The following is a 141,476-nucleotide window of genomic DNA, read 5'->3' as shown; positions in this document are numbered from 1 at the left end:
GGCTCTCTGTCCCCTGCATTAAGTGCATTTATGGAAAAAGAGGAGTATATGCAATAAGTCTTCCAGTTGCATAAGAGATTCTTGGATTCAAAGTGCTAAGGAAATAATCATTATCCAGCCTACCATAATCTGCAAGTTGCAACAGGATCATCTTCAATGAAGTGGTATCCACACGCTGGCAGAGAACAGCACTATTGGGCTGCACGGAGCCAGAGACAGGTAATACTACCACACTTAAAGCATTTGGGGACATATTTATATGTAGTTTTGATTTCAAGGCAGAATTGCTTGAGAAGAAGCACAGCACCTAGCTGGAAAGGCTGTTCCCTGCTCTGAAATGGCTGAGCAGGTTTGCCTAGGAATAACTGTCACCTGCATCTTCAAAGAGTTATTTTGCCGCTTCACTTACAGATCTATTCCAAACAAAGCATTTTATAAATATGTATGCATGAATTTCATATACATCTACATATTTGAATGTGGGATATAAGGGTGGAGAAGAGCGATAGAGAAACAACTCAAAAGGATTAGTAAGGAAGGGGTAATTACACTTTCACCCTGGAGATGACTAGGTGCAGATACCAGCCTTACAGTTTTTAACTGCAGCATAGGCCAATGTTACTGCATTACACACGAGTCAGTATTTATTCCCTTCACAGGAAGCTCAGACAAGCCTCCATAATAACATTAAAATAACTAATTACACTTGAGTTTTAAATCTGCATTGACTAATCAATCTCCCTCCCCACACACCTTAATAGTAGCACAAGAGATATCCCTAACTTAGATATTGCAGCGATTTTGGTCTTTGATGTAGGAATTATGACCCTAATAAAACAAACTTCCAGCTCCTTTGCAAATTCCAACAGCCTAATTCACTAGCTTGTTTCCTCCCCCTCCCTACCTGCACCCACTTAATTTTAAGAACATCCACGATTGCACTTAGCCACTTTCATCTTCTTGCTATCACGGGCAGCAGCAATTCCTTAGCTCCTGGTACCAAGCTGTATTAGAAACATCTCAATGTTTTTGCATCAATTACTCACATTGGAAAGTTGTTCCTAAACCTTTCCCCTCTAGTGGGTACAAGTCAACTACAAGCAAGAATTTTAATACCATTTATTCTTGCACTAACATGGGGTTTTAGTTTAAATAAACCCTTGTTACCATTTATAGATTGATACTTTTCTCTTCACCTTCACTGGTCTAAGCTAAACAAGCCAAAGGCTTCTAATCCTCTCTCATACCTAGCTGGAATGACGGGAATGGAAGACCATTTTTTGCACATTCCTTGGTTTAGGATGAGACTGGGATGAGCATTTCAGACAGCAGCGCCTGACTGCTACAAACCCATTTTATAACATAATTTTCTCTTATTAGTCCCCAAACACACAGCTCTGCACTTTGTACTGTTAATTGCCACCTCATTCCAGTCACTTTGACCACAAAGACCTTCCAGTTCTTGATGGGAGCAGAGAAGCTCCGTGCTCCCAAGCAGAGTTGCACCAGTTGGTGGGCAAACAGCCCCCAAAGGGCTCTAGGCCAAGCTCTGAAGCTAATAAAACCCGGCAGCCCTAAGTGACAGCTCCACTGCTGACTGCAGCAGCCCTGGGGGAGCCTTCCTGGTCCAGCCAGTTCTCCCAGGACTTTAATTAGCCACCACCACATTAGTGCCAGAGGGAAAATCACCGGCTAATGCACCCCATCACATGGCTGCAATTACAGGCCTGCTAGATCCAAGCTGCATTACTGTTTGCATGGGGCTGAAAGAATTAAAACTAAAGGGAGCCTCTTAAATCCTGGTACGCTGGGCAGCAAAATGGAGACTCCTTCTCAGAGCCATCTGGGGTCTAGAAACTCAGTGCTTCTTACCCAGGTCTGCTGTTTCTGCAGGCTGGTACATTCCAATCCTCCTCCACGCTTCCCAAATTTGTCTCATCCCAGATTTTATGCACTGGAACCTTTCATTAATTTAAGAAAGCAATCATCACTCCCTCCCAACAGCTCTTCTATTCCCTTTCTTACCTACCTTACACTTCTGTCCTCTTCCACTTTAACTAAAACCACTTGTTTTAGCACCACAACGGAAGATACAAATTCAGACTTGGAATTTATCCCTCTCTTACTTCTTTTGGGGTCCCACTCCTCATCCAGATCCTGTCCAGCAAATTCCCTATTTTAGAAGCTGGCTGAAAATTTGCGCTGATTTGTGCAGCCTTTGTCACCAGTGATCACTGAACTTCTTCCCAATGTTCCCCTTCCTCAGATCTTCCATCTGACATTTCCTATCAAATCAAGGTCTGTTGCCCACCTAATAACAAATTCATTTTGCAATTCTTCATCCATTTTTCTCCCTATTTGTTCACTTCCACTATTAGTTAAATAGAAATTCGATGCTTTGCTTCACAGCACAAAGAAGAAGCTCCACAGCTCCCCGATGAAGACGACATCTCTTCTCAGCTCACCCACACTAGTTACAGTCCTTGGTGCCCACATCTCCCAGCTTTTCACCAACCAAGCCCTGTGGCTGGTCATGCAGGGCCGTGCTCAAGGCAGCAATTTTCATTCACACCCTTCCTTATCTGGGAGACCTTTCCCTCAGGAAAAAACAAAATAACAACTCCAAATAGCTGCTACGAGCTACAAATAACATTCCAGCAAAGAAATTTGCCCAGCTAGATCTTCGGTGAGTAATACTCCGTTTTTTCTTAGCCAGCATAAATGAGTTGCAAGCTTCCATACCTTGTGCTCTGCTCAGCAGCTTCTTGGCTCCTGGGATTGCAGCGTTTGGCTCTGGAGCCACCAGCTCTGACCGAGAGCAGGGCTTGCACGTCAGAATGCAAATCACTGCTTCCTCTCCCAATTCCCCTTCTCTCCAGCTCCAGGGAAAATCAAGTCTCTCTCAGCCCCTTCACTGGCCGCCTTCTCCATTTCCCAGTCTCCACAGCAAAAAAAAACCCGGAGGAACTGAAATCTAAGCCACGGGGACACAGCTTCTTTGAGAAGACCCTCTGGGGTCTCCAGGCCAACCCCCTCCTCAAAAGAGGTCCAGTTAGGACAGGTTGCTCCATGCCCCGTACAGATATTTTCAAGGACAGCCTCTCCAGGTCCCTCATCCAGGCTTGGATACCATCAGGGTAAACCTTATTTTCCTTGCATATAGTCAAGATTTTCCACGTCTCAATTCGTGTCAGCTGCATCTCAGTCTATCACTGGGCACCTCTGAGGAAGAAGAGCAGCTCCATCTTCTCCTCACTCTCCCATTGCCCATCGAGACACTCAGGTCTTTTTCTACAAATCTCCTTTTTATCCGGTTTACACCCAAGCACTCCTGTTGCACGGGGTTATTCCATCCCAAGGGGCAGAATTTATCACTTGCTTTTGCTGAACCCCAGGAGGTTCCTGGCAGTCCCTTTCTCAGTGAAGTTCCTCTGAACAGCAGCTCTGTCCTGTCAGCTGGTGTCATCCATGAACTTGCTGAGAGCACCGTCGCCCCATCAACCAGACCACTAATGCAGACCCAAAACAGTCTTGGTCCCACTATCAATCCCTGCTGTTAGTAACTAGTTACCACTAATGGCTGGTACCACTGGTCCCAATCCTTTGGGCAAAGCAGTGCAGCCAATTTACCACTCCTCTTACAATCCCCAATCATAGAATCATTATGGTTGGAAAAGGCCTTCAAGATCATCAAGTCCATCCATAAACCCTTCCACCCCGTCCCTGCTAACCCATGGCCCTAAGTGCCTCATCCACCCGGTTCTCCAGCACTGCCAAATGATCCATTTCTCCAAATACCTGATTTCTAATCCATCAAATCAGCAACCACGATCTGTGCAACTGTTAGCAAGGCTACGACATCCAGCCTCAGCTGCTAATGTTAGGTCAAAATGAGGGAATCACTTATGGTAAGTAAGGAAGATGAATATACAGATGCATTTGTCTTCTACGCCACAGATACACTGAAGATAAAACATCAAAGTGGAGGTGGATCATCTTGAATGCCAGCACACAAAGGTGCTTATAAAGCATTCCAGACAACCCAAATTTGTCTTCCTACACACACATACGACACTACAACCCAGCACACGTAAGATGCAGGACATGCCTTTTCACATAGTCTTCCTTCTCCTTCCTTGTGCAACAGACAGGCTTTTAATTACCTTGCAGCAGCTCACTTTGATTTTAGTATCAACAGTCCCATCAGTTTCCCAGGTTTCTGTTCCCACAAACTCACCAGGCTGCTGCAAAGCTTGGAGAGAAAACTGAAATTTAATTACTTGAAAATTAGATTATTTAATGATACTTGTACCTCTAAAACCAGTCAGTGTTTTCATTATTTTACCTTCATTTCAAGAAAACAAAATGTAAAAGCTTATCTGGAAATTATATCTACCTTCCCAGTATTACAGGAGAAGTAAAACAAATTAAAAACACTGCCTGAACAAGGAATAGAAACTGATATAAAGAGTTCCCTTTCTCCAAAATTCAAATAATAGTGTTCCATTTTTTATAATTATCATTGCTTAATTAGTAATGCAATCTATCATAAGTGGATGCTTAAAAAAATATCTGATTTGAATGTGAACTGTTACTTAGAAGTACTCTATCTATGTAGCTTAGAAATCAAAAATCCTTCCAGCAGGGACTGTCCTTTGTTCTTTCTTTTTGGGAGGGGGATAGTTGCTAACATCAGGGGATCCTGAGCACAGCTGTGGACACAGGTGATTCAAACACAACTTCCTACTTACTTCAGTTCACCACAAGCTGTTTTAATTCCGAAGGCCAAATAACATCACCAACAGATCGCATCAAATTCAGGAACTCTGGCTTCGTGTTTTCACTTTAGCATTATCTTTAAACACAAAAATTCCTCTGATCTTTTCTTTGAAAACATTAAACACAACCTCTGACACAGCATCCCCCAGAAGAAAGTTCTTTCATATATCGTTGAAAAATACAGATGGAAAAAATACAATTGAGAAGCAGTTCCCAAAGAAGTTATAATAGTACCTCAATGGGTGAAAATAATTCTGCTTATTACAGAAAAAAAATAACCATAGCAGAGCCTATAATGGTTATGCTATTAATTGAGCATGTAATTATGGGCAAATCACGCTGAGGTGTGTTCCTCAGGGAACAGGACTACACCACAACCACCCCCAAAGAAAAACCACCCATCAGGGCATTATTGAAACTGGGAGATTAATAACATTTGATTTCTGTTTACCTGGGAAGAGCCCGTAATGAAAATCCCGTGGAATCGAAACCTTTGCTCCAGACACAGTGAAGGGTAACACGGGCACCGTATGCAAAGCCACGGCGTGATGAAAGGGAAGTCCAAGACGTGGAATGAGCAGCTGCAATGAACTGCAGCAACCCGGGGAAAAGAATCATGGAATCACAGAATGCTTAGGGTTGGAAGGGACCTCTAGAGATCATCTAGTCCAACCCCTGCACATGCAGGGTCACCTAGAGCACGTGGCACAGGGCTGCGTCCAAGCGGGTTTGAAGATCTCCAGAGAAGGAGACTCCACAACCTCTCTGGGCAGCCTGTTCCAGTGCTCTGGCACCCTCACTGGGAAGAAATTTTTCCTCAAGTTCCTGTGGAAAAGAGCCTGCAGCCGGAGTGTCTGCACGAAGGACCACGACAGCGTGAACCTCATTGCTCATTCGAGAGCAGGATGAGGGGAATAACTCCTTTTTTCCCCCTGGGATGTAACTGGTGAAGCTTTTTGCACTGCAAAGCTTAGTCCTTCATGGTGTCTTTACAACAGATACTAGTTTTGCTCGGGCGATTGCTCCTGGATTTGGACTCCCCTACATGCTAAAACCTTTATGAAGCCATGGTAGAACTACAGGACTCCTCCTTGTGCAGGTCCCCAGTTCTTGGTAGCGTTTCCTCTGGGCCTCTCTATCAGATACGCTCCAGATCTAGAGACTGCGTGAGCTGGAGCCTAACACAATCTCTAGGGTGCTGCATTACAATGAAAATATTGTCATAAATTCTAAACCTATGACATATTGCACTGCAGATGTGTCCATGATGTCCAGTTACTCTATTTATATTTACTAAAATCAGGACAATTCAGTTTACTGGTAGGGAATGATTACATGATTTTTGCTTTTTGAAAAGCAGCCTAGTTTTAAGTAAGGTTTGGTGATAGGTTAAGTCTCCTGGCTTCCCCTTGCTCTTCAGGTGAAAGTTTCCTCTTACAGGGAACAAATTTGGAATGGACCTTAGAGAAACAAGCAGGAGACAACACGCAGAGCACAGCAACCATCCTGGCAGTGGGAATGCCATTGCACTGTGGGTCTTATGCACAGGCTCCAACCTCACTACTAAAGCAAAGTTAGCCCCGAGCCATTTATACTAGTACTCTAGTGTGCACTAATTATGTAATATCGATGCTGGAATGCTTCCAAAGAAGCCAAACTAAAGGAAAAAAAAAAAAGTGATCTTTCAGATAGTCACGGAGAGTTATGGGCTCATTTTTAAGCATTTCAGAAAACAAACATACATTAGCTAGAGCTCACGGAACAGAAAAACAAGATGAACTATTTGTTTTGGCTTATGCCCTTTGAGCTTTTATAATCTTCATTCCTGTAGCTTTGCTTTCACCTCGACAAAGCCAAAGACTGAAGCAGAGATGAACACAGCAAGGGAGGAAACAGGCGCATTTCCTTTAAGATTATATCAATGGGTGGAGAGATCTCCTTACTATCCTTAAAACAAAACTGCTGTTCTTTCCAGAGCAAAAATACCCTCCTCCTGTCACGATAGTTAAAGCCAATATAAACCAACCCTGCTATGAAAGAATAAGCCCAGGCCTCCACCTGTTCCTGACCTGCCGAGAAAAAGACCTGGATTAGAAACAACCTTTTTTGTCAGTCTGGGTTGATTTTCCCTCACCAGTTCCATAATACGAATCACTACCTGGTTTCAAAAAGGTCTGAGCTGGCTCAAGGAAAAGCAGCTCAAACTCAGCAAACCGGGACGTCGCAGAGAGCATCTCTGTTGGACTCCACACGCCACGACTGCACCACAGTACCTGAAAATGTCCAGATCCATTTCAGGGAATCCCTCTTGACTTCTGCCAATGGAACCTGCAAAACGAAACAATTCAAGCCTAAATATTTTATATGCAAAAGTATATGCAAAGTATAAAACAAATTTGGATTGGATGTATTCAAGTAACTTGCAGGGATCCTCAGCACAACATCACATAAAAGCTCCTATACCTGCATTTTTCTCAGTTTTCTCTTAGAGGTGAGTAGCAAGCACGTCAATTTTTCCCTTACATTTACTAAGAGTTTGCAGATCCTTTGGCTTTTCCTGGATACTCCTATACTGTCAGTTTTCTTCTATCTAATCACATAATGCAAAACCACGGAGACATTAGGAGCTGTCAACTCTCAAAAACAGCTCGAGCTGTAACAGAGCTGGACATACCTCAAGGGACAGAAGGCAGCCAGATTTTCCTGATGCTTTTTTTGCTATAGGCTCAAGAATTTAATCAAAAATTGTGCATCCATTATCCTTTACAGATATTAGCAATAACAGCAGTGACTGATAAAGTGATTTTGGGTGAATGTGTGTTTACTGGAAACTGCTCATTCTTTAAAAACAGGCTACTGACACTATACTGATTCTTCAAACTCTTTCTTTCCTTCAGATATGATTTAAGTTCTCCATTCAAAAGGATGCCAGAAAACCACAAATAACCTTCCAAAAAACAATACAAATGCCTTCCATCAAACTGGTGACCACATGAACAGAGAGAGAAAAATGAAAAGAACTTCTTCAAATGGAGAATGGTGTTAAAAAGAAGCTATCTTGAGACCTTTTTCTGCTAGAAAAGTCAACATTAGAAACCTGAAATTTTAAAGGCAGCCCAAAGGCTTCAGACAGGTTAGTGTCCTCAGGTGGGTTTGCAAGAGGAGTCAGTTTAATCATCTCCAAGCACTTCCCTTTACCACTAGTTCTTGCTGCATCAGAGCCTCCTGAGCAACTAAGAACAAGGAAAATGGTCCCAATCTCAAAATGATGCTTTTGTTTGGATTAGAGCTGAAACACTGCATGAAACAGAGACCATGGAGCCTGCAGCTGGAATTGCACCATTCTTCCATGCAAAGAGATACGAGCGAAATCCTGAAGGATCTCAACTAATAGCTACCAAAGCAGAAATCTCAACAAGCACCATGATGATTGTCCCTTCTGACCTTCTCCACCACAAAGACAGTTCAATATAGCCGTTTATTTCCATATTGATTTCATAATATCTGGCTCTGCTCTACCTGAAGCACAGAAACTCCTTCTTTTATGAGAGAACCGCACCAATGCCGTCCTTCCTCCTCCAGATTAGCACAGTCAACAGAGGAGGCCACGTAGCACCTGCTCCATCCAGCGCAGACGTAACCAAGTGCACGAGAGACAGGTCCTCTGAGCTCTGCCCATAAATCTTATCTCTGCTGGGAAGAGCAGGAGGAGTTGGGCAACAAAAAATTTCTCTTTTTTTTTTTTTTACTGCAGCTTTTGCAGACTTTGCAAGAATCTGTCCCGCTGCAGCACTCGCCGTGTTAAGGAGTTTTCCCTAGTCGCACCGCCATGGAGTTACTCTTTGAAACTAAAGCCACATTTCTGACCTAATCTGAAGACTCTCGCAGCTGCAGTCCTAGACTTGGGCCTAAAATTCCCATATCCTCCAATGGCCTTTCCCATAGAAATAACCTATGGATGTTTATCTATGAAGAAATCCCATCCAGAGCTTTGAGGGTCTCAGTCCAAGCGTTCTGGGGCAGGATCCACCCTGCGTCCGAGCAGGTCACCAAAGGGAAATCCCATGTCGTTAGTAGGTGGAATGGGCACCCTGTGCTGCCAAGGCCCCAGGTCACCGACCGCCCCTCGGGGGTCGCAGAGGAAATTGGGGATGTGGAGAGATGAGCACCGACCCGGGTGCCAGCTGTCCCCAGCGTCCCCCGGCCTCGCAAGCGCAGGAAGCCACCCCAAGTCCCCGACATGGAGGAGGGCTGCGGCGCTGCTCCCCGCGTCCCCTGTGGAGCCAGCGCGGGCCGGGGTCCCCCGGGGGAGCCCGTGTAGGGACACGCGGGTCCTGCCCTGCGTGTCCGCGCAGACCCTCCGGCGGGCCCCGCCGCGTCCCCCCCGTGCAGGCCCCGGTCCCACCGCCGCTGCCCCCCGCTCCCCTCGCGCCGCTGCCCCCCGCGCGGGCAGCCGCGGCCGCCCCTCACCTGCGGCCTCCGCCGGGCCCCGCCGCGGCCCTGCTCGCCGGGGCGCCCGGCTGCCGCGGAGCCCCGCGGCTCGGCGCGGGCGCAGGGGGGCGGCCTCGGGGCGGGGCCGCCATGGCAGGACCCCGGGCGCCGCCCAGCCCGGCCCGGCCCGGCCCGGCCCGGAGGCCGCGCGGCCGTCGGGGGGCGCCGGGCCCGGGCCCGTGTGGGGAGCGCGGCGGGCGCCATCGCGCGGGCCCCGCGGGACGAGGCGGGGGACCCCCCCAGGGCCACCTCGGGCCTGCTGGGGACAGCAGCAGCCGCGCGGCCACCAGCGGGGGAGGACGCGGGCCCGTCCTGGTGGCGCCGCCGCCGCGGAGCGCCCGAGCCTCGCGGGGAGGGATGTCCCCAAGAGCAGGGACAGGACTGTCACAGCAAACGTGGGCCTGATGGGACAGAATTCTGCTTGTTCTCCTTCCCCTGGAGGGGCTGGATATCCCCTGGAGAAGAAGGGGTTGTTGACGGACAACCCCACTGCGAGGCTACATGTAGAAACCCGGCTGAGCAGGGACACCATGTGCCGCCCCATGTCACTGCCATGTGCCTGCTGCCACATGTAGCTGTCAATGTGAGGGCAAAATGCGAAGAAATTTCCCAAACCTTTAAGTTAAATGCACTTTTCATGAGCACAAATGGAAACATAAGGTTTGGGAGGGTCTTCACGGTGATGTCCCTGCACCCTGTGCTCGTTACACTTAGTGTAATCAGCCACCTTCTGCCATGCACCACCACCCTGCAGACACAGCTCCTGCTCTTACACACTTCCCCCCCTTTTATTTTATATATTATCCTCTTCTTTTACCACCAAATCTCTTCATATCAGATCTGCTGACTTCACCCCCAAACGCCTGCTCTAATGTTAATATAAAAACACATTTTTTAAATATACTTGGATGAATGCATGCGCACACCGTAATATTCTAAGATCGAAACATTAAACAGACACCAAACAGGAGCTGCAGGAGCCTACGGTCACTCGTATGGATGATGCAGGAACCTGTTCTTGCAGGTCCACATTTCTTCCTATGCCAACAACTAATGTGTTTAGTTTAACCCTGTGCTTTCTTCATCATGGAAGGAAGAAGGACAGGAAAAAGTCCTCCAGAAATTACAGGTACTTTTATACAGGGGTATTTAGAAGTATTTAGAGCACTCCATGCTTTTCCAGCATCTTTTTATGGGGCAAGTCAAAACAAGGAGAAAGAGCCAACGCTGTGCACTGCAGCCTTGGAATCACTGCAAGGCAGCTGTGTGGATTTTAATACCAGAAAATAATAATAATAATAATAAAATCATTAAGATAATCTATTCTGTCCTTCTGCATTACGTAGGCCTGAAAAAATTCCACCCCATCATTCTTGCTTTCAAGTCCCAGGAGCGCGGATCATGTGGACTGTTATTGTTTGCCAGGGCGCTCTAATGCGCTCTTGGAGCACTTAAGACTGTTCTCTTGTCTTCCTAAAACACATTCTGTCAGCTCTTTATTTCCAGCCTTTTCTAAAGCTGGAGCAGGCACAGTTAGGATGAACGCGGTTATAAATACCTGCGCAAATAGAAATAATAACGATTTTAAAACAGATACAGCCGCTTTTTACAGTTCTCTCTCTTAAAAACTGCAGGCCACAGGGAAGCTCCTAGCAGACCGATGGCTTGAAAACGTTTTTGGCTGCAGCGGTCAGGATGCCACGAATGGATCAGCGCTTGGGCAAATGCCCTGGTGAGTGTTTGCACAAGGTAGCAGGGCCCTGGGAAAACCTGGAATAACGATAATGGCAGGAATCTGGCCTAATGGCAGGAATCTGGCTGTCTCGTGTTCCCTTGGGAGCACCCCGGGCAGGTAGTGCTCTTGCAGCGAGTGCCCTGGCAACGCTGAGAGCCGTTTACAACCGTGCCTGACCTGCAGTGCCTGTATTTATAAATCCAGCTTTCCTGGGGCTCATCCAGAGCTCAGTGACGTCAATTAGAAGACTCCTGCTGACTTCTAAAGGTTTGGGATTGGGCAAAAATCTGCTCATTTGAATGTGTGCAGAGGGTGAAACAAAAACTTGCAGGACCCCTGGAGCAAAGGGAGGGGCTTTATTTAGGATGTTCATTTTCCTTTTGTTGTTGTTTTTTGGGGGGTTAGCTGTGACTTTCTCGGGTACAGAGGTGTGACATGAGTCCTGCTGCTCAGGAGGAGCTTTCTCTGCATAACCCCCAGTTGAACACAGCCAGTAGCATCATCAACAACACTGCAAAACCCAGGAAATCTGCACGCAGAGAAGCAAATTGGGCTGCAGGAGCCCAGCAAGGAAGCCCGACTGGGTGCGCAGGGACGTGACCCGCGCGTGCCTTGTCATTTTGGGTAAATCATGGCAGGTTTTGAACTGTGCCTATGAGTGTTGGACCATGGCACTGTAAGAATACTCCCCTGAGTATTAAAAGTTACCAGTATTTATTTATTTATTCATAAGTTACAGTCTGTGAAGGACTTTCTGCAGTCCTGTTCGACAAGTCCACAATAAGCTCAGACTGGACCTGACGGCCACTTTGCCTTTGATTTCTCTGCATTGCAGTGCCTGGGCACCATGTGCTCTGCTGGGAAGCCTGAAGGAAACTGTTAAAATGTCTTGGTATAACTGACCTTCAAATCTAAATGACTGTACTAATACGACTGTACTCATAAACCTACAGCTGGATGCGCTGCCTGTGTCGATGGTAGTAGTGCGACTGTTCCCATGGAATGTGACACGTGGTGTGGGACAGACCTGCTGGGGGCTACAACCAGCCTAGCCCTCCCTCCAACAAATCTGCACCTGGATTAAGGTAAGGAAAAATGTATATAAATGGAGGGAGTCTTGCAAAGCAGGTGCCAACAACCTGGCAGGCTGTAAAGTGGAGCGCTGAGCTGATAAAATTACTGTTATGTAAATAACTGCGTGGTGCAATTGGTTTGCAGTGGTTGCCGCTACTGGTGACTCATCAAACACACCTCACGTTGCCTGGCTTCCTTCTTCCCGTTGGGAAGGATCAGGTAACAGGGAAGTGTGGGGCAAGGAGAGGAAAAGTGCTCGGTTGCTTAGGAGGGAGGCAGGGAGAGAGACCAAACAGAAGGCAAAAGGCTGATGGGACTAATTTCTTTTGAAGCAAAGAGAAAACATTCCTTATTAAAAATACAATAGGAATTGCCTTTTAGTAGGCATTTATCTTCCCAAGAATGAAGCCGCACTTTTGTCAAAAATAAAATGCAACTTCTTTCTAGTTACTCTGCAAAAAACTAAGTGCCAGCCTTTTAATGCTGTCAAAATGGCTCTTCCCCTTGGATTTCAAGTGTTCAAAACACAATCAGATCTGAACTTCCCAACACCACAGCATGCTGAGCAAGCCACTCCAACAGGATCCAGTTCCACTTCTCGGTGTCTCCCCAAAATGCTGCTAAAGATGCCCTAATGTTCTTCCGTAATGATCCAGAACATTGCAGCTTCCTTCCAGTGGTCTCGTGCTTGTTTGAAACAAAAATGGAATCCTTCTCCATCAAGTTATTTTTCTTGTGTTTACCTCCTTTGCACTCCAGTGCCCTTTTCAGATCTCAACGGGTGATTTCATGAGCCCTTCACGTGTTGATAATGTTTATCACGTCCTGGTAATCAGCAGGGTTGCAGTGACTAAGTGACCCAAGGTGTGAAATACTGTTCATGGACTCACTGGAGAACTTCCTGGAAGGTTTCTATTGTTTCAATCAGTAGATAAGGAGGGAGCTTTCTTTTCTGATTAGTTTTAAGGAGTGCAAGGGTTTGGGGAGGATGCACAACACTGGCTCATGACATAGATGCCCCAGGTGCTTTAAGCACAGTGAGTCCTTTGCAGCTACAATCTGCACAAAGTGCTTTGCCCTAACGTTGCAGTTCACGTTTCATGGAGAAGGACATAAAGGCATTCAGATGATTTTGTATAACTTCCAACTTTGTGAACAGAGCATGGTCTTGGTGCACCTGGCAAGGATTTGGGTCTAAATCTCAGTTTTGAGTTACCCAGTGTGAGATACATTAGACCCGTTCCTTTATTTAAGGGGTTGAGTTGTATTACAAGGAAGTAACCTGGTAGTTAACTGCTACCAAAGGGACTCTCCTGCTCCTACCCACTCTCCTTCCCTCTGGCACAGCCCTGCCACTCTCCTTGCCTCTGACGGGTCAGTTTGGGGAGCTAAACCAGCAGCAAGTTGCAGGTTGTGTTTTACATAGCAGATAAAATTGATTTAGCCTGTAATAAACCTGCCTCCCCACCTTCTGCTTGGCTTTATGGTCCTCCTTTCCTTGCTTAGCCATCGTGCAGATGCTTTGGGAGCCTTCACACGGTCCTAATTTAACAGAGACGGTCCCAGCTTTGATGAAATCACCCAGTGAGTGCAAGATTGCAGCCGACTAGTGGCTGCAGCGACCACAGGGAGTGCAAGGAAACTGTTAAATGGAAATGATCAGCAGGAAAATCCGGGATGGGGACATGCAACCTGAGAAGCAGAATAAAGAAGAGGGTGTCTCATGCTGTAAACAGCACTGCGGCCAAGGCGGCCAAGCAGAGCTGCAGCTGCAAGACCTGCTTGTCTGTTCATCATTCCTTTAGCTGAATTTATCATCAGCCACTTTTTGTGGGTTTATTTTTGGACCAGTACCTAGGTCATGTCCACACAGTTGATATTTCACTAATAAACATGAGAGAAACAAGTGCTGCAGTTCTTCAGCACAAAAGCACTCGGTATAAATGTTTCATCACTCGCCTCTGGCGTATCAGCAACATTTAGCAAATAAATATTAGCAAATAGAGCAGTCCTATCTCAATATGATGTAGCGATCGCTGGTGGTGGATACAGCTCAACCCACAGGTCAGTGAAGATGAAGGAAACTTGTTTTAGCAATGAGTAGTTGTACTGGAAGTGTGCAGAGACCTCAGTTTACATCAGAGGGCGACACTTTGACTAAATAAGAAGCACTTCCACTTTAAACTTGAACTTCTCAAGTATCATGTGGCTGCCGGGAAAGGCTGCTCAGCAGCTGGGACTGGGAAGATTAAGCCAAGGCTTAAGGCCATGTGTTGCTTGAGGAAAGTCTCTGAAGATAAGTCTTAGTTATTTAAAGTAAATCAGCTCAAGAGCCAATGGGATGAGATACCCACAATGAAATATTAATACAGTGAAAAGATGGGAAGAGTGCACTCTTCTGCAGCATTGGCAAACAAGGAACATTGTCCTTGGGCATTTGGGGGTTTCAGCTGTGCTATGTGCAATCTGCGGTCCTGATATCCTAAATCCTAAAACATTATGAGACTGAGAGATGCTGATGACTTATGGTTCCACCAGATGAACAATTCCCAGAGGTCACGGACAATAAAGCGGAAGCTGTGACCCCCTGGCTAAGTAATTCTCCCTATCCTATGTCTCCTGCAGGAACACAGCAGGTAACGGTGTGATACCTTTAAGGAAAGCTGATAACCCGTTTACATGGATAACCCCGTTTTGCCACGAGCTCTTTCTCCGAGCAGGGCTGCTGCCTTGGGCATGACCTGCTCTGCCCGTTCCTTCTCACTCACAAGTGGAATCTGCATCCTCAGCGCGGAGCAGCAGCGTAACTTAGCTCTGGTCATGAAAGATGCTGGCAGAAGCAGGAGACGAGGTAGCTGCCATTAATATTGCTAAAACTCTTGCCACTATGAGACTGAAATCGCTATTATTAAGGATCAAGAGCAAAAAGCTCTGCTCCTGCTGGAGTGCTTGCTCAAGGGGAGTTCACCTGGCATCAGAGCCCCCATCTTCAGTTCAACTTGAGATGAAAAGGTGAGGACGAGACACTGAATTTTGTCCACTGCTCTTCCAGAAAGCCGAGAACGACGGAGCTGTTCAGAACTGAAGATGTTTCACACCACAGAGGGGCCGTTCAGCTCCCACTAGCATTGGGAAGCTGCTGCCCTTGGCTCCCGCGGGAGCCCTGCTCCGCTCCGGCGATGCCGGGCTCTCCCGTTTCCCCCCGCTTGGCAGCCAGAAGGGCCTCACAATGCCCAGAAAGCAGCTGTCTGAGCCCTCAGCGCGTTCCACTTACCTCCTTTTGCTGCCAGCGGCTGCTTCTCTGCTTCATTTGCACGTTTTCCTCATGGTTTATCAGCCCGGCTTTCCTGTCCTTGTACCTCACAACCTCACGCGGCGGGAGAAAGCAGCTTATTGCCTAGTGCCAAAGCTCAGGAGCGGGTGCCAAAGTGTCCGTAATAGAAAAAAAAAGTGACGTGGGCACCGTAAGCACTCGCGGATGCCATGAAACCTCCTCCCCGCTCCCGGCCGGGCTGTGCGGGGAGCCGTGTGGGAGCAGCTTTGTTTCTATTTTAAGGACACACTAAAGTAGCCAAGAGCAATTTTGCCTGCCCTGTGCAGCCTGGCGGGATTTGTGTTACAAAGCACAAGGGACGGCTGTGTGTGTGCAGCTCCAGGGGATTACAGACAGGAAAGCTATCCTGGGATCTCCGTCCTTGAGGATATAAGACTTGTGGCTAATATTAGACATTGCAGCTTCAGCAGGCAACGCAAGGCCCCTCCTTGCTGCTTGGCTTTTCCTGCTCCGCGCGGTGATCTCCGCTCGCGGCACCGTTTTGGGGGTGAATGTCACCTCTCAGAAGCCAAAGGTCCCCTGCAAAGCTTTGGATTTCTGGCAATGCAATGTTACCTCCCGCCAGTGTCCTTGCAGCGCAGAGGAGCTCAAGGAACTGCTTCTATTTCCTTTTCCTGACTTCAAAGGAGGAGTTTTCAGTGGGGTCAGCTCAGATTCTTGATTACAACATTGGGAATTCTGATAAAGGCTCAAGGATTGCTGGACACTGACTCCATCTGTTGGTTGCTGTTGGAGGAATCAGGAGATATAACAGCAAAAGTTGAAATAGAAGGTGACTGCTGTTCCCACACTAACCGCTAGGAATAAAGTTCACGAAGACCTAGGAATTTTCTGAATACGTGAAGTAAGTTCCAGAATGACGATGAGCTTCAGAATACTCCATACAGATGAATCAGGGCAGAGAAGTTTGGGAAGAGAGTGTTCTCTCTCCGGAGCTTTTGTCTGCCTCTGCATTTCTCACCGTGGCTAGCAGAGAATTGGGCTGTATCTGTTGTAAACAGATATGGGACTGATTTTGGACTTTGTGTCAGCATGTGCCGTCAAAGTAATTAAGGCCAAGCTAATGCCTTTTATTTTATACCCACCCTCATTCTGGCTTGTCTTCCAATCCCAGATTTACTGTTCCCTATAGACTGCTGCTGTGAGGAGATTCATTTCAGCTCCTTGAGAGTAAGGAAGAAATGGAAGAGTCAAAAAGTCAAAGATCTGAAGCATCTGATCCCTGTGCATGCTCCACACTTCAGGGTCTTGAACCTTGCCCCTTGACTTGCTCACAGCCACATCGGTCAACACTGGGCAGTTCCAGAAATACCCCTTTCCTCAGTCCATCCTGCTCCATGCCTATCAGGGGAGGAAATCCAGGTCCCAGAGCACTGCAAGAAGAGGGGTTTTAGAATCTCATGTTGGAGTTTGTTTTTCCACGTCGGCCATGAGAGGCTTCTTGCTCCAGCCGGGCGATGCTTGCACGGGACGTCTGGGTGGGCTGTGGGTAGCGCTGATGCCAGAGAGGGCCATAGTAAGGCAAGGCATATGGATTATGTGTGGTTTTCATGGAAAAAAAAATACCTCTAGGCAGATGTTGGCTGCCATGACCTAGAAGTGGATGAATAGTTCCAGCAAGTGTTTGTCAGGCCTTGCTGGCACGAAGGATGAGAACTCGCTCAGGGTGTGGGAGGGAAAATTGATTCCAACCCAAGCTTCCCAGGTTAAGCTGTAAGTTGAACGGGCAGTGGACAAGGCAGGAGCCCGCTAGGAAGAGAAGCACTTCTGTACCACTTGGCCAGTGCCATGGGCTCCTTTCCATGGCGTCAGCCGTGGCGCAGCTCCAGCCAGCGCAGCGGGTGTGTGTGGAGGAGCTGTCAGCCTGCACAGAGCGCGCGGTGTGCGCTCGGGACATTCCTCACCTTCTCCGTTCCCTTTTCATCCCCTTCCACGGCGTTGCAAGGCGGCCGTTCCAGCGGGCCGGCCTTGGCGCCCTGCCTGCCGCCGCCTCCGAGGCCCGGGGGGAACATGAGCGCCCCGAGCTCCACCCTCCGCCTCAGGGGCCGCTCCATGGCGCCCTGCGCGAGGCTGCTCGCGCACGGGGTGTGTGGGGAAGGCACGAGGGCTCCATTGAATCCCATCTCCAGAGCCCACTTGCTGTTCATTCACTCCCCTCACTCGTTTTCACTCATCTCGATACGGCAGAGCTCAAAGGATCCGATCCCGTTTCTCTCCTTCAAGACGACTGCGTTAACACAGCAGTTCCTGGGCATATGGAGAGGCTGTGCGTGGCTTGCGGTGTCCTTGGAATGTGTTTTCTTTCAACAGTTTTCCATTCTGTCGAATTCACAGCCCTTCAGAAAGTTTCCAGGGCCTCCAGAGGGTGATGGGAATGCAGAAAAGCACGTGCCCTTCCTGTTCCCTTTTTGAAGGCCACTTGCAAGTGCTTTGGGTACAGAGAGGTGCTAATGCAGAAGGTGCACCAGGGTCTAGAACTGAACACTGCCATTTAGCTAAACTGATGCAAATTCTTGCGTGAAATCTTTGATTCCAGTTTAAAAGAGAGGGGCTTATCCTCAGAACTGATAGTGCTGCCTAAAGCGAAGTTTTCCCAATGCTTCTATTGTACGACTGTGTTTTCTGTTGCTTGTGCTCTTGCCAAACTTTAACCACATAGGCTGAAATATTCCACACTCCCTGTCTGCCTCTGGCTGAATTGTTTGAAAAGTTTGGACTGAAACAGTTGAGACATTTCTGAAATAAATCCAAGAAGAAACTATTGTTTTGACACATGAAGCAAATAACCTGGCAGCCGTTTCTTTGAGAAGATCTAATGTCCCAAACTTTGAAACAGGGACTGGGAATTTGGCAGCAGTCACCTCTGCTGTGGGGGCACAGCACGTGTCTCTGTCAAAACTGCTTTTAAATGTGTTCTACCTATAGCTTTTTGGGAAGATATCCAAGGAGATGAAGATTGCCTGGATTGTTTGCCTGTGGAGGTGAAGGTGCGTGTATTTTGCCCGACTGTAGAACAAAGATGTAAACACTTATTTTTTCCTCAAGCAAGTGTGTGTGCGAACACAGATGAATCATCACTCTAACACTTTCAAATTGTGTAGGAAATCCCTTGAGGGAATCAATTCTGTGTTCAGAGCAGGACTTGGAAGATCTTGTGGAAAATGTGTTATTAACAATGTCTGAATCCTGGAGTGTGTCAGACATGGTGAAAAGGCTGGGGGGAAGCAGAGGGGAGGGTGGTCCCACATTCCTGTGGGGTGCCTGTAGAGGAGGGCTGCACAGAGGCTGCAGGATGCTGAAGCTGGGAGCAGAACAGCCCACAAAAGATGAGGGAAACAGGAATAGACAGAGGAACAGTTATCTACAATGCTGGGGATTCTCCATCCTTGGAGATCTGGAGGATCTGGCTGGAAAAAGCCACAGGTGGCCTAATCTAGATTTGGCAAATAGTCCTGTTCTCTTAAGTTATAGAGGGACATTTGATTAATAACCAAAGGTCAAACATAGGTGCTGGAGATGTAGCAGCAGGAGGTGATCCTGTTCAAAGCCAGCAGTGCCTTAGGATCATAGGCTTGGGGAGTGTCTGTATTTGTAATTTCTGGACCATTTTCTATCTTTTTTGTCTTTCCTCAATGCTATGGCATGGTTGGGTCTCCTCAGCACTGTAGCATGGGGGGAATCGTGGTGTCTTGGAGTTTTCCTTGGTCACTCACATCTGTAGGGATGTGAATACGTCAATACTCGTCTTCTGTGGCACCAGCACGCGGGGGTTTGCGCAGTGGTGGGAAGGCGGCGTGCAGTGTGACACGCACGTCCTGCCACTCGGTGGCACCAGTGACCTGCACATGGTGACAAAGCCTGAGCAGGGTTCCCGTGAAGCGGAGCACCCCCATGCCCATCACAGAGCCCCTTGGGACGGGTCAGCTCCATTTCACTTGCCTGCCCTGTCCACTCTTTGCCTCCCCATCCCAGAGGGTTGTTCTCATTCCTGGACTTTCTGCTCACTTGGCTGCTCCTTATCTAGACGCAGCCAGACCTCTTCTGTGACAAAGCGGCCGAACGGAAAGCCTGGATGGAAATGGGAGGCACGGGCATCTTCGGGAGTGCTTTTCATGATGCTTTGGTAGGTTGTGGTGGTGGGGTGTAAGGCAGAGCATGAGAGCTGCCAGACTGCAGCAGGCAGAGAGGCCAGCTGGGAGCTGAGAGGGGACATTATTTAATGCAGGTGGAACCTATCTGTAGCCATGGTGCAAACCATGGGCATTGGAGTAGCTGGTCGATGGCTTCAGGGAGCCTTCCCCTCAAGCAGTAGTGGGCTGGTGGGCAGTTTAGTATGAAATAGGCCTCCTTTGGGCCAGGACAACCCATCCTAGTCTTCCAAGGAAGGAGCTGATAAAGGGTGAGGAAGGCTCCCTGAGGCTTCACAAGGACCTAGCAAGAGAGGGTCGTTTCTATCAAGTCTCCAACACCGACTGCAGCTTGGCTCTCCCCCTCGCCTATGCTTGTTACGCTCCCTCTTCCTGCAATGTGACCTCCAAGCTGGTAAGTGTTTGTGGACCTGGGGGTGACCTTCAGGCCCTGCCTCCTCTCTGGGATCCCCCATCCTGGACTCCTTGGCTCCCAGGATCTTCTCAGCAGCCAGTGCTGCACATAAGGAACTTGCCCTGGAGCACCAGGGATGGCCTGTCCTGACTTCCTATCCCACGTGCTCCCTCCTTCCCAGCATCTTGCCCCTTGGTGGCAGAAGTGGACCCAGGGGCCTGTTACAAACCTTGCTTCCTCCATTTTTCCATATATACCATTATCCATTGATGATTACTCTCTCAGTATGGCTGGTGATCATCCCAACAGTGATGTTCTACCACATTCTTCTAACCCCCTAATGAGAATGTATATGATACAAAGTCTATAGCCATTTTCAAGCTAACAGAGACCAGCTGTTTCTCGTCTATCTACCAGACCCAGTGCAGATGGGAATTAGATTGGACTGTCAACATTTGTTCTGGAAAAAAAAAATGTTCACAGCTCCTTGTTAGCTTACATAATACTTAAGAAAGGACTGTCTGCAATTTTATTAAAGAATTGTTCTGGATCTTCAAGTTAAATGTAAAAACAATCAATCACTAGGTCACAATATATGGCCATCTAGCCCAATAAATTTTTACAGCAGTGTCTGACAACTGTTGCTTAAGGGAAGTATGTAGGAACAGAGAAAGTGTATATGATTCCTTCCCAAGCACTCACCCACCCCTTAGCAGTTTTCAATTTAGACGGTTCCTGAGCAAAACCTGTATTTGAAGTCCTCAGTGGAGTCGTTTGCTGTGACTTTGCCTTCCAAAGGATGGAAAATGTTGTTATCCGCGGTGTCCTGCGGCAGGGACTTCCACAGCTGTGCCGTGTGGCCTGTCACCTCTGCGTTAGGCCTGCACCTGCTTTCAGCTAAATTTACCTGATCTTCTGTGGCTTTTGTGTGGTAAGATACTGCGAACAGCCATTCCGTCTCCGCCCTCCTATGACACTCATGGCTTCACATATCCCTCAGTCATCCTTTTTTATTTAATTGTCTGTGATTACCCCTCTTGTGACACAAGTAATTCTGACTTTGCTGCTTTCTTTGGACCCTGAGAGTGTCATGTCCAAGGAAATGCCTTAGGATCATTGCTGCTATGTGATTCCCTTCTGACACTCGTCTCCCTTCTTAGAAGTCACCTTCTATGCTTGATCCTTCCCAAATCTTCACTATCTCCCCATATGCTAAGTGGCTGCGGTGGCACTGGGTGCCACTGGGTTAACCAGGATGGTGTTCCTTAACTCCAGTTAATTTAGGAGACGTAACCTCCCCGTGGAAGCATTTCCATGTCCCTGCTGCTAATGGTGCTTGCAGTTGCCCTTTTAAGCAGAAAGAGATGCAAAGAAAGCATAAAATATGTTGGCCTTCTCCACATCATCTGTCTACAACTTCCTCTCTCCACTGAGGAGCAAAGCAGATGTTCCTTAGTCTACTTCTCCCTAACAAAGTACTTACAGAGCATTTCTTGTTGGGATCTGTCCCTTGACAGTTTTCTTTCATTTTGTGCCTTTTTGGTTTTGTTAGCATAAGCTCATGCTGTTCGTTTAGTCTTGTCCTTATTACTCTGACCTAGTTTCCAGTCTCTGTGCAGCTTCAAACGCAATTGAGGAGCGATGAGGAGCTTACGATTCAGCCACACTTCCTCTAGCTGCTGAGCACGGGGATGTTCTGCACTTACAGCCTCAGAAATCTCTTTCAGGAACTGCCAGTTCTCCTTTTTGCTTTCACACTTCCAGCTTGGGAAGGGAGCTACCAAGTCTCTGACTTCACTGCAGTCTGTTCTGTTTTTCTGTCTCCCTCTTTCTGGATTTGGGATTAAAAAAATCGTTTAGTTAATGCTTGCTCACTCAAATTGCTTTCCATGTTCACGTTCCAAACATCTCATCCTTTTATGTTAGGGGAAAAAAAATCCAAATGTCTCTCTTCTATTGACTTCCTTCATTTTCTTTTTTGAAATTGGTCATTGAAGACCTCTGAGGAAGGGAGGGCAGCTCCTCGGCCGTAACTCTGAAGAATAGCTGACCTTTCTGGTTTACTTTGGCTATGGAGAAAAGACAGCTGACACTTTTCCTTGGGGGCTGATGGTGCTGCAGCCAACTCAGCTGTATATTGTGGCTGCTGTAGAGCTCGGGACTGGCCTGACCACAGGGCTGCTCAGCAAATGGTTCTTCTGCAGAAAATTTTTATTTTTCATTTCAAAATCATATTTCTTATAAACAAAGACAAAGCATTTTTGTTTTCATATTTCTCCATGAAATAGTGACAACCTGTGTGGTCTACATAGCAAATTGGAAAACAGAAAATTTCTCTTGAATTTTTTTTTTTTTGTGGAAAATTACCAGTGAGCCCCAAGTTCAGTAGGAACATAGTGAAGTAGAGCATCAAGAACAGGCACATTCTGTAATAAGACAAAAGCTCCCACCTTTTCCTCTCTGGGGGCTCCAGTAGGCTCTCTGTCCTATAATTCAATGTAAAATGGAGGTACTTAGCATAATTTATAACTAATTACTGCCAAAGGAAACTCCAGCAATGTAAGGTTTAATTTAAGCATTGTCAGAGTTACTGAAGAGAAGGAACTCAGCATGATAGTCAAAATCTTGTTTCCTAATGAAGCTGTTATGAAGACAAAACAAAAAGGTAATTTCAATTCCATGTGTTACAGAAAAGAAAGGGAGAAAACAGGCAGAATATCTCTCTGGTCCCATGTAAGCTGTTCCCAGACAGTGGTGGGAACTCTCCCAAGCACAGTGCAAGGCAAACACATGGATATTGTAAAATGTTTTCAGCTCAAAATAAAGAGATGGTCCTTGCCCTTTTTAAGGAGGCAAGTCTCTGGGGTAAGTGGAGGGTGAGTTAATTTTCCTCCATAATTTTCTTCTCTCATCCTGCTCCCCTTCTGGCTGCCTGGAGCATCAAGGCCCCTTGGAGGCACCTCTGGATGCTCGGAGATGCTGGGTGTAGGGGCAGGTCCGGCCAGTCTCCTTCCCACATGTTGGCTCTCCGAGTTCCCTGTCCCTGCGCTTGCTCCCCAGACGTGATGTCCCTTGGGCAGCAACTCTCACAGCTCATTTTTAGACAGCAGCTTTTTCCATGAGGACAGAGGAAGAAAAGGTAAGAAATTTCTCCCCCGCTTTCCCCGTCTGCCTCTTGCCTCTTTAGTGTCTGGCCTAGAGAGTGTCTAGCAGATATTGGCAGCCACTAGTCTCAAAGCCTGGCAAGGGCCCAGGCCGAGAGCTGTTCCCTGCTGCTTTGTCCTCCCTCCGGTCCCAGGGTAGACCTGATGCAAAGGAAAAGCAGGATTCACCTCCACTCAACCATGTTCTTGTGCCACTGGATCCCATCCCGCATCTCCAGAACGTTCGCATGGGTTCTCCATCAGCCAGGGCAGGGATAACCTTCCACGTGCTCTATCAGCTCTTGCCTAACGCGTTCATTCTCCCTCTGGGCCACGAGCGTGACCCACAGCCCACGTTCCCAATAACCTCGTGGTCACCGGGGCAAGAAATAGAGCGGGCGGAGGGGTTGACTCGCACCTACTTCTTGGGGCAGCTCTAAGATGTGCCTCCCAGGCAGGGAGATAAAAGGCACTGAGTGTGCACCAGGCATCCTGCCTGCTGCCTTTGATCTGCGCCTCGCACGGCAGTTGTTAAACAGACTGTGGTGTTTGGTCTGGCCAGGACGCAGCCCTGCTCTGGGGGCCTGGCTGGAATGTGCTTGAAACCATTTGGAGCCCTGAGCAATAGTTCATGCCAGTTCAGACAGCGCCGGGCCGCGCTCCATCACGGGGGGAGCTGGGGCTGTTAACCCTTGCTTGGGCTGAGCCCACCAGCTCACAAGTGGGTCCTGAGGAAGAAACTCAACCTAGATCCTGGGCTGCATTAAGAAGAGTGTCTCCAGCAGGTCGAGGGAGGGGATCCTGCCCGTCTACTCAGCCCTGGTGAGGCCACATCTGGAGTATTGTGTCCAGTTCTGGGCCCCACAGGACAAGAGGGATGTGGAGCTGCTGGAGAGAGTCCAGCGCAGGGCCACAAGGATGATCAGGGGCCTGGAACATCTGCCCTATGAGGAGAGGCTGAGGGAGCTGGGCCTGTTCAGCCTGGAGAAGAGAAGGCTGAGAGGGGATCTAATCAGTGTCTATAAGTACCTCAAGGGAGGGAGTGCAGAGGACGGTGATGGTCTCTTTTCAGTGGTGGCCACTGATAGGACTAGAGGAAATGGCCGGAAACTGAAGGACCAAAAGTTCCACAGGAACTTAAGGAAAAATTTCTTGACAGTGAGGGTGCCAGAGCACTGGAACAGGCTGCCCAGAGAGGTTGTGGAGTCTCCTTCTCTGGAGATCTTCAAACCCGCTTGGACGCAGCCCTGTGCCACGTGCTCTGGGTGACCCTGCGTGTGCAGGGGGTTGGACTAGATGATCTCTAGAGGTCCCTGCCAACCCTAAGCATTCTATGATTCTATGATCCAGCCATGGAAATGGAACCAAGCAGGTACTTGCTGCAGGGCTGATGTTTCCGCCAGGAAAGCCATGAATTGAAACCTCGAGTTGTTCTTTGGGCAGGCTGGAGTTCCCTGGAGTTTGGGGTGTCCGCTGGGAGAAGCCAGAGGGAAGGCGGTGAGGAAGAAGAGCACTTTGCCTGGTTTCAGCTGGGGGGATGTTTTAGGTTGGTGGAAGCAAAGCTCTGAGACGTTTGGAGGCTCCCTTAGAAGTTCTGCAGGCATCACAGCTGTCCTTGAAACAGCGAGAAGAAAAAAAGGGGAAAAAATGTAAAAACAGCCCAGTCTGCAGGAAAAAACACAGATCAGGGCTGGAAGAGGAACCCACCCTGCTGCTTGTTGTGCCACTGCCTCTCTTGTCTGAGTGTCCCCAGTCCCGCGTGTGGCTGAGCTCTGGGTCTGGGCTCCGCAGGGCAGCGCGTTGCGGGTCACCGGCGCCTCCCGGGCTGTTGTCACTGTGACAATAGGGGCAGCAGCTCCTGCGCTGGCAGGCCCGGTTTGTGGGGACTCTAGAATGTGTTCACAGCGCAAAACAAAGGGAATCTGAACTCCCAGATGGGTTGTTCTGTAGGTGGCATTTCCCCCCCTTGTTTTAGAGATTGATGTGTGACTTCAGAGATCTTTCCAAACCTTGAGAAGAGAAAGTCCATGGGGTTTGGTGCTCAAAACCTCAGAGAAAGCAAAACCAAGTGAAAACTGTGTCCTCTCCAAGCTCTGGAGTCAACAGTGAATAAATGGAGAGCTCATTCCCTGATTACCCTCCTGTCTCCTGCTCCTTCATGTCTTTCCACGCTCCTTTTGAGCCTCCTCCACGGCGTTAGCTATGTGATATTAAAAGAGTGCCCAGGTACCAATAAGAATGCAGTGTGTGATGATGTTCTCCTGCTAGACAAAATGTTCCTGCAGCAGACTTGGCTTCCACCCATAGGCTTGTGCAAAGACACCCAATCATATAATTGTATTTAATGGATTTGTTATAGGAGGGTAAAGATCTTAACGTCCTCTGAGTAATCAGCTATTGGGTCAGCAGCTCTTGGGCTGAGTTTCTCTTTTAGTGTTTGAAAAAAGTTTTACTCTTCATTTTATGCCATTAATAATTGGTATTTTTTGTCCTTCCATATTATAATTCTGCATTTAATTTGACAGAATTTATTGATTCTGTTGCTCAACCTTCCTGACTTTTTGAATCTTTTTATTTGCTCGGGCTTCGAGTGTGTCTCCAAACAATCTCAGAGCTATTTGCCTGCATTTTATACTCCTAGCTGCTCCTTTTCATTTCGTTTTATTTCATTTCATTCAACAGATGTCTCACTTTTAAATGGAAAAAGCTGCATGCTTTGAGGTGGCTGTTCTTTTCCTTGGAAGGATGTAGGGTTTGAATATGTTAAGAACACTTTTAGAGTAGCTTCTCCATAGTGGCATACGGGGAGGATCTCATTGCGCTGCTCCGTGTTTCTTCATGGCCATCTTCTCAAGGACACTCAGGCCACTTGCCTTAAGAACCAGCTCATCTCTTGCCCAAATGAATTCGCAGTTGTAGGAATTCGACTATTTTTCTGGGTGTTCCTAATACATTGATATAACCGTGGGGCAGACTCAGCAGGAGTCAGAAGCAGAATCACCCCGAGGAGACCTTGATGCCAACTTGATGTGGCTGCTGCTTCCAGAGAGCGCTGAATAAAAACCCTATGGATGAACTTTTAGGGATAGAACCAAGAAGCAAGTGTCAGGCTCCCCTGTGTCCTGGGGGGCTCCGGGTTGTGTGTGTGGCTAGAGCTATGGGAGGAGAGAAACGGGGTTCCCTGAGAGGTGACGAGGACAATTTTGGTCGCTAAGTCACGCTGCAGATCTGCGTGCTGGCAAATTGATTCCCGTCCCATCACGCTGAATGTAGGGGCCAGTCTGCTGGATAGGGCGGCGTGTCCAGCACAGAAACGGCGACGCGAAGGAGCAGGATCGTCTCGTGTTCGGTCCACACTCATCCTCGCTCTCCAGGCCTCAAAGGAGAGCGAAAGAGCTGCGGAGCACCTCACTTGTGTGTGTGATTGAGCAGCCACCGCGTGCTGGCCCCCGCTCTCGTGTGTCACCTCGTGTGTCCCGGTGCCACCAGCCGCAGCGGGATCACAGGGCGCCCTCACAGAGGGCTCAAGGGTTGTGGTTACCCTCCTGGTCTGGTTTTCCAGACCATCCTGGGGAGAATCTTTGCCTGGGGTCTCTGGGACACAGCCCCTACGTCCCGTTGACACCAGCGAGTGTATGGAAAGGACATTTCTTTGCTTGGGGAGCCGCACATTGTCGCTGGCTCCTGTTCCCCTCAGCGTCTGGCACAGAACTTCACTCGCCTCTGAATAGCAGTGCACGAGGTCAGAGACAAAATGAATTTATCATCCTCTATAAGAAGCCGAGCGAAGAAAGCGGGGGAAGGAAAAACTGCAGGGCTGTTTGGCAGAAGGCGGCTGAGTTTTTGCAGTTGGCTCGGGCGATGCTCCGAGAGGCGCTGGAGCAGCCGAGCCCTTGTGGGGAGCGGAGCAGTGGGTGGGCTCTGGGCGCGAGGATGGGAAAGGAGAGAAGAGAACACAAAGAACGGGGCTTGTTTCTGCCAAGGCCTGTACCTGAGAGTGATTGTTGGCACGGGAGGTTTGTCCTGGGCCGAAGTCTCCACCAGCAGCACGGGAGAGCTGGAGGAGAGCGTGGCGGGGCAGCCGAAACGCGGTTCCTGGCCCCTCGCCAAAGCGCCTTCAACAGCCGCTCAACGTGGAAGAGCGAAAGGATCCTGGCGGCCTCGCTGCAGCGGGTCCCCGCTCTGCCCGGCTTTGTCAGGGGATGGGGAGGCCCAAAGGCTCCAGCTCCATTGTTGTTTGGGAAAACTGGGTGGAATTTCATTAGTGGCTTGTTCCAAAAAAAGCTACTTGCAGTTTTCCTTCCCAAATGATCCTCGAACCCCAAATAAACAACAAAGTCTTTGAGTGCTCAGAGGCTCCCTGAGAAGGGCTGCACTGAGCCAAGCTTTTCCTTAGGAAGACCCCAGAGCCATGGGGATAGATCCTTCCTGGTGCTCCCAGCCTAACATCTCTCTTTTCAACCCTGTTACCTTTGGGTGTTTGTTGCATCCCTTTGATTTTCACCCAGAGGAGAAAGAACCTCTTCTGAGCATACTCTGGATTGCAGAACATCTGCTCAGACAGATGTTCTAGCAACAAAGTCCCTTCCCTTGGGACACCAGCTGGTAGCACCGGAGACGGCACCGGTACCACCTCGAAGGGCAGGTTTGGGCTGGGCAAGGAGGACCTGCCTCTACGTTGGGCAGATCCTCTCTGCCACCAAGTAACTTTGTGCTGGGGACTCTCCTTGCCTTGCTGCAGCCTGGCTCCTACGGGGGCGACATTCCAGCTCCAGCCGCTCCGGTTCCAGCTTCAGGCTTCGCTCCATCTCCCTGCTCCGGCCACCAGGCAGCCGGAGAGCAGCGGAGAGAGAAGTGAGTTGCCTGGCCCTGTTCTTGGCAGTCTGGGCACCGCTTCAGTCCCCACTGCAGAACAAACTTCTGCTTTTCAGGTGTTCCTAAGGAGAAAATATATATATATACTGGTTCTGAGGGTTTTTGGTCCTGTAAGAATGTGTGGGATTGGGTAAAGGGTTTTTACTAAAACCCTGTTTATCTTAAATAGTCGCTATTTCCAGAGAGCGGCTGGCTCCGTTTCCGGCATTAGCACAGAGCTGTTAATCAGCATCTCTGGAATGCTGTTGCCATGAGCTCCAAAGGGGAAGATCTCAAGCTTTTCAGGAAAAGCAGTTTCTTTGGAAAACACTACCAGGCCTCTCTTGCAGATAAAGCTGAATGTGCTTTAGAGGGAGAGCTTAAAGGAGTGCTTAAAAAAACACAGACAGAGCTGGAAGTCGTGTGAGTGATGTCATATGCCAAGGGAGGCGTGGGTGGATGGGGAGAGATGACATCACTTCTTGTCTGGTCTCTTAACACAGCTATAAATGAAGGCAGGGGCTGATCCGAAACCTGTCCCTCGCTGCTGGGAGCTATGGAAACACCATGTCCCCAAATCCCCTGGAGACGGGGCCTTGCAGTTCAGCTGGTGTCCAGGGACAGGAATTACGGTGTGGTACCATGGGGCAATGGACACTCACATTCCGGCCTTGCTTTCCTGCTCCTATTTCCTGGTGTGCTGGAGATGATGCAGGATGCAGCATCCTACAAGCCCCATGCTCATCTCCGCGTCTCTCTATTCCTTCCAGTCTTGGTACGTTGTTGTCATGAAGCCCCAACGCTGCCTTTATCTGGTGCCCAGAGGGATCGTGTAGTGCACGGGAAGGGATCTTGGAATTCTTACAGATGGGCCTGCATTAGGGGCAGGGAGAAACAGCAGGCACTTGCACAAACCATGACCTGGCATTTGCTTTTCCACTATTGGGAAGCTCAGAAAGAGCAAGTGAAAAATCAGCGCTCTGATTATTTGTGCACTAAATGGGCTGAGTCTTTCCAAACAGAATGGCTGCGGGTCTCTGTCACACCTCTGCTTTCTTCCATGTGGAATCGTAAGATAATTTGGGCTGGAAGAAACCTTGGAAAGTCACCTAGTCCTCCTCAACACTAATGTCAGAGCAGGTGACTCTGGACTTCATCCAGTCTGGTCTTGAAAACCTCCAAGGATGGAGTGTCCATGTCCTCCCTGGGCAACCTCTTCCTTTGCTTGGCTGTCCTCACGCTGGAAACGTTTTTCCCTAAGGCCATAAACCCCCTCTCATTTCAGCTCGGCTTCTCAGCAGGCCCTGCTGCGAAGAGCCTCATTGCAGCTTCTTGATAACCTCCTTGTAGGCACCGGGCAGCTGCCCTAAGGGGCCTCCTAAAACCTTCTCCAGGCTGAATAAAACCGTGTGGTCCGGCCTGCCCTTTTGCTCTCCCATCCTTTGAGCAGGACATTTGCTTGACCGCACTTCCAGCTCCCATGGATCCAGCATTTGCGTAGTGAAGGGCTGACGCGGATGAGGCCATCCCCGGAGCACCTTCCTGATGGAGACGAGCAGCCGTCCTCGTGTTCCAGCGCGTGGAGCACATCAAGCAGACGGGACCACGGCAAATCCCCTGCGACTCCGCTGCGACCTCCGGCTGCTCCGGGGATGGAGCAGCCCTGCGGGGATGAGAGTGTCTGGGGAACTTGATCACATCGCGGGGACACTTGGAAGGGAAAAGCAGCCCTTATCTCTGCTTTATTTTTATGACTGTCTGAGAGGAGATTTAACAGGAGAACCATCATGTTATGGGGAGGGATCGGAAATGAATGAGAAAAGGAGGAGCAGGAGGCGATGGAGAGGAAGGGAGAGCAGGAAGAGGGGAAGGGAGCGAGGATGGAGGAAGAGTTGGAGGAGGAAGACAAGGCCAGGATGCAGAAGGAAGTGTTAGGCGAGTGCAAGGGAAAGGGCCAAGGAAGCCTGGGGCTGCGGTGGGACGCAGCGGGGCGGGAGGGAGCGAAGCAGGGCAGGATTCTGCAATTTTTAATTTGCACTCTGGGAAATGCGCAGACCAGATGGTTTTAATCTGGACTTGCTAAATATGTAAGCTAAGGCTTTTCCCATTGCTGTGCATGGTGTTTGTTATCCTTCCTGCAGAGCGCTCCCCTCTTTAGCCGGTGGATCCATTACGGCCCCCTGATAAAAGGAGGAATGTCCTGCTTTGCCCTGCTGCCTCCTTCCTGGCCACCCAGCCGGGGCACGTCCTGCTCCCTGCCCAGGGGGGCACCGCGCTCTCCCACATCAGTTTTGGGGCTCAGGCGGTTAAAAACATGGAGTTTAGGGAGTGCTCTGAAGTCTTTGCCTAAAATCTCATTCCTAGGATCAATTCCCTGTGCTGCTTCTCTGCTTTGAGGGGCTCAGGAGCTGCTCGAAGAGAGGATGAAGGAGCCGTGGACCAGACAGGCTCCATTCCTGCTTGCAGCCTTGATGCCACCGTTAAGTTTAAGCTTGGTGACTCTTTTTCTCTAACTTCATTGAAATTGCTCACAAAAGGTAATACTGAGCGTGCACTTGGGTCTCTGCAGACTGAAGACTGTCACTATTTACAGATTCTTGCTCCTAGGTACTCTATAGTATTGGTAGGAATAAAAGTGGGAGTTATTAAACATTTTCAGAATATCCTGTAACGAAGGAAGCTGCAGAATTGTGATCAGATGAATGGTCTATATAGTTTTCCGTCCTATTCCTGATACTTGCCAGCTGTTTCGGTGGAAGAACAAGAAACTCCACAGGAATAATTCTGGGGTCGTTTGCGTTTCGGCAAAATGTCTGCCTAAGCCTGCAAGTTTGTGCTTGGCTCGTGTCCAGGATCAGATGGATTTACATCCTTCCTCTAAACAAAACACAGCATTCTGCATGCAGCATTGCTGGGAGTGCCTTGCCACTCTTCTGCCGAACCTTATCCGTAATATCTTGTAGGAGCCCATTGCAAGGGAATAGTGAGCTACGTAGAAATGCATTTTTTTCTATTGTAATTGTACTGTGAGGAAAAAAAATCATCTGCTTTCCAATCTCTGTCTCTCAGGTAAACCGTTTCACCTCTGTATTTGCTGTCGTGTTTGCATGTTTTTCTCACAGGGAAACGTCAATCCAAGAGGCTTCATCATGGATCTTGACTGCCTTCCTTCCCTCTTGCCTCCCTTTTTTGAATACATTTGCGGTTGCTCATGAACAAGGAACGCTTTATCTGACTTTTGGAGCACCATGATGTCTGGAATGGTAAAAAACAACCAAACAGGGTCTTTTCTTTAGGGGATGGTCTTAATTCAAAAGCTGTAGTTACACAGGAGCAGTTCAAGTTGTTGTTTCAGGTCATTTGTCAATGGTGAATTTGTCAATGGTGAATCCATCTGTTGCCTACACTGATCATTGTCAGTGAAGATCAGGGGCAACCTTGGCTGCGGTGACCATGAGATACAGGAAATTAGGATCTTCAGAGGGAAGAACAGGGTAGATGGAGGGTGACAGCTCTGGACTTAAAGAGAATGGACTTTGGCCCATTCAGGAATTTTCTTGGAAAAATCTCAGGGGTTACAGACATGTAGGAAGTCAATCAAAGGTGGCAGGATGCCTGCATAAATAACAAGGAGCCCTTGGCAAAATTCAAACATAAAAGGAAGTGTTCAGAAGTGGAAGCAGGCCAGGAGAAATACTGAAGCAGTGTCCGTAGAGCAGTGTTCGTATTTAATTTTCAGTGCTAAATGCAGTTGAAGCTGTTCCTCCAGGAGGGTTTCAAGAATTCAGTGAGCTAATGCTGTCTAAAAAAGGGTGAATAATTGGAGGAAGAGGAGGGAGTCTTTATCACTGACCCCAGCCCTCTGCTTGTCCCCCTGGCACGCAGATAAGCGGGTTATCTAGAACTCTCTTCGGGTTGATGGAGTGCAGGGCGTCACGAAGCAGGTGGCTCCGGTCCCCCGGCGTGATGTCATGGAGGAAAGTGGGGCTTTATCTACGAGCACGAGTGTCATAATGTCATGGCCCTCTGGGGACAGGCTGGCCTTGCTGTTGATCTGGCTCCTTCTAGAGATGTAGTGAGGACATAAATAAAACTAAAGGGAAAAAACAAACAAACAAAACTCAGGGATTGAAATACACACCTAACATTTGATAAAGCAGCCAGCTCTTAGAGAGCTATGTTGAAGTAAGGTACAACTTTGCATATATTTAAAAAATTTAGCCCCTTGACCTCTCCCTAGAGCCTGCTCTGCATTCCAGGCCAGGCCAGCTTTTTGAAATTATATGTTGCTTTGCACTATTTTTTCCATATGTTTATGACATCTTGCATCAGTTAGTGCTTATTTCCCTGGAAATCTGGCTCGTGTCCAGGATTGCAAGCAGATAACGGTCGAAGGGCTGATTTTGAAAGGCAAAACATTTTCATATGAGACAGTAAAGTGACAGTTCATGTAACCTTCAGCTTGCATTTGCTCATGCAGCATTAAGGGAAAGGAGGAGTAGAGTGTCAGGAAATGATAAGCTGAAATTTGAGGTGACAAATCAGAGCACAACCAGTCGTGGGAAGAATGAAAAGAACTAAGATGTTCAGGTCATCCCTGATCACAAAAGGATCATGAAACCTGGAGCTAGAACTTGAGTCTGAGTGGACAGAGGGAGCACGTGGTGTTTTGCAGAGCCGCTGCGGGTGGTAACGCGTGGTCTTCACGTCCCGCCTCAAGGTTGGCTTTTATTTACATTGCATCTGCCCTCTCTTCCTGGGAGATTAGACAGGGACGCCATGAAATGTTGTCTAAGCTTTTATTTGTGGACCCGTCACTTGTTTCATCATGTGCTCATGTTTCTAACCTTGCGTTTCCCCCCTGGGGCCCAGACTCAGATGGGGTCCAAAGAGAAAAGCATTTGGGGACCCCAGTTTTGAAGCGCGTAACGTGAAAGAGCTCCATGTCCTTGGCGGCCTCCATGGAGCAGGGGCCCGGGGCTGGTGGCCCCAAGGGCTGGGTGACCGGGGAGGCTGCATGTGCGGGCGCAGGGGACGTGTCAGGACAGGCCTGGCCTCAGAGTTGAGGCTGGCTGAGCGGCCCCGAGTCCGGGTGGGGAATCCAACACCTCAGTGCAAGGGCCCCCGTCGATCCCTCGTCCCGTTGCCCTCGGAAGGGCCATCTCAGGGGTGGAAAGGGAGAAATGCTCCGTGGGCCACTCGAAACACCAACAGCCCGTGAGGCCGGGCTGTCCTTTAGACCGTTTTAGCTAGGGCTCCCACACGCACAAAGTGCAGTGGCCCCGCACGTGAGACCACCTGCGTTTTGGGGCCTGTTTGTTGGACTGCAGTCGTCTTGGAGGGGCACCCGCTGTCTTCTGGAGCTGGACCATGGCAGGACCCCATGGGGGCTCTGAACCCACCCATGGGGACCATCACGGGGTGCAGAGGTGGTGACACCCGTGTTGCAGACAGACACAAATCTTAACTCTCAGATGTGTCTCCATCTTGAGCAGGTTTTTGATCCTGTCTTTTTAGTATCTCAGAACATGGGCCCGAGACCTGCTTGGTGCTCTTTGCTTGGGCAAAGCCAGAGAGGAAGGGCCCTCCAGAGCCTGCTGGGCCGCAGCAGCCCCACAGCGCCGGGGGCCTGGGCCTGCACACTAGGGGCTGTAGGGAGGTCCATAAGTCTTCTCCATGGTGACCAGTGACAGGACAAGGGCTAATGGGTGCAAGTTGAAACACAGGAAGTTCCACTTCCATGTGAGGAAGAACTTCTTTCCTATGAGGGTGACAGAGCCTTGGAACAGGCTGCCCAGAGAGGTTGTGGAGTCTCCTTCTCCGGAGATCTTCAAAATCCACCTGGATGTGACTGAGTGCCCCGTGCTCTGGGTGTCCCTGCTTGGGCAGGGGGTTGGACTAGAGGATCTCCAGAGATCCCTGCCGACCTCAACTGTTCTGTGATGGCTTCCTGCCCCAGCAGGAGCGTCTCCATGTACAGCTGTTCCTGCTTGGCTGTTTTGGCTTGCAGAACCTTCCACCCTTGCAGGAGATCTCGTCTCCCTCACGGTGAGTGTGAAGGGGCAGGTTGGACAGCACATTCCAGTACTGCTCTGCCCTTGCAGGGTACGTTGTCGTTATTTGATGCCTGCAGACCTGTTGTTATGTGCCCAGGTGGCTCTTACTCTCCTGGACAAGACTGAGTGCTGCTGTTTCAGTCCTGTTTTCCAGCCTGAGAAAACCAGAACCAGGAGACCAGAGGGTTGGGGAGCAGGGAGGGTTTGTTGGGGTTGGTAGCAAGCCCATAATAAAGCCATTCTGAATTATTTGCTTAACCACAACTGTCTCCGCTCTGTATTTACCCGGGACTGCTGAGCCCGGCTATTGTTTATCTAGGTCCCCAGCTGGGCTTGAGTCAAGCAAGAGGAAACCTCCCTCCTCTCCAGGGATTCCTGCAGTGTGTGAGCAAGAGTCTGGCCTCAAATCCTGCACCCTTCACATCTCTGCACTTTTTTCTTTTTTCCTTTTTCCTTTTTCTTTTCCTCTCCTCTCCTCTCTCCTCTCCTCTCCTCTCCTCTCCTCTCCTCTCCTCTCCTCTCCTCTCCTCTCCTCTCCTCTCCTCTCCTCTCCTCTCCTCTCCTCTCCTCTCCTCTCCTCTTCTTTTTCCTTTCCTTTTTCCTTTCCTTTTTCTTTTCCTTTTCCCTTCCCTTTCGCTATAACCAGAGCTTATGCTGTCTTGAGCATTCATTTCCCAGCACTGCCTGGATCATTCCTATGGCTCTTGCCAAAGGTGCTCTCATCTCATTTCAAGGACAAAAATAGTAAAATTTTCCGAGCCAAATCACAAGTGTAAATCTTTTTTTCAGAGGAATTGCTAGAATCCTTGTCTCTTCTAATTGTTTCTACACTGTCATTCCCATTCTCCCTAGAGCCTTCCACCTCTGTGATTGGGGAGGAAAGCTGCATCAGCTGGAGCAAAGGAAACTAATAAACAAATAAAGCTGCTGTAAATGGTGAACACCTCCCAGCTCTTTGAATCCTGCCAACAAAGTTTTTAAAGCCTCGTTGCCATTAGCAGAGTCTAGGCCTTAAGGCTTGGCGGCACTGGGCCTTTTGGCTTGTGTAACTTGCTTTCCCTTGGCCTGAGCCAAATGCTATTCTCAGAGTAAGTCTGCTGAGACCTGCAGAGCTGCCCTGGGCAGATGCTGGTGTAAATGGACACTGAACTTGCCCTCTGGTGACCAGAAAACCAGAGAAACCCTAGAACCTACGGGAATTGGAGAGCTTGTGAGAGCTGGACTTTGAGAGATAACTTGCTAATATTGCAGGAGGAAGGATGAACAGCTGGAATCCTCAGCTTTGCACATACGTGTTCACAGTTTTGCATTTTGGCTCTTTTTTTTGAGGGGGCTGTTTCCTGTGCCCTGAAGCCTGGTGATGTCGCTGGCGAGTGCAGCTTCCTGGAAGCACCAGCACGGGAAGTTCCAAAGCAAACGCAGGCCTGTTCCTGAAGTTCTTGGACATCCCACACCAGGTAGATTCCCAGACTCCCAAAACACTCATTGGATCTGCTGCTATCCTGGACATTTTGCTGTTCCTAGGCCATGGCTGCTTATTGCCTCCAAGCCAAAGTGCAGACTGCAGCTCCTATAACGTAATGTAGAACATCGTTATGTACCATTTTCCTGATATTCCTCTAATCTCTCCCTTCATCTACCCTCTTGCTCATGCATCATTGCCAGTCTAGCATTTCTCTTCTGTCCCAGCCTCTTCATTTAATATCTGTAAGCCGTTGTGGCGTGGTAATGGAGGATGATTTTTAAGTTTGACAATGGATATCCTTGGTGGGTTTACATTGCAGTTCGTAATGTCTCATCAGTTTATTTTGAAATTATGTTTATTATGTGAAAACCCAGAGCAGTTGGGAGGGAGCAGTTTAAAAGCTTAAGTAAATAAATACAAATGAAGCATGTCAGATATATATGCTTCTGGTCTTCTAGTCTGTCCCTCTCCAATAAAGTTGTTTTTCATCATCAGGGTGATAAAGAAGATCCTTAAAATGCGTCTGGGAGAAGAACTCATTCAGCTCATGCAGTGAAATCCCATCTTGCGTCAGCTGTTGGCATGCCTGGGAGCTGGTAGAGTCGAGATTTTCCCAGGAAGATAAATGGCAAATTGGACAAAGTCCCAGTTCTCCTGCTCGGGTGTTTGATATTGTATAGTGTGGTCTCAGCCTTGCTTCACTGCAGCGTTCCCACCAATAATGAGTTCAGAGGAGAGCCTGTTTCTTATAAAATGAGAAAATAAATACGAGCCAGGCCAAGTCACTAGGTCACAGATGAGACAAGAGTTATCTGCAGGACAAGCAACCATCAGTTTGAGGCTGTAAAGGACTCAGCTATTGGAATGGGCTCCCACCAGCAGGAGATAATGGTATGTCAGTCTACAGAAGAGCTTCCTTCCATAACATGTGGGTGTTTGAGGGAATAATCCCCGCAGGATCCCTCTGTGCTTGACTTACAGCTGTTTAACCTTCCAAACACACAGCAAAAGGAGGTTTTGCTGGGAAAATGTCAGCCTCCTTTGGCCTCACACTGACAAGCAACCATCTCTCCGTTCAGAGACCCAAAGTGCGCAAAAACAAAGACTCCAGACTGCCTGGTCTGAACACCTGGGCTTTTCTAGTGCAGTTATATAAGCCAAGCAGCCTTTGAGTTTCTCTCTAGTGTATGCAGTGAGTTCAGGGCTCTGGAATGGGAAGTCTGTACAGTTTGGAGCAAATAATAGCTCAGTATCATGTGGTGGGGTTTGCAATGCACATTTACAGGCTCTGGCAATCAAAAGAATTGATTACCAAAGTCCATCTCACGCTCTCCTTTGCATTTGAGGGCTGTTTGAGCAAGAAGAAATGCTCAACACTCCCTTGAAAGCAAGACTGATGTGGGGGAGGCAGTGTTGCTTAATATTTGAAAGTCAGGGCTAATTATTCTTCTCCCTCACTCCATCACTTGCATCAAAGTACATAAGACCTCAGGCAGGCCATCAGCTTTGCTGTGACATTTCCATATCTGAAGGATGACACTAATAAATGCTACCTCACAACATGTGAAATGGAACGAGTTAATAATCAGGAAGTGTCTTAAGCTTTTTGCTGATGTGTATCTTAATAAAGCCACCACTGGAAACTCCAAGTTTGCATTCTAAAATAAGTTCAAAACAGGGCATAAATTCCCCATTCCTTCTGAAACGTGATGGCAAAATTAGTGGGAGAAACCATCCACTTGCAGGATGACTCATGTCATCTGAACGTCCTATGTAGTTTGTGTTTGTTTTCTCTTCTTTATAAAAAATCTTCGAATTTGGACTCTGACTAAAAAATGTCCTTGGCAGGGAAGTTTTTTATTGTTGCCCATCAGTTCTCCAAACTTTCACAGATGTCTCGCCATCATTTACATTCAATTTATACTTCTGAAGCTTTCTCTCTATCAAAATAAACCACTCTATGTATTATGGAAGTTGAGATTTTTAGAAAACAAGGCAGAAGCCTGAGGCAACTGTTGGGTGCTCAGTTGTTGTATCTCCGTAGCAGGAAGGATTCTTGATCCTATGTGGTAACACCCCTTGCACTACAAGTTTTACTGGAAAAGAAAAAAGAAATGCCTGAAAAATTTGGAATTTCATTCCATGGGATGATTCAATACCTCGGTTTCAGGCAGACCCTTCTCAGAAGTGTTGTTCTGCTTTACTGAAATTGAAATCTTGGGTTCTGACTGTGGATATGCAGCAAATTGTCCAGGAGGAAAACCAGTTTTGTTCTGAGTGCTGGAGTATGCTAGAAATGAGTGTGGCTGTCGAAATACATGTGCTCCATGCCAAGTTCTCTTTATTCTTGCATGCAAAATAGCAAGCGGAAGCAGAATTGTAAGTGGGAATGTATTTTCAGGAAGAAGTCAAGAGTACTTGGCCATTTCTGTCTAGAATTTGAATCTTGTTGCCCCATCTCCCTTTTGCACTTGTAGCTGATGTGATGCTTTGGTGAAAGAGGAGGCTGCATACCCTGAATTTCCTGGATGGAGAGCTTGGGATTCCTCATTTGGTTCCTTTCCATCTTGGATCTTCTTTCATCTTGGCTTCAAGAAAAGGGGCCAACTAAGGAGCTGTCCTTGACAAACCTGGTCTCTATCTTCTTACATCTCCACCAAGCTCCTGTGTTTAGTTTTGGGCACGCTGTAATTTAGCAACATTAGGTCACTTATAAATACAGGAATCTTCAGGAATGTCTCGCTGAATCCCCCTGGGCCTGGTCTCCTTTGGGAGGGCAGGAGGGGAGCTCAAGGTCCTGTACCCAACTTCCTTTACAGCACTTCAAAGCCTAATAAAAGCTGCTGATTCCTGTTTAGTGGATAACACCAGTTACTAACAGGCGCACCCCTCTCTTAAAAAGCCAATGTCACTCTCAAGAGATCTAATTTAGGAAGCGCATGGGAGGCAGCACAAGGGTGTCCTGCAAAGGTTTCCAAGGCGGAATCCACAGCACGTAATTCTCCGGGCTAGTTGGCTGCCAGACCCAGCAGGATTTGGGGTTCACTTATCTTTTCCAGTCTGCTCCTCTACCGGATTTGCTCCTGTCCCCTTCTTCTGTGCATCCATCCTTTTGCCTTGGGCAGCTTTCTCCAGGCCATAGTGCTGAGCGGAGGGACCAGTGAATTTTGCAGTGGTCCCTATTTGTCCTAGCCCCTGTGCTGCGAGGCTGAACAACCCTCTTCTGATTCATCAAGGCTTTGATGAAACATAGGACTACATAGGACTCCAGAGCTCAGGTGCTTCGATGCTGTGTGGTCAATGTGCTGCAGCAAAGGCAAGGATGGTTCTCACTAGAGTAAAATCAAAGGTCTGTACTAAAACAGCGAGGGAAAAGGCCTCTTTATGATGTGGAGCAACATCTGGAGGTGGAAAAAGGTCTAATACAGAGAAAAATTGTTTTACTTGGGGTGACACTTGCTTTTAGTGATAAGTTTAGTCTCCCATAAGGCACTGTCTTCCTTCTGAAGGTGGTGAGTGACGTTGCTGAACACAGACCTTGCCATATCCAGTGCTATGGAGAGGATTAAGTGTTAATGTGGGCACAGGACAGGGATACTGAGTGTGGTGTGGAGGTTCAGAGTCCCTAAACACCACAGACATCTCCAACCTGCTGTTTTCAGTCCACAGGAACGCAGAGGAACCCGTCTATGGTCTCTTGCTTGCACATAAGTGACAAGTCTGTGTAAAGACCTCACCAAAGTGGGACATCCATGGCCACAAATGCCACTGTGGGGTGAGTGACACAAAGGTAGAGGGGATTTTGGGTGCCTGGAGAAAAGCAGGAGACATGAAAGCAGACAGCTTCACCCTGTTCAATATGGTCTTCTTTAAACTATGTTTTTACATCAGATTTCAGCTGCCAATAACTCATTCAAACAATGATCTAATGCCTATGTGAATGTTTGTAAAACCTCACTGCTCTGGCAGGTTGAGCGCTTGCCAAAAAGCAATCGCATGTAATTAGGGAGAAGGAATTTGAATTTACTGGCCTTTCAGTGCAGCATATTTTCCAGTTGTGTTTGTACCATTTTTAACCATCTCATTAACTGGAATTGTGCTCCGTGTTGGGACTTTCTCCCGTCTCCCAAGACACTTCTGTGAAAAGCCTCTCCTAAAAAATAGCCCTTTCAGGACAATAGTTATCAAAGTGCCTGAGGAAATGTATTTCGTGCCCTTTGCTCTCATGGGGACAGAGCTGCACAGGCTTCATGCTCTCGTGTTGCACCTGTGGCCTGAAAGGACATTTCCAAGCAACTAGGGGCCTCTGACCGGGAAACTTCCATTGGAAAATTCTCCTTGAAATTCCTCAGACATCCTGGATGGCCTCTTTGATCCCTCCTCTTGCAGTCCAACTGGCTCTCCAGCCCCAGGACAGTGGACAGAGCTTCTGAAGACGCTACCTTGGATCGCTGCCTGGGAGTAGCGCTCTGTCCTGGCTCCATGAGCACAGCGGGAATGTCTCGGAGAGGCCGGATCAAAAGCCAGTGGGGAAGCTGAGCAGCCAGCTGAAGCGCAGGGGGTCAAGAGAGCTTAGGGCACAGTGTCCCAGCAGCCTGATGTCATCTGCACTAGTGGGAGCAGCATCCATCTCTGGCAAGATGGAGCAGCACAGGCAGCTCAGCCTGGAGTTATCACCCCACTGAATATTCAGCAGGTTTCAGCTGCTCCGTAAAACTGCCTGAGGAGAAAAGAGATAGATGAGAAGGCTAAGAGGAGAGGAAAATCAAGATCCTGGACAATTTCCAATCCTAGGGTTGCCAGCAGGCAGTCTACTGTTGCTGGAGGTATCAAACGTGGGGCTCCACGTCTGCTTTCTGCCTCGGTTGTGCCTCTGATGAGCGGTCGTCCCAGGCTGTTTCCGTGTGTCCCTTTGCAGAGAAATGTGATGTTGTCCTCTGTGCGGGCTGAAGTGACCACTGGGGTTTGAAAGCCTCATTTGCAGCCAGCAGAGCTAGTCTGAATAATTAGTCCTAAGTGTCAGCTCTTTCGAAAAGACAAAACCCTTAACCACCAGCAGATGCTCAGCCCAGCCTTACTAATCAATCTGGGAAATGGTCATGGGGTGGGGTGTACCGTTATCCCAGAGGCAGCAAATTACAGGAATGGGCAGGAATTTTCCTTAGGGGCTTTTCCAATACATGGTCAGATGCTCATACTGGAGCCCTGGCTCAGTTCCATGGATGGGCCATCTTTCCAGAAAATCATATGCCCCAAATAGAGAGAAGACGGACAGAGAAGAATCAGAGAATAGCCCAAGATGGAACATCTTGGAAACCAGGAGCTGAAAGTCTGGGAATTGTACTGCTCCACGGGCTCCTGTTCCCAATCAGTCAATCCAGACTCTCCAATGATGCAGATACTTTGGGACTTCCTAAAGTTTTTGGAGACAACATCCGTGAACTCTGTGGCAACAGATCCTAGGAAATGTCTGCCAAGTGCTCTGCTGGGAAGGCCCTGGATATCAGTGGAAACCCTGGGAGACCTCTGGAGACCTGTGTTCTGGATGTGGAAACATTTGCCCTGAAAGACAGACACTTTCCAATCTGTTTTTGGAAGTTTTCCGTGGGGCTGGGAAGGTAAAATGCAAGACTAAGAAGCTGAGGACTATTCTCAGTCCTGTCTATGGCCCAACCCATGACATTGAGCCCAGCTTCCTCTTCCAGGTCTGTCTTAAGAGTAAACTGGAGACGCACAAATAGTAGGTAGGTGAAATTTAGGAAAAGCAGCCTCCAAGGTAATGTGATGGGGACTGACTCGGGAGAAGTGAAGGATTTAGTGGTGCGATGCTACCAAGCAGCACTAAAACAGAACAGATGGGTATGGAGCAAGCCAGAGCATTCGCAACACTTCAGGAACCAGGGATGGATGGAGAGGGCTCCCAGGGGGATTTGGTCTTTCTGTGGGATTAGATGGTGAGAAGCAGAGCAAAGCTGGAAAGCCCCTGGAGGGTGGCCAGAGCGAAGAGTCGTCCTCCCAGCCCTGGGCAGAGCTGTAAGAGATGCACTTTCTGTAGGAGTATTGTAATGTAGCGTTAAGGTTGCTCTTTTTGGCACGTTTGACACTAATACTCATCTCTTCCTGAATAGCTTTCTGCAGTGAGACTACACACCAGAGATCCTGCCCGTAAACCAACAACTCCCTTGGGAACCCGTCTGCTGCAAGGCTTATTCCAAAGCAGTAATGTGGAAACAGTGACACCGGCACAGTTCTCATGGAGCAGGGGGTCTCCCATCTGGGCATGGGCGTGGAGCCCTGCTGTCCAAAAGGGTGAGGAATGAATCACAACACCTTTGGGGAGAGGTCAGGCTTCCCATGATGTGTTTGCTCAGATGTTTTTGCAATGTTGTGGACGCTGAAGTAAGAAAAGCCCCAGAGCAGATGCACAGGATGTGGTGGTCAGAGCTCGTAAAAGGGAGGTAGCAGGGACAAAGGTGTCCCCCAATCACACCACGACAGCATAGAGACACTCCCCACGTTTGTACAAGGACATTCATAGGCAGAAATTGCAGATTTTTGAGCCTGCTGCTCTCCTAAATCCTTTTGTCCCTCTTGTCTACCCCAGGTCTCGCTGATGATGTGCAGAACCCTGGGAGATGATAAGAAGAGCCCAAAGCAGGTCTAACCATAAGTCTTTCCCAGTGTGATGTTTACCATCCTTGTCACTACTGCTGCCTTCCCAGACTCAGTGGTTCTCAGCTGGGGACTTCACTGTCTCCTGGTTGTCCTCACTGCTAGATCCCCTGTGCTGTGTCTTGCACTGCTTCCTCAGACTGCCTGTTCTGTCTCTCAGAATTTACCAGGGAGCAGCAAGGGCTGTCTGTGCCCTAAGGGAGCCAAGGAACCAAGGCAGAAACATCACCCGTTAGGGCCTGGTGAACACAGAACCAAGGGATGCGATGAGGGGCGGTATCACCAGACAACTTTGCAGTGAGGAGGCAGCTCCAAAGTCAAGCTGGGAACGCGAGTCAGTGGGCCAAAATTGCCATCAGGTCCCGTGATGGTAACCAGGGTCAGAGAGAGTCAGATGATGCCCGAGGAGATCCACAGGGAGAAGGCAAGTCCAAGGGAAAGCTGGGGAACCAGCCTGCAGCTCAGGGCCGACAGAGTGCTCATAGAAGCGATGAGGTTTGGATGCCCCGTGGTTGAACACGACCTTCAGCAGTGCATTTTTCCCTGCTGCTGGCTCCTGCCAGGTCTTCCCAGACTCGACTCGGGGCCTCCCAGTCTTCCAGATCTGCCTTTCACGTGTCGCTCCGTGAAGCCGAGCCAGCCTCCAGCTAAGTGTCCTGACCAGTCACCCAGGCCTGGCACGTTCCTTTTGCTGAACAAATTCCCGCTCTTGCCTCTCCGCAGCGCTTCCAGCCCAGACATCCTCCCTGCTTTGACCGCCAGCATTGTAATGAAAAATGGCCATTCTATCCCGTCTGCTTCCATTCGAATCCCTCTAGGAAAGAGCTCATGTTCCCCAGCTCTTTGCTGCTGAAATTAGCACTGGCACGAGGCAGCGTTGGACTCGAACATCAGCGGTGGGAAGAGCTAGGGAGGCTACAGAGACAAAATGCATTCGAGTGCCAAGTGTGCAAAGTCCATGCTTAATAATAACACAGGGAGAGTGCTGGGATCCTGCTCAGGACAAAAAAAAAGAAGAAAAAAAAGCTTTTTAGGGCTGGCAGTTCCGGAAAGGGTTAACCCGCAACACAGCATTGGAGACCACGGCGGAGTACGGGAGTGGGCACCAGGATTGGAACCAGAATGACAGTTCTAGGTCACTCACAAAGATTTCTAATTACGCTTTTTTGGGGGGGAAAAAATGGTGTGTTTTATTCTGTAAGTGCTGAACATTCCACGATTGCTGTGTTTAATAAATACAGCGGGGGCTCCTAGGAGACTGAATGGGGCTGAATGAATGAAGTATGTGAGACATCTGAAACCTATTAGTTGGAGCAAACTGTTAGCAAGGCAGGAATTCTTCTCTTTTTAAAAATATTTATACATTTTGCTTTAATGTCAGGCCAACATCTTATTTGGGGTTATGTTCCAATGGAAGGAAAGGTGTTTCAGGGGGAAATGCAGGGGGAGGGGGGCTACATTTTTGGTTCAGTCCCAAAAGGAGCAGAAAGGCTGTGCGGCTTTAGTAGCACAATTTCTTTTCCAAAGTGAACCCAATGCTTGGAGACATAAGGTGACATTGCCCTAGCCTTGCTGGAGGGAGAAGGTTTTGGGGTGCAATCCACTTTAATGTGCATTTTGGGTAGTAGATTGGACTCAGCAGCCCCGGAGTCCCTGCCTGGGGCACCAGGACTCTGTAGCCCTCACGAGATTAGGTTGATGGATGCCATGAGACTTTGTTTAATCTGGTTTTGATATTTAGAGAAGAATCCAGATTCTGTGCAGAGCCGGGCTCTTCTCCAGCACACGGGCAGCTTCCTGATGTCAGTCTGTCTGCAAAGAGGTTCAGCAGAGAAGGGGTTAACAGTGCCCTCCCCCTCATCCTATGCCTGGACATACTTTGAACGGAGCGGAGGGGCCAGCATCCCCCAGAGCACTTTCTTCAGTCTGCCTGGCTCAGGAGAGATAACCAGGGTGAGCTGCTGCTCTCAGGATGTCTACTTGTCAGGCAGGCTTCGAATCTCTTTTTTTCCTCCCTTTTTTATCCTCCAGTAGCTGCCTCAGTGACTTGGAGGCTGAAGAGGCTGAAGGACGGAGCTGATTTTCTACTCCTTCCTTCAGCCTCTTCAGCCACCAAGTCATTGAGGTCCTTGTGCTGCTTTCTGAGGATCTCTCTCCCACGTCTGCAGGCAGCAGGAGGGAGCTTAAGACCTCCTTGAGTTTGGGGACATGTCTGAAAGGCCAGCTCGGCTCCTCTAGGGTGGCCACATGTGCCAGCACAGCCTGAGAACGGGTGGCCCAAGCTTGGACCTGGGCCGTGTCTACCCTTGGATTCCTCTTCATGGTCCTTAACGCTTCCTTCACCACCTGCCTCTTCACTCTCCTCCACTTCTAGCTCCCTTCTAAGAGGGCAGCGAGACACCAGGAGTCCAAGGAGCTCCATGCAAGGTTGGGTTATTCCATCTGCACACCAGCACCGACCTTCCAAGGAGCAGGAAAACCAGCAAGGCTACAAAACGGGGCTGTCCCAGCTGCAGGAGCCCTGATTACAGAAGAAGGGAAGATAGGGAACGTCACGATGCGCTTACGGAAGAGTCAGACAAGGACCCAGTGCCCATAATCTGAGGGTACTGCACCTTCCTCTGCTCAAATAATGCCATTTTGGGGGGTGACTACATTGATGATATTTAAGGGACAAACAATTCATTTAGGTTTCAATAATTGTTAGGATTTCCAAGACCAGGGGTGACATTTAAGCCCACCTATCTTATCCATGGAGCCCTGTCTGTAAACTTTGGATAAAGGTAATGATTATTTCAGAAAGGCCCAGACTATGAGTTATTTTCCCTCTGATAAAGGATACATTCCTGCTTTTCTGCGATTCCTGGTGCGCTTTATTCTCCCCAGTTTTATTTCATGTGGCACGCACTCGTATTTGAGTTCAACTCCTTCCTTTCAGGCTTTGCAAAGCTAAATGTTAAAGTTTTAGGAAACTGAAAAATTGCAAATGCCTCCTATTATCCTTCTAATCTTCTCAAACTTATTAGATCATAGGATATCTCCCTCCTGCATAGGAAACAGATGTTCCTCTTGCATCACGGACATGTGGGAGGCATCATTATATTTGTTTAGTTTAGGGTATCTCTGAGATGCGATCGCTCTTTGTGGTTACAAGTTGCTGCTGCCTTCTATGCATGAACCACGGACTCGCTGGATTTGGGGCCAGTTAGGAGTTTTTGTGGCATTTCTTTTTGTTGGGGATGCCCAGATTGAGGCTGAGACTTTGGACAGTCATTTCTGAGCCGTTTTTTATAGCAGCTGCCAGTTGGTTTAGAGGTGGATGGTCTGAAAACATGAACGTAGGATGCGATGGGATGAAGCTGCTTTTCATTTTAGTAAGGAAATGGTTTAACCCGCAGATAGAGAGGGTCTGTCATGACTGGATTTAGCTCTTGCCGAAACTATAGCAGGAAAGGCATCGAGGAGACATTTTAACGTCATCCCCCTTCCTGCACTTTCCCTGTGACATCTGGCCACAATCAGCAGGAAGACTTGGGTGAAATTCAGTGACGATTTTTTGTGTTTCTGCAGCTCTTTTTCAGGCCCCATTTTTCATTTGTTTCTATCACATTCAAACCGAGCACTGCTTTCACTCAAGACACCAAGGGAAGTTCGTGTACTGCATCCCCATTTCCTTTATTTTCCTCCAGATTGGAATTTCAGATTGTGCGTTCCTGTGTCAGAGGATGGGGAGCGCTCAGGATCCTCAGGTGGAGTTTGGTTTAAAAAAAACATAGATAGGTGAAAACCAGGATGCTAGGGATCAAAATAAGGAAGACACTAAAAAGAGAAGATTAATGATCCCCTTAAAGATTCAGGGATTTAAAGAATGTGAGAAACACAAGGCTTTGGATATATATGGTAATGTGTGTTATGTTATGGGAATGACACGTAAGAGCTGAAGTTGACTGGTTAGGCAGATTTTTATTTCTAAGACAGTCTGGAAAATGAGCACCACTGATAATAGCAGAATGAAACTATTCTTGCGTTCTTTACTCTCAGTGAATAAACACAGGATTTACAGAGTAAACATCCAACTCTGAGAGAATTGAAGGTGAGTGTGATTACCGAGCAGAACTGTGTGGTTAGGAGTTAGGTGTAAAATTTAAACCAAAGCTGACAAAGAGCCTGAGTTTGAATGCAGAGCTTCCTTCTAAGGACTAACTGAATGTGTCAGCATGGGAGCTGGAGTGGATAATCTGCATCCAAAGCTCCAGAGCTGGCTAAGTTTTCACCAGGAAGGCAGCAGTTCTGCGTTGTGGAAACGTTCGGCTCGCTCTGCTCTGCACTAGCCGTTTTGGGCTCCCTTGCTGCTTCCTTTTGACCACATGCACAGGCTGAAATCCCATGAGGAAGTTTTGCTGTATTTCCAGCTTGCCAGAAACCAGAGTATCCTGGGAGCTTTCCAAGCCAGTCTCTAAACCCGAGTGGATTTTGGTTGCTCTATTGCACGCGAACCTGAAACCTTTGAGATCATCCGATTGCTCCAATGGGATAAGAATCCCGACTCTCTGCTGGCATCATGCAGACCCATTCACAATAGCTCTGTTCTAACACTCTGAATCCCTTTTTTGTCCCTCTTGCAGCAGTGAGATATTTCCCTGGTTTCCCTCCAAGGGTTGTTTGTGACCCATATCAAATGCTGTAATAAAGTAGAGAGATAGGACTCCTAGTGCCAGTCCTCTCTCAAGTGTTTGCTCTGTGAATGAAGGCAGTTCGGTTTCTTTGGTTTTTGTGTGCCCTAATTACCTAATTTTCCATGGAAGCCTCCTTTGCTTTTTTAAGGATAGCTGCAGTTGTCACATTCTTGCAATACCCTTGGCTCCAGCCTGGGGCTGTGCTTACCAAGTGATGCTGTTGCCTTTTAGGCAGGATTGGCAGAGATGCCTAGAGCTAAAGCTGGAAACCTAGTACCAACTCTCTAAAAAAGAAGAGATGGATGGATAAACACATGGATGGATAATTTTAGAAAGATAATAGAAAAATCCTATGGAAAGCTTGGGATTCCCTTCACAGGCACAAAATGCATTTCTCTATGCCATTTTCCGCCTTATCTACCCAGGGCATGTATCTAAAAGTGTCATGATAAAGCAGTTAAAACACAGAGAACATCTTGATGCACCAAGCCGTGCTTTAAAGACTATCACATTGCTCACTTTTGCAGTATATGCGACACGATGCTCACTCCTTACATATGTTATAGAGTGATTTAAATGGAAGATAAGATAAAGCAGGCACAGCAATCTATAATCAGAGCGTGCAATCCTGCAGGGTCTAAATGTGCAGCGGAATGACCCGGCCCCGGTACCTGCTGCTGGCTGAGCTGCAGCACGAGGTTATTTAGCTCCGCGGCGGCGGCACTTGCTCCGCCGGCCGCTTTTCCAAGCCGCAGGGGCACATTTGGAGCAGGGGGACTCTGGGCTCGTGGGGAGAAGCGCTTGGCCCAGCCCCGCTGGCTCCGAGCGAGCGCGGAGGGAAGCGGCCAGGATCCTGGAAGGAATCCCGAGCTCCGGCCCGGAGCAAGGCCCCGCGCTCAGCGCCGTGGCAGCCGGCCACGGGGAACGTGACGGCTTTGGAGAGCTGCGCCGCCGCGAGTCCTCAGTTCCAGGAATGTTCTAGGAAGTGGGCAGAATCCTCCTGATTTTGGTGAAGGCTGGAAAAGCCTCATTTCCCTTGAAACCGCTCGTGGTCCCTCCGAATGCCAATGCGGCCACAGCCAGCAATGCCCAGGTGATGTTTAGGACTAGGATATCCCCCGCCCCCTGTTTAACCTCCCTTCTTTCCTCTCTTTATCCGCTCCCCACTCATTCCACCAAGCCTCTTTTTCTACAGCCAGCGGAAAACAGGATTTTCTGGTTTTCACCAAAATAAACACAATTCTGTCCAGCACAGGGGGAAGAAAGAAAGGGAAGAGCAGTTGCAAAAGGAGCCCAGGAGGAGCAGGATTCAAGGTCTTGCAGAAGATGCAGACAGTGGGATGGCAGGATGCAGGAAACTGCACGAAGAGTATTCTGGGCTTTTGAATATTCTTTCCGTATAAAACCAGGTTTCACCTGCCTGTTGGGAAAGATGAAAAAGGTTGTCGTACATCTGCTTTGGGCCATTTTAATATGATTTGCTTCTCTGTGCATTATAGATACACCAAATGATGGGTTTAAAAAGCAGACTCAGCCTTTACCATCAAGAAATAACCTGTGATCCTCCAAGAAGGCCTGAGAGAGCTGATTCAGACAGTCCTCAAGCAGCAGTACTAAAACTGGTTTGAATTTTCCTTTTTTTTTTCCTTTTCCTATTGGATGCCCATGTTCGTTCACTTCACCAAACAGCTGGAATCTCAGCCACACCGTAGGAAGCTGGAAAGCACGAATCTACTTTGAAGGATTTCAAGAATCTGTAAGCAGATTCTTGTACAAGGTTCACTGCATCCTGCCTATGCCCTGCTCCCCAGGGCCGGTAACATCGGCCGAGCGCCCGCTTAATTTTGCAAGTTCCTCTGTCCTACGGCCCGACTCTGCTGCGCACAACGACCGTCTCTTCTTGGTGCTGTTCTGAAAACTCTTGTGTAAACTCGACCCGGAAGGATCTTTCACTCCGGCAGCGCTAGAAGCCACAAGGACTCGTAAAGCATTTCAGACAACGTGGCTTTTGAGGGGTTGCATCCAGCAATGCCCCTTTGAGCCCTGGAGCAGGATTCCTGAGCTCCAGGGGCCTACATGGATTGGCCTCTTGGCCCTCCCTGTTGACACTGCTGTGGGCCAGGCCCGGGCAGCCCTGTTTGGCCTTGGTTTGTGAAGTGGGAGCGATGCTGCTGGAAAGGAGGGGTTTGGCCAACAACGAAGGGCCAGAATTGTCCCTAGAGGAGCAGCCAAAGTCCCATAGCTTGGTACTCAAGTGGCTATCCTGAACTTCAGTAGGCCGAGTTCCTTCTCTCCCAGCATCCGTCCAGGCTTTTAGGGCATCTAGACTTCACATCCCAGCAAAACAAGTGTTTGGGGACCTGAAAATGGACAGGGGTCAAGCTTTGTGGAAGAAGAGACAGATCCCAAACCAACTCTCCCCCTCTCAGGGGCTCCTCACAGGGAAAACTGGACCCTCCGTGTTATCTTCTTGCACTTGCCTGCAGCCCTTGCAGGATCTCCATGGAGTTTTCGCTCTTTCTGGGAGCAGTGGAGCTCACCTGTTCCTCACTCTTCCGTGTTTGTGCCTCGGTGCTCGTTGCATCCCTTATCCCAATGATCATGGAAGGATACAGAGAACTTTCCCCACTATCGCTCATGCATTCCCCATCTTCACCTTCCTTGTGAACCAGATCAGCTTGTTGAGCCAATGGCAACTGAATGATGTGTAGTGAATTAGCTTCCCCTGTGAGATCATGGAGCTGTACTCTTTTGCAGAGCACTCTTGTGATTTGGTTCCCCAATAAATGTTTCTATTTCTATAGAGAATTGAACTGCAAGGGACTTTGATGCCACCCATGTCCTTCTTTCGGCTTGGCAGGATGGTCCTACCTCTTCTACACCAACCGAAGGCCCATAAGCACAAAGAAATTGTCGTGTACTCTGAAGAATTCAACTCCAGGGGCTGAAATTGTTGAAGAAGGAAGATCAGATAAAATATTTCAGAGCATGTGGGGTTTCTTGACCGCTCTGTCATTGTGCACCCCCTTCCTGCCAGGCCCTAAGCAATCCCAGAAGTTGTTAACAAGCCCTGGGCAGCCGCCAAGAGCTCTTGCAGGAAGCTTATCTTCCCCACCAGGATATCTGATGTCTGCAGTTATGGACATGGTATTGTCCTCATAAAACACAACAATAACAACAAAACAAGCCCTGCTATTCACAGCTCAGTAACAAGCCATTAAAAAAAAAGCACTGGAAATATAAGAATATTTATTAAAATGAAACCATCTGTTCCATATATTCCCGTCTTCATAACCCTGTGCACATCACATTGATGTTTATGTTCTCCTCCGGTGTGTGAGGTTTTTTTTCCATGCCTGTTAGTGATTAGCTGGAGGGAGCCTCAGTGAACTCGTGTCTCCAGTGAGCAGGACTAGGAAGCCCTGCACACACCGGGCGATCCGCAGCTGGAGACGAGGCACGAGCTTCCTGCAGAACAGCCTCCCTCCTGCTTGGATGGGAAAGAGAAGATAGATGATTTCAGGGTGAAAAGGAACCCCCATCCCTTTGCAAAATATGTCCCCCTCTCCCAGTTTTTCATGAAACTTGGGTAATAACCAATGCCATGGTTGTTGTTAGCTTTTGTATGAAGGAGAGGTGGACTGAGAAGTCATCACAGGTGCGGGGAGGAAGCATGATGATATTTTACAATGATACAGCTTCACAGAGCCAGGGGCCAGAAGGGTATTAGATCATTGAGGGTGACTTCATGTGTGTCAGAGACTACTGAGTTTTACCAGTTTATCATGGTACTGAGCCTGGTCCCTCCATTTGAGTAACGTGTTTCTTCCTGCAAAGCACCCCAACCTTCTCCAGGGTTGTCAAGCACTGGGGAATCCATCACTTTCTTGGCAGGTTGTTCAATGGTCAACCACCCTCACCAGTAAAAGTGTTTTCCTTATTTCTCATCTGAAATCATTTGGCTGGGTCATCCAGCTGATTTATTTTTTTTCCACAATATTAGGGAGTCCATTCATGCAGTATCTGCCCTACCATTAGCCTTGAAATTGCCATTGACTCCTGCAAGTTTCTATTAGAACCATAATATGAACAACAAGGGCATGGTTCAGCCTGTGCTTTTCAGGAAGACAAATCAGATGGTCATCCCATCCTTCTAGGTTTTTTATTTGGTGTTTGGGTGAGGGTCTTGAGCAGGTACCACAACCAGGGGAGCGGTGACAGCCCAGCAGAGCTCTGGCCCCCCTTGGCCAGCCGTGCCAGCCCCACTCCAGCATGGATCACCTCTTCGGAGCACGTAGATTTGGGGGGTGAAAAACTCACTTCAGTTCCTAGTTTACAGCGAGTACCAGGAGGAGAGAGATGGGAAGAAAATGCCTTGTGCCTCCCAGGAAAGCAAACGAGTAAGAGCTGAGCTATTTGCTCGGATCTATATATGTTAAAAGGAACCAGATTTCCTGCTGGCACTTGGTTTGGTCTCTCATTACACTGAACTAGAAAAGAGACCCTGCAGGCGACGAACTAAAGACATTCGGGTGACTACGGCCAAGTAATGACATCAGCTGATAGACTAATGTGCAGCGGAGCCGGGTGACGGCGACTCTCGCATGGCCCTGACAAGCGGCGTGTCCACGAGCCAGAAGAAGAAAAAGGGAAATCTACTTCCCTACATCACCAAATATCCGTAACATTCGCCAGAGGATGCAAAAACGATGCAACACCCAAGAGACAGACAATTACGTTCCACCAGACAGCCCGAGACACGGAGATGTTGCTGTGTGTGTTGCTGGTGAGGATCTGATACTCTGCAGTTCCATGGTTTAAAGACAGGAATTTTGCATCCTTCCGCTGTCTAGCCACTTGTAACTGGTGGATGTCATTGAGTAAACACTGAACAACACAAAGCTTTTCTCATCACTTTTGGTTTTTTTCTGTTTTGCAGTAAACTATTCCAACTGTATCCCAACAGATGATCGTAACTAGAGAGACCACTGGCCTTGTCCAGGTGGAAAAATCACTTGGACAGAGTTTTGGAGCAAGACGGTGAGCACTCTTAGAGCCCAATACCACGTTTTGTTCAGGGGCTAAGTTGGGTCATGATCCAGTTAAATGTCACTGCCATGTTCTGGGGCAGGAAGAGAGTTGGAGCATCTTGACGTGGTCCACACTTGTGTAATCATCTCCAGTGCAAGGACCTTCCATCTTCCCTGTTACTACCCGGCTCTGACTGTAGCTGCTGCTCCCCTCTCATGCTGTAACACCAAGTGTGGGCGGCAGGTTCAGGGAAACGCTCGAGCTCAAGCGTTGCCATTTACTGCAGCGAGAACACGGAGCTGAATTTCCTGCTGCTTTGTGGTCCGTGACACTCGTCTTCGGTTGTGTGAAGATCCATCGAGCGCCGTTCCGCTCCCTGTTCGCAGGATATCAACGACTTTCTTGTGCTGCAGAGACGGAAATCGGAGACAGTGTCCAGATGTGGCCTTACAAGTGCCGAGGAGAGGGGAGGAATCGCTGCCCTTCCCCAGCTGGCTGCTCTCTTGCTAATGCAGCCCAGGATGCAGTTGCCTTTTCAAAGTCCCCAGTGATATTGGCCAGCTCCAGCAGCACCCGTGGATGCAGCCCATCTGGCTTATGTTTCTTTTGAAACCAAAAAAAGAAAAGAAAAATCTAAGAAATATCAAAATTAAAGTTCTGAATTTCCAAAAAATACATGTTATGGCCTTCCCTGTTTTAATTGAAATAATTTGCAGATGGTTCCAGAACCTCAAACTTTTTTTTCAGAAAATTTTCTCTCCACAGAAAAATTCTACCCCTTGCAACTTCAGATCTGCTTGCAACCTTTATCAAGTTGTGCTCATTGCTGTGATTTTTAACTAATCTGCCTTGTGCTGCTTGTTGCAAAAAGACCAGTATTAAAATAGATAAAATGAGAGCTCCTGCCCTCGCTTCCCACCTGGACTTCTCCATTTCAGTGGGTTCGTTCATTTGCTGTGTGTGTCCTTGTGCCAACTGGCTGCTCCAGCTTGGATTGTGAACGGTGTTCACAGCCTCAACATGTTTTTGCTCCGCTTGTTTGCACAGAAAGGAATAATAAGGATGTTCTCTCTCCAGAGGAATGACTCCATCCCGTGTCTTGCTCATGGCTGGGCCCAGAAGCGTGTGGATGTTCTTCAAAGGCAGGCAGGGCTCTCCCTGTTTTTAATCTTAGTTTTTAATCTTAGGATAAACTAATTGGGTTTCACCACCCCAACACCTTCATCAAGTGAGTCACAGGAAAGGCTATCTTGACTTTCCCTAAAATTAACCTATTTTTTCATAGATCTGGTAGTTTTGGGGACATCTCACTCACATGGTGGCTTGTCCAGAGAGTTTCAACCATTGCTGATACCCTAAAGAAAGTTTCAGCTCCTCTATCTGAAAACTGGTTTTAGGTTTTTCCTTGGCAGCTCCCCAAGTCCATGTAAGTGGGAAGATGGCTGGAAACCCTCCATGCAGCACTGAGCAGAAGTTGCTGGGATGTGGGGAGCTGGTCCAGTGTTCTCCATCTGTTCCGGCACCGCTGCCAAGTTAAACTTCTGTGCGAGAGCTTTCACAAAGGGGAGGAAAGAGCCTCAAACGCAAAGGTTTGAAATGGAAGGGTCTTGAATCAACCAAGGGACAAGAGAATAATGTCCGGAGGGTCTCCCTGGGGCAGGAATATGCAGCTCTTCTCCCTTGCATCTGCCTGGACAGTGCAAGGAGATGATGACTCCAGGGCTGCAGATGAATCCGGCCCATCGGAGGGCAACAATAAAGGGGTTTGTGTCCCTGATTTGAATTTTGCAGGAAATGGAGGGATTGCTTTACTCCTGGCAGCAGAAAGAGGAAATTTTCATTCGAAATAAGGCAGCTTCCATGTCCAAAGTTCCACGGTGAAATCCCACTGCACTCGCTGCATGGTTATTTTATGAATAAAATCTTAATAAATGTCCAGTGCTTGATTTTTCACAGCGTACTTGCCTGGCTTTGATCTGGCCTTGCCTGGGCTCAGCATGGCTGCTGCTGCCTGCCAAGCTAAAGAGAAAAAAGAGTCACTTTCCTTAGGTTTAAATAAAAGTGTGCTTTTTCAAGCCTTGCCTGTTGAGCCGTGCATTATCCATCATGCCTGAGCCCCATCCCTCCTCTCCCCATCTAGCGCGCACACTGAAGCAATTTCCCTGTGGTTTCCCTCCTTGGTGGAGTCAAATTCCTAGAAAACAAAAGGAATGTTGCAACCGGGATCACAAGCTCCGGGGCTGGAAATGCTCCGCGCAGACGGGAGCTTTGGATGAGCGGAGCCAGATAGCAGCTTATCACGAGTGGGTACCTCGATCCTTGCTGCTGGCTCCAGCGCGTTCGTTCTGCTCTCCATGCCCATGGGAGCCCTGTGGTCCCGTTCCGTAGTGCCTCACACACATGTATGGAATTAGGGGATGTTTTTGCAGCCCCGGGAAAGGGGGAGAACAGTGGCGGTCTGGTTTGCTCTGCTCCTGATCCATCAGCGTTTGCTCTGACCTGGCCTCATCCAAGTGCTGCTGACTGAATCCCTGCCCCGAATCCCTGTCTAGGCACCCCTAAATGCCGTATAGACCTGCATCCAAATTAACCCCAATTTAACTTATGGACAGCTAATAGAGCCAAGAATGCAGCTTGCTGGAGCTCGTGCCATGGCCCGTGGCCCAGCTGGCCTCAGCTTTGCTCCGATAGCCCCTGAAGGCCGAGCTGGTCGGACAGGACCCCACACGGCTGGGAGGTGACGGGGAGGGGGGGTCACCTCGTTGCCACCTCAAAGGATGTTCCCCTGCGGGCTTGTGTGACCATGTGTCACCATGGCCAGCCCTGTGGCTCTGCCCCGCCAGGCACCGCAGGCTTTTGCCCCAGCAAGCCGCGTTGGTCCCAAGAATCATAGAATCACGGAATGCTGAAGGTTGGAAGGGACCTCTAGAGATCATCTAGTCCAACCGCCTGCACACGCAGGGTCACCTAGAGCACGTGGCACAGGGCTGCGTCCAAGCGGGTTTGAAGATCTGCAGAGAAGGAGACTCCACAACCTCTCTGGGCAGCCTGTTCCAGTGCTCTGGCACCCTCACTGTCAAGAAATTTTTCCTTAAGTTCCTGTGGAACTTTTGGTGCTTCAGTTTGTGGCCGTGACCTCTAGCTCTGTCGGTGGCCACCAGTGAAAAGAGACCAGCACCATCCTCCTCACGGCCTCCTTGAGGTACCTATGGACACTGCTCAGGTCCCCTCTCAGCCTTCTCTTCTCCAGCTGAACAGGCCCAGCTCCCTCAGCCTCTCCTCATAGGGAGAAGGAAGCACTTGGCAAACGTGGCATCTGTGGCAGCCTTCAGAGCACAGGGCCACCAGCCAGCACGGCCCCAGGTGGGATCTCCTGCTTGTCACAGCAGGGGCCTTGGGCTCTTCCCTTCCCTCTGCAGTTGCTGCAGGAGGATGTTTGAGGCAGCTCCTCTGCAAGAGGAAGGTCCCAGCAGACCCCGTCAGCCCACGAGCCATCTGGAACAGCGACGATTCCTCTGCCGGGCTGGAACCAAGAGCTGACAGCGCAAGCAGCAGGGACACAAGAGGATTCCTCCCAGCCTGCGTGTCTGGGAGAAAGCCATGCCTTTCTGCTTGGCCTAGGTCATTCCCGTCCGTCGCGAGCGGATCGAAAATCTGGACAATAGGACCCAATGGGCTCAAAGGCAAGGAAAATGTAGCCCATTCTCTAAAATTCAGACAAAACCCCATTTTCATGATAAAGGCAAGGTGAAGAACATCTCCTAATGCTTCCCATCACAAGCTATGCTGCTCTATGAGCTCTGGGCCACCTCAACTCACTCCTGCTCAAGCTGCAGTGACGTTGGGACTCACCGTGGTAGCTCAAGGCATCTAGAAGTAGCCCCTATAGCCCTTGGTAGCCACGAGGGATCATCTGACTATTTCGGACCTTAGCCCAGGAACGACCTGTTCTCTGTGCTCATCTATTCCCTTCCATTCACTCTGCACGAGTGCAGAAATCGGGTTGTGAAACCCCTTTCCTCAAGGTTTATACAGGTCTTTCAAGGGTCTTTTAAAGTGTGTGCTTAAGGCATGCACAAGTTACTGGACTCAGCAAAAAATGAGGGCGTGAAATGATCTCGCCTGTGATTTGATTTATTGATTTTTTTAATGGCATTATAATAACTGCTGCTGTTCTGACAGCAATTGTGTCATCCTGCAAGACGCAACATGTACTAAATTTAGCCAATGCATTTTTTAGATTACACGGCTAAAATAAAGTCAAAAATGGAAAAGTTAAAAATATTCAGCTTTATTATGCAGTTTTGACAGTCGCTGATGTCCACTGAGTAGCTAAAAGACATCTTTTCCTGCGCATTTATGCAAAAATACAGAAAAAGGGTATAATAATACGTAGCATCAGAACTGACACTGGTGAAGAGAAACAGAAAAAGTCAAGTTCCTCTCTCTCTTTCTGCTTTTATTCATGAGATCTGATAAAATTTATTGCTCAGAGAAATAGCCATAAGGTAGCCAAATCAGCCATTAAAACAGAAAATGCTGGAGTTAAAACTGGCTAAGAAACCTCAAACCTGCTTTCCTATGCATTTTCATGATGACACTGACTTTAGTTCATGACACTCTCGTGTTATTTTTCCATAGGATTGTGACCTGCAGTGTGAATGAATCACAGAGCTCCCCAAAACAAGGAGCCTGGATCTTCTCCTCTTGCCTTCCAGGTGAGCACGTTACTTATTGCCCAAAGGCCCGTAAGAGATGATGCAAAATTCGATTGCTTGCACAACCTCATTCTAGGGGCAGAGTTAATAATAATAATTAGTAAAAAACACTTTTCCCTTGTGCTTCACATAGTAAAACGCTTCATGGGTAGTTTATCTTCAGGACAGGGCTGCGAGATGAGGAGAGATATTCTCCCATTTTACAGTTGATGTGAAAAGTGTTTGCTGATTCTGAGTGGTATCAACTGACTGTTCAAAGATATCACACACTCTTCAGAGAGAACTTTGATTATTTACGTGTTCGTGATGATGAATATTGAAGTGCTCGGATTCACAGGCACCTGGAATAGGAAGGAAAAAGGAAACAGGGTAAACTAGCTTAGGTTATTACACGATGATTTGAATGAGAGTATCCACACTGATCAGGAATGCAGCAATTCGGATTTTGCATCTTATTTTGATTAGGTGGTGAAAAATGCCAGGGAAATATCTCTTCACTGAGTTTTACAGTCTGTATATACACATATATAGTTGTTAAGCTACATGGGCTCTATGCCGTCACAGCAGTCTTGGAGCCTTTCCTAAGTGTCTCAGGTGATGCTCGCTGTGAAATGCAGGCTAGAAAGCCTGTCCTTAATTGCACACAGTGGAGAGCGCAATATATGACACCAAAGAGCCTATAAGATCTTTAGGAATTGGTTTGGGTATAAGGAGGAACGCTAAGAACTGCCATCCAATTGCTCCTCGCTCTTCAGCTGTTTTTCCCAGCAGAATTCCATGCCCACTCGTTTGATGGTGGGGATATAAAGAAGTGGTCAGCAGCCTGCAGGAGACTTTAAGGAGATCTTGCTGGGCTGTCTGAAATCCTGGGGCTTGCTGAGCCCTAATCACATGCAGCTGTGCTCAAAATCCCAGCTCCAGAAAACTGGGGAGGGAGCTAAAAGCATCACATTCATGGAGATTTGCATATGTTGGATGGATTAAAATGCTTCTTAACCCTCCAAGGTGGAATGTAAAGGGAAAAAACAGGCATGTTTGCCTAGTATGCCAGTGATTCGGAGGGCTGGGTCTCCCTTCTTGCCACCCCCAGGCAGAGGCTGGAGAGAGAGAAGAGGGAACGTTCCAGGTAAATGTTAATTAAATGTAACCTGCGTCGCGAATTGTCCCCAAAGTGATGCTCTGTGGTTGATTTTGCACCTGGAAAAGAAGAAAAACTGCTCCGTGTAAGTCACATCAAATAGTTTGAACAGTTTCAAAGTGCATGGCACTAGAAGTTGCAGTTAGATTTCTAGATTTTCTGAGATTTCTTCTAGATTTTCTTAGAAAATACAACTAAGAAACTACATGCATTTTTAGGGGCCGGAATAGCATTGCATGTTGGGTGCTTGCACTGTGATGGCTGCAATGTAGGGGTTAACAAAGATTAGACTCAACTACCCCGAGGAAGGGAGTCTCTGGTATCAATAATGTTCTTGCTGACCCACATGTGCCGTTCTCACCTGGGTAAAGTCTTTAAATTGCCATTGCAGGACTAGGAGGAGGATCTTGCTGAGCACTAAAACTCCTCAAAAAAAAAAGCTTTTGCTAAAAAGAGAGATTTTTACATTGCCAGCCTTCTTCATGGAGCCACAGTCCTTGCAATGCTCTGTGCTGAGCGCTGCCTTTCCGCTGCTTAATTAGGCTGAGCATGACTTGGACCCCTATTAAGCTGGTGGGGGCTCATTAGGGAGAGCAGGGGAACAAAGAGGACAGGGAGGACGTTTCAAAGAAAAGAAAGGGGGAAAGACGAGTGGTGACGGTCCCGTGTGAGCCCCGGGGCTCCCCTTGGCACTGCGGCACTGCTGGGAGCTGATCTGGGCTGGAACCCCGTGCGCTGGGCTTAAAAAGGGACCCAGGGCCGTGGGGCAGAGCAAGAGTGGAGCGAGCCCAGGAGCTGATGGTCAGGCAAAAGTCTTGCTTAAAAAGGGGATTTTATATTGCCAACTTTGGGGGTTTTGTTTTGTTTTTCAATATTTATGTATTTTGAAAAAAGAAAATCCTTGTAACCTCAAAAATTTGCACTTGTGGAGCTGAGACCACTTCTGAGTGTGAAGGTCCCTGGCTGGGTCACCTTCCCATGATCACTTTGCATTAGTGGTGCGAAGTGCTGGAAAAATAATCAGGGAAAAGTGTCTTGTACCTGAAACCTTTTTCTTTTTGCTGTAGGATCCTTCTGCAAGAGAAAAAAAGAAAGGCATGAATACTCCGCTGTGGAAATGCACCGTTTTTCACCCAATCTTCGGTGCGAAACCCCCCCGGCCCGTGCTCACCCTGCCAGGGCGCGCACGGAAAATGCCGCGGGATGCAGCGGGCCACGACCGAGGTGACACCGGAGCGGCTTTGGAATTGCAAGGCTTCCCGGGAAAGAGAGCCAACCTCTCCCCCCGGAGCCCCTCCTGGAAGCTGGAAACTTTTGGCTCAAGAATGCGGCAGGGTTGTCCTCCCGCTACTCCCACTCCTCCGGCACCCCTGCTCCGCGCAAGGCCCTCCCCCTGGCCAGGCTGCATTAAGCTCTACCTTTTTTTCTCTCCTTCGAGGGTGAGGGTTTTATTCCCTTCTTTTCTGCCCAGATCTCCACTAAACAAAGGAGCTCTGGGCACATCACCAGTTCCAGGACCTCAAGGTATTTAAAAAAGTTTCAGACTAAATCCTGACCCGCGTAGCTAAGAGCGGGTTTCTTTCTCTTTATCTCTAATCGCCTTTGCAATTGTTTAACTGCCTTGTTGTATTTTGTTGTGTTTGGAACATTTTTTTTTCCTAATTAATTCAATTCGGACACTTAACGGCATGGTTCTGTCCTGTCTTTCCTGACCCTCCTCCAAACTCGTAGCTCAGTTTTGAATCGGCCCCAGCGACTGATTCGCTCCCTGCTTTGCCATCGTGCCGCTCACCGACGGTGTGCGGAGGAATTTCTCCAAGCTGAAAATACTTTCGGAGTCTTTTTTCCCCCCTCCTTTTTAAAAACTCTCTCCTGATGGTGCAAATGACTTTTCCAGGCTCTCCCAGCTGGACTCGTGTTCGCGCTCTCCGCGTACGTGCCCGCGTAGCGAGCGCTGCTCCCGCTTCTCCGCAGGGAAATGGATGCATTGGGGAGCCCTTTGGGGTTAACTTCTCCGTGTAGAGGCTGGGGGCATCCCGAGGTGGAAAACTCGATGCTTTTTGGCCACCCCGTTGCCTTTTGTCCCGGGGAGGGGACCGCGGCCGGTCGCTCGCAGCCCGGCGCGCGCAGCCGAGCCGGAGCCCGCGGGGCTCCTTTGTCTCTGCTCCCAGCCCGGCCGTCCCTGTCCCGCTCTGCCTTTCCCATTCCCATCTGGAGCCTGCAAAGTCTGCGGAGCGGAGAGCTTCCCAGCTGGGACGGTGCTTTGAAAGCGGGAGGATTTTTTTTTTTTTTTTTTTGGAGGGGGGGTTTGGACACGTTTTCTGCCTTGTCTGGGCTGCTTTTTTTTGCCTGCTTTGGGGCTGGGCTGGAAAGTGCTGCTGTGTGAAGCGAGGGGGACAGTCAGGGGAGGCTCCGGGACCTCCCGGCAGGAAGGCGCTGGGCGGATATTTCCCCCCTGGGGCGGAGGGGACGGTCCCCCCCAGGGCTTTGGAGGTGAGAGGAGCTTTGTGGTCCTGCCCGGCCCGGGGTCCCCCTGATCCAGCTGGATGGGGGGGCAGCGGATGCCTGGGCAGGAGCGGGAAGGAGGGGTTGGGAATGGGAGGGCAGAGGGGGCCGGCGCGGGAGCAGAAGGGGGTCCCGCTCGGGGAGCAAGATCTTCTGCAAGCGCCTTTAGAGTCGTCCATGCAGGGTTGCCCGTGGTCCCGTGGTCTCATCCCCAAGCCCTGGTCCTGTCACCCTTGGTCACAGCCCTGGGATTCACTCAGTCCTCGTTGATGGTCACCCAAGTGCCCCATGTCCCCTTCCTCCAGTGCTGCCATATCCAGGCTGAGCTCTTCCCTTCCCCTTACCTGGGGCTGTTCTCTTTGCCACGAAAGGCTGGAGCTCTCCTTGAAACCCAGGAGAACTGGAGTGACTCAAATAAAGCTGTTCCAAAGACCAATGTGTGTCCCTCCCAAGAAAAGGAGAAGGGAACATGCCTGTCTCCTCTCCAGGAAGTTTTATGTTCATCGGGAGCAATCTACACGGACTTGCTTAGGGCAAAACGTCTTTAGAGAATGAGGATCTGTGATTTTGGCCCAAACCCTAGGTCTGGTCCTTGCCCGTGTATGGTCCAGCTCACAGCTTCATTGATGGCAGCAGAGTCTCCCAGGGAAGTGGTGGCTTCCCAGTGCTCACCCTGAGCTCTACCCCAAGGCCGGGTTCCCTGTGGCTGCTTTTGGGCAGCTCTTAGCCCCATCTCTGCCTTGATAGAGACTTTGGACCCTGCATCCCTCCTCTGTTCCACAGCTTCTCATGCTCCTCTGCTCAAGTTCTCTTCCACCATGCTTCTTGTACCCATGTTCCCTTGGATGTGCTACCAGCAGGTCTTCAACCACAAAGGCAGGAAAAAAAGGAATGCCTGGGCAGAACTGTGGCTTGGAGCTCCTCTGTTGGCTTCCAGCTCTTGGGAAAGGAAGTCTTTGGCAATGATGTGGTGGGGAAGGAGAGCATGAGTACGTTGGCTGCATGCCCGAGGAGCCAACCTCGGTGTGATGTTTATGACCTCACTGTATTAATTCTGGGGAGGGACAGGCTGGGATGAGTGATCATTTTAAAAATGTGAAAACCCTTAAGAACCCTTGTGTGTCTCTCTCTTTTTTTTCCTCCATCTCTGCTTATAGACGGGGAACGGCAGGACGGCATCTTGGCACGTAGAGGCTGCTGCCAAAACCCATCCTCCACCCAGGCAGCAGGGACCCTCCAGCTGGAAGAAGCTTTCAGGGCACCAAGGGAATCACGGAATCCGTGCCACCATGGGGGTATTATGGCTGGCAAGGTTCATGCTGGGATGTACAGCGGTTTTGTATGTGGAACAAGCCCAGGCTCAATACGAAGGGGACTTGCAGACAGACAGATTTGCAGGCTATGAGGAAAGACAGCCAGCAAACAGAGTGAGAAGAAGAGGCCAAGACACTTTACGAGGGTACGTTTAATGTTCTTTTCTATTTTATGATGCAGAACTCGGGTTAGTACCGTAGCAATAGAGACCTGCTTGCAGAATTGGCTTTTATGGATTTTCCTTGAGCTCAAGGAGTCCTGCTTGCAGGAAGAAGGCTGGGTGTTTGCATGGCTGCTGTGGGGCTTTGCACCCTCACTCCAAGGGACATTGGTCACTCCGAGGTTGGGCTTTGGGTTGCCCTCAGCTCTCTGCTACCAGCTGAGGCTCAGGAGCTCATTGCCCCTCTTGGTTGCCCTTAGAGGATGGGCTAGGTCTGGAGAGGATGTGGCTCTCTGTAATGGGCAGCTGTCTGTGTTGAGTTTCCTGCTGTGACTTATGGTGGTGGCTCCATCCATAGGCAGATGGATGCTGATGGATGATGCTCACGGACAGAGCAGGACCTGTGAGCAGCTCCATGCGTGGATGGAGACAGGGCTCAGCTCAAGAAGCCTGTGGCTTGTGCTGCAGCTTAGCTGCCTTTTCCAGCTCTCAGGATGGTCCCTGGCCCCGGCCTCAGCTCTGGGTTATTTTAAGTCTTCCTGGCTGCCGTTCTTGGAAGGAGTTCCCGTGTCGGCGGGCAGAATCGGAGCAGAACGTGTTACACGCACAACGGCCGGGCTGCGCCAAAGTCCTGCCGAGCTTCCCGGGGAACGCGTCTCGAGAGGGCCGGAATGCGATGCCCTCATCCCGGGCAGCCCAATGGGAAGTGCTGGGACTGGATCCGGAGCAATGGAGCTGCCGGGGCAGGGCCGGGGTTCTGGCTGCATCTGCTCTTGCAGTTCGGCCACTCGCTAGGGTGGTTGTGGGTTCTGAGAAGGTGGACAGTGACTGCCCTGTCGGGTCTTATCTTCTAAAAACGGGCTAAGAAAGCAGCTCTTAACTCGCTCACGGGTACGGGAGCCCCGGTGTGTCCCAGCGTGTGTGTGACCGGTAACGCTCCTCTCTTAGCATGATCATCCCTGAGATAAAAGATCCCAAATCTTTACATCCGAAGGGGGTGTAAGCCACTTCTGGAGCTCAGTGACAAAAGTTACCAGATCGTGTTGTCAAAAATGACTTGACAGCTCAAATCCTTTTAACTTTTGATGTGTCTGAAGTGTCCAAATACCAAGTACCCTTAAAAAATGCAGAGCAAATTCCCAGGTCAGAAATGTTTCTGAAAACTTTTGTCTACTTTAAAGCCTCAGACATTACCCAAGACTCAAAGCAAAACCAAATTAGAGTTGTGCAAGATCCTAGAGGCCACACTGTGAGTTTATGGTTGCGTTGGGCCTGAAGTGTCTGGTTCCCAGTCCCCTGCTGAGCATTAAGGACCACACTGCCACCTCCTTCATTTTCCCTGCTTTCCTAACACCCTCTGAAGCAGATGCTGTGGGCAGAGAGAAGGTCCCACAGGGATAAGTGCAAGCGCCGTTCAAGGAAGTCTGTGCAACTGGAAAATAAGACAATGGAAAAATCATTGTTCCTTGGCTCTTGGGAGAGCGGTCTTGTTGCAAAGGACAGAATCCTGATGGGAGCACAGGGAGAGCTGGCAAGTCCCAGGGTGGTTGGAACCTCTGCCCATGGTGCTTCCGTGCTCTGTGTCGAGTGACCCAACACTTCTCCTAGGTTTTGTGCCCAAATCTTCCCTTTGGGATTTCTAGCCCTTCGGCTAGCGAGCTCTTTCAAATCTCATTTTCCAAGCAGTGATAAAACCACTTGAGATGAGAAATCTATTGAAGAATGATGTTTTAAGGGATGTTTTACTGGGCTCAGAAAGTGGTCACAGATGTCCCCAGCTGCAATGTTGTAACTGGGCCTGGCAGCCATCTCCTGCAGAGTCCCAGACCCAGTCATTTTCTCTGTAGACTTCCCAAATGGTTTTGGTTCCTCATCCTTTTTCTGTGTATGGAAGCAATTCCAGAGAGCGCCAGTTTTGGGTCAACTTTTTTCCTGACCTGAGTTTTGCTACCTTAGCTCATCCACGTTCCTTGCTGCTGTAAAAACCAACCGTATATGATCCCCTTCTTTGAGGAAACCATCTAAGTCATCATTTTAGGATTGTTTAATCACAGACTGTTATGGTTCTTTTGTTAGTGCAGTAAATCTAAGTGAAAGTATGGGTAGGTTTGTATTTTTTTTTTGATTTTGGTATTATTTTATAGTGTAGGCATGCAAGTGACTTATCCCAGTGACAGTGAGCCCTTGAATCCTCTCTTCGGTAATGACAACTTGTCAGACACTTGAACCTCTAAATGTATTTATCTATAGAGTTTATTCTAATAGTGTTTATGACACTGTTTCAGATACTGGCTTTGGAACTGGTTTCAAAGACTTGCAACTTCTCAGAAAGATGCTCCAGCTTGAATTTAACTTTTATATGGAATATCTTTGGTGCTAATTATTTCTTTCAAGTATCTCCTGCTTCTGGGCACGTAGCACAACCTCCTGCAGCAGCAGTATGAGGGTTTCCCAGGAAAGCCCGGAGAAATCTCAGGGCATCAGAGCTTGTGTGTTAGGAGAGCAGCACAAGATACCTGCTTTCTTTTGGTGATTAGTCAAATGGTACTAATAGAAATACAGAGAATATTTTAATGTCATAGAGCTCATGGGGAGAACCTGCTTTCTAACACTGTATTGGCCCACATGAGCTCTGCAAGATAAACAATGTCTACCCCTATTGCTGTAGACAACCTGGAGTAGTGAGTGCTGGTTGGTAAAAGAGGCTTCAGCAATGCAGGAAGAAAGATTATATATTTTTGTTGGAAAATATCACTTGGAGCTCTGTTACCACCCCGATCTCCTTTAATAACGGGTAAAACATTAAATAAATGCAAAACAAACATGCCTGTGATTCACCAATGCCATTACAAATAGCAACTATTAAAGTAATATGGAGTGATAAATCACAGCCAAAGCAATGATTTAATCTGTCCTTAAACCCATTAAAGTAGAGACAATTTAAAGCGACTGTCTCCTGAAAGGAACAACACTGACAAATCCATTTACGAGGCAAGATTTGAATGGGATTATTAGTTTAATGAACTATTGAATAGTTTCCAAGAGCACGAATGTGGTTAACAAAGGGCAAGAGAAGATGATTAGTCTGCAGCCAGCTGAGCTGCAGGATGATTTCCTGTAGGTTCAGGGCTGCCTGTTTTTTCAAGCCAGAATAAAGGCTCATCTATAGCCTGAGGTTAAACACAATGAATTATGTCAAGCCCATTACTTATGAAATGGCCCCTGCAATTGAGAAGATGGATGACGAGAGGCTGTTTGGGGAAGAAAGGTGTTTGTCAGATGTCTACGGTCTCTCTGGCTTGCTCAAGAGGTGGAAAGAGGCCTGTGGGAGTTGTGGGGAATACGGGGAGCTCATTGTAGCTCTACTCTAGGCTTCTGGCATCTTCCTTTCCAGCTCCAGGCTGGAGAAGTTAGAGGAGGGACCCAGGGAATCCCACAGGAATCTCCGAACGGCACCGGAGGATTTGCTGGGATGTAGGTAGAGGCTTCACTGGCACCTAAACTTGGAGGTTCAGATGGGCCAGAAGGGAGAAGGCCAAGGCTGTGGTCCTGGCCTTCAGCTGGAGCTGGTGCTGTGGTGGTGTCCGATGGTAGAGGATGGTTGGATGTGGCAAGGACCAGCCTCACCACGTTATTGGTCCACTCTGAGATGTGTGCGGAGACAAGATGAGCTCCAGCAGCCTTTAAAGCAGAGCTGAAAGCACTGCAGTATCCCAGGCAGTTCAGCACAAAAATTATTAGCTCTCTTCTGCTTTCCTGCCCCTGGGGAATGGATTCTTGCCCCAAAACTGCTCATTCCTTCATGCTATGGCGGGCGTCAGCCCCAATCGCATTCCTGACCCAGATTGCTGAATGCTTGTGGGAAGGACGGTGCGGCCCTGGAGCACGGCATGGGGACAGGACAGGGCTCTTCTTCCCAAGGGCTAAACCAACTTGTGTTGACCCCAAGTCCTGTAGAACTAGAACACGGTGAAACCACAGCCCTGTCCCTTGTGTCTCGTGGAGCTTGCTGCTCGCCTAAGTAGTATTAACCTTCCTAATTTGACATAAAAAAGCAAATCAATCTCTAGGATGTGTGTTTCCATACACAAACGCTCTGCTCTTACCACAACCAGGTTTATTTAGGGCCAGCAGTACCTATAATTTCCTCTGCACAGTGACTTTGGTTTTCTTTTAGGAGAAACATGTGCCTTGAAGCTGCACTGTTGGCCCAAGCACCACTGTCACTGTCAGACAATTCATGATCCAGGGCCTGAATCTGCTCCTGCTATGTTCAAGGACAATGTTTTAGCTGACTCCATTCAAAAGAATAAGGCTGAAACAGCAGGCAGCAAATTGTACTCAGTGTTTCCAGCTCTGTTGCTACTCTGGGTCCAGTGAGGGGTATTGATTTCCTCCAAGCACTTGAGTCAGAGGCCTTTAAAATGCAGGAGAAGCACAGCTTTCATGTCTTACATAGAAAGAAATCATTTGTTTGACCTTGGGGATGTAGAAAAACACCTTGAAAATACACATATCCACAGAAAAGTGAGCAAACTTGAGCAACTTTAGGAGGCACTTCTCCCCTTAGACACAACAAGGAAGACTCTGTCAAGGGAGAGCATGGACAAACTCTACTTTTCTTCCCTTCTCCCACCACCTTCCTACCCTAGCACTGGTCTCCAGGCTCCAAGGCTTGTTAGATGCTCAGTGGAGGTGCAATCCGAGCGTCTGGTAGTGTGATCCAGTTCCCTCTTTAGCACATCACGACTGCTTCCAGGCCCACGTACGCCACACATGAAAACCCTGATATTTGGTCAAAAAGCCAGAGATCAAATATTACAAACCTAACAAGAACAGGAACAAAATGAAGGCGACAGATGGAGACTTCTGCCTTTGAACTCTTGTTCCCACATTTCCCTGGTGTCTTGATTTATATTGTGAAATGGTTGATCTTGGACTTCTGGTCTGGTTTCTCTTGTTATTGCCAGGAAACATGAAGGCAGGTATTGGCCTACAAGATATAGGGATTTTGTTTGGAAGCTTTAAGAACTGGATTTTTGATTTATTTAAGAATTTAAGGAGGAAAAAGGATGGAAGACTTCATATTGCTGCTTTCCAAATGAAACTGTTGTGCAGTTCCTGGCAGTCAATTGAATTTTAAATCTAAGTCTTCTCTATAATTCCTTGCTGATGTATAGGATTTAAACTTAATATTACACAGATAAGAGAAGACTTTCTTTACCATTATCCGTACAAAATATATAAAGTTCCAAATAAGAGAAAGAAAAACAACTGTTGAAAAGGCTTTATAGATGCAAACATTATTGGGCTTCAACTCAGCACCAACCAAAGTAGATGCTTCCAAAAGCTACACGGATTCTTTTGTAAGGCTTTCCTTGCCTTTTTTTTCTTCATTCCTTTTATGAAACTGAAGAATAGCTATATATTCTTTTAAAAATAATTCTTTCTCTCTCTTTAATTGTATTTTGTAGCTATACTTGCCATAGAGACAGTCTTGTGTTTCTGAAGAGGGGGATTTCTTTTTGACTCATGTTCATCTTCTAGGTCTCCATAATGGAGATAATACTTGAAAAAAATTGAGATGAAAGGTGTTTTTGGTGGGGCAGGTGTAGAAATACTTTGTGCAATTCTTTCCAAGCAAAGGAAACCTGCTTTTTTCTACTAGCAAGGTAAAAAGCAATGTGACTTCTGCTCGTTTGCTCCATGACTTTACCTGTGGCCAAGGGATCTCAGATCAGCCTGGTCAGCTGAAAAAGGGGAATGGGGCTTGGGATACAGGGATCTGCAGTCTTTGCAGGCAGCATTCCTGGGTCTGAGCTGGCCCGTTCCCACAGTACCCAGAGCTGTCTTCTGCTCTGAATTATTTTTGGAAATCCAGCCCTAAGCACTCACACAGAAAGAGTTCCAGCAAACATCAAGAAGACCTACTCCATCTCTGTTGGAGAGAAGTGATACACCAGACTGCTCATTTATAGGATAAATATAGAAAGCAGAGAAATAATCTCATGAAAATAATCCTTTTTGTCTCTTTTCTTCTTTGTTTCTGTCTTTGACCCTGTAGGAGTCATTATATATAAAGGTATTAGCCATTACCAATGAAGCATGAGGCAAGGCCATCCTGAAGTGGTTTTAGGTTTTGTTGGGCAAAGAGTGCCCAACCTCAGGGATGTGAAGCCTGCTGCAGTTTGGGTATTATTGAGTGCTATAGATAAATGAACCATCACTCAGCCCAGCAACCCATTTCGGGCTGGGAATACTCATGTATTGCCAATCTCACCCAGCAAAGGAGCTGCTGCCAGTTTTAAGGCATGTGGCTTTCCTGGTGCTAACAGAAAGCTGGCACCTCTGCACCTTTAAAAACAAAATCCTAGAACCCAAAATAAATTGCAGCCCCTGGGACTTGAACTCGTTCCTACAACCTAAACATAAGTGGGGCTGCTCTGCAAAGTAAAAGTAGGATTTCTCAAGCAGGAGAAATGAAGCACTTCCTTTGCAGGAATGACTGAATGTCCTCCCGTTAAAAACTGGATATTTCTCCCTTTGTGTATTTATTTCTGATAGGAAGAGCTGTTTTCTCCGGTGGCATTGCTCTATTTTGCATTTGCAAACTACTGCTCAAGCTCTATTACTGCATGAACATGCAGAGCCCTGGGGAAGTAGATAGTGCATACAGCATGATCCTCAGCTTGTAAAACAAAATGCTCTAGGAAATACTGCTTTCTGCTGAGCATTTCAGGGGGTTGATGAGCCAAGATCTTAGTGGACACATATAGGCTAAGGATCCAAGATATATTCAAAAAAAATCTGTTCTTGTGCTATGAGGCAATACCAAAATCTTGTTGGTTGAAGATGGTCAGAGTAGGCACAGATTATGGACTCATGTGATCCGTTCTACGGGGAGCAGTGGGCAGTCAAGGCTTGCTAAGGGCCAGCACCACCTTCACTGGCTCCAACATTTCCCAGATGAATGTCTGGCAGTGTCCGATGAGGCTTCTCCACAGGGAAAGGTGCCAGGTGTGTGTCCTGCAAACAGGATCATTCCAGAAGGCCTAGGAGAACTCCTTTTCACAGCCTATCTTCTTTTAGTCACTCCTTTTAATGCTCTGGGGCTGCCCTTGTCTGCATTTTTATTTTTATTTCTATTTTTATTAAGGCAACACTTGCCATGGGCACGTCCCTCGGTGGGGACACGCAGCTGAGCTCCGTGTTTTTGGCAGGGCTCTTCTTGGGAAGGGACAGGGGACAAGGGTCTGCCCTCAGCTGGGGTACACAGAGCAGTCTGCTCTCCCAAATGAAGCCCAGGCTTTTGGTGGTTGCTACCCAAACTAGAGCCATGGGGAGATCAGGGTCAACTTGAGATGCCTAAAAGCCACTAGAGAGAAGTCTGTGTCTTGTTGCTTCCAGATATACTTTTCCTTTTAAGTATATCCAAAGGATAGACAGTTGACATCAGAGTTTCAGGGTGTTTTGGTGGGAGGTGAGGCTTCATTTTGGTAGAACAGTGACCTGAATACCACTGTCTGTAGATCTTTAATGGAGATGCTCCAACTTGAGTTTGCAAGCAGGAGCCCCAGGTGGATGGAGGGTGAGGACAGCTCACACCTGGGCCTCTGAAAAAGGCCCAAATGGGGATTGGTCTCAGCTGTGGTTTCCTCCCAGTTGCCATCTGCCAGCAGCAGAGCTCTTACAAACCTGCAGGGAAACCAAGAGGGAATGTTCCCTGGAAAATAGAATGAAGTGCTTGGTGTAATTGGAGGCTAGGGATGATATGCCAAGTTTGTTTGCAGGGTTGATTCTGCAAAACTATGTGGATTATTTCCTTTGCTTTTCCAAGAGAAAATTAGAATGATGTAACAGTCTGTGGAGGTGCAACTGGGGGAAGAGACTTTCCAATCTGGGGACTCTTCTACTGAGTAAGCAGAGCCTTGAAAAGATCTGATGGCTGGAGGTAGAAGTGGGATAAACTTGGGCCTGCTCCCCTCAAAAGCATATGCTTTTGATGCAAGGATAATTCCTCACTAGAAAGCTTTACCTACATGTACCCTGGTGATTTTAGGTCAAATGCTGCTGCTTTTTTAAAAGATGTGATTCCTCACGGCTTTTATGAAAGAGGTTTGTGATTTGGTGACCAGGGTCAATAAACAGTGTCGGATGTTGCTTGGGTTTGTGGTTTTCATGGTTTTGTTCAGCAGTTTTTCTTGGAAAGCTGCAGCTGGCTTGGGGATGTGCAGCATGATGCACTGGGGTGAAAATGCTGTGCTGAAGTGTATACCTGGGCAGGATCTCTTCCTTCTTTAATTATTTTGTTGGTTTAATCAATCAAATGAATTGAAGACCATGACTGGTCTGCCTGTATGACAGGTTGGAGTGTGCCACTTGCATTGATGATTTTTAAAGACTTCCCATATAACTCCTGATCCTCAACACTCTCACAAAGCTGCTGAAATAACTTATGGTGGCTTCTTTTGGTGAGAATTAGAAAACGTGGCCTGTTTAGACTTAGAGTGAAGGAGAAGAATTTGTCTAAGAAATGTCATGCAAGAGGCTGTGTTCTCATCCAGCAGTGATATGTGGTGGATTCATCCAATGTACGGCACAGAAACGGAGGAAAAAATTGTTTTTAATTTTCAGACCCAATGTTTGTGGCTCAAGGTTTCACTCCTACTGCTGCCCGGGCTGGAAAACGCTGCCTGGAGGGAACCAATGCATCGTCCGTGAGTATCGATTTTCTTGTTAAGGGACCAAGTGAACTAAGTGCCACGTGGGAAGGAATCAGCATCTCACACTGGAGGAGATGACAAAACATTTCATAACCCACTGAAACAGGAGCAGTTGTTGTCGGCAGGTCTCATCTCTTGATTAAAACATTGTGGTTACAATTGGGCCTGTTGAATGTGTGGCCTTTTATCTGCTGCCAAATTGCCACTGTGTTCCTTGGGGCTTGACAGCTTGTGCTCCTGTTTTAGAAGACCAGCCTACAAAAAAAAGCTATCGGTGACTTCTGAGAAAGTTATTTTGGAGCTTCTTTTGTAGGTAAAATGATTTACTTAGTTGACAGTTAGGTGCTGACATTGCAAATGTGTTGCCTTGAGAAGGTGCCTGCTTGAGGGACTCTGCATCTTCCCGTGAATGACCTGTTTTTAAAGCAGGATGATGATTTAGGTGGATCACACCTTTGTTTCCATAGGTAGCTCTTCTTATTTGGAGCAGAGCTTGCTTTTACTAAGAAGTACCGAGCGCCTGTAAAATCCATTAAGGTGGATAGGACCTGAAGCTGGTGATTCCCATTTCTCCAGGGCATAGACATGAGCTATGGGGAGATAGATGAGTCTCCCCTTTGGAGGATGCTTCCATGGGAAATAAAAGTCAACACAAGGGTCAACAAATATGATCCTCCTCACTGAAGACAATATAGATAATTGCCCCTGGATTTGAATATTTTACTCGCCTGAAAAATAGGTGCTCAGTGGCACGTGGGGTTAGTGACATCCTACTGATTTCCTCCTACCTGTGAAATGTGCCATCTGGACTCCCTATCCCCAGGGAACCAATACTGTAACTGCATTTAGGAAGCACACAGAGATGAGATGCTTTCACGGAGAGCTTTGTAGTAAGATCTGTGCTTACACAGGTGGAGGAGTTCTGCCAGCTCTGCTCTTGGCTCCCCTGGCACAGGAAGGGGAAGAGATTAGCAGGGGTCCCAGCCAAGAAGCAGGGGCTGATACGAAGGCATCATTCCAAGGCATCACTTAGTGCTTTGGGCTCAACCTGGCGTGTTGCATCTGAGCAGCTGTGAGATTTGTTCAGCCCTGTTTCGGGCTGAGGAACACTTCATGGCAGCACAAAAATTGCCAGGAAAAGAGCAACCTGATGCAGTGGAAAGGTCACTTGTCTCTGCTAAGACACGTTCAAAGCAGGCAGGAATAGGGACATGTGTCACCCCTTCCCCATCCTCTGCTGGGGGGAAAATGCAATGTGCTAAAAGGACTTGCTGTAATCTGTGATTAAAGGAAGATGTCTCCAGAAACTCGCTCCTTGTGTAAGAGCGGGTCCTTCTCATGATTGCTCTGCCCAAGCTGAGCTCTTCAAGGGGTTTCCCCACCTCTAGGGTTCTTCTTAGAAATAAGTGAATTAATTCCCTTTTGGCCATCAAAACCATGATGTGAGCAAGCTCACAATGTAGCATGTTGTGTTAATCATTGTCTCCTTCTCTTCCTTCAGCAATTTGCAGGAATTCTTGTGGTGATGGGTTTTGTTCAAGGCCAAACATGTGCACGTGCTCCAATGGACAACTTTCTCCCAACTGTGGTTCAGCTGGAGGTAAGAGAATATCATTGTTGACTTTTTTCCTTCTTCTTCAAAAGTTATTTGCCCTCTTAAAAAATCTGTAGTCACAATGAAAGGCAATGAAAATCTCTTTGCTTCCCCAAAATACTGTGGGTTTGGGGAACCAAGCTAGGATCTCAATTGGGCGGTACTTTTCATTTTGAATCGTGCTTTTACTGGAAGGTTCCTCATTGCCTGTGTGCCCAGAGAACTGGTAACGTGCCTGCAATTCCCTGGGAGAAGGTTGAATAAGAACCATGAACGCAGACCACATCCTGGGCTGGGTTAGGAGTGTTGTGCCCCAAAAAATCAAAGGAAGATGTTGCCCCCTCTGCTTCTCACTATGAAGATCTGGGCCAGAACATAGCTCTGGGGCTCCAGTTTAAGAAACCTGAGGAGAAACCAGAGAGAAATCAGCCTCAGGAAACAAAATGGTGAGGGCTTGATGCACATGTCCTCTAGAAGGACTTTAGGAAGTTTTTTAATGTCTTAGATGACCATAGCTTGAGACAAAGAACTCTTCCCCCTTGCTACCCATCTGCAAGCAAGTCACTGCTAACAAAGTGACTCCCAGGCATCCTAGTCCCCTCCAAACTCCAACCCACATCCAGGGTGTGACTCGAGGAAGGAAATTCCCTGAATTTGCTTCCAAAGTGCCACGTTGTGCTCCAGCCCCACAGATGTCCCCAGACAGCGCTCAGCTCGGGAGCCTCTGCGTGCCACCACTCTGCAAGGCCGCCCAGCGCTTGGCTGGAAGGAAGGTGCTGGAGTCACCGAAGTTTCTGGAGTGAGGGTCCATATGTTAGCAATCAGGCAGGAATGCAAGGAATGCTGAAGGCAGTATATACGTTTGGGCATGGGGCTGGCAGTCCCCTGAGCCTGGGGGGAATTTCAGCCCCTCTGCAGGGGCTTCATCAAATCTGGTGTTCATTCAGGGCATGTTTGGCTCAAGAATGCTTCAGGGAGGTAAAGCAGGCAAGTTGTGCATTCCAGAGGCAATAAAAGCCACTCTGCTCTCTCTGTCATAACAAAGAGTTGGGTCTCTTACTTGAAGGAGTAAAGAGATTTTAGGAGTAATTTGCAAGTGACTGTTTAGTTAGTAGTAGTCAGTGAGCAAGCAGGAAACCTGTCTGCAAAATCTGCTACTGAAGGGCTAGCAGAACAGCTGCAAATGCTGATCCTTTCAAATAAAATTAGAATTAGTCCAACACAATCATGGCAAAAGTTAACTAGGGGGAGGTACCATTCTTTTTTTTCTTAGAGCTTTGTTCTCTGCTGCCCTGGAAAAGCCTTACAAAGCATAAAGCCTCTAAATTCTTGGATGAAAGATGTTCTTCTGCCTTGTATATGTACAGGGGCTTCTAACAGGCTCTTCACTGCTGGTCTTGGAGATAAGTCAGATGGTGATGGGACCTCAGGGCCTATGGCAGAAGTAAGAAATGGGAGCAGCCCTAAGCAGATCTAGTAACAATCTTTGCAAATTAGCTGGGAAAGCTGCGAATGATCAGGGCTCCTATGTGAAAACCCTGGACTCCCAAGACTTCTCAGGTTCATTAAACCTGAGCTCTTGCTGGCTGTGTTGACCCCAAGGCATGGGGAAGACAAACAGATGGACAGCACTGATGGACAGACACTTCCAACTCCTCATTTTGTTGGGGCTAGGCAGCCCTCTCAGATTTGCTGAGATTTTCTGCATCGATTAATTGTAGCAAGCAGTGTAGGGTGAGAATGTGATGGAGATGGTACCGTTTCCTATGCTGGTCCTGTGCCTGACAATGTGGGCCATGCTTTAAAGTGTCCAACATTAGTGCCTTAATGATTCCTTCATCTAAACTTAGCCCAATCTCTGGCTGCAGAGCAGTGGGAATGGTAAATGTCATGATTCCATTCCTTTCCAGTATGGCTTGACTGAATCAATACACAAAATGTGCTGAATCCCTTGAATGCAAAGGGCTGAGATTTCTTGTTCCTCTCCTCTATCGTTCAGGCTTCCTATTAACAAGGCATGAACCATATAATTACCTCTGTTGGCCACTGCTGAGTCCTGTTATCCTTCGGGCAGAAATTTCACTTGTAATGGCCCCAAATCTCTCCTGTTTGAAGCTGGGCAGCCGTTCATGGATGCAGGCTCCAGCTCCACCTTTTTCGGGATGCCAAGTCACGGCCCTCCTGGCCCAGGCACATGCAGGAGCTGTGCTGGGCTGCTGGAGTCTCACAGTTTTCACATAACTTCTTATAGCCTCAAGTGCTTGCAATTGGAATTGTCGCATCTTACAAGGGGGGAATGCATCATTCCAGGCTTTGCAGTGAAGAATGAAAATGGTTTGACCTGTGTTTGCGACTCAGTGTTGAGTAGTGAACTATTTAATAGCACATTTCTTAAGCACAGAGTAGCGATGAATCGATTAAAAGCAGCCCTGGATTTTGTCTCCGTCACTGCAACTCTGGGGGAATTATATCCCAGGAACAGTACAAGCCTTTAAATGCCCCATGGTTGATACCCCATCGAGTCTCTCCATGTGCAAATACTTGATTCCCATCACGGACAACTTGTTGCATCTTCTTGTAACATTGCCCTGCTTTCCTCCCCAGTCCAAACCTGCAGTGTGAGATGCATGAACGGTGGGAGCTGCAACGAGGAGTCTTGTCTCTGCCAGAAGGGCTACACTGGAACCTACTGTGGGCAGCGTAAGTACTGCAGCATCTGCTCCGTGTCCTCCCAGCACTGCGTGGGGTGAGCAAGAGAACCACGTTTTGCAGCCTGATGGATGCAGAGCCCAGCTTTGCTTCAGGCATGTGGAATAAATGGCCAGCTAGTATCTTCTCCTCACGTTCCACTGTCTTCGTGTTCTCCTCTCCTTGGATTTGAACATGGTTTTGCCTTTGTGCAATTTTTTATTGGTGGTCTTTCATCTTGGTCTTGACAAGTACGTGTTACTTCTAACCTGAGAGGATTTCCTGTATTCTGGAAGCTCAAATGAAATAAGAGTCTAAAGCCCCTTTACAAGTGGACTCTCTGATTAAAAAAAAGAAAAAAAAAAAAGAAAAAGAAAAAATCATTTTTCTGGTTAAAAAATTCCATGTTTTTCTTTGTATGTTCATTACATGCAAAGCCCTACAAAGTAGCCAATATTCCAAGTCACAGATAGCAGAAATCCACTAACTTCTTCTCTTTTGGAACAGCTGTGTGTGAAAATGGATGTCAGAACGGAGGCCGATGCATTGGGCCCAACCGCTGTGCTTGTGTCTACGGGTTCACTGGCCCCCAGTGCGAGAGAGGTAAGGAATGGGTTTTCTTGATGTTATCACTGGCAAAGGAATGCGAGTTGTGTATGAATTTCTACTGAGTTCCTCTGCGTGATTATATGGCTTTTAACTGTATCATTATGCTAGAAATGTTCTTCGAGACCCCTGTCATTAAGGGTGCAGGTGTAAAAGGGGCTGGTGGCTCTGCCTTCAGTGTCTCCAGAACCTCCTTATTCCACATGTGGCTCCTTGTAGCTGTTGCACATGAATAAATTCCTGTGCTGAGTCCAAAAAGGGTGATTTTCTCTAGGTTGTTTCCATGTTTCTAGTCTTGATAACCTGGGAGTGGTTTAGAAATGCCAGTAAAGACTTTTCTGTGGGATCCTCCTAAGGGAATGCGATGCCATCAGGCCCTTCCTAAACACTAATAGAGTGAGGATAGGGAAAAGAAATATATGTTGAAATCATGCAGCTGCCAGCTAATTTTGGTGCCCATCATGAGCTTCACTGAACCCCAGCATTCACTGATGTAGCTCAGCACTGCAAGGACTTCTCTGTGTGTTAACTGCAGCTCCTGTGCAGAAAATAATGTCTCAGGAATTAGGGCCACAGACATCTAGAGAACACACACAAAATGCCAGTTTAATGACCTGGTCAGCTCTGTCAGACGGGAATACAGCTCCTCATACTCGGCTCCCACATCTGCAGGACTATCCAGTTATTTCACAGAATCACAGATCTATTAAGGTTGGCAGGGACCTCTGGCCCTCACCTGGTGCAATTCCTCCCTGTTCAAGCCAGGTTGTCTGGAAAAGGTTGCCCAGGACCCTGTCCTTTTACTGTGAAGTATCCAATTCTTGCAGCAACTCAATTAATTCCCTGAATTTGGCCTGTCCTGTGTACTACAGGAAACAACTCCTCTGGAGCAAAGGAAGCAAATAACATCAGATATCAAAAAGTAAGCTATTGATGCTACCAATGCTAGCAAATGATTTTCAAGTGAATGTGGATCTGAAATCCCAAATTCCTACTTTGCAAAATTATTTTTACAATTTATTTCTTGAAAAACAAAGAAAAATATAGCCAGAATTTAAAGTTTTCCATGAAACAGCTTTTATTTTAGTTAAAAAAAATCAGAAGGAAATATTAGCTAGCGCTATTTATTGTAAACCTCACACAGTTCAGGGCCAGCTACTCATCCAGGATGAATTGAAACAGCTCCATGAAAAACCACAGCTTTTCAGCAGCAGGAATACGGCTCAGGAGCATGTAGCTTTGCTGCATTTTACTCGGCCATCATGCACTGCGTGGCTGAATCAAATTTACCTTTTGGCAGCGTGGTTATGACTGAGGCTCTGATTCTGAGACATGGAATTTCGACCTTTCCTGTTGGCTTGGATGGACATCTCATGACACTATTCTGATATGATGCTTGGCAAGGCTCAGACTGGCACAGAAGTAAAACTGAAACACCAAGTAAATGTCTAAACTCCCCAAATTTGCATCAAATTGCACTGGAAATATTCTAGCTTTCTAGACTCCTACTTTTCTGGAATGGGACTAATTTCGTTTAACTCCCTGTTCAAGGATTGGACTGTGCTGCCTTTAATGGCTTTTTACACTCCAGGGGTTAATGGGAACATGATCCAGAGGGTGAGATGGGAATAGCAGTTGGTTTCCTCTAGCCCGGGCACCAGTCTGTCCTGCCGGAATAGCAGCCAGCAGGAAGATGCAGAACCCAAGAGTTGTCCAATGCTCCCTGGGTTGCAAAAGTATCTATTGAGTTTTATTGCCCTTTAAAAGGCTCCCTCTCTGTTTTGAGCCTCCCATTACTGGGTTCAGATATGCGAAATTTCATCTAAATCCTCCATATACATGTATAGAAGCAATATTACATTTTCTCATTCTCCTCCTTTTTATTGTGCTGCAAACATGGATCTTGGTGGAGCATTTATGTCTGTGTATATATATTTTAATCACCCTCCCTGCTTTTCATGTGTGCACACACAGAGGTCTATTGCTTTAGTTGCAGATGCATGACAAGAGTCCCCTTGCTCACAGATATTTGAAATATTGAGACTCATACATTGATACAGACAGTGACTATATTTGAAAAGATACCTGGAAATTTCTTAAGGAAATTTCTGGATACACTGAAGGTAGGAGGGACTGAAAATCCCAACTGAGATTCCCCTGCCTGAATGGTAGGAGCCAGAGGAGGCAGGAGCGGCAGGGAATGAAGGGGATTGAGCAGGGGCAGACTTTGGAGACATCCTGTATAAAATTCTTTAAATAAAGCGAGCATTTTTACAAAGCCTTTAGAGATTTGGGTTGGTCCAGACTTGTACTAAGAGACAAAACAAGCTCTCCAGCTGTGTATACACAGGTCTTCCCTGCCAAGACAAACAGAGCTTGCTTTCCTAAGAGATATTAAAAGTTACGCTTTTCAAAGAGGCTTCTGGCTGGGTTGTGTGCGAGTTTGCAGCCAGGTGAGGTGGTTGGGACTGACCTAGTGGCAGGCATTAATGTGGCAAGGAAGATCTTAACCCTTCCATGGAGAAACAGAGCTCCAGGCCCCTCAGCGGGTGTATTAAGAGGCAGTCCGTGAGCACCAGACTTGCTGGAGACGTGCTCGCCGTGGAGTTTTTGTGCGTTTTCTCCATTTTAAGCATTCTTCATATTTGTAAGTGTTCTTCAAGGTTGCCAGTAACGGGATACTCCAGTAGCAGGCTTGGAAGCAACATGGCTCCTCCATAGCTCTCAGTTTAACTCTTCGTTTCTTTCCTAAAAACTTTTCTGAAGGATTAATTGAAAGCAGAGCCTGAAACCTACCGGGTTTGTGTGTAGGAATTCCAGTCTTCACCCCAAGGCTCTGTAGCGATGTTCTTGTAGCAGGGCTGGATATATGGTGGAGCGCTCTGGAAAGTCTTCTGGTTCCTGCAAGAACCCCAGCTTGTCGTTCTTGTTGGAGTGCCAGACCAGGTTGTCTCATCTTTATGCCTTTACAATCTATAAATTCCCCAACTTTAGCAGTGTGAAGATGGTTGTCTGCAGTTTTTTTCTGCACTGCAAAGCACAGCACGGTGTCACGATCCCACATTGTTGTATGCACATAAGGTAATGCTATGAAAAGATACTAACTTGTTTCCAGGAACACAGAGCTGCATTAGTTCAGCTCGTGTTTGTGCCAAGGAGTCGGGATTCTCAGAAAGTCTCATTAGCTTTGTACTGATGCAGCTCTCTTGTTTCTAGTTCCAGCACTATTGTGGCCATTAGCTGCTATGTTGCCCAGTGTAGGAGTACTTTTGTGCAGAGGATGGTCTTGGTTTAGACAGGCCAACACGGAAAAATATACCCCCTGTCTTAACAAGGAGGTGGCACTCAACCTACAACTCAGGTTACAGCTGTATTTATAATTTGTACTTCATTTGGCTATAAATCATAAAAAGATATAATTTAAATTTTACCTATAATAATCTCCGTTTTTGGATACTAAGCAACAGCTTCTGCTGCCATCCACTCAACAAGTTGCACATTCAGCTGCTTAGGGCTCAGTCAAAGGCTGCTTTGTAATGGGAGCAATGTAACAACCTTCACACTTCATTCAGGAAACGCTCCACTTCAGAGCTACATACCTTAATAGCTAGGTGCTCAGTGAATCTTAGCATCATTTCCTCCTTCTAATTGACATCTTCTGGGATGAAGAACCAGTGAATATACTGTGTAACTCCAGCAATTTGGGTAATATGAACTCCCATTACGTCAGTGTCGGAGGAAAAGCTACGGTATAGAAAAAATAACTATGGGGCGAGAGACCAGTTCGTTTTTTAATAGTTTTCTGGTGCTTTGAGAAAAAACAAGCAACTCAATGATAATTTCCAGTATTTGGAAATTATCCAGAGGAAAAAAAATCCCCAAATCCGAAGACCCTTGCAATTCTGCAAACAATGGGAAGAAGCAGAGGCAGTCGGATATTAATTTAACTCAGTGTGTGGTTCCTCTGATTTGTCTGGTTCAGAAAGTTCTTGCTACATCTGTGTCCTCTCATTTTAATGATGTAAGAGTTCCAAAAGGTTAACCATCAAACTCTTCCTCGGTGCTCTTCCTCGGTGCAAGTATTTCTGGGCTGATCGGAAAGCCAGTTGTGCTCTTGGAGCTTTATATAGCTGTTCCCAAGTGTCACCTCCCAGTTAGAGTATAATTCAGGGGAAATTTGTTCGTATTTTGGGATGTGTTAGAGATGCCAGGCAAAAAGAAGCCGAAATTAAGCCCCTCGGTCCTCTAGTGACTAATGAGACTTTGGGTTTTCCATAGCTGCAGCTATTTAAGCCCAAGCTAGACAAACATCTCTTAGGTCTACTTCTAGTAGAGTCCATCCTATTTAAGGGCAGGATACAGCCTTTGTATTTCAGAAGAAGTTATGTCAAATTCATGAATTTCAGCTGCCCAGCAGAATTTTTGTTGTTGGGTTATGTATCTCATCTTGGCAAAAAATATCCCCTCTAGACTCTGTCTGGTCATGCCTGCGGTCCACATGTGGTGCAAAGCAACCCCAATCCAGCTGCTCTTCTAAAAGGCCAGATGGTCCCGGGAGACGCACAGTAGATTCAGGGGAGGAGAGGTGACCTATGTATTTTGCTTCTGAGAAGTCATTTTCTGCCAGCAGCAATGAAAATGTTAAGGTTCCCTTTTTGCTGTTTTTTTTTTTCTTTTTTTACGGAGAAAATGCTAAGCCTGCCATGTAGTGTCATGAGTAACTACTAAGGAAGATGCAATGTTTCCATATCCCTTAGTTGATTCTGAGTAGAATTAGCTATCCCATAGCAATATGCCCTAATCTAGGAACAGCCACTGTCCTCATATGCTCTTTCTCCTGATATCCAGGAGCCCCGGTGTCTGCCAAAGGAATCTGTGAGGCTCAAGGCTTCCACTTGGGACAACTTGGGGAATTGGCCGGAGCTATCAACACCTATGTCATCCTCGCCACCTCTGCGTGTGACACACGATAGCTCAGCTGCTAGGGGTGTCCTGAAGCCACGGGGCTTTCCAGAGCCCACAACACAGCTTGGCAATGTCCCCCCTGCCCCAATCCTCGTTTCTACCATGCACATCCCGGTCGCGTGCTGCAGCGTGTGCTCGGTGCCCGAGATGCTGCTGGAGCGAGGAGCCCTTGGAGGAGGGCTGTGTGTGGAGCGCTAGCTCAGGTTTCACCAGGCTAAGACTTTGACAGGAAACTGTAAAAATAGGACGGGAAAACTTTACAAAAAAAAAAATCTCTTTACTATTTCCTTTGAATGTGTTTTTGCAGTACTTGGAATGTCTGGCCTTATAAAGTGCCTCAGCCAGCTTTTTCCTTTCTGCAAACGTCCAAACAGTTAAACATAAGGAATGCGGCTGTGTTTGTATGAGGTAAGGAAATGACTAGGTGGAGAAAGTATTCCGTGAGAAGAGAGTGCATACAGAGACCTGCACGTTGTTCTCCCTTCACCTATCATCTCCCCTTCTGCAAAAGGAGCCACAAGTCCACATGGTTACAGAGACATCATGGATATCCAGAGCTGTGTTTTGTGCAGAGACCTATAATCTTAATAACAAAAATCCCTAAATAATAACAACAATTTCAGGCCTTTTGGTGGACTTTTGTTGGCACTTACCAGCTCGTTGTTTGGCTGGTGGCTTTGGCACGCTGTCCCCTCTGCGTGCTTTCCCATGCGTAGCCGTTAGTGGCCTTTCTGCAAGTGGCAAATAAATTGCTTCTGTGGGCACGACATCTGCAAACGATGGGCTCGAAGGGCATCGCCAGCCTTCCCTGGGATCTGTCCCGGGAATGCCCTCATGATGGGTGGCTGGTGTCGGCGCTGGGATCTGCTAGATCCATCTCGCCCTCATTGCATTAGTGTTGCTCCTCCGCAGAGCTGTGTTGAGTGGCTGGACATCTGCCTCGAGACCTACAGCCACCAAGAACTGCAAGGCTGTGCTCTCCTGGCGTGGGGAGCAAGCCTCCCACTGATGGAAAATCATGCACCGACAATAGGAAAAATAGCTATCGGGCTCGCTATCTGCTCTTCCTGTTCCTCGGAACTCATGCTGGAGCTTTCTGAACGCAGCGTGGAGCGCGGCCAAAGCCCGAGGCATGTGTTGGAGTGACCTCATTGCGGGGAGGTCTGAACCTCCCCAGGGACGACCCACAAGCGGCGTTTGTCAATGCTGCTCTAAGAAAAAGCCTTCAGCAAAGGCATTGTTTATTGTGAGAAGGGAATTGGATTTTTTTTTGTGAAGAAAAGCTCTTCCATGCTGCTCTGTTTATTTCTTTTCTATACAAGGAATGCACTTGGCCCATGGCCTGTCTCGCAAGGGGATTCCAGCCAAATGGTGCCAAAGGAAGGACAGTCTGAAAGCCAGAGCCAAAGTGTGTGGGAGAGCTGGTCAACCCATTGAAGTTCCTCTTAGCTTGGACTCAGCAGAACTGCTTGCATGGCCAAATTGGGCATATCCATGTTTCTAGGAGTGTTTTTTAGTATCAATGGGAGCGATGTGTTTGCTTGCTTCTGCATTGCTAGCCAGGGATGGAAATGCCTGTTATGAGCATTCATTTATTCGGCAACACCTTGCAGGTTAGATGGATGCTATGGCAGCGGTGAAAACGGTCCTTTTTCTTGTGAAAAATCTCAAAGAAAATGTTTACTTTCAAAAATTCTTTGTCAAAAACACCCTTTTCTCCACAGAGACATTAAGAAGCAATTCAAGGGGAGGGAATGTTAATACAAAATGCTTTAAAATACCTTTTTTTTTTTTTTTCTTCCATTTTCCAAGGCAAGGCTATAATTTAGATGAGTGGCACGGAGTCCAGGGGGAGGCCTGTAGATAGCAGTGTCCCCAGGGGTCAATATTAGCTCCAGTCCTGCACAACTTGACTGCAGGATTGGGACACGCTCCGTTAATAGACTTGGCTTACGTAGCTCGTGTGGAGCGTGGATCCCACCCGTCAACTCCCCAAGGGTCTGCGGCTTTCAGTTGCCAGGAATGGCCATTCATTCGCTGTCGGGCTTCCTAAGGAGCTCCATGACAACCAGCCAAACATGGAAATCAGGAATGAAGTCTATTCCTGTTGCACTTCCTTTCCGGAACACGTCTGGGGCCTACGTTGGCCTCATGGGCGGGTAGATAAGACGTGCCGTAGCCCCAGCCTGACTCCTTAGCATGTCCAAAAAGCTGCAGTTCTGGTGAGCTGGGGCTTTAAAACCACTCTGTGGGGTCAGGGAGAAGGGTCTGAAATCAAATAGTGTAGCAAGGAGTCAGATTTCTGGTGGGTAACACAAGCGCTCCGCGCGGCAACTCCAGTGCCTTTGTGCATTTTGCAGTTGAAGGATTCGTCGTCCTCCAGCTGCTCAAGGCAAGTAGATGTGAGTAGTAAAATAATCTTAACTACAGCGGGAGGAAGCCTGCAGTCCAAATGTGCTGAGCATGGCCTGCTTTGGAGGTGGACAGAGCAAGAACGCAAAACAGGCTTGGTGCATCATGAGACCGGTGATGGATGCTAGGAGGGAAGCTCATGCCTGTCCTATAAAAATTGCTTGCAGACAGTTTTGGGGAGCTTATTTTTGGGGGAGGTTATGCCAAGAAGTGCCTTTGCATGCTGGTTTTTGCAGCTACAAGTGATTGGTAAGGGATGGGACATGTGTGGTCCCACTTTTTAAAAGATGTCCTTGGTGTAGGGGTGTAAGGATCTTGACTGAAGCTTTTCTTTCCAAAATAAGGCCTGATCAGGAATTTCTTGCAGCCCCTTTGATAACAACTCTGCTGGCAGATGAAAAGGTGGAGTTTGCCTCTATTCCACCCCATAAGACCTACTGCAAGGTTGAGCTTTAAAGAGGAGATAGGAAAAAAAATCAGCTTTCAATGAGGAAGCATCTCTGCAAAGACCAGACTTCCCAGATAGCAGCCCTGGAAGGCAGGATCCTCTCCCCAAACTGTATCAGGACCTTAAGCATCAGCTCTTTCTTTAATAAAGTTTGATCAGTGCCTCACTAATGATTTAATAATTTGACCCATTAAAATTAACACCAGATGGGAGCTAGAACGCTGCCAGGTTTTCTGGATGCCAGACTGCGATTTTCTTGGCTTTGCTCCCTCAGAAGAAGTAATCTAAATATGAGAATCTATTTTATTCAATTATTTATTTGAAATGAGATGTTCTCATCACAATGGCTCTTTCATTATCGGTCTCAAGGAATTCTTGCTGCAGCACACCCAGTCATGGCACGGGAGATGGGAGCTTATCCTTTTTCTCTCAATGGTGCCGTCATGGCTCTGTTTTGGGTTACTCACTTCTGCGCTCCGACTGCAGTGAATCAGAGCCCCTTGTAGACATGGACCACCATGGCCATCAGGGCTATGTTCTTCTCCATCCTTATTTTCTCCATCCTTATTCTTCTCTGGAGATCTTCCAAACCCGCTTGGACGCAGCCCTGTGCCACGTGCTCTAGGTGACCCTGCATGTACAGGGGGTTGGACTACATGACCTCTAGAGGTCCCTTTCAACCTTCAGCATTCTATGATTCTTTCTACGGTTCTATGAACTTTCTTCATTTATTTTGAACGAGCACCACCACTTATTTTCGTGTGGTTCCTCCTGGTGCATGCAATGCACATGAACATGCTGTTTCTCTCAGGCCACCCACAATTTTGTGACCTGCTTTCAAGTCTTCCTCCAGTTTTCTCTTTTCCAGATAGAGCAGTGCTAGCCAGCATGGTTACTCCTCATGCAGAAGCTCTTCTGCACCTTTCATCATCCGTGTTGCCCTTTGGAATTGATTTGTCCATTGATATGCACAGAGATCACAGAGAAATTTCTGGCATGGTTCTTTGGTTTGATTGCTTATAAGATTTAAACTCTTTGGGGTTCAGAATTGCTCCTCTGGTGATAAATGCCTCTCCTTGGTCTTGTTCTCATAGTTGAAAAATATGAGTAAGAGCCTTTCAGTTTCATAAAAAGAGACAATGGGTGAAAAAAAATCCAAAGTTGTTGATCTTTTCTCTTGGAATAAATTAGAACAAACAAAACCATCAAACTTGTCATGTCAGGAGGCATTAATGATGACCATATGCTTTGGTAACTTGTTAAAATTTGGGTCAAAAACAACCTTTAGGATTATTTGAAAATTCACCATTGCAAACAGCACATATTTCTTGTCTGATTTCCAAACAAAGGCATTTTCATGAGATCATACTACCTTTATGCCAATGAAACTTCAAAATCTTTGTTCTTTTTTTCCCCCCAACTTCCTCCTGATGTTTATTTCTCAGTGATACCCACAGGCCAAACTCCTTTTGACATTTTTATCAGTGTTACTTTTTAAACATGACAGTTCTTCCAGCAGTTCCAGAAATACAAAGGCAATGATTTCACCCAGGTGTAGACCTGTCCGTGGGGCTGTCGTGCAAACACACCCAATGAGGAAGAGCTTCCTGTCTCCAACATTTTATATGACGTCTTTTTCCTTACTTTTTTGCTCTTTCCATATGTGTGTTAGGATATAAAAAGAAAGGAACTGCATGCAAAGGAACTGCATGCAAAGAACTGAATCGTGGAGATTGAACTTTGCTTTTTTTGAGCGTCTGTATTACACTAAGACATTTTAGGACATGTTAAATAGAACTGTGTTTAAGTAGATTTGAGTCGCAGACTGCCTGTGACTCACTACTTAGCTAGGACTACTTTCCACACGAGTTTTTTAATTGCCTCACATATCAAATGCAAGTGTCTCACTGCTAAGACAGCTGTGAGCTAATCCAGGTACTGTTGCAAGGATTATGGTTCACAGTCAATTAATGGGCACTCTAGTGTCAAAATCCCCTGGACAAGTTCAGAAATCTCGGTGAGACTATCTGAAATAACAGACTGATTGACCAACAGGTAACTTCTTTAGATGGTTGAAGTGGATTTATCTGGTTTGACAATAACACCATTAAAGGTCCTTTTTACAGCTACAGATCAAATGCTTTCATGCAATAATGTATTCCCGGTTGAGGGGAATTGTTTAAGAATTTTGTTTCTTGAGGAATACCTGCTGTGCTAATATCCCCAGTCAAGGGTCATGAGAGCCCAGGCAGTGGCAAAACCACATTCCTTAGTGCTAACAAGCCCCTCGGACACTTCCTTCCTGTCTCCTTCCTTTCTTTCTTCCTTTTTTCTCTTCCTTTCTGTCTTTCTGTTGTTTTTCTTTCTGTCTTTACCTCTCTCTCTCATGGGCTGAGCCTTGGAGAGACCAGGAGGATGTGGCTTGGAGAGCCTCTAGATGACCACATGAAACACATGGCAGAAAGAAGGTCCCATCTCCAGCACTTTAGCCTTAAAATTTTGTACTTCCCATGGTTGTAGATTTTTTTTTCCCCCCAGAAATCGTCAATTCTGCACTTGAATGACTGTCCTGTGGGTTTGATGTTGTGCTGGAAGAAGAAGAGCGACTAGGCACGTTGGGAAGCTAGAGAGGAGACTTTGTGTTTGTGTCTTGACCTAACCTGTGGATATTCTTGTTCTCCCTCAGACTATCGTACCGGTCCCTGCTTTAGCCAAGTAAATAACCAGATGTGCCAGGGCCAACTGAGTGGCATTGTCTGCACCAAGACCATGTGTTGTGCCACGATTGGACGGGCCTGGGGCCACCCGTGTGAGATGTGCCCTGCCCAACCTCACCCTTGCCGACGAGGTTTCATTCCCAACATCCGGACCGGAGCCTGTCAAGGTAAATACCATGAAATGATGTTCCCTTATCCATGCTAATATGGGTCAAAATTGATGGATGAGTGGGAGGATCCCCAACAGTCTCTATGGAGACCTTCCCAAGTCCATAGTCATATATCCTAGGGCATCACCACTGCTAAAGGATCAGAGGTCAGTTCTGTTTGTTCCGTAGACAACCTGCTGCGGTTTTACCACCCATGCCCTCGTTCCTGTCCTTCACCATCTGTTTATTTGTCTTGTAGCTGACAGCGTGTAGAAACGTTTTCAGCTGGATACCTTCCATGAGGTCAATCTATTTCAAGGGAATGTGCTGCTCTCAGTTAAGCTTCCAAAGGAAACATTTGGAAAATCTTTGAATTAATGGAGATGCTTCAAGTAAAATTTTAGCATTTTATTCCATTTCCTCTGACCTCATACTTAATATAATGGCTTTAGGAAGTATAAAGCCACCTACTTGTAGGATAATTGCATTAAGAAATGTAAATTCACCTACTTAGAGCAAAGCTGATTCTTTCTCAGAACTCCAGCTGAAACTTCTGTTTCGATAGCGGTACTTTCTGATGTTTTTCTTTTTTTTTTCCCTGTAGATGTGGATGAATGTCAAGCCATTCCTGGCCTGTGTCAAGGTGGCAATTGCATCAACACGGTGGGTTCTTACGAGTGCAAATGCCCTGCTGGACACAAGCAGAGTGAAACCAACCACAGATGTGAAGGTAAGACTGTGCAAGACCCCACCACAAAGCTCATCACTTGGGTTCTGGGTATAAACTGAGAGCACAGGGACGTTTAAATAACAGGGGAATCTCTCTGCATGCAGAGGATTTCCAAGGCAAACAAAGGGGAAATGCAAAGCAGCCCCACGCCAGCCTTGAACCTTGACTGAGTTTTGATGAGTTGAAGGATGAAAATTCCTGCGTTCTTGGGGTCCTTGTCCTAGGCTTGCGCTGCTTTCATGGTGAGCTGCTCCACTGCATTACTTAGTTAAGTTCAGGACTTACCTTAGCCAGTGACAGGCAGTATTTTAGACCCCTGTTCCATGCTATAAGGCACACACATGGGTCAAAAGCAGAGATTACGTACAGTGTGTTTCCAGGTGACAGTTATTTACAGTGACAGGATTGTAGGCAGCAAACTGTTGCACAGGGAGCACTCAAAGAGTCAACATGCCAAAGATGTAGCTTCATGGCACTGTAAGTTTCACAGCATACATTGAGCCATGGGGTTTCTTCAAACTGTTAGGGACATCACTGCTTCCAGGTAACTCTTCCAATATCCCCACCCTCCTGCAATTCAGACATTTTTCATTTCTAGCAGTCTCTAGGTCAGTGCCATGACAAGCCCTTAGGAAAACTTTTCCAGGGTGAGGCACCAGAGGTCAATACTTCTGAGATCGTGGATGTTCTTTTAAGTTAAGAGGACATCTGTGCTAGTGGATCTTCCTTGGTAGGATACTAGAAAGCTTTCTAAAACTCGATGGAAGGGTTTTGTGCAGTGTCCAGCATCCAGGGACATGGGACCATTGGCTTACCCAAAACAGCGCTTTGATATGGATCTCGGGTGAAGACCCCATTCCTCAGACTGCAGCTTGGATACCAATGGGCAAGGCTGGACCACACCAGAACCCTGGCCCAAACTCTAGGGGCAAAACACAACTCTTGCCTGGTACACCTCACCCATGCTGGCTGGAGACCAGGCAAAACACATCTGAAATCTGAATTAACTGGAAGCTCCTATACCCTGAGACTAAAAACAACGTCTGAATCTGTCATCCAGATGCGAGGGGCCTCCACATGGGTTCGCACTTCCCGGAATGCTGCAAAAGCAGCATGGTGTGGCCATAAACAGCCACTCTCCTTCCTGGATAGCCATAAAAATAGACATCTCCAGTGTCTACAGTGTCTGCTCCATCGCTTAGCATTCCTCACGTGCTAAGGAGACCATGAAAAGGGGATGTTTTCCTTTGGTATTGTTTACCAGCCTAGGGATCCTTTGGGGAGAATGACATAAACATGCTTTAAACTGACGGAGTTGAGATGGTTTTGAAAGGATTGTTTCCCGGATGGGAATTTCCAGCATGTTCCCATGAGGAGAAGAGGAGGACATTTCTGTCTGGGCCATAACTGCTGTCCCTTCAGGAAATGTGCCCCATGTGAGCCTGTAGAATTATGTGAATAGGGGAATGCAGAGTCAGCATCTTGATGGAGGTTTGACTTACACTAACACTTTATAAAAATAGGGAGATCTAGGCCCTCTCTCAAAGAATTTTCTCCATTCTTTGATGTGTTAAAGCAAACTATTTGGTATGGCAGATAGAGCACCTAATTCCTGATTTGCTGAAATGTCTGTACTGCCCAGGTGGCTTGTATCAAACCCCGCAATCTCTACCCTGGGCCAAGGGTTTTAATCAAAATAATGACAACAACCATGAAAGAGGATCTTTTCTTTATTGAGGCGTGCTTCAAAAATAAAATCTCAAAGCTGCAGGAGTCTCCTTGCTGAATCTATTTGCACTAACTTCGCAGCTGGTGAAGGATGTGGTTTCCCAGCTTGCACTGAGACCATCCAGCTTTAGGAAGAGGAGACGGGCTCCTCCTGTTTTGGAATTCCTCATCCAAGTCTGTCATTCAGGAAACATTAACATTAGCTTGAACGTCTTTGTTCAGTTCTTCCCAAGTTCCCAGGTTCTCGTCTTTTCTGCCTAGAAGGTTCTTCCTGGGGAGTGAAGTTAGCAGATGGGATTGCATTTGAGCCAAAGGTCAGAGCTTTTGTCACTGGGCCTGCTGATTGATGATGCCTCCTTCATTAACACGGCACCATGTACTACTAATCTTCTTCAGGCTGTTTGCTGGTGGGAAGAGGCAGGAGTGGAGATAATGCTGTTTGTTTCCCATAGTGATACTTATCTCCCAACACAAATGGCACTTGGAATCGAGGCTCCGTTCTCAGTTCCAGAATTCCTGTAGGATAAAGACACTTATGCAAGATCTGCTATGCTGATAGCATGGCCCAGCTCAGGCCCTGCTCTTCCAGGCATGTGAAGGGGCTGCAGATGGATACAGAGACTGAGTTTTGGTCAACCCCAGAAGGAAAAAGATGTCCTTTTTCTAGCCGCAAGGCAAAAAAAAATGCACACAATGTCAAGTTTGGATTTGAACTCAAATATCCTCCAAGTGCAGGGCTGCTCAGTTACAGAATTATTTGTGAGGCTCATTTACTGAATGCGACACTCTCAAATAGCCTCTTTTGTGCCTTTGTTCATTGTATTCGGAGGGAGCTCCAGGGATCAAGAGTTCCTGAGCCTGGGGCTGTGCAGCTCATGATGAGGAATTTCTGGCACAGAAAATTGCCTGCTCATACTCCGAAAGATATGAGCAGTGCGTGAAGCACAGCAGGGGAGTGGAATGAGAGGAGAGAGAGCAAAGCCGCTCGCTTAAACCAGCCCTTCTTCTTTACAAAGGCCAAATGGCCACTTTTATATTGTCTTTGAGGGAGAAGATAAGTGAAGATGGCAAATGTTGGCTAATGGGCAAATTGAGAGGATGGGCGGTGGTAGCTTGGCCAAACCCAGGGCAGGTCCTGTGGATGTTTTCAGGGAGCTACAAGTGTGTGAGCGGGGAGGGAAGGAGACATCCCAGCAGACTCCCAGTGCTGTGGGAAGGATTGGTGGGGAAGATGCAAGAAAGTGATGCTGGTGACAGGGGTGAAAATGGAGAGACCTCAAAGCTGAAATCAGATAGATCTGATACAAAGAGCTTTATCAGGAGATCACAGGAAAGTGTGGGAGGGTGTTACACTCAATAATGTTCTTCAATTATCCTGGAAACAACCTCAGAAATCAGATTAGGGGAGCAATTCCTTGGAATGCTCCTATGTGTGGAATCCCTGACTGAGGAAGGCTTTTCCTTCCACAATTTTGGTAATATCACTTCTTTTCTCCATAGCCCTCCTTCTAGCACTCAACACAGTGCTAAGCAGCTCCACTATCAGCAAAGTGTGTAGTCCCAGCACTCATCCAGGATGCTTTCCAATGCCCCTGAAGGAATAAATATCTTGTGTCCAGATTGTTCCAGGATAATAGCATGCCAGACAGAATAAAATATGAAAAACATGATGAAATCAGGCAAATGAGTGAAAGGCACTGCTGTGATCATCAAGCTCTGTTCGGATTAGTCTATGAGAGATCAACTTCTGATAGTCGCTGGCATCTTAAGGAGGCAGATTCTGCTGAGGGCGAACAAATCTTTAATTCCAAATCTCACCTCTTTCTACCCCTCTTATCCATTCAGCACTTGTAGAATCGTATGTTAGATACCACTCATCCTTACGGACTAGCCTGCAAGCCTAGCAGAACACATAATCCTAATTTCCTAAGGAAGGCAAGGTTTTGGGTTTTACTCCATTGAATCTCATTCATATTTCTAAATTGGAGGGAGTTTTTTTCTACATTTTCCATGAACAGAGCCTGTAGACTGGCCCGCTTTCTTCCTGAGTGGAACACGATAGCCGTTTTATTAGTGTGTTTTCAATTTTCTCACAAAATGTCTACAGAAGAGCTCACTGTTTGGATCTATTAAAAGCTCATTTTCGTGGATTTGGTGTGGTTTGGGGGGTTCCATTGCTCTCCTCTGTGGTTTCTCTGTGCTTCTAGAAGGGGAGATCTGAGACTCCCGTGCACTGCACGAGAAAGGCTTGATGAGACACTGCACAGAGGTGTTTTCTCCATCAAGTCCTGGTATTTTAGCAGATGGAAATGCTGGGATTTGAACATGTCTGTGGGCACCTGTGTTGGATGAGCTTTGCAGACCACAGCTCTGTTTCTGAGGCTCCATAGCCTTTGATTTCCAGCATGTTCAGCCTTAAATGATCAAGCCAAGGCCAATGCAGCAAAATAGAGACCAGATCCAAAATCAATGTTTGCATTGAATTCTGCCATTGTCTGAGGAGCAGAGTGCACAGGATTGCTTTGATTTGTAATAGGGAGTTGGAAAAATCATGAGTAGCCAGGCTACGGTTGGGGGAATTGGTCCCCATCCAGCAGCTGGGGGTTTAGCGAGAGGTTTAGATTTGTCTCACTGGGTCAAACCCTCCAAGGACTTCAGCTCTGAGTGAAACTAAACTTTAAGACCCATTAGAGAGAAAAAATATAGAAGGCAGAACTGAAACAGCAACCGAATCCAGAGCTCACTCCCAGCTCAGTTTCTCAAAGTTGCTTCCTTTTTCCCTGCTTATTGGGTTGCTCACACCAGCCTCATATGAGCGAGGATTTTCAAGAGAGGAAAAAAAAATGTTGCAGATTGATGTAACCGTTGGAATTGCCTCTGTTTTCCCTTAGGATTGGAATGCGGTTCCTGCCCCCACCACATGCATGTTTGCATGACTGATACAAGGTCCTAAGCATTGATCTAATGAGATGCCTACCTTTCAGCTGGCCTCCAGATCTCTCATATAGCAAACTTCAGGAGAGCTATGCAGAAGCTTTAGGCTGTTTCTTTTTTTTTTCCTCCCCCCTTTTTTTCCCTTTTTTTTTTTTTTTTTTTCCCTTTCTAATAGTACAACCAGTGTTCACTTCATAAAACTCCTTCCCTTGGCATGTTCTGCAAATTGTAACCCAACACAAGCCTGTAATTAAATGACAGGGGAGGCTATAATGATAAAATCTCTTTCCCCGCAGGGGCCCAGGTGGGGGAAGCGTTTTCGGGGGATTTGCATTGCTGCCTTTCTAGGTTTCAAGCCCTGCCTGGCTGCTGCAGGGACTCTGAGCATCAAAGAGCTAGAGAAACATTCCAGGCCAGAGGCAATGATTCTGCTGTTGAAATCTGCAGCGAGCAAAAAGCCCAATTCTGGCTTTCCTAAGAAGCCAGGAAAAACAGCAGTGCATCGTCCCCTCTTGATATGTCACTGTGTAATCTGCCCCGTGCACTTGATTGCATGCAGGGTAGAAGAGAGATTTCACTTGATCCCTCAGGGCCTGGAGTCGCAGCCAAAGTGGAACAGAAGATTCTTGTGTTTGTCCCGGGTTGTGAGATCAAGGAGAGGTTGAAGGTTATTTCTTTGGCTACATCCATGGCAGGAGCCATACAGGTCTCTGTTCATGCTTTATGCCTCCAATCAAAGGCAGTTCATCTTGCTTTATTTGGACATTTACCTCATTCCAGCCTGAGCTTATGAAGTTTGAGCTTCAACTTGCGTCTTGCCTCTCTGAGCCCGCAAAGCACTGTGCTCACAGCAGCATCTTGGCATGTCACATCTCCGTGACGCATTCCCGCATTCCCGTTTCCACAGGGCAGCATCCAGGGGTGATTTTGAGGAGGTAACCCCAGCTGCTGCCTGTTCTCCACGTTCAGGTCTGCACTAGCACATCTAGCCACTGCATGGCACTGTGACATTGCAGGCAGACCTGTCCTTGCTAAGTCCCAAAGCTTTCCCTTTCGGACATCCCTTCGGGACTGTCACCCTTTCCTCCCAGCGTACAAAATTTGAGATCTGCCCCTGTAGCTCCTGCCCACTCCTGCTTCACTTGACAGCCAGGTCTGCTGGCTCTGAGCACAGATTTCCACCAATTCCTCTCTTGCCCTTAAGGAGTGGGTTCTGGCAGCTCTTTCCATGTATGCATACACTGCCTTCATCCCTAAAGTGAGCTCAGATCTTCCAAATACATTCCCATATCCATTCACAAAAGTGCTACGGTTTTTAAATACAATAAATATTGCTGCTTAGAGAGATCATTTATTTCAATGATAGCCAAAACATGGGGTTTTTGTTTTGTCATTGTGAAAAGTCTCTCGTGAATGCTCCATCTGTCTTTTCCCAACCACCTGGACCATGACCAGCAACCAACTGCTTTGGGTGCATTAATGGGAGGCAGAATTCCAATTCCAGATCAGCTTCCGAAACAGCTTTTAGTTGTTAATAGAGACAAATCTATAACTCACATCCAAAACTAGTCCTTAGAGTCAACAGCCACCCTAGCGTGGCTGGCGCCTGTGCATTTAACAGCATTAAAGTTTGGTCTAAACTTTTGGAAAACAAATTTTCACTTGCAAAATTGCTAATTTGCAACTCCGTTCCCTTGGACTTACTGAGCCTTCAGATCCTGCCTAATTGCTGCAGGGAAAAGTCGAGCTGGTTCCCTGCACATCATCTGCATGGGAACGTGTGGAGTCTCCTTTCCCTTGCGGTCACTTCTGCTAAGCTGCAGTCCGTGGGCTCCCTCTGTGCTTCCTCATCTGCTGTTAACTGGGCTTCTACCTGAAAACAATTAACCCATTAGCTTCCTCAAAGATATAATGAAAATGGTTTGGATATTTTGGAAATATCTCCACATTAGAGCTGCTCTCAGAGCACATGCTACGTTCAGATGGCAGAAGTGATATCGCTAGGGTGGTTATCTCCTGGAAAAGCAGCGTGTGGCATCTTGTTGACACAGATGGTCCTTCGTAGGCTGCAACCTTGCTCGCAGCTCTGGTCCCACCTCCTTCCATGGATGGGAAGAAGATGTTTCACAGAGAAAAGTAATCCGTGTTGGTTTGCTCTTTCCTAGATGTGGATGAGTGCGGCGCGATCTCCGGCGTGTGCGACGGCGGCGAGTGCACCAACACAGCAGGCAGCTACGTGTGCACGTGTCCACGCGGCTTCATGACCAGCCCGGATGGATCGCGCTGCATCGGTAAGATGCTAAATAGTTCTCCTATTGCATAGAGTGGGACGCTGAAACCCAGAGCTCATGGCATGGTGGTAGTCGTGGCACAGGTTCATGCTGTATGTGTGATAGCCAAGAGGTGCTGGTTTTCCAGCAAAAAGAAGTCAATGGGGAGAAAAAGGAGCTTCCCAAGCAGTGCTCACCGCACTGTAGACATCCATCCCCACTGCATGTGAGGAACGCAAGGTTATACGACTGTTGTATGAGATTTAGCCCACAGTACTGGTTTCCCAACTGCAAAATGATTTCCAGGACCATATGGAAATGACACTTGCAGTCCCCACCCCACAGACAGAACGAAGGGCTCAGTGGGGCCAGTGTGGACACACCGCAGGCTCTGCTCTACCTGGCTACCCCGTCTCAGTTTGGCTCCAGGCACCTCTATTTTAAAGCTTATGAGAATTGGCTGGAGTCCAGGCCAGCTTTCCCTAGACTTAAGACCTCTCCTGCCTCCAGACTACAGCGCCTGGAGTGAATCCTGCATGTTGAATGCATCAAAATTCCTTTCCAAGCCTTGTAAATATTTGATAGTCCATTTCTCTCTAGAGCAGACAACAGTTTCTATGATAAATAGATCAGCTCCATGTTTACTTGCTCTCAGCAGGGACACTCGCTTGGGTCAAACTGAATCTCAGGTTGTCTCACTCTTCTGAAAGTTCATTCATCTTTAGAAGGTCAAGGACACAAGGATTTATAAGGAGGGACTGCTATAGAAAAGGCAGAGATAAGATCACTATTAGGGCAATGGAAATGTGAGGTACATTTCTCTGCTGAAAGCCCTGGAAATTAATTCAGAAATACTTCATTTCTGAGCTGCTTTATATCCACAAAAGTTGGAGTAAGAATCAGTCATTTTCTAGTTCCAGAAAGAAGCCCTTGTGAAATGTACCATAAGAGTCACCTTGTTTGGGAATGCAATAGATCCAAGAATGAAATTCTTTTCCTCCGGATTTCCCACACCCTGCCATAAGCCCAGAGGGGTGTGATGTCTGTCCGATGAGTCATACGGACATTTCCCCTCTTACCTTTAAACCAAGTGCTTCAAGAAATGAAAAGTAAACAAAACTAAGGCCCCAAAGTTTAAAAATATCCCAAAGCTTAGCTGTAATGACCTATGACTGCACCTGAACTTGATACATCATGCCCTAGCCATTTCCCTGAACTAATATATGCTGTTAGTGATCTGTCATGTTTTGGGACAAATGATATTTTTTCTGGCAAAACGCACTAATTTAACTCCGGGGTGCTGTTGCCCCGTGATCCATATTTTGCAAATTCTGTTTATATAGTTTGGAGGATTTTAGTGCTCATTTTGAGAGGTTTACAGTATTTTAAACCTGCAATTTATGTCTTATGAAGCAAGCCAAATAAATGGCGTATAAACCTGGAAATTAATAAATAATTAAATTAAAACCATTAAAGCACGACCAGCTTCAAGAGAGAGAGCAGAAGAGACCTTGTGCTAACGCCTCCCAGATGTTCTGAGCGGAAATGACCACGTTGTCTCATATATCAGAGCGCACCCGCGCTGGGGATGTGGTGACTTTATAGTGGAAGCCTTGATCCCTTTCCCCTCCCTTTTTCACGGAGCAAACACCTTTTTATTGCATTTGAATAATCTCCTGGAGTTTATGCAGCTGAAACAGCAAGACGCTGAGCTTGAGCTGATCCCAATTCTCATTAGCTGCTTTCACTGCATTCCTTGGTGAAATGCAAACAGTGGCGTAGCTGGAGAAACTCCGTCATAGATGGAAACCAGCATTTATTGAATGATCCAACCACCTGTGCTTGACACGAGGCATCTATTTCCACACGTGCTCATAGCTGCTTTATTCCTGGGTTCTTGGAAAAGATGCTTGGGGTTTTGCAGGCAGCAGGAGGATGCGCTTCAGCAGGCAGTGAACTGTTATTTTATTTTGCACATTGGGTTGCGTTGCAAGAAGGGCTGCAAAGAACGATTTTCAAGAGAGAGAAATGTCTCCAGAAATGTCTTCCTTCTTGTTGCAAATTCCTGGGCTTTGTTGAGGCTGTGGAAGTTTTATTGAGGGTCTCACCTGTTTAGAGAACTGCTGTTTAGTGCTGTGGTTGTCATCTGGGAAGGGAAAGAGCAAGAAGAAAAAGGAAAGCTGGATAGATAACATTTATGAAGGCAAAAGAGGACAAAAAGGAAGGGATGAGAGGACCTCAGGCTTGAAAATGGACTGAAAATGTGTACTTCAACCTCATGCACAGTTTGAGTGGGAAGCAAACTAGGAGTGAGCCAGGGAGGGAGGGAATTTATTAGAACGTTTCTCGCCGAAAAAGCTTCTAGTAATGCTCAGGTTTTGCCTATTTGCACTGTGGCTGGAAGTGGGAAGGAGCCCTGCGCAGCTCCAGGGATGCAGTGGTCCTCTCTTCCCTGAGACAGCGATCTAGCCCAATCTTAACCAAACAGGAATGCGGTGGGTCATGTTTCCAGAAACAGGGAAGAAGCGGTGACTTCATCGGTCCGGCCTGACCAGCCGCTTCTTCCCTGCAAGCCGAGCACCGCTGGGCATCCCGGGCGGGATTCCTCCAGCTCCGCAGCTCTCCGTGGAGCCCCCGGCTCCTTTGGAGTCAGAGCCAACGGCCTTTGGCAGCAGCCAGGCTGTGGAGTTTGTTTGCTTTTGATCCCTTGAGTTGCCTGGGAATGGCAAGACACAAAATCAGAGAGATACTCACCCTTAAAGGCTCTCCCCCCAGGATGACGATTAGAAAAAAATATGCATTTTTTATGAAAGGCAGATAACTTTTTTTCACTTGCCTTTGGTTTGTTTTTGCACCAGTGAAGGCCATGCAGGAACATTTTTCCCCACTCTGCATTTTTTCCCCACTCTTTCATTTCCCTTTGTCCTTTTCTAAGTTTCTCTTTTTTTTCTTTAATAGCTCCCCAGATCATGGAGAATTTACGGATAACAATATAGAACAGGGAAAAGGGCAAGCACAAATAGCCATTTCACTGTAGGAAGCAGCAAATGTAGAGAAAAACAAATATGCTTAAAAAATAATCAAGGGAACAGTTTGGTATTTTTTAAGAAAACCTTTGTGCCTTTAAATCAGAAAAAAAATAGAAATCATTTTTGAAAATTATTTTCATTCTTGAAATCTTTTAGCCTTCCTCAGTGATATGGATAAGCTGCTTGGTAAGCCAAGCAGACGTTTGTGTGCGTGTCTTGCAAAAACATTTCCAAAGCATCCATAACATCTCCGAACTGCGGACCACGGGCAGACCCGTGGCCCTCGCCCTCCCGTCTGTGTCTAATCGGGTCTAATCTAACGTGCAATTTTCCATCCTCTCTTGCCTGCAGCATTATCTGATTGACTATTCTGTAAACTGGTCCCCTTGGCAGCTGGGGGGAGCAGACCCGTATCCGTATCCCGATCCGCTTGCCCCTCCAGCGAGTGGGTGGTCCTGTCGGAGGTCCCGGAGGGACCTGCTGTTCTTTCCATCCACCCCATCTCTGCCCAAGGCGGATCCAGCTGGGGTTTCCATTAGTTCTGACGCTCTTTTTCTGAGCGAGATGGTTGCAAAGTGCAGCAAAGACAGATGAATTTAATAAACGTTTGTCCAGATGAGTAAGGGCCGGATCGTTCCCTCTAGTGCACAGACTGCTGTGACCTCCCTGCCTTGTCGAGCATGTTGGGCCATGGCTCTCCATGGGGACCACGAATTGCTTCTCACAGTTAACTTTGTGGCTGTCACAGTGTGTCACAGCCTTGGTGACAGAGAGTGTCCCACAGAAGGGCCAGCTCGAGGATTTATTCCAAATTCCTGCCCTCAGACCTAGCGATCCATCCCCTAAGCATTTCACACTCCTAAAGCAGCATCAGTAGCTTTCGGGAATGATCCCGCTGTCCTCTCTTGGTTTGGACAAGCCCCTTTCCGGAGGAAACGTGGCCGTTGAGTTGTGGTCCCAACTTGTCGTGCGGAGTTACTGAGACCTGGGCTTGCTCTTGGGCCCTTGCATCTGCAGACAACAAGGACGCGGCCGGCCGTGCGCTTCCACGTGAATCAACCTTCCCTTCGTTAGGATTAGGAGTTAATCCTGTGTTGCAAGCAGCCCCTGTGCTCAAATGTGCCTTTTCCTTCTGCAAGGCTCCATGGCGGATGAAAAGTTTTGCTTTCAGAGAAGTGGATCAGGCTGAGCTCAGTGTTGCAGAGTGGCCCAAGGAATGTCCTGGAGAACAGACATGCTGGTTTAGTCACCCTGGCTTTAAATGGGGTCACTGTCCACCGTAAGTCTCTGAGCTGCGATTAGAGAAGGAATAACCACAGCCCACAGATCAAACAGCTCCGTGCAATTAATTTCAATTATTTTTCAGCAACGTGTCAGCCTGCTGGTTAATGTCACTGTACAGGCACAGGAGACAAATCAGACCAGACTTTCCCCCTCATTAAATTACTTCAGAAACAAGGGTGAGAGCTGAATGAGTGGAATATTCCAGGTTTTCCTGGAGGATTTGGTGCCAGACAGGGCCCTGCTAGACATGTGAAAGGCTTTGAGTCTCCTGGCTCTGGTCCAGGCACCTCACGCCCCAGGCATCAGTGCCAGCCTTGGTGTCTGTGGCTTTGGCCAAGCTCATGGGCTTTGACCACCTTCCAGGTCTCCCTCTCCTCTTGGTTCAGTCCAGGCTGTGGGAAGCAGCCCATGCTCTGAAAGATGCAGCCAACTGGGACAGTGGAGAGAGGTCACACTGGGGAGTTGTTGGTGCTGGAGACGTCTCCATTGATGCGGGACAGACCAGGAATTTGAGCAGAATAAAGAGATGCCACGGGGAACAGGCGCTAGGTTCATGCCTCTCACTTTTGAGACCTACGTGGGTGTACGGTGCTGGAACCCCATGGATGCAGCTCCTCTCTCTGCAGACCAGCGGATCGGGACGTGTTTCTCCGCTCTGATCGGGGGCCGCTGCGCCGGGGAGCTCCCTGGCCAGTACACCAAGATGCAATGCTGCTGCGACTCGGGGCGCTGCTGGGCCATCGGGCAGACTCCAGAAATGTGCCCAGTCCGGGGCTCCGGTAAGCGCGGCACCGAGGAGCTCCCGCGGGGCCAGCTGGTGCCCCTGGTGGCTTTTACCAGCGTGGAGAATGAGCCACATAATGTCCTAGGGATGGGTCATGTGGGAATGGTGGCTCCCCTGCCTGGGGCTCGTCTGAAGGTGACCCAGATGGGTTCAGGTGACCCTCCTCCTCCTACCCTTCCAGCTTACTTTGTCTCCCCCTGCAATTGAGTCACGAGGCCAAATGAGGGGGAGTCCAGGCAGGAGCAGAGCTGGAGAAGTCCCAACGCTCCAGCTCTTTCCACCTCTCTCTTCCTACATCAACTGCCACCATGCAGGGGAGACATTACAAGTCTGATGGCCCTCTAAGTCTTGTCCCTTCCCCCTGGCAAGCTGTGTCCCATCAACTGCTTTGGAGCAGAGAGAGTTAGCACCCTCCTTGCCTGCCTGGCCATGTCCCATTAGCAGCCACCCTCTTTGTCACCTGTCCCATCTCTATGTCTCTGCCTGTGCTCTCTGCATCCTGGCAGAGGCAGGACAGGGATTCAGGCCCTCTTGGAAGGACATTAAGGCAGCTGGTTTCTTTCAGATGAGTACCGCAGGCTCTGCATCGAAGGACTCCCGGTGGTGCCAGGGTTCCCTGGGAGCTTTCCAGGAATTCCTGGATTTGGGCCCAATGGTGTTGGGCCAGGAATCAACGGGCCCGGAGGCATCGGACCAAATGGGGCAAATGGACAAGGAGGGATCCCAGGTCTGCCTGGAATGGGCCCAGGAAGTTCGAGCATCGGTAAATTAAAATTCCCTCTTTTTTTATTTTAATTTTTTTAATTTTTGCAGTGCTGACCTGACCTGGCCGCATGTCTCGGAACATGCACATCGTGCCGGTCTGTGTGCCTGCCCACTGCTCCGAGCGGTGCACACGAGCAGAGCCCCAGTGCTCCGAGCCAGCTGCGAGGTTTATTTTGACACCGGGGGAGTGATGGGATGTGACATTAATGCTGTGCAGAATGCTGAGCCCAGCAGCACATCAAACACAGTCTGCTGGCGGAGCACAGGCATTCGGCTTCAGTGCAGAATATCTTTCTAATTACCAAATGGGAATGAAGCTTTCATGTCCCTGTCTCGCTCCCCAAAGCAGAGGAGTGTTTGCTCCCCAACCTCTTGTGTGCATCCCACATAGCTCCTTGCAAGAGCTTGCACCTGTAAACATGCACTGGGCATTAATAAATTTGCATTCCCACCTTCCTTCTTAAAGGCTGTGTGATCTTGTGCATGTCGGGAGGGCAGGGAGGCTCCTGAGCTGGCTGAGTTTGTTGTCTCTGGCCCTTGCAGGAACTGCCACTTTAAACCAGACCATTGACATCTGCAAGCATTTCACCAACCTCTGCCTGAATGGCCGCTGCATCCCTACCCCGTCCAGCTACCGCTGCGAGTGCAACATGGGCTACAAGCAGGATGTGCGTGGAGAGTGCATCGGTAAGTGGATCCGCTTGAGCCCCGGGCACCTGCCCTGCAAAAACACCTCGATCGGGTGCTCCAGCAGCCCCCATGCCAGTCCCAGCCTCTCCAGTGTGTTCCCCGCACAGCGAGACCTCATGGGCTCTTCTTGCAGATGTGGACGAGTGCTCCAGCAGCCCCTGTGTGCACGGTGACTGTGTGAACACACCCGGCTCCTACCACTGCAAGTGCCACGAAGGCTTCCAGAGCACCCCTACCAAGCAGGCTTGCATCGGTAGGTCTCCTCTGGTTTGGGAGGGACACGGGTGCCGTGCCGGTAGAACTCGGTTGTGTTGCCAGCAATATCCTGCTATTTGTCAGGGAAAAGGTTTCCTCTGCCTCTATCTTATGAGTGGTTAAGAACAAGCCCAGGACTTGCAGAAAGGCCTTGTCAAGAGCCAAACACTATTTAAAGATGGCAAGCTTTTGTTTCGTCAAATCTTATGTTTCTGAGGATTTTTGTTATGGATGTAGGTGTTCCTGTGATTTCTAGCAAAGTTCCTCTGTCAGTTCTCCTGCAAGAGAGTCATCCAGGAGACCACTGGAAATGTAGGGTGTAGCACTGAGGACAGGCAGTGGGAACAAGTACAGTCTCAAGCTCCTCTCATAGACACTGTCTCTAAGCTTCTCAGCAGCCTTGTTTTCTCCTCTGCCTTTCTCCATTTTTCTCCACTTTTCCTAATATGCAGTGCCAAAATTTCTCCACCTCTCCTTCATCTCCTGTAATTTGTACAGAGGGGGAGAGTACAACCCTCCCGGAGCAGGGCGGATTTGAGAGCGCTTTTCACATGGAGCAGGTTCTGCTGGAACCTGTCCCCATCTGCCTGTTGCTATTTGCCCACCTCTTTTTTCTTGCCAGACATTGACGAATGCATCATGAACGGAGTGATGTGTAGGAATGGCCGTTGTGTGAACACCGACGGCAGCTTCCAGTGCATCTGCAACGCTGGCTTTGAAATCACTCCCGATGGCAAGAACTGCGTTGGTGAGCCAATTCCTCCCGTGTTGTTCTTTATGGCCTTGCGAAGGTTGGGGCTATACAGAGGCAATATCCTCCCTGGGGACTGGTGGCTTCTTTAGTCTGTGCCTGGAATCCCTGTCTTTCCATGCAAGTAGGTGCTGCTAAGGCAGACTGCATTTTACAAATGCTCCAAAGGAAAGGAGAAGAAGAGAAATACCGATGCACTGAAGTAGGGATGCTCCTTTATGATGGTGATACTGTTCCTGAAGTAGGGTTTTGGGTCCAGGAGCATGAGCAAGGGTGGGTCTGGAAGCAGGACATTGTCCATCCAGCCACCCATGTGCTGGTCCTGCTATGAGCGGGACCATCTGCCCCAGGGAACCAAGAGCACCACATCAGCAGCAGGACATTTGGCCATGTGTTCTCCATGCCACCATGGTGCCACCTTCTACCTCAAGGATCCAAGCCAGCCAGTTTAGAGCTGCTCACCAGGGCTGCTCACGTTTTCTGCTTGTCCTCCCCAGATCACGATGAATGTGCCACGACCAACATGTGCCTCAACGGGATGTGCATCAACGAGGACGGCAGCTTCAAATGTATCTGCAAGCCAGGCTTTGTGCTGGCTCCGAATGGGCGCTACTGTGTTGGTGCGTAGGTCCTCAAGCTTGTTCTCTGACCTCTTCCCACCCTGTCACCCGTGTTTTGGGGCACTTGTTATGTGCCTGAGGCCAAGGATAGCTGAGAAAACGCAAGGCCATCGCCAGGCACCGTCCACTTGGGTGCTGGAAGGTAGAAGAGGCACAAGGGGACAAGTGAAAGGGGAGCCTGTTCCTGAGCCATCAGAGACAGCAGGGGACATGATCCCGCTGCCCATGGGCAAGTGACAGCCTGTCTGTGCTTCCTCTTTCAGACATCGACGAGTGTGAGACCCCTGGGATCTGCATGAACGGCTGGTGCATCAACACAGAGGGCTCGTTTCGGTGCGAGTGCCTCGGGGGTCTCGCGATCGGGGTGGACGGGCGGGTTTGCGTGGACACCCACATGCGCAGCACCTGCTACGGAGGCATCAAGAAGGGCACGTGCGCTCGTCCCTTCCCCGGAGCCGTCACCAAGTCGGAGTGCTGCTGTGCTAACCCAGACCATGGCTTTGGAGAGCCCTGCCAACCCTGTCCAGCCAAAAACTCTGGTGAGCTCCCCTTCCATATGCAGGTTCAGAAAGCCAGGAATGTGCCTGGAGATCTTCTGCCCCAGGGACCTTTTTTGAGACAACCTAGAGAACTTGGCAGTGATGTGGAAAAGCCATAGGCGAGGGGAAGAAATGTCACCTGAACAGATTTAGGTTGGATCTGCAAACAAGTCAGAGTTGGTAAAAACCTCGTTTTTTGGACCAAAATGCAGATATCCAATTCTACATTCTTCACTTGTGCTGCAGAGACAGATCAGCTCCATCCAAATAGGTAGTGTTTGAACAGGTCCCACGTGCCATGTAATCTCACTCCCCCAATCTTTCCTATTCACATTTTACCTTCTAGCTAATAGTTTTATGGGCAGTGATGGGCCGTGGGCCTTCACTCCCAGATCATCCATCAAAGCGTGTTGAATCCTGGATCCTTTCCTGCAGAGCCCCACTAGAAACATCTTTTCTTGATGAATTTTCAGCAATAACTTTCATTTCAAAATGTCAACTGACAGATTATTAGTCACATGCTTAAAATGTTCCTTGATCTTTTGCATTTCATATGTGCATATATATAGTCCATATTATATAAATTGCATAGCACAGTCCATTAGTTATGTGCATTAAATAATGCCTAGAAGGCTGTCTTGAGATGCTGATCTCATTGCAGGGATTCTCACAGTGTTTTACTGCTAGCTGTGAGTATCAGCTCTAACAAATATATAGCAGAAGTACAAACTGATGCTGCTTGAGAGCTCATAGATGATATTCCAACAAATAATAAAGCCAATGATACTCTGAACTGCTCTCACCATATTAAAATGTCCTGAAAAGCTAATGACTCTGTTGTGCTTTCCATACAGCTGAATTCCAGGCTCTCTGCAGCAGCGGCATTGGAATAACAGCTGATGGCAGAGGTATGTGCATGAAAATGGTCTTGATGGACACATGTAATGTGTCCCTGAGTTTGTTTTTCCAGCTGCATTTAACTGGGACTGTGTGTCCCTGTGGATTGTGCATTGAATAAATGATCTTGCTGCCCTCTGCGAACTGCGTTTCTGGGGTGGCACCCAAAAGGTGGCTTTACCCCCTGCTTTCATAGGGAATGGGCCAGAGACAAAACCGTTGTGGCTTCTTGGGCATCTTTCCAAGCATCTTGTCTTGACAGAGCTCAATCTCAGGCTGGTGATAAGATGCTTTCTAGCAAGACACTAACATAAGACGTGCTCTGGACTGCACATGCAGAGGGGTGTCCCAGCAGCAAGGAACAAGAATTAGGGCATGGAAGATCTCTATAACCGAGTTTGCTCTTGATCCACCTGGTTTGGTTTCTTTCTCTGTGCAGACATCAACGAATGTGCCCTCAACCCAGACATCTGTCCCAACGGCATGTGCGAGAACCTGCGTGGGAGCTACCGCTGCATCTGCAACCTGGGCTATGAGTCAGATCCCACGGGCAAGAATTGCGTGGGTGAGTTCAGGGCAGCCCACGCACTGCGTGACGTGGGGAGCAGAAGTTCAGTGCCAGTAAGGAGAAAGCAGTGAGTGTGCACGGGCCTCTCATCCCTTTTCTTCCCTACCTTCTGGCTGTGTAGGGCTATGTGTGTTTGCTTACACGTGCCATGCCGTAAGTAGTATTGACCTGAGCAATAGGGAGGTCCTTTCTGTGCCTCTCAGACCACTGATGTTCTGTAGAGCTGCACAGATGGAAGCCTAGACACCAATATATGTCCTGTCCATCCTGCCCACAGATGTCGACGAATGCAGCGTCAACCGTTTGCTGTGTGACAACGGACTGTGCCGAAACACCCCTGGCAGCTACACCTGCACCTGCCCCAAGGGCTTCGTCTTCAGGACTGAGACAGACACCTGTGAAGGTAACGTGGCTCTGAAGTCAATGCAGAACCTCTTCAGAAGAGGTGAAGAATGAACTGCGCTTCTTGGCTGTGCCAGAAAGGAAGATGAAGCTCCAGGTTCTCGCTGTTGTTGTTTGCTAGTGGGAAATGTCATTCTTCATTTGGAATAGTAGACATCCAAACTCATAACAAAAAGGGTTTTCAGTAACTGAAAACCAGAACAATTTCCTCTAAGGCCCCAGATTTCTAGCTAAAAGCTGCCCAAAATTGCAAGGTTGGGGAATCTGTCTGAAAGCTTACAGTTTGGATTAGGGAAAGACTGAGTTTTATTTCCTGACCTCAAAGTCCCACAACATTTGAGGACTGGTTTGCTATAAAGATGGTGAAAGTCACAGAAACAATGTTCTCTTACACCCCTCTCCGCTGAGCAGCCCAGTTTGGAGGTTGTCAGGAGACACCTTGATCTTTATAGCCCCATGGTCGTGTCTGGAAGCAAATATTGGATGCAAGGGTGCTCACCACAGTCACAGTCCCTGTTTTCCTCCTGCAGATATCAATGAGTGCACCTCCAACCCGTGTGTGAACGGTGTCTGCAGAAACAACGCTGGCTCTTTTGCTTGTGAATGCTCCCCAGGCAGCAAGCTGGACCCCAGTGGCACCATCTGCGTGGGTAAGGAGATCACTACGTGGGTAAGGAGCCAGCCCTGGGCTCGTGTCTGATATCAACAGTGTCTTTTCTCCCCTTTTTGTTCACATGAAGCTAGATCCTGGCTTAGGGATGGGATCCTTGGGGACCTCTTGTTCTCTCTCTGTGTTTCTTTGGTTGTTGGCAACTACTACGACCTCTTTTGTTCATCCAGGAAGCCTGGAAAGTTGAAAGATCATAGAATCATAGAATCGTAGAATGCTTAAGGTTGGAAGGGACCTCTCGAGGTCATCTAGTCCAACCCCTGCACATGCAGGGTCACCTAGAGCACGTGGCACAGGGCTGCGTCCAAGCGGGTTTGAAGATCTCCAGAGAAGGAGACTCCACAACCTCTCTGGGCAGCCTGTTCCAGGGCTCTGGCACCCTCACTGTTAAGAAAATTTTCCTTAAGTTCCTGTGGAATTTTTGGCACTTCAGTTTGTGGCCATTACCTCTAGTTCTGTCAGTGGCCACCACTGAAAAGAGACCAGCACCATCCTCTTCACTCCCTCCCTTGAGGTACTTATAGACACTGATCAGGTCCCGTGAGCATTTTGCTGGGCAGAGAAGTCCCTAACTGGACTGCAGCAAGAAAAAGCACAGACGTGGGGTCCCAGGGGTCCCTCCCGGAGACCAGGGTGGCAGGTTCTTGCTCATCAGATGGGTTCATAGTGTGCTGAGATTAATGCACGTCAAGAGGAAGAGGATCCCTCCTTATCATGCGGATCCCTTCCCAGTAGGTCCAGCCACCCCCTGGTAGTCAGGGCCTTGCAAAGCACCAGAGCTCTGGGGAAAAGCACCATTTGGGTCCTTGCTGCAAAGTGCTTGGCCTAACAGTCTGAAAGATAAACTGGGGCCAGAGATCAATTAATCACATTGCAACTAGCTGCTTCTCATTCCCAAGCTGAGAACCTCTGCTGAGGAGCATCTCCTCACTCACCCCTTGGCTTTGCCCCTGCAGACAGCATGAAAGGCACCTGTTGGCTGAACATCCAGGACGGGCGCTGCGAGGTGAACATCAACGGAGCCACGCTGAAGTCGGAGTGCTGCGCCACGCTGGGGGCGGCCTGGGGCAGCCCCTGCGAGCGCTGCGAGATCGGTGAGGCCTTGCCCCGTGCTGCAGGCAGCGAGGCTGGCGGGAGGGCACCCCCTGCTCTTGACACTGCTCTGCTCTCTTGCAGATACTGCCTGTCCCCGCGGCTATGCCAGGATGAAGGGGGTCACATGTGAAGGTAAAGTGCTGCAGCACACAAAGCAAAGGGGTTTTTTTATTATTATTACTGGGAATATGATCATGGTTCATTTGCTGTTGTTTTGCATCTTCGAGTGTGAAGGAACTGGATGGGGTCCTGCATCTTCCGTGTTGTCTCTTGTTGTTGGCCTTTGCCCTGAGCACTACAGCTGGGTGTTTTGGGGCAGAAACCAGTCTCCCGTGTGTAGCACCAGGATCTGGAGATGAAATGTTTCTGTCTGTGTGTTCTGGTGCTGCTCTGTCAGCTTTGTGCCAACTCAGCCAGTGCAACAAACCCATCCTGCCTGCTAAACCTTCTCTGACAAGGCTCTGGGATGCAGCCTCCTTGCAGAAGTCTGCACTTGGCTCAGTGCTGACGTGCTCTGTGTAGGCCACTCTGGGCTCCTTTGGGGTCTCCAAGGACTGGTTACATTCCTGCCTCTTGCTCCCTGCCGACAGACGTGAACGAGTGCGATGTCTTCCCCGGCGTCTGCCCAAACGGCCGCTGTGTGAACACCGCCGGCTCCTTCCGCTGCGAGTGTCCCCAAGGGCTGACCCTCGATGGCACTGCCAGGACGTGTGTGGGTAAGGACAAATCACCCAGGGACCTTGCTAGCGGCGTCACAGGGCTGGTGATATCCTACCATTGGTGGTGTCACATTTTTTTAGTGTGGATGGACCTGCTTATATCCACATTAATTTAAATTCAGCTCCCATGGCAGTTTTTGAAGCCTGTCGTAATTTATCTCCTATTCACTAATAGGACAAATACCTATACCTAATAACATCACATCACAGGAGTGCCTTGTGCCTCGGCATCCCAAAGGCTTCTGGCTTGATGAGATCTCCTGGTGCTGGTGTCACCTGTGGATGCCATCTCCATCCACACAACATGGAGCACTCACCTCATTGCTCCCAGGGTGGCAGCTGTTGCCCATTTCTCTTCTGCTTTGAAGATGCAGCAGCAGAGCATGGCACTGATGGGTGGTGGCAGAGATGACACTTGTCCCCAGTGGGGAGATTCCCTGCAGGAAATGGTTCCCGACAGAGAGAAATCCCTGCGAACCCTCGTGGTTGTCGGGTGTCGCAGGCAGGGGCTCTGCTCTCTCCACAGACGTGCGCGTGGAGCAGTGCTACATGAAGTGGGATGAGGATGAGTGTGCAGAGCCGCTTCCCGGCAAGTACCGGATTGACATGTGTTGCTGTTCCGTGGGCGCAGCCTGGGGCATTGACTGTGAAGAATGTCCCAAGATGGGCTCCAGCGAGTACAAGGCCATCTGCCCAAGGGGACCCGGCTTTGCCAATAGGGGAGACGTGCTTTCAGGCAGGCCATTCTATAAAGGTGAGAGGAGCTGGCAGAGTTGCTGAATCTTTGCTTCAGCCCAAGGGTCCCACTCCTTGCCCTGGAACACCAGGTTCGTTGCAGACATCCTCTCTCTGAAACACTTCTGTTTTTCCTTTCTCCACAGATGTGAATGAATGCAAGGTCTTCTCTGGCCTGTGCACTCATGGGACCTGTCGAAACACCATTGGCAGCTTCAGGTGTCTCTGTGGCAATGGCTTTGCTTTGGATGCTGAAGAAAGGAACTGCACAGGTAAGGGAAGAGGCAGTCCCCTCCAGACCATTCCTGCTCAGTTTGCTGCCTTGCCTGCCCCATGAGAGGCTTAACACTGAGTTTGATATGCAAGACAGACGGCCCCAGGCCTAGGCTCCTCTGGCTCCGTTAGCTGATCTGCTCCATCCCTGCAGATATCGACGAGTGCCGCATCTCACCAGACCTGTGTGGCCACGGCACCTGCATCAACACACCGGGCAGCTTTGAGTGCGAGTGCTTCGAAGGCTACGAGAGCGGCTTCATGATGATGAAGAACTGCATGGGTGAGTTGTCTGCGCTGTTTTGAGTGCAAAGGCAGAGCTGGGGTGAGTGGCAGCAGTTGCAGAGGGAGGAAGGGTTGGAGTGGAGCTGTAACTCTGGAAGGAGAGCAAAGCATCTGTGAAGTCAGGGGCTTAAGAGAGACTGCACAGACTAAGGACTGGGGGATGCATGGGGAGAGACCCCTAACAAGATGTGGGAGACCCCTCGGTTCAGTCAAACCCTGAATTCACTGTCTTGTTAGTTGGGGTTGTCCCTCTATTTTGGATTATATCTCTGATGATGGGGCTGTGGTCCTTGGCATCAGCACAAAACCATTATCAGGAAGATCCAGCTGATGGGAACAACCCGCCACATTTCCTGTCACTTCTTGCAGATATCAACGAGTGTGAGCGCGACCCGCTGCTGTGCCGAGGTGGGATCTGCATGAACACAGACGGCAGCTTTGAATGCATCTGTCCCCCTGGACATGAGCTGACCTCGGAAGGAAACGCTTGCGTAGGTGAGATGGTGGAAAGCAGTGTTATGACCAGAGCCTGCTCAGGGGTGACGATGCAGGGAGACTTGGATCTCATGCTGGGTGCATGGTGCTATCCTTCCAGCCTCATGTGCAGGTGTAACAAACCCATCTAAAGACCAGGAAACATTGTGGTCATTCCCAGAGTTTCACTGTGTTTATGATGTCTATTGTATTACCTTTCTTTTCCACGGAAGACGGAGCAGTGGGATAATGGTGAGGACATGGCCAGTACTGGGTTGTCTCCTGGCTTCTCTGGCTATGTGCACACTAGTAAATGAAGACTCTAGACTTGATCTCTAGACTGAGGACTAGACATCCATTCTCTAGACTTGATCTGTGCGCACACGTAGCCCTACAGCCAGGATGCCCAGTGTGGCATCAGCATGTCTGACTGCTCAAAATGATCTCCCCATTACAGATATCAACGAGTGCTCCCTCAGTGACAACCTGTGTCGCAATGGACGCTGTGTCAACGTCATCGGGACCTATCAGTGCGCGTGTGACTCCGGCTTCCAGGCCACACCGGACAGGCAGGGCTGTGTCGGTGAGTGGTTTCTTTGGCCAGATAGTCATGCCAAGATTCAAGTGTGATCCCTCCTCAGTGACCCCACTGCAAAGGCATGTCTGCCTCTTTGTCACTGGTGTCCCCTGCGTGCGAGTGGCTCTGCTGCAAGGTGCATATCCCAGCTCAAACAGCCTCCTGACCTCTGCCTTCTCCTGCAGACATCGACGAGTGCACCATCAGCAACGGGGGCTGCGACACGCACTGCTCCAACTCGGAGGGCAGCTACGAGTGCAGCTGCGGAGAAGGCTACGCGCTGATGCCCGACCAGAGATCATGTGCAGGTGAGCGCTCGGCCTGGCCTGGCCCTCATCCCACGGATCTCTGAGTCCTTGGCCCTCAGCCACAGTGTTGGTTTTGGGGTGGGGGAGGTCTCATTTTTGGGACACTTTCAGGGAAATTATTTCTCCGGAGAGACGCTCCCTGCTTGCACTGCTGTGCAAATCCAGAGCTTTACAGGCTTCAGAATCTTGTGGCTACATGATTGGGAGTGCAGACCCTCCTGTGCCACCCTCGTTCCTCCTCCCTCAACACCCAATCCTCTGTCTTTAACTTCTTTAACCCAGACAATGTTCATCTCTTTCCAGATATTGATGAATGTGAGGATAATCCAGATATCTGTGATGGTGGGCAGTGCACGAACATCCCTGGGGAATATCGCTGCCTCTGCTTTGATGGCTTCATGGCATCCCTGGACATGAAAACCTGTATTGGTGAGAGCAATACTTCACCCTGGACTTCTGCCATCCTGCAGCTCCAGGCTGCCACTAGATGGAAAGAGGGAGGGATGGAAAAGGCTGCCCCTTGGGCAGGACAAGGTTGCAATGATGCTCAAGGTGGGTCCTTCTTCTCCCACAGATGTAAACGAATGTGATCTCAACCCTAACATCTGCCTGCATGGCGAATGTGAAAATACTAAGGGATCCTTCATCTGTCACTGTCAGCTGGGCTACTTTGTCAAGAAGGGAACCACAGGCTGCACAGGTGGGAATACCCCAGGCCTGGAGCCATGGGTGCTGTTGGGAGCCCTCACAAACACCTACGGCATCTGCCCTGGGCATAATGTTATCCATCTGCGGGGGGTTCTGTGGACATGTGGATCTGCAGGAAGCCCCTGGAGCTCCCAGGAGCCACTGGTGTCACAGGATCACAGAATGGTTGAGGTTGGCAGGGACCTCTGGAGATCATCTAGTCCAAGCCCCTGCTCCAGCAGGGACACCCAGCGCAGGGGCACAGGGTGGCATCCAGGCGGGTTTGAAGATCTCCAGAGAAGGAGCCTCCACAACCTGTCCCCATCAGAGAGCAGGCTGGTGCCAAGCCGTCCTCTCCTCTCTTGGTGCTGGGTCTGATGTCCTTCTTTCCTGCAGACATTGATGAGTGTGAGATCGGGGCTCACAACTGCGACATGCACGCCTCCTGCATCAACGTGCCTGGGAGCTTCAAGTGCAAGTGCCGCACGGGCTGGCTTGGAGATGGCCTCAAATGCAATGGTGAGTTGTCACCACAAGAGAGGAGGATGTTGGATATTGCCCTGGGGGCACCTGTAATACCTGGGTGGCATCTGCGCTGCAAATGCTCTGAGGCCCTAGAACCCTGCAGGAGGATTTATTGAGGTGAAGGGGGATGCAGGTATGTGATGGAGTGGGACTGTAGGTGAGGGTGTGTGTATGGTGATGTAGGACATACACAGGGATGTATAGGATGTGTAGGGTGGGCTGCATATGGTGTCAGGACAGTGACTTACTAGTATGAAGGAAAGTAAGAGGGGGTAGAAATGTGTGTGTAAGGCAAGAGCAGCGGCCCAGCACTGACGGGGGGTCTCCCTGCCCAGACCTGGACGAGTGTGCAACTGAAGAGCACAAGTGCAACCTGAACGCCAACTGCGTGAACACGCCGGGCTCCTACCGCTGCGCCTGCCGAGAGGGCTTCAATGGGGACGGCTTCTCCTGCTCAGGTGAGGCCTGCGCGCTCCCCGAGCAGCAGGAACGTGGCCTGGGTGGCGGGAAGGGTCACCCCATCTCAACCACCAGCCTGGCTCAACACAGGGATTCGCTGGAGCAGACGTATCCCCCCAGAGCAGTGCAGCCTGCCACAGCCGACTCAGATACTCTCCCTCCATCCAGGCTGCTGAGATGCCCTCAGAACGGATCCCTCTTTTTCTCAGCAGATGTTTGGTCAGGGCCAAGGCAAGGAGAAGCACTGCAGCCTTCCCTTGGAGCTTCCTTCTCTTAGGAAGAAGCTGTCAGCAAAGCCTGTGGGATTTTCCTGGCTAAGGTGTGGGAAGCCTTTGTGTTTGCAGGGGCACCACATTAGTCTCACCCATGATTCTCCTCAGATGTGGACGAGTGTGCGGATAACGTGAACCTGTGTGAGAACGGGCAGTGTCTCAATGCGCCTGGGGGTTACCGCTGCGAGTGCGAGATGGGCTTCAACCCTACGGAGGACAGCAGGGCCTGCCAGGGTAAGTGCCTACAGGTCTGAACACTGCCACAGGGGACCTAGAACCTCCTTTCTGGGCATGATCTCTCCTTTACCATCATCCCAATCCAGTGGCAAACAAGGCATCTTCTAGTGATGCAGGGTCCCCAGGTTATTCTGGGAAGCAGCTGGATTCCTGATCCATGAGCGCGGGGTGACACATTACCATAGCAAGCACCTCCTCATGTGTCCCCTGTCCTGGCCCCTACCCTACCATTAGCCCATACCCAGTTGTCTCTCTCTTGCAGACATTGATGAATGCACCTTCCAGAATATTTGTGTCTTTGGGACCTGCCAGAACCTGCCCGGGATGTTCCGCTGTGCCTGTGATGACGGCTATGAGCTGGACAGGAGTGGAGGCAACTGCACAGGTATGGGACTTCCAAGGAGCCCTTAGATGAGGATCCCTGTCCCACGATGTGCTGCTGTGAGCTAGTGAGGCAGAATGAGACAAGACAGGGTTCGTTTCTATGAGAATTTTGCTTACTGTCTTCTGAAGAGTCTTGGAAATAACATAGTTGTGGGCAGTGCGTGGACAGAGCAATGCTGTGTGCACAGCCCTGGACCATGTGTTTTGTGGCAACCGTCCACAGGCCCTGAATCTTCACCTTCTCTTTTCAGACATCAACGAGTGTGCAGACCCCGTGAACTGCATCAATGGCCTGTGCGTCAACACCCCTGGCAGCTACCTCTGCAACTGTCCACAGGACTTCGAGCTGAATCCCACTGGCGTGGGCTGCGTGGGTGAGTGGCTGCAAGGACAGTCTGGGTGTTGTTTACTGCAATAGAGGTTTCCTGCAGATGATGGTGTGGACATATGGGGCGGGAATGGGACCTTATCTCTCTGTCTCTGCCTGGGGACAATAGTGTTGCTGGTTCCTTCTGTGCCCACCAGCATCTTCTGGAGAAACTTTGCTAATCTACTGCTGTTTTCGTGCAGACACTCGTGTTGGGAACTGCTTCTTGGACACCCAGGATCGAGGAGATGGAGGGATCTCCTGCAGTGCAGAAATTGGCGTTGGGGTCACTCGGGCATCCTGCTGCTGCTCCCTGGGTCGTGCATGGGGAAATCCCTGTGAGCTGTGTCCTCCAGCCAACACAAGTGAGTCGGGAAAGCTTCTGGGGCCAACTTGATGGACTGGGGTAGGGAAAGGATAGGCTTGTTCAGCACTGGGCAAGTGGAGGTAGAGGGGCTAGGCTGGCTTGGAGTATGATGGCAGTCAGGATGCTGCATCTGAACCAGTGTCACTGTATCCATGGAGCTTTTCTGCTGGGTTTCTCCCTCCTTGCCCTGTTCCATGGAAGCCCAGCATGGCTCAGGATTCTCCTGGCTCTTTCCACAGCTGAGTACAAGACCCTGTGCCCCGGAGGAGAAGGGTTCCGGCCCAACCCCATCACTGTCATCCTGGAAGGTAAGGAAAGCTGGCACTCCCACACCTTATCTCCAGGTCCTCCAGTGCCAACAGAGCCTGGGCCTGCTGCAGGCACCATGTGTCCCAGCATGGGCTGGTTGGCCATGTGCAGAGCCGCTACCCATGTCCATCAGTGTGTGCCCTCCTCTGACATGTTCTGGCCACTTGGCCGAGCAACTTGGATGCCAACAGAGGCTGGAGGGGGTGGATTTGACATATCGGGTGTCCCCTGGTCTGGCTGGCCAGGTCCCTGTGCAGGGAGCACTTCCCGGCCGTTCTCCTTCCTCAGATATCGACGAGTGCCAGGAGCTGCCCGGCCTCTGCCAGGGGGGCAACTGCGTGAACACTTTCGGCAGCTTCCAGTGCGAGTGCCCGCTTGGCTACTACCTCAACGAGGACACCCGCATCTGCGAAGGTAGCTGCCCCGCGGTGCCGGTGTGCTGGATGCCCGCGTGCGTGCGTGCTCATAGCTGTGCTTGTCTTGGTGCTGGGTAGGGTCTTCTCTTTGCCCCCTAGGAAGCATTTGGCAGAACCCCTTCCCCTGTCTCTTCCAGACTTTCCATCCTTTCCATGCTGTGCCTCCGAGCCTTCCCAATACAAGGTCCCTATGAAGTACAGCGTGTGCCCTGTGCCAGACCCATCTGCCCCCTTACATCATGCCAGGCCTATCTGCCCCCTTACATCGTGCCAGACCCACTGTTTTGAAACACGGTTTCCTCTTTTTGGCAGATATTGATGAGTGCTCTGCCCACATCGGAATCTGCGGCCCCGGCACCTGCTACAACACCCTGGGCAACTACACCTGCGTGTGCCCTCCGGAATACATGCAAGTCAACGGTGGAAATAACTGCATGGGTATGCTGCTGTCTGAGCACGGGGCAGGGGGGCTGGCCGTGCCCTGGGGGTGCAGAGCCACCAGGTCACACCATGGGCAGCATGTGAAGAGCAACGTGGCCAAGGGGAGGAAGTGGGAAAGTGATCGGCCCTGCAGGAGCTGGGAATCAGGACTCCTGGATTCACCAGCTTCCTTGCTGCCTCCGTGCTCCTGTGCTGTACACACTGCCTATGCCTTGAGGCTGGTGTTTGCCATGTCGTGGGGAGGATGGTTGGCATGGGGTGGGCACATCCAGCAGAGCTTTTGTATTGTCACTGCCTGATATGGATCCAAAGTTGTCGCTGGAGCAAGGTGGCTGGGCTTCAGGCCACCCATATCTACGGCTGCTATTCTGGGCATCCCTCAAGGGCCTATATGGTCCTTGGGCACCAGAACAGGGAAGTCCGGCATCTCCCAGGCAGGGAAGGTGGTGGAGCTGGCAGCTCCCATTCCCAGGGCTGCCACAATCCGATGTCTGGGCTGCCTTTGCAGACATGAGGAAGAGCGTGTGCTATCGCAACTACAACGACACGTGTGAGAACGAGCTCTCCTTCAACATGACCAAGAAGATGTGCTGCTGCTCCTACAACATCGGCAAGGCCTGGAACAAGCCGTGTGAGCCCTGCCCCACTCCAGCCAGCCGTAAGTCAGCCCAGTCAGGTCCAGCGTAGCCGGCCGCGTTCCCTCTCCTCCTCCCTTGCTGCATCCCACCCTGCCCGCCTGCTAGGCATGACCTTGGCCTTCCCCTTCCAGCGGAGTACCAGATCCTGTGTGGGAACCAGGCCCCCGGATTTATCATCGACATTCACACCGGGAAGCCAATCGGTGAGTACAGCCCCGCTTTGGGGGCTGCTTCCCCTTAGACTTCTTGCTAGAGCTGACCGGAGAGCAGCTCTCCGGCTATGGGGGATTCTTCCCTCCCTTCTCCCCTACTGGGATGCTGACAGAGGCTACTGTTTTTTGGGTTTTTCTTGTGGGCAGATATCGATGAGTGCAGTGAGATCCCTGCCATCTGCACCAACGGTGTCTGCATCAACCAGATCGGCAGCTTCCGCTGCGAGTGCCCCATCGGCTTCAGCTACAACAACATCCTTCTCATCTGTGAAGGTAACCGGGAAGGCAGGACAGCCCTGCCGAGCCAGGAGGGTCTCAGCATGGCACTGACACCTCCCCAGCTCATGGGGCAATAGGGTGAGGGCTGTCACAGAATTGACATTCTCGGACTTACTGAAAGTCTCTTCATTTTCACCACCAAGGGATGGAGAAATACTGCTGGTTTTCATGAACGTTCCTCTCTGGTTTCCTTCTCCCCTGCCTTATTTATTAAGAAAAAAAGAAACAGTTGATTTGAGTGTTTAAAAGATTTGAGTTGTGCTTAAAATGCATCACTTTGTTGTAAATAGAAAAAAAGAAAGATTAAAATTGACTCCAGGTGGAACAAAACAATGCTTAAAATTGTTTTGCTCCAGTGAGCCCCTCCAGCTCTGCCAACACGGCGCCTGGTGCTTGCTCATCACTCGGTACAGTCACAGCTTTGCTTCTCTCCGCCCGCAGACATCGATGAATGCAGCAGCGGGGAGAACCTCTGCCAGCGCAACGCTGACTGCATCAACATCCCGGGCAGTTACAGGTGCGAATGCTCAACTGGATACAAGCTGTCGCCTAGCGGAGCCTGCGTGGGTAAGATGGGAGCTGTTCACTACCTATTGCAGACACGTGCGGGAGGCGGCGGAAGAACCTGCCCAGGCTCTTCAGCTCGTTTTGCTTGTGCACTCGAGGAAGGACAGGATGGAGGACATGCCAGGCCCGTTTGTGGGTTCCTTCCTGGTCCTTGGTCAAGCCTGGGGACTATGGCATAGCTGGGCTGTGCTTGTGGGATACGTGTGCTCAATGGAGCAATTCCCTCTGCTTCTGGGCTCCTGAGAGATAGGAAAAGGTCACTGTGAAATGGAGCTGTAGTTAGACATCTAAGGGGCACGTTGGTTTAAATGTTGTGCCCAGGATGCTGGGCTGATGCCAGGCACTCTCAGTGCCCTCCCTTGGCCTACGTGTCCAAGCGAGCAAGGTTTGCCAGGACCCACCGTGCGTTGCTGTCGTTGGTTTTGTGGTTTAGGGTGTAGAACGAAGCCAGCGCAGGTGCTCGTACAAGCGTGCTCTCCTCATTCAAATCTGCAACAAAAAAAAGAGTGGCCCTTTATATTTTTACACACTATCTATGCAAACTGAGGGGCCATTTTATCCATTTCCCCATTTCCAGTGATGGAATTCCTTGGAGGAAGGAGCCTACCACCTACATAGTAGCAAATCTCAACCATCTTTTCTTCCCACCAGCTGGCTGAACCAGCTCAGGCAGAGTGCAGATGATAAACCTCAAAATCAGCCTTGAATCCATGATGAACAAAACCAGCTGTGGAAGAAGCCCCTCTTCTGGCCCTGGGATGAGTTTGTACAGCCAGCATTTCTCCATCAGTGGGGAACTCTCAGTACCTGAGAAAAACCATTAATTGTGGCCCTATTTTATCGGAAGAAGGATGGAAGCAAAATGAACTCTCCAGGGCTACATTCTCAGGCCATTTTCTGCAAGGAAATTTGCTGTTTTAAAAATAGGAGCTCATATGTCCTCTTGCTTGGTCTCTATGAAACCACCTCTCAGAAAACTGAGACCCTGTTCCTCTGTGCTGCTGCTCTCAGACACAGCTCTTACCAGCAGGCAGGGATCCAGGGCAGCCCAGAGTCCAACTTTTCCTGTTTGGCCCATCTTTTCTGCTCACTAGTGTCTACTTTGCTTGGTTTTAGGTCGCAATGAATGCCAGGAGATCCCCAACGTCTGCAGCCATGGCGACTGTGTGGACACTGAGGGCAGCTACATCTGCATCTGTCACAACGGGTTCAAGGCCACTGGGGAGCAGACCATGTGCATGGGTCAGTATGAGTGCCACAGCCCTGGGGTGCCCGTCAGGATGGATGTGAGATCCTCTTGGCCCAGGCTGCTCCTGCATGCCAAAGGGATGTTGGAGCCAAAGGGATGTTGTGCAGCTGCTTAGACCTTGTCTGCACCCCCAAACAGTGGCTCATTCAACCTCTCGAGTCGACTGTGGTGCTTTTCCCTGCAGATATTGATGAATGTGACCGGCAGCCCTGTGGAAATGGAACCTGCAAGAACACAGTTGGTTCCTACAACTGCCTCTGCTTCCCTGGCTTTGAGCTCACACACAATAACGATTGCATGGGTGAGTCACATCCAGCCCTCACCACACCGAAAACTGCCCGGTGTCTGGACACGACATCGGCTGTGGGACATTTGCTGGATGTCACACAGTGGCTTGCGGGATGGGAGCACTGGGTGGCGCGTGGCACCAGCTGGGTGTTACCTGCAGGATTGTAGGTGTCACCAGACAGGCTGAGGGGTGGTGAGGGCAGCGCGCTGTCCCTCACATGCTGTGCATGTCTCTTCTCGCTGTGCTTATCTTCTCCTTTCCACAGACATTGATGAGTGTTCGTCCCTGGTGGGGCAGGTGTGTCGAAATGGCCAGTGCATAAACAGCATCGGCTCCTTCCAGTGCCTGTGCCAAGAGGGGTATGACCGAACCCCTGACGGGAAGAACTGTGTTGGTGAGTGTCTGGGGAGCGAGATGGACCTTCTCAGTGGGTCAAGGTGCATGTTGGCTCTCTGCGGAGGTGGTGGTGTGCAAGGAAGAGTTCTTTTCCATATGCTGAGACCTGGAGGTGGTGAGGATAAAGGTTGTCCTCTCCGTGTCCCTGAAGCATGGATGGCACACGGGTTAGACAAGCACATGGTACTCAGGTTACTCGTGTCCATCACGCTGCCTCCTGCAGCATCAGCTCCTGCAGGGCTGAGCCCTTGTCCCCACCACACACCAAGTAGGACATCTTGGAAAATGTCTCCACTTCACCTTGGGTCTTTTGGGGAAAGCAGCGGATGGTTCCTAGATAGGGCCTAGTGGACCCTGGCACCGCAGTCAGCAAGATCAGCACATCAGATATCTTCACTGGTGGTTTCCTCTCCTCTGCAGACATCAATGAGTGTGTGAGCCTGCCTGGGACCTGCTCTCCAGGGACCTGCCAGAACCTGGAGGGCTCTTTCCGCTGTATCTGCCCGCCCGGCTACGAGGTGCAGAACGACAACTGCATTGGTAATCCTGGTTCTCTGTTTCTTCCATTTCTATCTCAGCATGTGCTTGGTTTATCCTCAGAACATCCACGTGTTGGTGGAGATATTTGGATGTGTTACCACCTCCAAAAGTCCTGCTGAAAGCAATTGCCCACAGAGCAAGGGAGAGCCTGCTCCCAGCACAGTAGAGGCTGAGTGGTTTTGCTGTCTCTTCGTCATCCCATTGCCATTTGGGATGGGTTAAGGCATAAGGCCAGGCCTCCTGTCACCCAGAGGGGTGACATCTTGCAAGCATCACCAGGGATCATAACCTCAACTGGCTCGATACAGTGGAAAAAGAGGAGTGTCCTTTGGGTGCTCTGCAAGCGACATGTCCATGTTGCTCCTAGATATCAACGAGTGTGAAGAGGAGCCCAATATCTGCCTATTTGGGACGTGCACCAACACCCCTGGCAGCTTTCAGTGTGTCTGCCCCCCGGGCTTCGTGCTGTCTGATAATGGCCGCCGCTGCTTTGGTGAGTATGGAGGTGCCTTCCTCAAGCTGAAGCATCGCTGTGGGCCAAGGGGGTGTCCACAGCCACCCTGGACGGTGGCCTCGTGCATTTCCCGCACCTCCCACAGATACTCGCCAGAGCTTCTGCTTCACTCGCTTCGACAACGGGAAGTGCTCTGTCCCCAAGGCCTTCAACACCACCAAGGCCCGGTGCTGCTGCAGCAAGATGCCAGGAGAAGGCTGGGGAGATCCCTGTGAGCTCTGCCCGCAGGAAGGAAATGGTAGGTGGCCCGGGTCCCAGCTCCAAGGAGGACGTGGCTTTGTGCTTGCCACACAGGCTGTGGAGCCATACAAGCTGCCCAGCCAAAGCACATTCCAGCTGCTGGGAATGGAAGCGCCTCCAAGCACACCTCACTTCTCTCCTTTTCTCCAGTTGCCTTCCAGGAGTTGTGCCCGTATGGCCATGGGGCCATCCCAGGCCCAGGTGATACCCGAGAAGGTAAGATTTGAGCTAGAGAGGGGGATAAATGCGGGAATGGGGTGGAGACATCCGCCTGGAAGCAACCAGGCTCAGGCTGTCTGGATCATAGGGTTGAATCCCAGTCATAGAACAGGAGGGATGTGGACCTGGGTGCTCCGTGGCTCTTCTGGCCTGGCTGCCTCAGCCTGGGTCGAAGCCACCTGTTTGAGATAGAGAAGCCCTGAGGTGACAAGGCCTGTCCGGGAAGGACAGGGATCTTGGTGGCCACGTTCTCACAAAAGGTTTTGTTGCCTTGGCTTCCTCTCTAGATGTGAACGAGTGCTCAGAGAACCTGGGTGTCTGCATAAACGGGGCCTGCATTAACACCGACGGCTCCTTCCGCTGCGAGTGCCCCTTCGGGTACAACCTGGACTACACGGGTGTCAACTGCGTGGGTAAGGGTCTGCACGGGCAGCGCCTGCCTCTTCTTGCTCCAGCTGAGTTAATTTTCTCTCCTTTGTGGCAAGGGCTATCATTCCATGTATATATGTATGTGAGAGGGATTTTTTTTTGCTGAAATCTTCCTCTCTCCTTCCCTCTCTTCCTCCCTTCCTTTCCCTTGCTCCTGGCTTTGCTAGGCCTGCTTGAATTCCCCAGTTGGAAGCAGAGACCAGGCTGCATCTTTCCTGTCTAGCCCAGCCACCTAACCTAGTATTTCTTCCCTCAGATACGGATGAGTGCTCCATTGGCAACCCCTGTGGGAATGGGACCTGCACCAACGTGGTGGGAGGCTTCGAGTGTGCCTGTGATGAGGGCTTTGAGCCAGGTCCCATGATGACGTGTGAAGGTAACGCAGCTGTAGGGCTACCCCTTCGCCCCTATTGCGTGCTGATAACCAGACAACACCTTGGTGAGTGGTGGGAGAGACTTAGCAACCCCCTACCTGCTTTCCCCTGTCTCCTTTGGCTTGGACAGCGCTCTCCCGGTTGGAATTCTGGATTCTTTCACTTACCAAGGCTATTTCTCATGATCTGCCTCCAAATGGCAGTGCAGAAGCTCTGGCTGGGGCTCCTCTGCATGTGAGGATCACGCTGGAGCCGTGTTCTTTAGCTTCCTCTGAGGCTGTCCAGCTGGAGCCCTGCTTGGGCACAGCAGCTGCCTCACCAAGAGGCCAAGAGCCATTCGAGTTGCTCAGGCACCACATGTCTGTCCCTCTGCAAGTGAAGACCACGTCAGGAGGCCTTGGTGGAACGCGCAAGGCTGTTCTGAGATGGAGTTTAGGGAAAAGTCTGCCCTGGGGAAGTTCACCACTGTTATTTTCCTGCTGGGGCTGCCTAGAGCATGGAGTCAAACTCTCCCTCTCTCCTGTCTCCCAGATATCAATGAGTGTGCACTGAATCCCCTGCTCTGCGCCTTCCGCTGCATCAACACCTTTGGCTCCTACGAGTGCACCTGCCCCTCTGGATATGCCCTCCGAGAAGACAGGAGGATGTGCAAAGGTAAAACCTCCCTTCTGCCTCCCTTCCCAGCAAGATGAGGGAGATATTGGCGAATCGGTGCAGGTCTGAGTGGCTCCTGCAGTGCTGCAGAGCTGGCGGGTGCTCTGTCTCATGAGGTTCTTGGTTGCAGATCTGGATGAGTGTGCAGAGGGACTGCACGACTGTGAGTCTCGAGGGATGCTGTGCAAGAATCTCATCGGCACCTTCATGTGCATCTGCCCTCCAGGGATGCAACGCAGGCCCGATGGAGAGGGCTGCACAGGTACAAAGGACCAGGCTGGAAGGGGTTCCCAGTAGAAGCTGAAGCCATCCTCTTCTAGGCATTACCCATGCAGCTGTTTTTGTATGTCTTTCTGTCAAACAACAACTTTATGGGGTTGTCCATGGTCAGAACTTCCACTAGATGTTAGTACGTCCAGATCTGCATGATATTAGGCACACAAGGAAGGCAGAGCTGGCCCCACTCGTACCCTCTACCCTGTCTAGAGGTTTTACCCACCCATTTTGAGTATTGTGGGCATTTTCTCTAGGACAGTGTGAGGGTGATTCTGACACAGTGGCATCATGGGGGCTTCTGGAAAAGCGAAATTCATCCCATGCCTCACTACAGCCCTGTGGCTCCTTCCTTCCTAGATGAGAACGAGTGTCGCACCAAGCCTGGCATCTGCCCGAATGGCCGCTGCGTCAACACAGTGGGAAGCTACCGCTGCGACTGCAATGAAGGGTTTGAAGTCAGCCCCTCTGGCACAGAGTGCATTGGTAAATACCAGCTCTTGGTAGGTCTCAAGCAGGCTCCCTTCAGCAGCAGGCGATGCTTGCCAGGGTGGTCCTGCCTTTCTGAGAGGCATTTGCCCAAGGGAAGATTTGGAAGTGCTGTCCCAGATCCTGAATTTCTCCCCTCCCTCTGTCTCTCTCTCCAGACACCCGCCAGGGATTCTGTTTCACGGAAGTGCTGCAGACCATGTGCCAGATGTCCTCCACCAACCGCAACCTGGTCACCAAGTCCGAGTGCTGCTGCAACAGCGGGCGCAGCTGGGGCCCCCAGTGTGAGCTCTGCCCGCTCCCTGGCACCACGCAGTACAAGAAGATGTGTCCTCATGGGCCCGGGTACTCCACTGACGGACGAGGTGAGCTGGGCCCCAAATCACCTGCCGTGTGAAGGGAAGGAAGCAGAGATGTGGGACAGGCCTATAGAGTGCCTGGAGCAGGCAAGAAGTCTCTGGGACTCCTGTAATTCCCTGAATCTAGTCCCTGGCACCCCGGGTGGATCTGTGCTGCACTGGTGCAGTGCTCGCATGGGACAGGGGCAGCGCTGGTGCTCACAGGTCCTTCCCTTCCTCCCCGCAGATATCGATGAGTGCAAGGTGCTGCCCAACCTCTGCAAGAACGGGCAGTGCATCAACAGCATCGGCTCCTTCCGCTGCCACTGCAGGCTGGGCTACACCGCGGACATCACAGGCACGGCCTGTGTTGGTGAGTCGGGAAGAATCCCATTTCCTTGTGCAGCCCTGGGCTCGATAGCAACCCACCTGCATCCGTCCTTCTGCACGCAGCGAGAAGGTGTCGTGACCCACACCTGGGGCTGGCCAGCCTCCTCTGTCTGTACTGTTGGTCCTGCTGTTGGTTGGGGTGTCATTTGGGGAATTCGGGTGCTGAGATAAAGGGCACCCCTGGCATCACAGCAGTAGAGGGGGAACCCTGGGTGACCGTGTGCAGGAGCCCTTTGCTAGACTGCATGGTCCCATGGGAGGAGGTGGCCCAGCCTGTGAATGCTGATGTGTTCTGTGTCTCGAGTCTAGATTTGGATGAGTGTAACCAGTCCCCCAAGCCATGTAACTTCATCTGCAAGAACACAGAGGGCAGCTACCAGTGCTCCTGCCCCCGAGGGTACATCCTGCAGGAAGATGGGAAGATCTGCAAAGGTATCCAGCTAGGAGAAAGACCAGTTCCTGGTCTCCCCAGGGTCCCAGTGCACCACATACACGCGGGTGCCACAGACTGAGAGCACAAAGCCAGTAGAGTAAGCTCAGGCACGTGTTCTTATTCTTGTTGCTTTAGACTTGGATGAATGTTCCACCAAGCAACACAACTGCCAGTTCCTGTGTGTGAACATTATTGGAGGTTTCAACTGCAAATGCCCGCCAGGTTTCACTCAGCACCACTCGTCCTGCATCGGTGAGTAGTGCTGGATGCCGTGAGGTGCCCATGGATTAATCTCAAACCCAGCAGTGGCTCTGGAGTCCAGCAAGCTCTGCCTGGAGCTGTGCATCTGCCCCATGTGTCTCCTCTTCAAGCTGTGCCCAGCACCAGGCTGCAAAGCTGCAGCCACATCCTTGGGGCTGGACCTACAGCTGGGGGTCTTTTGCAGACAATAACGAGTGCACGGCCCAGCCCTCGCTGTGCGGAGCCAAAGGCCAGTGTCTGAACACGCCAGGCAGCTACAACTGTGAATGCCAGAAGGGATTCTCCCTGGACAGCTCTGGTGTCAATTGTGAAGGTGAGTCTTTGCTTCTGGGGCTTTGGCAGAAACGTGCTCCATGTGGAGACGTTCCCTCCCAGTCTCTGTGGCAGCTCAGCCCAGCCAAGAAGGGACTGTTCCTCATTTTGGGACTCCATAAACACAAATGAGAAGCCTTATTGTGATGGAGAGGTCAGTGGTGATTGCCCTGACCAGCCTGGAGATGCCCTTGAGCCCTGGGGCTGAGGGTGCAATTCAAGTCCAAGCTGCAGAGCCATGTTTAGGTGGAAAAACTGCCCCCACAGGAGTGCTCTGGCTGGTGGATGATAGATCCACGTGCACATGGGCCCTGTGCCCCTGGCCTTGCCCGCAGGACACACAGAAGGTGCCTCCCTGTTGTCTGTGTCGTTACTGCAGATGTGGACGAATGCGATGGAAACCACCGCTGCCAGCACGGCTGCCAGAACGTGCTCGGGGGCTACCGCTGCGGCTGTCCCCAGGGCTACGTGCAGCACTACCAGTGGAACCAGTGCGTGGGTGAGTGCGGCTTGGGACACCGGGAGAACTGGTGTCCTACGTACGGGTGGCAGAGGGCAGGTGAGGCACCGAGCGCCTCTTCAGGCCTCATCATCAGAGGACACAGAGGACATCATAGGACACAAGGAGCTCCCTTCCTGCATCCTTTCTGACCAATTCTGCTCTTTTTGGGTACAGATGAAAATGAGTGTTCCAGTCCCACCGCGTGCGGCTCCGCTTCATGCTACAACACTCTGGGAAGCTTCAAGTGTGTCTGTCCATCTGGCTTTGACTTTGACCAAGCCTTTGGTGGGTGCCAGGACGTGGATGAATGCTCAGCGGGCGGCAGCCCCTGCAGTTACGGCTGCTCCAACACGGATGGAGGCTATTTGTGTGGCTGTCCTGGAGGCTACTTCCGAGCAGGACAAGGGTGAGAGAAGCAGCCCCATGTAACCCATCTCCTTTGTATTTCACTAATACAAAGTTAATGGAGTGGCCAACATTGTAGTAGATGTAGGATTAATCTAAATTCCAGGGTTCAAATGGATTAAACCTACCTATTATACAAGATGTGACCCGATCTCCTCCAGGCTGGTCACCAGCCATTCTGCACAAGCTGTACCCTGTATGTGAGCATGATTCTCCGTATGTTTCCTGGTGTTTCCATATGTCCATATGTTTCCTGGTGTCACATGGGGATCCTGTGAGGACAGTGCAAAGATTCCCCTCCTGAATCTGAACTAAGTCTCTCTGCTCTTCTTGTCACCAGGCACTGTATTTCTGGCCTGGGTTTTGGGAAAGGTTCCTACATTCCTGCCCCTCAAGAGGAGGATGAGGACAACCTGCTCTCGCCTGACACCTGCTATGAGTGTAAGATAAATGGCTACCCCAAACGGGGCCGGCAGAGACGCAGTGTCAACGGGACTGAGGAACACCAGGTAAGAAAACCATGGCATCCTGGATGGGGTGTCAGACAAGACAGGATCCAGTTCACCTGGGGGATGGCGGGCCAGGAGCAGCTCACTGTGCACCAGCACATGCTGGATACTTGGATGGTTGTGTAGGGCATTGAATCCAGAGGTCCTGTAGGTATGGAAGGTCTCTTTCAAGAACTTAGAGTAGCTCGGGCACAAAATATGGAAAGTCATGCAGACTAAAAGTAAGGTACATGTTTCCCTTCAAGGGCAGCTGACCAGGGGAGCAGCCTCCACAGGGCCACAGGGGACAGTCAGCCCTTACTGTTGGATTCCAGACAGGACCTGTCACTCTAAGTACAGGTTCTCCCTTGGAAGGAAGTTCCAAGGAAGGAGTACAGGGCTCCTTCAAGAAAGTCAGTGGCCAAGGCTGGGCAAGTTGACCTGGGAAGTCCTTGGGACCATGGGAGCAAAGAGCTCCTGAATATATTGGTGAGTCCTCTGAAGGTGAGGGCAGTGAAGGGGTTAGTTCAGTCAACTCCTACCAGGGCAGGACAAGGAGGGAATGAACTACCGTTCCAATCTCAGAGGTCCAAAGAAGGAACCAGGCAACGCTCAAAGGACAGCAGAAACTGAAGAACTCATGCCCCACTTCCAAGAGCTTCCTTGGGGTGGCTTTCTCCACCTGGCCATGGATTGCTCTTTATATCTACCTCTGACACACCATGTTCTTTCCTTAGGACCACACTGTGAACTTGGCCAGCATGGATGTGGATGCTCCTCTGTCCATGATGCTGAACCTCTCTGACCTTGCTCACAAGAAGCACATCCTGGAGCTCCTGCCAGCTGTGGAGCCCCTGGAGAACCGTGTGCGGTACCTCATCTCCCATGGGAATGAGGATGGCTACTTCCGCATCCACCAAAAAGAAGGGCTCAGCTACCTGCACCTTGGCCGCAAGAAAATAGTGCCTGGCACCTACCTGCTGGAAATTGTGAGTGTGCCTCTGTACCGCAAAAGGGAACTGCAGAAAATGGAGGCCAAGAACCACCTCAACTACTTAGCAGGGGAGCTGGGCCAGGCACTGAGGATGAAGCTCCAGCTCCAACTGTACTAACAGCCATGAGACCCACCCGCCCAACTGACAGTACAGTCCTTAGCCTTGCCATCCACACCTGGAAATAACTGCCTCTTCTCTTGTTGCACCCCCCTGCCACCACCTCCCCCAGCGCGCTCTACAACTGATGGGAAATGTCCCTCGGGGCTCAGCCCTTGCCTGGGCCGTGTGGGGATGCTCTGCTTCGTGGGGGTTTGGTTGAGAACCAAGCCATGCCACAGAACAGCTCGTGGAAGCTTTACCAAAGATTCAAACCCTGTTAGCAGGGACTCCCTTTCTGTGTCCAGCTCCTTCCCTTAAAATAGACCCTGTTAGTCCCAGCTGGGAAGGGCTGTCCCTCAGAGAAGTTCCCTGTTCTTCATAGCCCCAGGCCACACACCACCCAATATCCCAGAAGATGGGAAGGGGCCTGGGAATGGCTCTGGAAGGAGCTATGCCATGGTGTGGTATTAGTGCATGTCCACAGCTCTTCTTCTTGCTTTGCTTCTTCAATGTCATGGTGCTAGGGAAACCCTGCTACACTGACTGTTCTGTCCCCTCTTTGCCTTCTGGTCCTTTTGTAGAAGAAAAAGTCACCACTGAGTGAACGGGTAGGTCAGATTTCTAACCTTGCACTGCAAAGCACCCAGGCCCAAGGCTTCTGCAGGGCACCCAGTGCTTTCACACCACAGTATGCCGAGCACACGTCCACCCTCTCAAGGGTGGAGCTGGAAAAGCTTTTCCAGGACTCCAGGGAGTGAAAGAGTTAATGTGTCCTTATGTAAGTGAGTAGGAGCTCTGGGGATAGCAAACAATTTGTTGCAGAATGTGCTTGAACAAACTAAATTGGCAGGCAAAAAATGTCATGAGTCTGGTATGGAGCAGTTGGATCCTTGCCATGCTGAAAGGGACTTGGAGGGCTTGGCAGGACACATATGACACACTGCAGGGGTGAGGGAGGGGGACACTGCAGCCTGTCAGAGACACAAACAATCTATCTAGGCTTTCCAAAGAGTCTTTGATTCTGAACTACCCTTCTGCATGATTCCTGTGCCAATGGCCATCGTTAGGACCTTTTCTAGCACTGAGGCTGCAAGTCCCTGCTGTCCGGTTGTCACATTCATCTTGATCAGGCCAAGATAATGACTGAAATCAGTCTCTGATTAATATAGACAAATGAAATGCTCTAAAATACATGTCTGGAAAATAGGAAGTAAGTGAATTGAAGCCTCCCTGCTGCTTCCAGTAGCCTGTCCAGTCTCTTCTGTCCGGATGGGCTCTTCTTCTTCCCAAGAGGGTGTTCCTTACCCAGGTGATCTCTGTAATGGCCATTTCCTAGCTTTGCATGAATCCATTTTTGGTTCTGCATCAACACTGTGCATCACCAAAGGACAACCAAAGGTGCTACTTCACTCTGGTAACACACAAGACTACCTGATAGACAAATCAACAAATCTAAAGGTGCTTTTCAGCTTTCAGAAGCTGGTGCTGGTATTGAATGGTCAACGTTAGTGCACTGTATCCATCCACTCGTTCGTATTTATGTATAACCACCAAAGTTATGATTGCTCATGGTTGTGAGGAGTGCATATTCCTGTAGCTGTTTTGGTACTTAGGGGGAGAGTTGTTTTTTCCTGGTACACTGCCACCACATAGGGTGGAGGGGAGTGTATGTATACTGTATTTGCGCTAATATCAAACTTGAAAACTCTTTTGTATAATGCAGCTCCAGACTCTGGATTTTGCAAGAGTCCCAGAGCTCGTGACAGGATGGGTGGCCTGATGTTTGGGTATTTTTTTTATTATTTTTGTTTTGTTTTCCAACAGGTGCTTTTTTTAAAAAAATATTATTAATAATAAACTAGCAGAGGTGGGTTTGTGTGTGTGTGTTGAGCCAAAATTGTCAAAAGCTCAAGGTTTCCTTCATTCCTCTCTGGTGCGTTCTTTTTTTTTTTTTTTTTTTTTTTTTGTTATTGACTTTTTTTTTTGCTGGTTGTTTTTGGGAAACATTGACACCTGAAACCTGTGCCCCTGTTTGTCCCCGCAGAGAGAGCGTGAGCAAGAGCTCTTTGCAGGATTCCTTTTTGTATCAGAAGTAACAGCAACAATAAAATTATTTTGGGTTAAATGGTTCTGTGTCTTCGTCCTGGGCTGGGCAAAGTGGTGGCACTGCGTGGATGAAGGTGTAGTAGGGAGGCCAGATTCAGAGGTGACAGAGGTCTCCATAGGTTAGACAACATCCCAGCCCTCTTCTCTGGGTTGCTTCTGTGATAAATCACAGAGTCACTGAGGCTGGAAGGAACATTCTGCAGAACATCTAGTCCAACCACCCTACTGAGCCAAGGCCAAGTTGCTTAGGGCTGTGTCTGCTTGGGTGTTGAGTATCTCCAAAGGTGGACGCGATCCCTCTTTGCTCTGGCTCTTTACTTGAGCTTGGAAAACTCTGATGGACCAGGGAAAATGAACACGGCTCCCTAGCCCACAGCCTGGCCTAAATCTCAACCCCAGATAGCGTCTTCAAGAGAGGAAGGTTCCATGTCCAGCTCCTGCCCTCAGCATGTGTCCTACAACAGCTCCAGGGCAGCAGCAGAGGAATCACCAGTGTGAACCATTCCAAAAAGCCCCAGAATTGGATTCTGGAGGAGAAAATGGAATTTTGGAAGAGAAACCAGGCAGGACATGCTTGGGGGCAGCTGCAGCTCGTGTCGAGTGGGACAGGTAGACTCTTGGCCCCAGTGGAGTGAAGCTGGGGAATGACAACGAGCCTGAGGGGATACCAAAGAGCAGAGGAAGAAAGCAGTGGGGTTAGCACAGTGCAGCTTTATTTCCATGGTGGGGAAGAAGGGTCTCCCTGAGGGGCTCCATCCCTTAGCACAAACCTTCCTGCTGGCCATAAAACCCCTCTCGGTAGCCCCGTGTCAAGCTGCAGTGTCCCTGCAAGACGGGCACAGCTCTGTTCTCCCCTCAGCTCCTCACACAGTTCACCCGTGGCCCAGGGACATGGTGGCCCCAGCACCTCCAGACGCAGGATGGCCGCTTGGTGCCCACTGGAGCTGGGAATGGCTCCTGCCAGGCCTGGGTTGGCAGAGGGGGATCTCCCGAAGGTCACGCAGGGAGAGGTGGCTACGGCGCGAAGCAGAGAGCAGGCCGAGGCCGCGTTGCCATGAGGGGCTGGCGCATGGCGGGGGGCTCCATTGGCCCCCTCGCGCCTGGGTCGGGGCAGCAAAGCCAGCGCCCGGGTCTGGTGCCCGGGAGCCCCATCATGGACCCAGCGCGGCCCAAGGGACAGGGACAACACGAGGGGCAGGCGGAGAGGAAGGTCGAAGCTTCAACCTGGCGACAGGCAGAGCCACTCGGGCCTGCGTGGTGGCCCTGCCCCATGGCCGCCTGCCCCTCACCGCGGCACATGGCCCCGTCTGCAGGGGGAGCGGACAGAAGGGCCCCGGCAGCCGCTTTTTGTCCTTCCAACGTGTCTCCCCAAGGGTGCTGCAGACCAGGAAGAGAATCAAAAAGTGCTTAGAAAAGAGAGAAACCCTTAGAAAACCCGCCATGGCCGCCAGCCCCACGTGGCCTGGGGTGACATCGCAGAGACAAGGGGAGCCGGGGCCAGCTGGGCCGGGGGGCGCGCGGCACGGCCGGGCTCGCGCCATCCCTGCGCCTACACCAAGGCGTAGTCGAACTGGCCCCGCTCCAAGCCCTCCTTGTGGTCAGTCCAGGAGGAGGCGGGCATGCGGCTGTAGGGGTCCAGCAGGATGCGGAAGCAGCGCACCATCAGCATCACCAAGAAGACCAGGAGGAAGATGACGAAGGCGAAGACGGTTTTCTGCTCGGCATCCATGCCGGCGGCGCCGGCCGGGTGCTCGACCAAGGAAGGGGACAGCAGTTCATAATCCATCGTTGACGCATCATTCATGGCAGAAGGGGAGGCGCGCCGGGCGCGCGGGCCGGGCTCAGGGCGCTCACAGCACGGCCATCAGGCTCCCACGTCACTCCATGGGTGCCAGCGCCGCTGCATTCGCTTCTGCGCAGGCCAGGAGCTCCTGGAGAGGAAAGTGGAGATGGTGAGGGAGGAGAAACCGGCCTCTGCATGCTGCTCAGGAAGATGGGAGCTGGAAAGGATGAGGACAGGATCACTGTCGCCAAGGCTGCAGGGACCTGCCTGCCGGTAGAGTCAAGAGAGCATCCAGATGCCCACCAGAAAGGTCACAGAGAGCCTGTTTTAGACCTAGGAAGACCTTATTTATTTATTTTAATTAAGTAAACCATAATTTGAAACTTCATCTCGGTCGTTACCTTTTGGCAAGTGCCCACAATGCATGGGTCCTGCCACCTGGAATTGTGTGATAATTCAGACTCAAAGCGACCTCAGCTCCAAGCTCCCTTTAAGGGGACTGGGTTGCTCAGAGTTTTATTCAGACTGGTTCTGAAAACCTCCAAAGAGGGGCACGAGCCTTGACCTGGCCCCTTCACATTGAGGGACACATGCCCTGCTGCTGTATTTTGCCTGACCCACTGACTGCTTTGGGTTTTTCACAGAACCTAAAAGCAGCTCATTCCCAATGGCGAAGGAGGGCACCTACCTCACAGCAGTTACCCAGGGGCACTGGCATTGCTGCCACAGCAGATGGAAGAGAAAACCGTGACCGGACAGTGCAGCAGCAAGAGCTCCAGGGTCAACATCCAGCTTGGGCTAGGGATGCACACACAGAAGGACAGATAACAGAAGAAGGACCTTAATCACAATGCATCAAAGCCAAGAGCAGGAAGACACCTCTGAAGTTACTATCCCCAAGCCCAAGTGCTGTGGGGAAACAGTAGAAAGAGCCCAAGGCCACCACTGGGGGACAGGGACAACATGAGGGGCAGGAGGAGATGGCATCTTCATTGCCTCCCCAGCTCCCAGAGACAGCCACCTCCTGCCGCTCCTGCGGGAATATTGTGGCTGCCGTGGTGATCCGCCAGCGTGTGACATATTTATCATCATCTCCTTAATGAATAAGGATGGTAATTATTGGACTCGTCCAGCAGTTCCTGCCTTCCCTGACCTCTGCCCAGCCACTGTGTCACTGAAGGCTCCCTGCATCCAGCGCTGGCACCCGGCCAGCTCCATCACTCCCACTGTTTATGACCAGGATACAGGTCCCACTTCAGGAATGTAGGAGGGTGGAGATGAGACAGGACAAAAATGCAGAATTTTCTGCTAAATAACATCCCTGTGTTCATGCTAGAGGATTTCTGTCACGTCTGAGACACATTGCTTTTTTCATTAGCGTGTGAAGAATCAGATCTTAATTTCCAGGGAATTTTCAGCGGAGCAAAAAAACGCTGATAAGACAGTTAAATGAACGCAGCTGTTATTTAAGGACTATTTGATTGAGTTTTATTAAGATTCATGTTCCCTTAGTAACTGAAAAGAATACATCCATGAGCAAGGAAATTGCTTAATAAGGAGAGCTCTTCCTTACAAAGGAAGAGGATCCCTGTCAACAGCTTAGCAACACTCCGGGGAGATTTTGGCCAGTATGAAGCAGGAATTAAAAGGTAATTAAAGAATGGCAAATATCTAATGAGTCATTTAGTTAAAAAGAAGTAAAGCAGCGAGTTAACCAGCGCGGGCTGGTATCTGGGGTGACGGGCTCAGCCTTGGTGCTGCAGACACGTCCGGGCTCAGTGTCTGAGTCTCTAAGTGGGCAGAGATCAGGAGTTATGGGCTCTCCGCGGGGATGGGGCTGCACAGCACGGCATGACTCAGCCTGCTCTCTGGACTGCACCCAGCCACTCCTGCCAGCACCAGTTTGCTCCATCCTTCAGGTTCCTGCAGTTTTTTGCCCAGACGTCAAGACCCAGAGGTGGGGAGCAAAGCGCAAGGAGCGGCCAAAGCAGGGTCGGATTCTGGAGCTGCAAGGCAGCCAGAAAACACCCACCTTGGTCACCAAGCAACAATTTCTTGAGGCTAACACTTGGGATACTGTTTGCTCCCAGTTTATGGTGTCATAACCATAACCATTACTATTTTGGGGAACAAAATAGTAAGTGAAGCTGTAGGTTTGGGGCTAGTTGTGCTTAGCTCTGCTTTGGGGCACCGTCCATCCTCTGTGCAGCTGATGCACAGGGCTCAGGGAGAGCAGAGCCCAGCGCTCGATTCGGCATCCAAATTACCAGGCAGCTGACCCAGTCATTGGCAGTTTTGTCTCAGGGTGCAAGAAGGTTAAGACAACTAACAGTGTAATTACCGTTAAAGAAAACTCTGCCCTGCGCTCAAGGCTGTGCATTTCATTAGCAGCAGTTTCAAAAAGAGCAGCATTTGGCACGGAGCTGCACCAGAAAGAGTGACCCGTCCAAAGAAGGCAGCTAGGAGATGGGCTCTATCCGAGGATATAACCACAGGGAAGCAGGGATTAATTGTGCTGTGTGATGGATGCAGTCCAACAGCTACGGAGTTACCCAGTTTGCACAGTTTTAAATACACCCCATTTAGTACTGTCTTGTAACCAAAATAGGCACTTACCATTATATAACAATGATAAATGAGAGTGATGTTCAAAGGAGAGTGTGGAGGAGACTGGTTTTGATGGAGGAGAGCTGGCAGGGGCTAAAATCCCTAAATTCAAATGAAACTTGCACCAAGACCAGAACAAAATAGCTGTGCGCAGATTAAGAAGCGAAGCAAATTCATTATGACCGGACTAAAATAACCCTGCTTTGAAAGGCACGAACCCTGTGTTGTTCCCTGTGCATATCCTGGAGGAAAAAAACAAAAGCAAAATAAAAGATAGAGGCAGGTTAGCGGCAATGTCTAATAAATATGTTGCCAAAATGGAAGGGGCAGGAGAGCACGGTGGCAAACACGGTGCCACTGCTCAGGCCCCTGCCAAGAGCTGAGGGAACATCTGCTGCTCCGCAGGAGCCGGGGTCTCGCTGGCCCCGGCTCCATGCATTTCCCCCTTGTTCATATTCCTTGGATCACCACATACCGTGCACAGCCTCCTGTTGCAACCGGAGAGCAAATGCCATTGCCGGAGGAAAGCAAACAGCCCCCGCGAAGGCTGCAGGCAAACACGTTTGCGCCCAAGCAGGAGCATTTCCAAGGCTCGAGAAAGCTCCTGGCTTATAGGAAAAGGTCTTACTTGCAAGTGCAGCAGAGCAGAGCGGGGTCTCACAGGGTCTTTCCGCTCCTGCAAGCTCAGATCGAGGACCTGGTCTGCCCGAGGCTGGTCCCCCCAGCCCTGCGGGGAGGGAGGCAGCGGGATGTGTCCTTGGGACCTCCCGTGCCTGGCACGATGCTATGAGGTTGCAACAGGGCTCGTGAAGCAGCTGAAACCTTTGCAGGGTTTACATTGCCTTTTTCAGTAAATGTTATCGCAAACGAGCAGATCCCGCGGGGTTACTGCAGCTGCCAGCGCAAACACAGCCTCGGTCATGCCAGGGCCAGCGTCCCCGGAGATGACCAGAGAGACCCACAGCCCACGCAAGGGTGGTGGTTGCACGAGTTACCACCTCTCAGCTCCTTTCCAAATACTTTGTGGCCTCTGGCCAGCATTTTGCGTGGTCCACCCTGCAAAACTGGAGAGCCCAGTGCTGAGAAAAGAGGTGGATGGATGGATGGACGCGGTTCCAGCAGAGCTCATGGAGTCTTTCTGGGAAAGCCTGTTGAGCCTGAGCACAAGCCCATGGCAGAGAGGTCTGAAGATGGTCTGTTCTCTGGCCCCACGGCCACCACTGCTTCTCCACCACCACATGGGCTCTTCAGAGCAGCTTCCCCGTCAAGGTGGGCAGGACAGCAAAGCCTAGCGTGGAGGAGTCCTCTTTTCCAGGTCAGTGATGGCTTGTCCTGGTCTCTGGGACCAGTTGAGCCTTTGATACATGTAAAGAAGGTGACTCTCCCAAACAGGAGCGTCACCTCTTTGTCAACCAAGCAGAGATGCTTATTGCAGCCCCTGGTCTTTGTGATCCCTGGCCCTAGCATAGATGCAAGACGCTCAGTCAAGCACAAGGCTCTTCATCAAGCCCTACGCACCCATCCCCTGCCATCCTGGCACACATGGCAACGCCGCCCCCACCAAACCAGCCGCTCACCCACCAAACGCCGCCCCCACCAAAAAGCTGGTCCCTCCATCCTTCCCCGCAGCCCCGCTACCCTTCCCATGCGTGGGGACCTGGACGGGAGCACGGACAGTACCTGGTGCCCTGGGCCGGGGCGCTCAGCCGCTCGCCGCTCCGGCGCTTGCCATCCCACGGCCGGGAGCAGCCGCCGCTCCGGCAGCCGAGGCAGCTGCTCCTCACTTGCCGGAGCGGGTTCCTATGGCGATGCCGAAGCAATTAGAATAAAAGGTGGAGCGCAGCGATCGGAGCTGCGAGAGGCTTCGCCAGCCGCCCTGGAGAGCCCGGCCAGGATGAGGGCTCAGCCTGCGAGGTCCCCAAGCTCCCAGGTCCCTGTCCCCACACCGGCTGCTCCGGAGCTGGGCACGGACGTGTCCGCCAGCCCGTGCCGCTGCTCTCACCTGCTTTTCCCCTTCCCGCAGGTTCCCGAAGGTCTCAGGAGGAGGAGCAGGGGTGACCCCGCTGCCAATCTGCCCTGGGCAGCCCCAACCGTCCCCATCGGGCATCGAAGGAGCAAACCTAGACTTGGGGGAGCCACAGGACAGGCCCCCCCCCTGCCAGACCCTTCCCTCTGCATCACCCCTCCAGTCCCCAGGGCACCGTGGCCACATAGAGGGGACAAAGTAGTCCCTGTCCCTCCTCTGGGTATTGCCAACACCTACACGTGTGTACTAGAGGCCAAAGCTGCATGGAGCTGATGCATTCCCTCCCCATGTCGCGTCCTTTTTACAGCCTCAATTGTTTTCCCAGGAAATATTCATCCTGCGAACATTAAGCACCAAACCATAAAGCAAACTCCTGTCTGCTGAGCTGCATCGTGACTGTGATCCAAAGGCCCTTCAGCACCACGCAGCATTCCCTGTAAATTCGTTGTAAATATCTGGAAATAACCATGTTTTTTTTTTTTTCCTGCGCAATCCATCTTAGCTGCTAATTGAAATGGTTTTCCTGAAAGGTGCCCGTGGAGAGCGGTCTTGCACTTAATCAGTGCTGAGACACTGCTCACAGCCCAGGGCAAAGGGGAGCCGGGCCACATTAGTGGCTTCTCTGCAAAATTAATATTGCTTTGCTAATTGCTTGTCCTCTGGCAGGCCTGAGAGCATGTGAACATGCAGGAACTGGAGCAGCTCCTAAAGATCTTCACATCTGCTCATGAAAGACTCACAGGAGCCTCTGCTTGCAGCATCCCCAAAGCCCATGGGACCTCCTCGCATGGAGGATGCTACGAGCCCCTCTTCAACCAAATCCAGCTCAGCTGGGCCAGTAGCTGTGGTCTGGGGGTGGCCACCCGCCATGGTTAACCCCATGTGATGATTCCCTAAGGTTAATGACTCCGGGTAAGTTTAATGACCCCTTCATAGCCACCAAGCATCCCGTCATAGCCAAAGAAGAGCAGAGGGTGACCAGGAGGAAAACATCACTGCATCCAACATGGTTTTCTGCAATAGGCAATGAGTCCTTGACATGATTCCTTCTCCCTCGGGCCGAGGGACCCTGCAGTGACGCAGAGCGGGGTGGTTTATGCAGCACATGTCTCATGGCAGGGAGATGAATCGCACCCGCCAGGCTAGTGCTGGTTGATTTGTTTCAAGAGCGCCCGTCACCCTGGCAACCCGGCATTTAAATAACAGCGATTAGATAAAAGGCACAGCCCGCTCATCCCGTGCTTATTCCCAGACAGGGCTGGGCATGTTGGGGCAGTCTCCAGGCCTGGAGAAAGCATGGATGCTCCGGGAAGGAGCCTGGAGGCTGCAGGATCCTGAAGAAGGAAGGACCAGCAAGCGTGGGGTGTCACCGTTACCTTTAAAGGGGTGAGGACAGATGAGGACGATGGAACCTCTTCCAGCAGGACCTCTCCTCTAACAACAGCCAGGTCTTAGGTGTTGCTTTCTGCTTTGCCAGGTCCAGGCTGGCATGAATTAAAGCCTTAGAGAGGTGACACAGGCACTGGCACTTTCCATCCTTCCTCCCCTGGCTCCACTGCCAGAACCACTTGCATTAGCTGGAAGAATTAGTAGCCTTGTCCTGGTGTGTTATTAACAGCTCCCCAAGACAGACTTTCTAATCATGCTGCAGCCAAGCAGGTGAGCTCGTGCATCATATTTATCCCATTTAGAAAGAGTATTTCAGACCTCTATGCACCAGATAGAGCACACAGGGCATCTTCCCTAGTCTACACAGGATCCCAGATCCAGTAGACGTGGGATGCCAGTGCTGCAGGACACAGGACAGACAGGCAGCATGTGTAGGATATCTTCACTACATCTCCCAGAACACAGTGGGATGGAAATGTGTGCAGGCTGCTTGCTTAGAGGTAAAGATTTAAGCTATCTCACTGCTTAAGCTGGTCAGCTACAGTCCAGACGGGGGAAACAATAAAGATAACAGATGATATTAAAAATAATAATACTAATAATCAAACAGCTTAAGCAGGATGTGGAGCCAATTTTGCAGCCCTGATCCATGTAAACTGAAACCTCAGGGAGGCCAGGAGTGGCCAATGTCACAGTATCTACACCTGGCCCAAGAGAAACGTCCACCTGGGCACTGCGGCCCATGGACACAGTGTGCAGGAGTCACCACTCACAGCGGGACCCAGGGCTAAAACCTCTCCATACAGCAACCTGTGCAGTGTGCTCTGCCTTGACAGGGATTTCCAGCATTTAGAAGGGTGTACGAATATCTACAGCATCGTTTTTTTTGCCTTCTGGTGTTAGCCCCAATACATGGGGTTTCAACCAATACCTTGCTGAGCACCCAGGAGCTACAACGTAGGGGCTTCCTAAACAGCCCTCCAATGGGTTTAAGAGCAGAAAAGTTCCCTCCTGACATAGATCTGCCAAAGCAAATGCAAGCAGATAAGTCCCAGGGAAATGGGGAGCACAAGTTCTCCAGAGCACCTGGCATGCACCAACACCAGCCCTGCCCAAGGCCTCGTTCAACATCGTCACCAGCCCAGCAGGACACCTCAAGGGGGGCATCAGACTGGAGATGATGCTGACCTGACCATGCTTGGGTCTGTGTGGGCTTAAAGGGCGTAATAATTAAATGAAGTTCAGCCTTTGCATTAGCTCACTACTCGGCAAAGCACTTTTGAAAGGAAAAAAAAAAAAAGGCAGAGTGTTTCTCTAATCAAAAATCTATTCACCTATGAAATGCAATAAATCTCAAAAAGGGATCTAAGCACTTTTTTTTTTTTTTAGTGCTGACACAGTGATATTGTAAAATACTGCGGTGGTTGCACTGGATAAAACCCCGTGGCATGAAATGTTTTTGCCTTTGAAGACAGTGACTGTGAATGCGCATTTGGATGGTTTAGTTCAAAGCAAACACAGTCATCCATGGCTCGGCGAAAAGCATTCTTTATTCATGCAGTTTTCACCAATTAAAAGATTTTAATTTATCTGCCAATGGCAATTAAATTTATGAAAATTAACTTTGGACTTCTTCTGAGATTGGATTGGGTGAGCGCAGGTGCTGCTTGGGAAGGCCTGGAGGACTTGGGAAACCTTCTAAGCTCTTGGAGGGCAACGGCTGAACCATTGTAGGGTGCCAAGGAGGGAGGCAAGAAGAATTAAACCGATTTGGACTCTCCTTCTTCACCTGCTAACACCAACTGGGCTCGTGGCTCATGCCCGTCACCTTCCTGGTGAGTGTCACCTTTCTCAACAGGCTCGAGTGACAGCGAGGGAAGCGGGTGTCCTTTCCATGGCTCATCCAGAGCCCCTGGAAGCAGCTGACATCACCTAATGTCACCTGATGAAGCAGAGAAGAATGTCACCTGATGAAGCACCTCATTGCTCTTCGCCGTGAGCCAATCCAGCTCTGCAAAGCTATTATGGATAACATGAATGGTGCTTTTCCTGCTCTTTGCTATCCACAAGTATTAAAACTTCTCCCTGGGCACCTTTCTGGTCCCAGCAGCTACCAAGTGCTCCCTTAACCATTGCAGAGAGGGTGAATAGATGATAGTAGCTATTCTGCTGCACCAGGACCTCATTGCTCCCAGACACCTACACCTTCCAGAGCACAATGCTTGGCCAGACTTAGTTGCCTCCTGAATCAAACCCTCCTTTGGCAAAAAGTCAAAGCCAAAAGAGCCTTTCGTGCAGCTGCTGAAGGGTGGTGAGATCCATAGTGATAAGACCCCCCGCCAAAGCCACAGCAAAGGAGTGTTCCTGATGCTGCAAGCTCGAGCACTCGAGTGCCAAGATTTGCCAGGCACAAGGTTGCTTCAGCCACTTTAATTAGGCTCCCGTCTGCCATTGCATTATGATACAGCGATTAATGGCACAATCACTATTTCTTGCCATGCCTGGGCAGCTGTTCAAGTCTCTCCTTATCTTCATTATTTAGTATTTGGCCCTCCCAGGCTCCATCCAAACCTGCCTGGAATACAACCCTGTGAAACTGTTGCCATTGCTATGCTGGACTCGAGCGCCAGGAGTGTTAATGAACCACTGTCCCAGACCCACAGAAGACTAAAGGGATTCTGGTAGCCCCAGGCAGGCTGGAAGCTGAGCTGAAAGATGAACACACACTGAGGACAAGGTTGCTCCACAGGGCTATGGGATCAGGCTCTTGTCCCAAGCTTCACTTTGGGTCATTTTGTGCTTTTGTGGTGGGAGAACACATCATGGAAGTGGGACCTTTGCTCCCCTCAACTGCACTACGTGCCAGGGAATTCATTACTGTGAGAATTGTCACTTGGGGACCGTCAGGACCATCCTAGGAGCTCTGCAGAGCCCACCCTGCCCAAAGACCACCAAGTAGGACACAAACCCCCAGGGCTCGGCCCAACCGCATTAGGGATGCTGAGCGCCGACATCCAGCAAAACCAGCCCTGTTATTAAGCAGCAAACACCACCCCGCAGTGTCACTGCTGCCAGCAGGCAAGTCCCAGGGAATGGGGCCGGCATGAAGGTCTCGGCTGCCACTGTGTCGCAGGGCAGAGAGGCAGCAGGCTTGTCCCGTGTTAATTAGCGTGAATCATTAACCAAACACCCCCTTCCTGACTTCAGCATGTGTCAGTGAAATAGCTCTATCAAAGAAGCCTTGTCAGGAGGCAAGATGTGTCTTTCTGCTGGGATTATGTAGCCATGGAATTATCCCTTGCATTTGACAAGATCAATTAATTACTTCAAAGTCATTTGCAGTAATAAATTAACTTCTCTTCTTCCCTCCCTGTTGAGCTAGAGCTCAGCTGCTGAGCAAAGAGAAGCTTCTGGGCAGACACAGGGCACCCGGCTTGTGATCAGCACAAAGAGCTGCCCCAGTTTTTCCCCCTGAGGTCCTGAAATCAGCAGCATCAATAGGGTCAAGGCACTGGTCCTCTTTGGTCCCATCAGCAGTGCAAGGGGAGGCTCAGTGACCAAGCAGCTTTTTGGAGTGCTCTTTTCTTGCCATGGGTCTGCACAGGAGACTTCATGTCAAGCCTAAGCAATTGTGGCCTTGAGCCATCCCCAAAGGTGCTCTGTACTTGCTCTAGCTCTTGGTTCTCTCAAATCCAGGCCCAGATATTTGCAAAGGGAGCAGCATCCAAAAAGCAACATGGGTTTCAGCACACATATTCAAATGACATATCAGCTTGAGTGACATGGAGGAACACAAATTGCATTGACACCTTCACTAGGACACATTAATCTGGTCCTGGACAATTCATGTAGAGAGTGGTGATAAAGAGAAGCATTCCCTGAGCTGGCTTTTTCTGAACGGGCTTGTCACCATCAATAAATTGCCGGGAGAGTTATTTCTGCCATCCCTAAAACTGCACACAAAGTAATGCGATTTCTTCAAACTCTTTAACATGCTGTTCTCCTTGATTTAAAGTCTGTTGGACTATCTTTATTTTCTTAGCACATTATTAATTCAGATCCTGACTCTCATGTGAAGGAGTGAGATACCTCCAGAGTCTGTGATGTGGGAAGGAAAGAAGAGGAGATGGAAGGGCTTAAGCAGCAGAAAGCATCTTGGTGTGACTCCATGCTGGGGGTAAGCAAAGGTTATCCTGAATATTTTGTATATTCTTCTTCATAGCTACATCTTTGGACCATTCCAGGATAATCCATCTCCAGCGCTCCGCAGGGATCTTCCACTCAGAACTACACAAATGATTTTTACTCTTCTACTGTCCGATTTGCAAGGTTGTCCCTAGGGCCAGGGCAAAATCCCCTCAGACTTTACTAAGTCAAACCAGGACTCAAGGCTTGTGCCCCCCTGCCCTCAGCCCTGTTTAGAGAAAATGCAGCATATTTGGACGTTCCTACCTTGAGCTAAGTCTCCGTTATCCCGTTGCAATGTTTGAGACCAAGCTGCACTCCAAGCACGTGTCAGCAAGCCCAAGGCACTTGGGAGCATGAAACAGATGCTGACAACTGAGCTGACAACGCTGCAGCCGTGAAACTGCAAATGTGGATGTTCACAGGGGAAAAGAAACCACCCTGGTTTTGTTCCAGGGCTGGCTATACAAAACACCGGGAAGAAATCACCTTGTCCAGAAGATGCCACGTCTCTCCCAAGGGTCTGCTGGTGCGACAGCAGCAACGTGTCCTGGTGCATCCAGCTCTGCCGGGACAAAACAGCCGCACGAGCAGGACACCGGCCATAAGGACATCAGGGCAGTGCTGCAAACAGAGCAGCAGATCCTTGGCCCCCAAAACTCTGTCCTGCTCTGGGTTTTCAGTCCTCTTCCCTTGTGGTTCAAGGCAGGAGAAGGAGGGTTATCACTGTGATGCTCCCTGGCCCGATGGGCGAGTTGCTGCTGTGGCCGCTCCATACGGGCAGCGAGGTGGCTTGGACAAGAGCCAGCACACAGGAAAGGGGAAGCAGATGCGACCTCGGCAGAACGGGACCAGGGGACGCAATTAGAATGAGCATCTCAATAATTAAAACTCCCTAATCAGCGTGCTGGCACGGAAGGTCTCTGCTGCTGCAGGTGAGGAACTGATGCAGGACTCTCAGCAGAGAGAGCTGGACTTTGCTTTAGAGAGCTCCTGGGAGGACAGCGAGCAATTCCCTTGCCAGCCCTTCCAAGACGTGTGGTTTGCACTGCAGGACTCGGTGACAGTCCTGGCTGGTCCACAGGAGGAGAGAGACGGCTCCATCTCTGAGCAGCACCTTGAGCAAAGAGCAAGAACGATGCAGAACCCACTGCAGAGAGCTCGGCTACCCCACATGGCAATGAGATGTTCCCTCAGGAGGTTCCTTATGAGCAGGGGAGGATACGAGGGAAGGGGGAATGAGACCAGATCCTGGGAACTTAGCAGGTGAGTGCATCCAAAGACAGCTCTGCTGAGCAGAGCCTGGCACAAGAAGAGGAAACCCACCAAAAGGAGGCAGAAACCAGGGCTCCCCGAGACCTACCCCGAATCCCAGCCCTGCTGTTTCTGATTTTTCGGGTCCTTCAGTCAGGAAGCTAAACCAGACCACAGACCTCAGCACTCGTGAGGGTCTTTCGGAAGTTCAGGCCCTCCAGTCCTGGGGTTGTTGCATCTAATTCACCTCCTGATGCCTCTACACAACCTCCCATCACATCTCAGTGCCTCCTGAGGGATTTTTTCCCCCATCAAATCCAGATCTGAGAGGGAGGGAAATGACCTTGTGCCTGTCTTATTACTCCCAGATTGAAAACATTTCCTTGGGAAGTGCAACACCTTCTCTGCAGGACCTAGGGAGCCCTGGCCTGGTGCTGTGCACTCCACAGAGCCCAAGGCTTGATGCACTAACACCTGCATGCAGGTGCCACAAAGGCTGGAGCTCAGCACACCTTCCATGGGGAAATGCATGGAAGAACACAGGGAAGAAAGCCAGGCACCCTCCACAGAGACTCTCCCCAGGTGTTGCTTAATTTTTCCAAAATTAGCATTTTTCCTTATGTTTTTTATTGGTCATCAAGTGACGGTGGGGAACATGCCTTCCATCAGCACAAATATAGGGATAAAAGTTTGCAAAATACCCTCT

General features: G+C 49.4%; 2 protein-coding genes across 2 annotated transcripts; one reads left to right on the top strand and one right to left on the bottom strand.

Moving 5' to 3' along the window:
* The first annotated feature begins 59,173 nt into the window (after nt 1-59,173).
* On the top strand, nt 59,174-125,650 carry FBN3 (fibrillin 3). The gene is made up of 65 exons (XM_088527079.1): nt 59,174-59,232; nt 61,371-61,672; nt 70,322-70,404; nt 71,912-72,010; nt 74,609-74,704; nt 75,200-75,295; nt 85,810-86,007; nt 86,594-86,719; nt 93,547-93,672; nt 98,591-98,743; nt 99,314-99,511; nt 100,057-100,200; nt 100,337-100,456; nt 101,081-101,206; nt 101,707-101,829; nt 102,093-102,368; nt 103,223-103,276; nt 103,705-103,830; nt 104,111-104,236; nt 104,766-104,885; nt 105,862-105,999; nt 106,082-106,132; nt 106,591-106,716; nt 107,246-107,473; nt 107,601-107,726; nt 107,882-108,010; nt 108,382-108,507; nt 108,944-109,069; nt 109,249-109,371; nt 109,675-109,800; nt 109,946-110,071; nt 110,455-110,577; nt 110,919-111,041; nt 111,423-111,548; nt 111,814-111,936; nt 112,187-112,309; nt 112,506-112,667; nt 112,909-112,977; nt 113,267-113,392; nt 113,707-113,832; nt 114,344-114,493; nt 114,605-114,676; nt 114,833-114,958; nt 115,406-115,531; nt 116,648-116,773; nt 116,965-117,081; nt 117,335-117,463; nt 117,886-118,005; nt 118,373-118,498; nt 118,605-118,757; nt 118,910-118,975; nt 119,266-119,391; nt 119,664-119,783; nt 120,313-120,435; nt 120,566-120,697; nt 121,069-121,194; nt 121,356-121,562; nt 121,783-121,908; nt 122,235-122,357; nt 122,494-122,610; nt 122,804-122,932; nt 123,311-123,430; nt 123,608-123,839; nt 124,179-124,347; nt 125,064-125,650. Exons 2-65 carry the CDS (start codon nt 61,503-61,505, stop codon nt 125,436-125,438), a joined length of 8,622 nt encoding a protein of 2,873 aa, XP_088383205.1. The 5' UTR covers nt 59,174-59,232; nt 61,371-61,502; the 3' UTR covers nt 125,439-125,650.
* Nucleotides 125,651-129,025: 3,375 nt separating this feature from the next.
* Nucleotides 129,026-129,442, bottom strand: CTXN1 (cortexin 1). Its single transcript, XM_010223248.2, has one exon. It carries the CDS (start codon nt 129,328-129,330, stop codon nt 129,076-129,078), a length of 255 nt encoding a protein of 84 aa, XP_010221550.1. The 5' UTR covers nt 129,331-129,442; the 3' UTR covers nt 129,026-129,075.
* Between the last annotated feature and the right edge of the window lie 12,034 nt (nt 129,443-141,476).

The sequence above is a fragment of the Tinamus guttatus genome, unplaced genomic scaffold (genome assembly GCF_059628265.1).
Source record: "Tinamus guttatus ecotype Peru unplaced genomic scaffold, ASM5962826v1 Tinamus_guttatus_pri_ptg000261l, whole genome shotgun sequence".
NCBI lineage: Eukaryota > Metazoa > Chordata > Aves > Tinamiformes > Tinamidae > Tinamus > Tinamus guttatus.
The sequence above is the reverse complement of the archived record's forward strand: the minus strand, read 5'-3'. Positions and strand labels throughout refer to the sequence as shown.

What these genes read in the sequence shown, in the direction of transcription:
- FBN3 (XM_088527079.1), top strand. Translation starts at nt 61,503, where the DNA reads ATGGGGGTATTATGGCTGGCAAGGTTCATGCTGGGATGTACAGCGGTT. An exon ending in AGGCAGGCCATTCTATAAAG is followed by an intron (nt 107,474 to 107,600) that starts GTGAGAGGAGCT and finishes CTTTCTCCACAG; the next exon opens with ATGTGAATGAATGCAAGGTC. An exon ending in GGACAGGCAGGGCTGTGTCG is followed by an intron (nt 109,070 to 109,248) that starts GTGAGTGGTTTC and finishes CTTCTCCTGCAG; the next exon opens with ACATCGACGAGTGCACCATC.
- CTXN1 (XM_010223248.2), bottom strand. Translation starts at nt 129,330, where the DNA reads ATGAATGATGCGTCAACGATGGATTATGAACTGCTGTCCCCTTCCTTG.